The sequence below is a fragment of the Moschus berezovskii genome, chromosome 2 (genome assembly GCF_049115385.1).
Source record: "Moschus berezovskii isolate FMDL1 chromosome 2, NW_MosBer_1.0, whole genome shotgun sequence".
In the NCBI taxonomy this organism is placed as follows: Eukaryota; Metazoa; Chordata; class Mammalia; order Artiodactyla; family Moschidae; genus Moschus; species Moschus berezovskii.
Genome location: NC_142461.1, coordinates 9,776,096 through 9,912,906, shown reverse-complemented (window position 1 = coordinate 9,912,906; position 136,811 = coordinate 9,776,096). Strand labels below are relative to the sequence as shown.

Genomic DNA, 136,811 nt, shown 5'->3' with positions numbered 1-136,811 from the left:
TAGGAAATCTCAAAGGACCCTGAATAGCCAAAACAATTTTGAACAAGAAGAGTAAAGTTGGAGGTCTCACACTTCCTGATTTCAAAACTTACCACAAAGCTACAGTAATCAAAACAGTGTGGTACCAGCATAAAGATAGGCATATACACAAACGGAATAGAATAGACTACTTAGGAACCCTTGCATATAAAGTCAAATGATTTTAATAAGGATTCAGAGACCTTTCAATGGGGAAAGCACAGTCTTTTCAATACATAGTGCTGGGAAAACGGATATTCACATGTATACGAAAGTAAGAACTTTACCTTATACCACATACAAAATTGAACCCAAAGTGGATAAAAGACCTAAACATAAAAGCTAAAACTATAAAACTCTTAGAAGAAAATATAAGGCAAAAACTTCATGATATTGGATTTGGTGATGATGTTTCTGCATATGATACCAAAAGCCTAGGCAACAAGAGAAAAATAGATAAATTGGACTTCATCAAAACTAAAAATGTTGTGCATTGAAGGGCACTATCAATAGATTGAAAAGACAGCACATGAAATGAAAAAAAATCTGTTAATCACATATCTGATTAATATCCAAAATATATAAAGAACTTCAACAATTCAACAACAAAGAAACAACCCAATTTAAAAATGAGCAGGGCTTCCTTGGTGGCTCAGTGGTAAAGAATCCGCATGCCAGTGCAGGAGACATGGGTTCGATCCCCCATCCAGGAAGATCCCACATGCCACGGAGCAACTAAGGCTGTGCACCACACAAACGGAGCCTGGGCTCTAGAGCCCAGAAGCCGTAACCACAGAAGCCCACACACCTAGAGCCTGTGCTCTGCAACGAGAAGCCACCGCAATGAGAAGTCTGCACAGTACAACTAGAGAGCAGCCCTGCTCACCGCAACTTGAGAGAAGCCTGTGGAGCAACGAAGACCTAGGACAGCCAAAAATAAATAAATAAAATTATAAAGAATGGGCAAAGGATCTGCGTAGACACTTTTCCAAAAGTATACAAATAGTCAATAAGCACATAAAAAGATGCTCAACATCACTAGTCATTCAGTTCAGTTCAGTTCAGTTCAGTCGCTCAGTCGTGTCCGACTCTCCGCGACCCCATGAATCACAGCACACCAGGCCTCCCTGTCCATCACCAACTCCCGGAGTTCACTCAAACTCATGTCCACAGAGTCGGTGATGCCATCCAGCCATCTCATTCTCTGTCGTCCCCTTCTCCTCCTGCCCCCAATCCCTCCTAGCATCAGACTCTTTTCCAGTGAGTCAACTCGTCGCATGAGGTGGCCAAAGTATTGGAGTTTCAGCTTCAGCACCAGTCCTTCCAATAAACACCCAGGATTGATCTCCTTTAGAAGGGACTGGTTGGATCTCCTTGCAGTCCAAGGGACTCTCAAGAGTCTTCTCCAGCACCACTAGTCATTAGGGAAATGCAAAGCAAAACCACAGTGAGATACCATTTCATACCCACTAGGATGGCTAGCATTAAAAAAAAAAAAATAGAAGAAGGGACAAAAAAGGAAAATAAGTGTTGGTGAGGATGTGGAGAAATCTGGATCCTTGTGCATTGCTAGTGGAAATACAAAACGGTGCAACTGCTATGAAAACCAGTACAGCAGTTCCCAAAACAACAGAAGCAGCATGGAATTAACACATGATCCAGCACTATATACTTCTCAGTATATGGCAATCCACTCCAGTATTCTTGCCTGGATAATTACATGGACAGAGAAGCCTGGTGGGCTACAGTCTGTGGGGTCGCAAAGAGTCGGACACAACTGAGTGGCTAACACACACAACACACACATATACCCCAAAGAATTGAAAACAGGCAACTGTAATGTTCATATGGCTTCCCTGATAGCTCAGCTGGTAAAGAATCTGCCTTCAATGCAGGAGAGCCTGGATCAATTCCTGGGTCAGGAAGATCCGCTGGAGAAGCAATAGGCTACCCACTCCAATACTCTTGGGTTTCCCTGGTGGCTCAGCTGATGAAGAATCTGCCTGTAATGTGGGAGACCAGGGTTCAGTCCCTGGGGTTGGGAAGATTCCCTAGAGAAGGGAACAGCTACACACTCCAGTATTCTGACCTGGAGAATTCTGTGGACTGTATAGTCCACGGGGTTGCAAAGAGTGGATCATTGAGTGACTCTCACTTGTTAATGTTCATTAGTAGCATTATTTGAAATAGCCCAAAGGTGGCGCTATCCAAGTATATCCATCAACAGACAAATAGACAAACAAACTGTGGTGTATACATACAATGTTTCATTGTCATATCTTTTTGCTTTTTCATACTCTGAGGAGAAAAGGAAAGATATACCCATCTGAATGGACAGGTCCAAAGAATAGCAAGAAGAGATAAGAAAGACTTCCTAACTGAACAATGCAAAGAGAGGAAAACAATAAAATGGGAAAGACTAGAGATCTCTTCAAGAAAATTAGAGATACCAAGGAAACATGACCCAGATAATCACGATGGTGTGTTCACTCACCTAGAGCCAGACATCCTGGAATGTGAAGTCAAGTGGGCCTTAGAAAGCATCACCATGAACAAAACTAGTACAGGTGATGGAATTCCAGTTGAGCTATTTCAAATCCTAAAAGATGATGCTGTGAAAGTGCTGCACTCAATATGCCAGCAAATTAGGAAAACTCAGCAGTGGCCACAAGACAGGAAAAGATCAGTTTTCATTCCAATCCCAAAGAAAGGCAATGCCAAAGAATGTTCAAACTACTGTGCAACTGCACTCATCTCAGTTCAGTTCAGTCACTCACTCATGTTCAACTCTTGGTGACCTCATGGACTGTAGCATGCCAGGCTTCCCTGTCCTTCACCAACTCCTGGAGCTTGCTCAAACTCATGTCCATCAAGTCGGTGATACCATCCAACCATCTCATCCTCTGTCATCCCCTTCTCCTTCTGGTAATGTCCATGTGTAGAGTCTTCTCTTGTGTTGTTAGAAGAGGGTTCCAAAGGAATAGCAAGGAGAGATAAGAAAGCTTTCCTCAGCAATCAGTGCAAAGAAATAGAGGAAAACAATAGAATGGGAAAGACTAGAGATCTCTTCAAGAAAATTAGAGATACCAAGAGACATTTCATGCAAAGATGGGCACAATAATGGACCGAAATGGTATGGACCTAACATAAGCAGAAGATAAATTAAGAAGAGGTGGCAAGAATACACAGAAGAACTATTCAAAAAAGATCTTCATGACCCAGATAATCACAATGGTATAATCACTCACCTAGAGCCAGACATCCTGAAATGCGAAGTCAAGTGGGCCTTAGAAAGCATCACCATGAGCAAAACTAGTGCAGGTGATGGAATTCCAGTTGAGCTATTTCAAATCCTAAAAGATGATGCTGTGAAAGTGCTGCACTCAATATGCCAGCAAATTTGGAAAACTCAGCAGTGGCCACAGGACTGGAAAAGGTCAGTTTTCATTCCAATCCCAAAGAAAGGTAATGCCAAAGAACATTCAAACTACTGCACAATTGCACTCATCTCACACACTAGTAAAGTCATGCTCAAAAGTCTCCAAGCCAGGCTTCAACAATACGTGAATCGTGAACTTCCAGATGTTCAAGCTGGTTTCAGAAAAGGGAACCAGAGATTAAATTTCCAACATCTGTTGGATCATCAAAAAAGTAAGAGAGTTCCAGAAAAACATCTGCTTTATTGACTATGCAAATGCCTTTGACTGTGTGGATCACAACAAACTGTGGAAAATTCTTGGAGAGATGGGAGTACCAGACCACCTGACCTGCTTCTTGAGAAATCTGTATGCAGGTCACGAAGGAACAATAGAACTGGACATGGAACAACAGACTGCTTCCAAATTGGGAAAGGAGTATGTCAAGGCTGGCAAGGCTGTATATTGTCACCCTGCTTGTTTAACTTATATGCAGATTACATCATGTGAAATGCCAGGCTGGATGAAGCAAAAGCTGGAATCAAGATTGCTGGGAGAAATATCAATAACCTCAGATATGCAGATGACATCACCCTTATGGCAGAAAGCAAAGAGGAACTAAAGAGACTCTTGATGAAAGTGAAAAAGGAGAGTGAAAAAGTTGGCTTAAACTCAACATTCAAAAAACTAAAATCATGGCATCCATTTCCATCACCTCATGATAAACAGAGGGGGAAACAATGGAAACAGTGACAGACTTTATTTTCTTGGGCTCCAAAATCACTGCAGCTGGTGACTACAGCCATGAAATCAAAAGACGGTTACTCATTGGAAGAAAAGCTATGACCAACCTAGACAGAGTATTAAAAAGCAGAGACACCACTTTGCCAACACAGGTCCATATAGTCAAACCTACAGTTTTTCCAGTAGTCATGCATGGATGTGAGAGTTGGACCATAAAGAAGGTGGAGTGCCAAAGAATTGATGCTTTGGAACTGTGGTGTTGAAGAAGACTTGAGAGTCCCTTGGACTGCAAGGAGATCAAACCAGTCAATTCTAAAGGAAATCAGTCCTGAATATTCATTGGAAGGACAGATGCTGAAGCTGAAACTCCAATACTTTGGCCACCTGATGTGAAGAACTGACTCTCTGGAAAAGACCCTGATGCTGGGAAAGATTGAAGGCGGGAGGAGAAGGGGATGAAAGAGGACGAGATGATTGGATGGCATCACTGACTCAGTGGACATGAGTTTGAGTAAGCTTGGGGAGTTGGTGAAGGACAGGGAAGCCTGGTGTGCTGCAGTCCATGGGTTTGCAAAGAGTCAGACATGATTGAGCAACTGAACAAAATATAACAACATACATACAATGGAATGTTATTGAGACTTAAAAAGAAAGGAAGTATTTTTAAATTTATTTTTTATTGAAGCATAATTGATTTTCAATGTTAACTTCTTCTGCACAGCAAATTGACTCAGTTATACACATATATACATTCTTTTTTTTTTCTCTTTTTCTGGCAGCACTGCAGAGCTTGTAGGATCTCAGTTCCCAGACTAACAACTGAACCTGGATCATGGCAACAAAAGCCTGGAATCCTAACCACTAGACCACCAGGGAACTCCCTATACATTCTTGTTTATATTCATTTCCATTATGGTTTATCCTAGGATATGAATATAGTTCCCTGTGCTATACAGTAGGAACTTGCTGTTTATCCATTCTATATAAGAAAGGAAATTTTCACACATTCTATAATATGGATGGACCTTGAATGGTGATGGTTGCAGAACAATGTGAATATACTTAACACCACTGAACTTCATATTTGAAAATGGTTGAAATGATTAACTTTATGCTATGTATATCTTACCCCCTCCCCTGACACATACACAAGCTTTTGGCTGGCCAAGATTTAAAGTAACTCTTAGGCCCTCCATGCTTGTACCAGCAGGAAGTGGGCATAAGCTGAACAGTCACCAAGGAGGTCATTCTTCCCAAAGCCCATCTCCTGTGTGGCCATGAAGGATAAACAAGCCAGAGGGCACAGCCAGGAGCTGTGAGAACAGTGGAGAACAACGAACAAAGGAGTCCTTCCCAGAGCAAGTCAGGGTTAATCAAGGAACTCTCCCCAGGCCCAGGGAAGAGAGCTTTGATGAGTCTGACCATTAGCGATTCAGAACTGCTTTGGAAGCGACAGTTTTACATCTTCCATTCTCTCCTTTTCTGAATAGGAGCTTACATTGAGGTTATCCTATTCTTGCTCTATCATTGTATATTTTCTTGTAGAGTATGGATAAAAACTCCCAACAAAGGAGCAGATGGATTCACAGGAGAATTCCACCAAACATTTTCTTATGGGTGCGTATACTTTTTTTTTCTTTTGGCGTATAGCTGATTTGGGGCTTCCCAGATGGTTTAGTGGTAAAGAATCTGCCTGCCAAGCAGATGTGGGTTTGATCCCTGGGTTGGGCAGATCCCCTGAAGAAGGAATTGGCAACCAACTCCAGTATTCTTGCCTGGGAAATCCCATGGACAGAGGAGCCTGGTGGGCTACAGTCCATGGGCTCACAAAGAGTTGAACCAAACTTAGTGGCTAAATAACAATAACATAGTTGATTTACAGTACAGTATTAATTTCAGGTGTACAGCAAACTGAATGAGGTATACATATACATATATTCACTCTTTTTAAGACTCTTTCCCATGGATAACTTGATTTTTTAGTTCATAATCACCTTGCTGCTGCTGCTGCTGCTGCTGCTAAGTCACTTCAGTCGTGTCCGACTCTGTGCGACCCCATAGGTGGCAGCCCACCAGGCTCCCCCATCACTGGGATTCTCCAGGCAAGAACACTGGAGTGGGCTGCCATTTCCTTCTCCAACGCATGAAAGTGAAACGTGAAAGTGAAGTCGCTCAGTCGTGTCCGACTCTTAGCGACTCCATGGACTGCAGCCTACCAAGCTCCTCCATGGGATTCTCCAGGCAAGAGTACTGGAGTGGGGTGCCATTGCCTTCTCCGTCATAATCACCTTAAGGAACCATATTAGAAGATGGCTGAGCAACCTGGAGCTGAATAGGGTAACTAGATGGGATTTGGGAGAATCTCCCTCGGGAGGGGTAACTGTTCTCTCCGTGGGAAGGGCAGAAACAGGCATTTGATTCAGAAACACAGACTGAGGTACACTGTGACACACAAATATCTGTGTTCTGTTTGTCCTAAACTCACAGCCAGACTTCACTTCCCACTAGGGTTGCCAATTTAGCAAATAAAAATACAGTATATCCAATTAAATTTGAATTTCAGATAAACAATGAAGAACTTCTTACATGTTTCTTACAATATTTGGAACATAACTATACTGACAAAATATATGTCATTTACCTGAAATTTAAATTTAACTGAGCATCCTGTATTTTAAATGGCAACTCTTCTTCCCAACCTCCCTTGGGAGTTAGATGTGGCCATATGACCGAGTTCCAGTCAATGGAATGACAGTGAAAGTGATGTACAACTCTCCCAGCTCTGTCCCTGAAAACCTCTCTGCAAGCAGAGGACCCTGAGCATCTATCTGAAGGACGGCAGGGTCGTGAAATGGAAGAAACCTGGGTCCCATGCGACCCGGTGGAGCAGGCATCCCTCCCCAAATCTCTACTAGATTATGCTGTGAGCAAGAAAAATCTTTTATTAGTAAACCACTGAGTTTGGGGAATTGTTTCCGCAGTTAGCCTACCCTGATTAATATCCCTAATCCCTAAATTCAATAGCTTTTCTCATCCTTTCCTTAACAGCATATAAGCCTGGTAACTGTTTCTTTCTTCTTCTTCTTTTTCTAGCCGTGCAGCACAGCATGTGGGATCTAGTTCCCTGACCAGTGATCAAACAAGTCTTAACTGGACCTCCAGGAAATGCCCATTTCTTTCTTCTTGGAACTCTCTTTTCCACCTGATCCTATTTGTTCCTGGTCTTCCAGTGACAATGACGATGACGACAATGACAATGAAAACTAGCTACCATTCATTATGCTCCTCCTGTGCGCTGGGCGCTATGCTGGTGCTTCATGAGGTATCTCAGTGAATCTTCATAACTACTCTGTACGGTAAGTGACATCACCCCCATTTTAGAGATGTCCCATCCAACATCGTGGCTGCTGTAATTATCCTGTCAGTGTGGATAGCTCCCTGACCCCCGCTTTGTCTCCAGTCCCACCTTTCCTGGCATATGAATGTGCTGATGGCACTGTAAACTCAACATGTCCAAAACGCAGTTATTCCTTTGTTAGTCCTTTTCAGTTAATTTGCACAACCCTATGAAACAGACAATGCTATTATTCATGTCTATGAGGTAGGTCGTGCTACCCACGTTTTACGGATGAGTAAACAGAGGCCCAGAGATTCAGGACCTCACTCACCTTTACACAGCTAGCATGCAGTGGAGCTGGGCTTGCAGCTTTCAAAGCTTCGATCTCAACAATGACACACCTCAAGTGCCACTCAAACTGAGCTCTCCTTGTTCTGTTCTGTTCCCTGCTTCTTATACTTATTCTCTGGCCTTAACTTTCAAATCCTATCAAAGTCTATCCCTTGTGAAGTCTTTTCAAGTATTTCAAGCTGGGAGGGACCTCCACCTTGTGTGAATTTACAGTGTACTAACTCTGTAATGTGGGGTCTTCCCTGGTGGCTCAGCAGGAAAGAATCTGCCTGCAATGCAGGAGATGTGGGTTCGATCCCTGGGTCGGGAAGATCCCCTGAAGAAGGGAATGGCTACCCACTCCAGTATTCTTGCCTGGAAAATCCCATGGACAGACGAGCCTGGCAGGCTACAGTCCATGGGGTCACAACAGTCAGACATGACTTAGTGATTAAACCACCACCACCAATTCTTGTACCACACTTACCCTTTCCTAAGTAAAATTCATCCTCGTCATAAATAAGTTCAAGTAGAGAAATATAGAGCAAGAAGTTTTTTAAGTGTCTCTTCACTCCCGAGAATTTATCAGTTTTTCCCTTGATTGATGGTCCTGTGTTTCTGCTAGAAACTCTATCAAACAGCTATTTGAGGACAAGAGGCACACCAGTCTTATTCCCCTAAAATAGGTATTACTAAACAATTGCTCAAAGAATCAGTTTCAAATCCCCTGAGCCTGCACACACTACATGTTTTAGGTGAAGGTGAGAGGATGGTTCAAGAAAAGTGATTTTTTTTTTCTAGGGAGGCTGGTAAAGACATGTCAAACACTCCCTTCTCCTCCCACCTTCATTAAAGAACAAAAAAGCATCTACTTCTAGGTACATGAAGGGTCTGGTTTCTGTTTTAGCTGGGTCTCAGAAGGAAATGACTTTTCTCTGAAATTGTAGACGCCCAACCCAGCTGCAGCATTGTTAGACCTCAGAGTAAACAGGAAGCTTCCTGCCTTGGGCCCTTCATGTCCCTCTCCCAGACTATTAAAGGCTGTTAATAGGATAGTAAAAAGACAGCTGCTGGCCATAAAATCAGCCCATTCCTTAGTTCCTTAGAGAACAGCAACTAGATCCCTCCAAGGTCAGAGAGAAAACGGTGTCCATCCCAGGTCACACCAGGTGTGTCCACCTAGCTGGGGTTCTCAGTTATCTCCTCTATGATCAACTGTAACTAGAATGGTCTTTGCAAAATACCAGAGTGATTTAATTCCTTGACATTAGTTGAGAAGGAGAGGTTCCAATTTATAAGGGTTTCTGGTCCTTGAAATCATTTGCTTCTGGGGTGATGAGATCCAGTGTGAAGGTTAGGCTGAGGCTTCCAGAGCAGTGAAATCACCCCCTAACCTGTGGAGTCTGAGTCACCTCTTTCAGTAGGGGGATAATCGGTCCTGATTACCCGCCAAAAGAGGCAGCGAGGTGCACCCACGAGGGCAAACGACCTAGTACTCCTCCCTCTGCAATGAAGAGCTGACTCAGGACCTCAACTCTTCCTGCACACAGGGTGGAAGGCCCCAGACTTGCAGCTGTTTGCTGAGGAGAGAGGGAGCAGTTTCTGCCAACTGGAGGGACACTAGGGCAGGGGTGATCATCTTTTGCCAAGAAGGGCACTCGGGTGTCTTGGCAGAAGGCAGAGGGCTGTCCTGATCTGTGTGTACATTTTCAGAAGCACTTGACTCTGGACCAAATTCTCTCAGCTGTGCTAAAGCTGGGGCGATGGATGGGAAATGCTTATTGGCCAGGCTGACTAGGAGCTCCAACAGAGGGTGCTGGGGCTCAGCCAGGAGCGTCCCTTCAGCTGGCAAGTTGAGCTTTCAGTCATGGTCAGACGGAGTGTGTCATAATTCTAGTTCTCAGGGCTCTCCAAATGCTGCTTATCCATCTATTTTGAAGTATCTGCTTCCTGGAATTTTTGGTTCAAATGGGGAATGAGTGGTGATGATGCAGAACCTCTTACCTGGCTCAAAGAATGAGAAAAAGTAGCTCAGCAGGGATCAAGGTTTTTACTACAATTATACAAACAGGCCCATAACCAAATGGGGACCAGAAGATACCATTTCATTCAACCCTGGACTTACCTACAATTTATCAATTTCTGCTGCTGTGATGGTTCCTCTGATCCTTGTCTACTAATAAAGCAAGCACAGGCACTTGTGAAGGGCAGGAAAACCAGTCACCGCTCACTGAGTTGAACATCTAGTTGCCTTGGGCAGGTTTACTAATACATGACAGGAACCTTAGTTGCCAATGTCAGTGCTTTCCCTCATTCAAAGGAAAAGTCACTGAAGTTACTCCTGAGAGTTGCACCTGAGAAGAGGGAGAGTTTCTTCTAAGTGCTGAAAACAGAACTGGGTATTTTTTTCCAGTAGGCTAATACAATTTCCCCTTAGTTTCAGAAGAGGTAACTAAGGTTTGGGAAACTCTTCCAAGGGCACACAGCTGGTAAGTGGGGTTATACTTGCTGCTGCTGCTGCTGCTAAGTCACTTCAGTCGTGTCCGACTCTGTGTGACCCCATAGACGGAAGCCCACCAGGCTCCCCCATCCCTGGGATTCTCCAGGCAAGAACACTGGAGTGGGTTGCCATTTCCTTCTCCAATGTGTGAAAGTGAAAAGGGAAAGTGAAGTCGCTCAGTCGTGTCCGACCCTTAGCGACCCCACGGACTGCAGCCTACCAGGCTCCTCCGTCCATGGGATTTTCTAGGCAAGAGTACTGGAGTGGCTTGCCATTGCCTTCTCCGGGGTTATACTTAGAGGACCATAATCTAGGCCTTCTGCCTCCTCATGAAATGTTCCTCTTACCATGATTTTCCCCCTCAAATAACTTGATGCAGAGCATGTGGCAGGGTCTCAGCCCTTAATTTGTGTTATTATTTCTAAAATCTCTCTTTTTTAAATTATCTTTGGCTGCACTGGGTCTTTGGTGCTGTGTGTGGGCTCGCTCTAGCTGCAGTGAGCAGGGCTACTCTTCATGGCGGTGCACAGGCTTCTCACTGCGGTGGCTGCTCAGGCTGCCTATGGCCTTCAGTAGTTGCTGCACGTGGGCTCAGTAGTTGTGGTTCATGGGCTCAGCTGACCTATGCCATGTGGGAATTTTCCTGGACCAGGGATCGAACCTATGTCCCCCTACATTGGCAGGCGAATTCTTAATCATTGCACCACCAGGGAAGTCCTGTATTATGTTTTTTGAAAGATAATTTATGGGATTTCCCTGACAGTCCAGTTCAGTGCTTTCACTGCAGTAGCCCGGGTTTAATCCCTGCTTGGAGAACTAAGGTCCTGCAAGCCAATATAGTAATAAAAATAAAAAGGTAATTCATTACAGATATTAGCAAAAGTTGTTTAATTTGCATATCTTTGTAAGATTTTTCATATAAATAAGTGAACAAATCATGAAAAAACTCATCAGAAACACCATCCCATTTAGAAAAGATGTTCCCATTTTACTGTTGCTGCTACACTGTTCAGGCCTCCATCATCACTGTGTGGACTATGATCAGCTTGTCAGCTACAGCCTTTGATGAAATTTATATTTAAATTTACATGTGGGTAGGTGGTAAATTTAAGACTATCTCTGATAAGGCTGATTGACAACATAGTTCTGGAATAAGATTTCTTCATTTATAGAGAAACCAGTTACCACTCTAAAATTTGCCACAGCAAGGACCAGAAAGGGCTCTCTAGAGGCTTTCACTTCTTCCATTCCTAACCAACGTTCAGATAGAGAAAGAGGTTCTAATGGACAGAGTAAGGATTCCAGGGAGCATAGGCAGCCCCAGTGTGTATTGGTACTTTCAGACCCTGGTTACGTCTGCTTCAGGACTGTCCCTTAAGTCTCCAGGTTATGTCCAAGGCAGCCAGTTGCAATGGAGGAGTAGTCCCAAGAGCCAGTAAGTCACGAAGTAGCCTAGAATGCATCGTGTGACCAGAGAACAAGCTTTCCAGTTGTACAAGAGTCCCATGAGAGAGTTTCTGGGGACCTTCTGTCCTGGTGGGGGGTCCCCTGCAGGAGGCCTCCCGGGCACAGTCTCGAGGGATCTCAGCAGCGGTTCTTGATCCAGAAGCACGTGTGCTGCAAACCAGTACACAACAGGAGTGGAGGAGCAGAGAAACCTGGTGAGGACCTGGAATCACGAGAGGGGAGTCCACACGGTTACTGGAGCAGCACTGCCTCAGACGGGGTGAGCCCGGGACCGCCCTGCTGCTGGGCAGACTACAGCTCCCAGACTAGGAGTGTACTATACCGGAAAAGACACATTCAGCAGAGCTCAGGATCTGCCTTACAGAGCTATGTGTAACACCAGCCAGGTGACTGCAATGTTATAAGGAAACACAGCTACAGCCTAATTACCACACTAATGGGCCAATCAATACTAAACACTCCACGGGGTCCACTTTTAGCCCAGGACCAGGACTCTAAGCTCGAGGCTGCAGACCTCCCTGTGGTCCAGTGGTTAAGACTCAGTGTTTCAGATGCAGGGGGCCCTGGTCAAGGAACTAGATCCCACATGCCACAACTAAAGATCCCGAGTGCTGAAACTCACACCTGATGCAGCCAAATAAATAAATAAATATTAAGCTCGAGGCTGCCCCTGAGGCTTTGGGAACCTGAAGCAGTTCTCTCATGCCCTGGGGATGGTAAAGCAGAAGGCAAGGGGCAGGGGATCCTGTGGTTCAACACAGCCTCTCTGGGGGAGTCCAAAGCCAGGTGTCCAAATGGTCTCCCTCATCTCTGGAAAATCTAAGCTTTGCTGACATTCACTCCAGTAGCTAATCTGGCTACAAACACAGAATGCTACTTTCTGTTTCCCGTGTCTTATTCATATAGCTTGTAGGACTTTAAAGACAGCCAATGTGTACCTCCAAGAGGCACAAACTGCTGAGGAATGACCAGTATGGAGACCAAAAGACTTCCCCGGGGTCATGCTGACCTGAGGCCACAACCAGGAACAAAAATAATCGGACATACAATCAAATCCTTCCCATCTCTCTCCATCCTCACCACTGACTGAATACCGCAGAAGACGTCCCCTCTGAAAACAGAGCCCCTGCCAGAGCTCAGAGTACCTCAGAAAGTTAGCATTCAAGGAGACATTGCAGGTACACTTGTATGTTAGAGGAAGGTCCCAGAGACATCCTCTGTGCTCATCCCTATAACTCAGTCAGATCAGGTCCTTTTAGGACTCTCTGTCTTCACCCATGCCCTTCCATCTGGCAGAGTGCTCATCCTCTGCTTCTTAAATGCAATTCCTTCTTACTCTTCAGGACCCAGCCTACACATGATGCCCTCCTCACCTCCTTGGACAGTTGACTACTGTTTCCTCTGTGCTTCCACAATACTGTATCTCAAAAGGATCTCCTCTTCCATTCCGCTATACTGTAGTTTTACCTTTTACTTGTTAAATGTCTGCCTCTCCATTCTGACCACAAGACCCACTAGGGCAGCAATCTTACCTTATTCATGTTCTATCCTCAGTGGTCTGACCCAGGGACTCACAATAAAAACACCCCAAAGAGTAGTTGAATGAATAAATTAGGTATAGGTCACTCAAATGGAAGAAGTTAGCTGTCTTGCCTGTTCCTGCCCAGCGGGTTTGGCCTGTGTTCACACCTTCTCCCAGCCCGGAGTCCACCTCACCTGAACATGCATGCATAGACTGCCAAACAGCAGCAGCGCTGCGGCGTGGACCAGGTACACAAACACGCAAGGACTGAGGAATCCAGGTTCAGGCTTCTCTAGGGTCTTTTTGTTCTTGCTCCTTTGCATTCCAAGTGTAAGGAAGAGCCAAGGGTGGGTGGTCACATATGTCCAAGTTGCCCAGGCAACCAGTATAGCCATTGGTGCAGCCAGTAGAAAATTGGGCACCTGCTTGAGTTCATAGTATCTCAAAAAGCCAACATTCCAATAGACATCCTGGATGTAGCTGTATATTAGGGGAAGTTCCCAGGCGCACCAAGGTGGCTTGTTTCCCTCTGCAGTTCGGTAGCCCTGGTCTACAGCTAATTGCAGCAAGGGCTGAGGAATGGGGTGGGCTGAGCCTGGCAGACAGAACTGGGTATAGGCATAATATTGAAAGAGGACAAAGGGAAGGCTGAGTGTGAACACTGACAGGAACACAGAGCCCATCAGCCTCAAGAGCTGTCTCAGAGCATTCTGCACCATGAGAGATGAGAAAAAGCCTCGGCACTGAGAATGTATGAGGAAGCCAATGTTGACTAGCCCATTGGAGCGTACACCAGTAGCAAGGGCAAAAAAGAGTCCACTAGTCCAGCTTTGGCCCCTTTCCAGCTGCCCCATGGCGCTGAACGTCAGGAGAGCAAATAAAGCTTCTGAGTAACCAGCAGTCAGGAAGACATTGGCGGGGCTGAGGCAGAAGAGTAGTGCTCCATAAAAGGCCTGGCGGGGACAGTGCAAAACTAAACAGCCCAGGTCGTGAAGTGCAAGTGCAGCCAGCGCGGAAAACAAGGAATTGAGCAGTGCTACTGAGATGAGCAGGCAACTCCGCAGGTTCAAGAACCCCCACAGGGGTCTCAGCAATTCAGTCCCCACCAACAGGACCAGGGGGAAACCAGGGAAGAAGGCAAAGTTGTGCTCATACAGGTAGCCGTGCTCGGCAATGAAAAGGAAGTGTTCAGCGTCCCAGTGAGCCAGGCCACCCAGAAGACCTTCCACAAGTTGGTCTGCAGGGCCAGAGGGGGCGAGGCGAGGAGGAGAGAAGGCTTCTGCACGATGGTCTGGGATGATGGCATTGAAGAGAGCCTGTGGGATGAAGAAGAACTAGTACTTTGATTGAGCAAGTGGAAGAACCACCATTTAATAAAATGAGGAAGAAAAGACACGTTGGGGAAGAACCATGAGTTCAGTTTGAAGTGGGTGTTCCAGTGCAGAGGTCAATGAGGCAGTGAGGTCTATGAATCTTGAGGGTGAGGAGAACCATCAGGGGTGGACATATAAATTCGGAAGTCACAAGTGCATGGATAGTATTAAAAGGTGTCAGACTGAATGAGATCACCCACCCAGGGAAGAAGTGCAGATACAGAAAAGAAGAGCTCTGAGGACTGGGTCCTGGACATGCCAACATTCAGAGGCCCAAAGAGAGTGAGGATCCAGCAATAACAGTAAAGAAGGAAGGGTCAGTGAGGTAGGGAGGAAACAGGAGAGCACAGTGTCACAGAACCAAGCAAAGCAAAGGAGTGATCGGCTCTGTTAAATGTGGTCGACGGGTCAAGTAAGACAGGAACTGAAACTGACCACTGGATTTAGCAATCCAGTGAAGGTCACCAGTGGCTATGACAAGAGCTATTTCACTGAAGTGGAGGAGAGAGAAGAGTGCCCAGACCGGGTCCAACAGAGGAAGGGAGAAGGGAAACAGCAGCCATAGACAACTATTTGGAGGGTTTTTGCTGTAAAGGGGAGCAGAAACGGGGTAGTAGGTGAATGACATTGTGGGGTCAAGAGAAATCTTTTTTTTTTAAGTGGGAGGCATTTGTTTGCCAATGGGAATAATCCAGCAGAACGGAAACCACTGTGTACGTGAGTGAGAAAGGGAAGAACTGATGGAGCAAGCAAAAGGGGATGGAATCTGCTATGGAAGTGGAGGAGCTGACCTTAGTTTAGAGAAGACAAGACAATTCACCCCGCCTTCAGCAGTGAAGGTGCAGAGGTGCAGACGTAGGTTTGTGGATGGCTGTGGAGGAAGTATTCAGGAGGTTGCTTCTTATTGCTTCTATTTTTCTGAATTTTCATTCAGGAAAACAAGCTAGAGAAAAGGTACTAGAGACTTGAGGAAGTAAGAAAAATGTGTAAAGTAAGTAATCTCTGACCCTAGCTCTCAAAGTAGCCTGTGCACTGGAGTTTCAAATACAAGATACCTGGGTTTCTCCTCTGCTCCACAACATTAATGATTTAACCGGTATGGGGTACAGCCTGGGCATTTAGGTTGTTTTTAGCTCTCCCAGGTGATTATGATAGGCAGAAAAATTTAGTGAATATGTAGGGACTGGACCAGGGAAATACACTAAGATTGCCAGGCAGCACTAAGGACTCACATGGGTTAATGGTATTGAATAAAAAGAGACTGGTTAACAGAGTTGTATGGTTTTCTCTGAGCAGATGCAGGCGCAGAGTACACATGGAATTGAATTTAATCAAGGTTGGGCTTCTGTCTTGTGATTAAGACAGGAAGAAGGGAGCAAGTGAGTACATGCATGCATGGTAGACCATGGACTCTAAGCTGGGTAAAAAGCAGAGCCGAAGCCACGAGGTGAGTGAGGGACAGGGAAACAGAGCTAGAATCAATGACTGAGTCCTGAGGGAGTGAACTGGAGAGATAGGAGATAGTGGTTAGATGTATCAGCTTTATTAATAATGAAACCACCAAGAAATATACAGTAATGCTGGAAAGAGCAACAGTGAATCAGGAGCTGAAACCTTCAAGGAATGAGGAAAAATGAGCTGTCACTAGCAGAGATGACAAAAACAATGAGGGGTAACTGAGGATATAACCTGATGGCAGGAGTTTTAAAGCTGCCGGTGGGGAAGGGGAGACAATGAAATAGCATTATTATTAAATGTGTTTTTCCCCATTAGATTGTCAGCTACTTAAGGGAAAAGAGATCATGACTTTTTATACTCCCACCTAGCAATTCTTTGAACAGAGCAGGAACTTAATAAAATTTGGTGGCTGAGTGAACAGCACAGAGGAAACATGCTTGTTTCCAGATCACCACCTGAATTAGAACCCCCGCTTCCTGGTACCCTATCCCAGGTGCCACCCAGTCACAGCACTGCTTTCTTAGTTCTGCCAATCACTCAGCTGATGCTGGTTCAAAGCCATCATCAAGTCAGTTTTCCCAAGCCTGGCCACAGGAGTACAATCTCATTTTTAAGGCTCCTTCCTTTTTTGGTCAATTTCTTTACTAGGCCACTTTGAACAGTGAAAACAAGTGGGACAGGACTGACAGTCACAGGGAACAGTCCTAGGCTCCAAGCTGAAGACCCTTTTAACTAAACCTGGGACCTAGCAGAGCCTGTTATGCTGCATATAGTTGGGGAGGAGAGCGGAAAGGAGTTTTCCACAAAGGAACCAGCTATGAGCCTCAGAGAGAATGTGTTTGTGATGAAAGGCACAGAGAATGTTGACAGAACATCCCTAGGCTGCTGACGTACATTCAACAATAATAGATACTGTGGGCCTACAAGCAGTGGGTACCGTGCTAGGCACCATATATAGTTCATATATACCTGAAATCAGATTAAAATATGTATCAAGGGCAGCTGTGGAAGGGAAAGGGAGTTGCAAAATGCATTGGAGGCTGTGTGTGGGTGAGACAGGAAGGGGACACAGCTAGGGAAAGAGCAGAAGACACTGATGACTAAACAGATAAACCAGACGGTCTCAGGACAGTGTCCCCTCTCTTTCACTCAACTGACTGATACCGTGCTCAGCCTCCTGGTTGGGGACCCAGGGTAATGCTTTGAGTTGTCACACCCTAAAGGCATCAGGTTACAGAATATCATGGTCTGGTGGAAAGATCACTAGCCCAGGGGTAAGGAGACCCGGGGTATGATTCTGGCCCTCTTCTAACTTGTCTTGTGACTTTAAGGAAGCCATTGAACCTTTCTGGGCCTCAGCCATTTCATGTGTAAAATAAGAAATTAATAGATCATTTCTAAGAGTCCTGTCCACTTTTCAGTTATGTGGTCTAGGTCTCTAGAGTTCTAACCACGTGGAGGGGCACATCTGGGAAACCGAAAGATGAGGCCTATTCTTAGCATCGAGCTCAGTCATGTGGCAATGGCATGTTCGGGACAAAAGATCAGAGACTGACCTGCAGCACCAGAGTCAGGACACGGCAGCTGACTGCAAAGACCAGGACCTCTTTCCGGGATGGGTCCAGGGGCCACATCCTCTCACCACCAGGAACTCAGGGGCGTGCTGCCAGGGCTGAGCTCCCTCAGGCTTCTAAACACCAAAACCCAAGGAGGAAATGTCACACATGGGCAGAAAGTAAATTCTTGAAAGCATTCTTCATAGAAACACCCTCCTGCTTCAGCATTACTATGGCAAACTTAACCACCTAACCTCCTAGATGAAGTAAAAGCATCTTAAAGGCAGATGGGACTGCCTCCTGTCACTCTGAAGCACTGTATTCTTGTAGGGGAAGTTCCACACTTCCCCTAGGCAGGAAGCTGGAAAGCTAAGCTCACAGAAAACCTTTATTTAAAAGCCTGTTGCGAGCCCCTGTGCGGGAACTAAAGGCCTGGGTTCAAGTCCTGACTTTCTCATTCATAAGTTTTCATTTTGTTCTTCTCAGCCTCAGTTCTCTAGGGGTAAGTGAGATTGGACTCTTTTTGTCTGTCTCACGAAATTGTCATGATGGTGAAATGGACTGAAGTGTGAAAAAAGTACTACCAAATCTACACTGCGGTTGCTATTATTTGGTGTGTGCCCTTTCCCTCTTGCCCAGAGTAATAAACTAGGTCCCAAACCAGAGTCCCAAAAGTGGGGCATAGAACTGAACTGGAAGACCATAATGACTACACACTCTAGTTAAGCCCTCTGATGTGTATTCAGTTGGTCTGTTAAATTAAGTGGAGAAGGAAAAGAAAACCGCCACTCAGCAGGACTTCAGCCAGCTCATATTGCTAAAACAAACTGAAGAGGGACGGCAAAGTCGACTACTACAGATGGAAAAACTGTTATTTCCCATCTCTTCATTGGAATGGCAGCAACGTATAAACAACTGTAGAGCCATTCTGAGGGAAGGAATGTACTTTACGGCTTTTTTTTAAAAAAAACACAATTCCTTGGGTTCACAGAAGTAGCAATGGCTCTTACAGAACCAGTCAGATATCAGAAGGGAGGGCAGGAGCATCAGAGGCAGCTCATCAACTTGGGGTGAAGAACTAACCCTAACAGCAAAATACTGTACTTAAACTGAGAAATTAAGAGGAAGGGCTGGAAGACTTTCCTTTCTTAACACCAATCAAACCTTTAAGTTCACTTGTTTCTGGAATTCTGTGACCCTCACTAGACTATGTGATATGCTCTCATTACCCTCTCCCTTGTCGTCTTCATAGTTATTGCTTATTTAAGTTGTTTATGAGAGCAGGGGCTTTGTCTATCTTGTTCCCAAGTATCCTTCCAGGGCCTCGCATTACACACAGGCACATTAAACCTGTGTTCTGATTTAGTGGAAGTGGCAGGAACTGGATATGGCTTCACCAGTTCACTGGCTCTGGATATAAAATCTCTGCTCCAAGTACTCCTCCCACCATATCTCACGTTGAGAGCAAAACAAAGTCACAGAAGCCACAGAAAATACAATTTCTCCAGAAGCAACAGTCCTCTTTCTTCAGCACAAGGGGGCGCCTGTTGATTACTCCATCACCAGGAGGCCTGGAGGAAGGGAGGGGCCACCAACGCCACACCGGTTTGCTCATCAAAATTCAGTTCAAAGGCAAGCTTTCGAAATCCCCAGAGAACAGCGGTAGTTTGTGAATCTACCCAACACTGCCAATATCGGACTCGCTGAATTGAGAGGAATCGTGGAAACAAGAACAGCCAGCCTTACACGGCCGCTGGTTCTTTATCCTAAGATGAATTCACTTTTTCCCTTCCTTCACTTCCCACCCACATGCAGAAGAATCGGGAACAGAAAAGCACATAACCCACCTCTGCCTCTTCACCAGGCTTCCATTCTTCCTTTCGTCTCTCCAGACTCAAGCTCTAGACCCAGCGACCACAGAAGACGTGTAGCCTACATTTAGTTTGCAGGCAAACCAAGTGAAAACAAGAATAAAGCCAGTGAGCTCTCCCTCAGCTAATTGCGGCCCTCACTTCCCAACAACCCCTTTACGAAAGCAGACTCTGAACTGGTAGGACACTTACAGAGCAACTAGTTTTACTCTTTTCCCTTGAGACAAATATGCCCCAGGGAAGTGAGTAATAAAAGCTCTCCAGAGTTTTTACACCAGAGAGCTCATTAGACCCTGTGTAATTACCATCGCCATTTTACAGATGTAGAAACTGAGGCTCACTAGGGTCAAGTGGCACACCCAAGGATATATTTAAGGAGAATGTCTTTTTTTTTTTCTTTCTGTCTGAAACATTAGTCTTTCCACCAGCCCTCACTCCTGCCAAAGCGGATGCGATCTTTCGGAGCCAGGATCTCCCAACTCCAAGCTCAGTACTTGTCAGATGACAGCGCATGCTCTTGTATGCTTAGGGCAGGGAGGGTCCCATCGGAGCAGACAGGAAAACCTGGACCCTCTGGGTAAGACTAACATCCTCGGGGGCGAGGGGTGTTGTTCGGACCCAGGGTCCTCGGGACCACAGGCCTTGCTGGCCGCCGGCTTCAGGGGCCGCCTTCTGTCCGCCCTCCCGGGTCCGAAGCCCGTTCCAGCCGTTTCCTTTTCGACAAGAGTCCCAAGCAGAGATTGGGCATCTCCTCTCCCCAAAGGGCCATGGCTCAGGGGTTACTCCGGAGGGGGCCCGCGACGCTTTGCCCGGCCTACGACCGGAAGGCAGGGGAGGGCGGGAGGCTGTAAAGGAAGAGGCGGCACTGGGAGGCCGCTATGGCGGAGGGGGCGGGGCTCCTCGCTTCTCGGCGGCCTCCGCCTCATTTCCCTCGGCCTCCGTTTGACGACTTCCCTCCCCCCGCTCAAAACTCCTGGGCTCCGAAGCTGGCGCCGGCTCCCCAGCGCCTGCGGGTCTCAACCTCCCAGGCGGGGCCCGAACCTTAGCTCCTCCATCCGGGGATCCGAGCGGGCGCGCCTGCGCACTGGCTCCGCGGAGGGCGGCCCCGCCCCGCCCCTGCCGGGAGTCGGAGCTGCCCCGCCCCCTCCGCAGCGGCCATGTTGATTCCGGGAGAGCGGGGCGGGGGCGGCGCAGCCCCGCGACTCAGCGTCCCTCTGCCTTGGCCCCTGCCGGCGCTGGTGACACCTGAGGAGTCCCCGCTCCGCTGGCCCCTTCCCCCCGTCTTCAGTTAGTCCTCCAGGGCTGCTGTCTCGGCATCGGTGTTGGCCCAGTTCGAACCACCCCTCAAACGTCCATATAAGTTCCCTTGAGGGCCGAGGCCCTCGGAGTTGGGGGCTGCCCTGGGGCCCCTTCACGGAAGCCAGAGCCGCATTTTCCCTGCTGTCAGGCGAGAACAGCTCAGCACAGGGCCTGGCACACAATAGCTGTAGTTCGAGTAGAAAGAAAAGCCTTCTTGGGGTTTCTGTGGCCAGCAGCGGCACCCCGTGTCTTGGGTGTGAAGAAAGTGGGGGTTCCCCCGGACTTTCCCCTCCTCCGGCTACTAGGGACCTTCTGTCCTGCTTCAGTCCTCAGCCCCAAGTCAGGTGGCTAAAGAGGGTGGTGAAGGAAACTTAAGAGAACGCCCCCCACGACTCCTTTCTCCTTCGCTGAAGCCGTTTCTCTCGTAGGAAGTGGGGCCAAAAAAGAAGAAAAAAGAAGATAACTCAACAAAACCGTCTGTTAGGGAGGAGCGGCCAGTTGGTACCCCTGTAACGGAAACTGTTAGAACAACTTTGCACCCTCCTTAGAGGAAATAGATAATAAATCCTTCTCCGTTGGTGGATTTCTCGTTTCTCAGGATTCCAGAGCCCTTTGTGGTTTCAGTTATCTGCCTTCCAAACGAAGCTAGGGTCTGGGTTAGCCTCTGGCCACAGCCCTGGCTGAGGGAGGGGTTTATCTTCCGCAACAGCTACTCCTGTGGGTGGGAACAAAAGAGGTGGTTGCTATCTCTCCAGGCAAAGACAGGCAGCCCACAGCAGTTCTGTGGGGGTCAGGGACTGTATCTTTGGATTCTTTATAGCTCATTTCAGGCCCTGAGACCTAAACTGCCCTCAGGTATTTGTTGTGTGTAAGGTGGATCCATCACGTTATAGCCGTGGAGTGCTGGAGAAGAGGGAAAATGGAGCTTAGAACCCTAGGTTTCTCAGTGATACACCCTTGTTCTCGGCTCCAGAGGCATGTGAGTGAGTCGGCAAAGCTGTGGGTTACACTCGTGACTGGGGCCTAAGGTTGTGGCTTGAATCTCTAGAAGTCTTTGAGGCTCCAAGCAGTACTGTGTCTGCAGGGACAAAACCGAGAAACGAACCATCCTTCCTTTGTGAATTCACAAGGGAAAAAGACATGCATTCTTCAGATTCCCTCTGTTCACACACCAGATTCTCTCAAAAATCTACTTGTGAAAAGGACAGGCGTCTATTGTGACAATTCGGAATGTTTTTTTAAAAGCTCAACTGTCACCCTTTAGAGGTAGAACTTTGTCTAGATCTTCAGCTCTACTTTCTTGTAATTTCTCCTTCCTTTCCTTCTCTGCTACCCACCCCCCTTCTCTTCCGCTCTGTTTCCTGTTTCATTTTCTGGCTCCTGCTCCGACTGGAAAACAAGGAGGCTGAATCTTGTGCTCACAAAGCTCTGGCTTGTCAGAATGGAGGAAGACTAGGTGGGATGGGAGGGGTTCTGGGCCTCCAGGGCTGTGAGTAAGTAGTGGAGGAGGCAGCTCTCTCTAGCCTGCTTTTAGAGTCTGCTGCTAAAATGGAGCCTGCATCCACACAGGGAGCCAGCTGAACGGCCAGCGCTGTGGGAGAGCCAAGGAGACAGAAACTTACCCCAGGGCTCCCAGAAGATTCTACACCACTCAGCCACTTCCCTAAAGAAGGCAGTATGCCACACCACCAAGAAACGGTTTCATAATACACATCTCTGATTAAATTAAACAATGTAAGCAGTGCACCACTGTTTCTAGAACCCTAGAATGTAAGAGAGTTAGGCATTTCTCTTTCTTGAACTTGCCTGGCTCTGCTCTTGCTGTTTCCCCTGCTTGAAATGCTTCACTGCAGACTGACTACCCCTTGGCCAACCCACTTCAGGTCTCAGATGAAATGCCACCTCCTTGGAGAAGCTTTCTCTGTCTACCCCACCACAGTCACCATCCTGTACTTCCCACTACCCTAATTCTGCTCTCTTTTTGGCATTTATGATCACCTGGTTGTTGTCCTGTCCGTGAATTAAGTATTTGTTTCATTGTCTTGTTTTCCTCTTATGGAATGTAAGTGCTATGGGTGGGTGGGGGGCCTTGTTCACCAAGGTGTTTCCAGTACTTAGTACCTTGCATATTGTGTGTACTCAGTGAGGATCTAGTGATCATGTTTAACCTGCACTTTATGGATGAGGAAACTGAGGCTCGGGTGAAAGTGACCAGTTCTGAAGTCACACAGCTAGTGGCAGAGGTGGGATTTCAATTAAAAACCTCCCTGGCTGGTTTTTTTTTTTAACCACCCCACACTATTTTAAATCTTTCTCAGGTTTACCTCTTTCCCTCTCTTCCTTTTTTCACTCAACTATGGGTCTTGATGGGCTATATTGAAAATTCTACATAGGGCACACCAAGTCTTAACAGCTCCTACCTCTATTTTCTTCATTAAATTCCAATTTTACCTTTTGATTTTACTCAACAAAATAGGACTACTGTGTAATGAAGATGAGAACATAACACTGAACAAGACAGACACAGTCCTTGTCCGCATGGAAATGATGGTATCCTTTTTAAATTAATCTTTAAATGAAACAAAGGTGAATTATTTTTAATGATAAAAGATACAATTCACAAAGAAGCTAGATATCATAATCCATGATGGTATTGTTTATTACAAGGATTTTATAGTGCTTGACACAAATTGCTTGATAAAGTTGGGCTGTTACAACTCCCTGAACAAAAAGGGGAGCAAGTAATTTTCCCATTGACTATGTGAAGGAAGTTTGGTAGTTTCCATAGGATTAGGACCATGGAGTGTCTAGTGACAATTACTGAGAGACGGCCAAGGCCATCTCCAAATGTGATGGCAGAGCAAGGCAAGGTAGCTAGAGAGAAATAAGTTGTCAGGTTGCTCCAAGGAAGCGTGTGCTCCATGAGAACTACTAAACTTCCTTCACAATAGTCGGACAAGACAGAGTGACTGAGAACACAGTCCTACGGGAAGGATGGAGTAGCTGATGCTAATCTTGGTTTTGAGGGCACACCATTATGGGACAAAAGTGACCACACTGGCCTCTGATACGCCAACTGTATCCATCTTGAAACTAGGGGTGGCACCACCAGAAGCATCCTTTTTGGCCTTGCCATATGTATCACTTGAGGATGCCCATCCACCCTGCAACTAAGACCCCACCCTCCTCTCAATTTCAGTAGTCAAATGCTGATCCTTTAGAGGCCATGGATACTAGATATTTTTCACCATTTCTTTGGTGTTTGCCTTTCAGTAGTTAGAAAGCCTTGACCCCACAGAGAGGCCTAGTGGGAAGGGCCTTAGCCACTTGGGGGTGGTAGTGGCTGCAGGGCGAAAGAGCCAATGAGGTTGAGAGTATTGTTTAGGCTGGACTTGGCGGCTGTCCAGTTATGAAAGAAGGTTAAGGTCATTTGGGGGGTGGGGAGGGAGGAGCCTGGGAAAAGAACTACTGGCCACACCCCTGGGTTCTCCACTGGCTAGGTTCTATTTACTTCTCCAAAGCAAATTACTTACAGCTCAGTGGCCAGCAGTTCTTTCTGCATGTGGTAACTCCAGTCAGAAACTGGAGACCAGGCTAGGCTCCTCCTGCATTGCAGGAGAGCAGATGAAAGGAACCCAGGAAACCAAACTCCTAGGTAATGTTCCACACGTAGCCCAGAAATGCACTTTCTTGACTAGAAATGTTTCAGAGGCCCAGAGCAAACATATCCATTAGCATCATTACTTGCCAAAATATAGATGTGAACAGTTTGCCATTTAGTCTTTTTCCCCCGAGAGTTCTAGGAAGGCAGCTTAGTTGGCAAACGTTAGCCAGTTGTCTATATTTCCCCCTCTCTCAATGGTGAAATACAGAAACTATTCATTCCTGTCCCTGACCCAAATATTAACAACCACACTTAGTGTGACAAACACTTGATTGAAATCAATGGAACAATTTTACCTCATGCTAAATACAACAAAAACCAAATCTTGCCTGCTGTGCTCTGCAACTGGATCCAGTTACTCCTGGTTGCCCCCCAACCCAGGGAGGAGGTGGAGTGTGTATTAAGAACATGGGCCTTGGAGTCATGGGCCTTTGTGTGTGAGCTCAAAGAAGCTCCTTTTCTCAACTGTAAAATGGGAGCCAGAATACTTACCTCACAGGCACAGAACTGTTGGGGAATTATTTGTCGTACTATGTCTGGTACACAAGTAGGTACTCAATAGAAAGCTGTTGTTTCAAGTTTCACTTTAAATGTCCATGATAATAGCATTTTATGTTACTGCTTTTGGTTTTTCCTTGTGTCCCTAAGGAAGTCGATGAAGAGAGAAACTATATATTGCAACATTAACCTTATAAAAGTAACTGTGTCTGGCCAACATCTACCATTTCATTCAACAACTACTTACTAAGTGGCTACAATGTGCCAGGCTGTTCTGTAGGACAGAAATATAGAAATGAACCAAATAAACTCCCTGTCCTCAGAGAACTTACATTAATTACAGTGGAAGACAATAGGTGAGTACAATATACAATAAGTCTGATGGTAACAAGTGCTGTAAAGAAAAATCCATCAGAGAAGGAAAATGAGCCAGGGGAACAAGTTGCTTTTTTTCCCGTTTTTTTTGGTCATATTGCATGGCATGTGGAACTTCCCCAACGGGATGGAAACCCATACCCTTGCAGTGGAAGCAGAGTCTTAACCACTGGAACACCAAGGATGTCCCAAATTACTATTTTAAATGAGGTAGCTAGGGAAAGACTTACTGAGATGATACTTGAGCAAAGACCCAAAAGAGATGACTTTAGCTACGCAGTTATCTGGCAAAACAGTATTCTAGACAGAGGGAGCAATAAGTGCAAAGGTCCCAAGGTGGACACAGCTCTGTATGATGGAATGTGCAGTGGGAAAGAGAGAAGAGGAAACCGAAAGGGTCACAGCAAGCTAGATAACTGAGGGCCATGGAGGTCGTTATAAGGATCTGGACTTTTATTCAGAGTAAGGCTGAAGCACTGGAAGATTTTGATCTTAGATTTTAATGGGCGCATTCTGGTTGTTATGTTGAGAATAGGTTCAAACACCAGGCGAAGAAGAGGCAGGGAGGCCAGTTTGGAGGATATTTTAAAAGTTTAAGAAAGACACGATGGTTTCTTGAGCTACAGAGATAGCAGCTGGACTGAAGATTATTTTTTGAAGCGTACCAACAGACTGGATGTGGACATGCAAGGACTCAAGGATGTCTTTGGCCAAGCGATGGAGTTGACATTTCCTGAGGATTCTAGGGGAAGACAGGGCTTTTTAGGCATGCTCAGACTGAACTTCCAAGTAGAGATGTCAAGAAGGCAGTTGAATGCTCTAATCTAGAATCAGGGGAGAGAGCTGGTCTGGGGAAATATTTCTAAAAAAAAGAAAACCACCACAGAGATACTCTCTCTGCCAACTATTTCCAAAATGTTTCTTTTTCTGGAGTATCATGACTTTCTTTGGCTACTTAAACCCACTTATTTCAAGAGGCTAATAAGATTTTTGAGTTTCTCTGGTGGTTCAGTGGTAAAGAATCCGCCTGCCAATGCAGGAGACACAGGTTTGATTCCCCAGGTCGGAAAGATCCACTGGAAAAGGAAATGGCAACCCACTCCAGTATTCTTGCCTGGGAAATCCCATGGACAGAGCAGCCTACTAGGCTACAGAGCTTTCTTAAATTCAGACTTACACTGTGGAAGGTCAAGTGGAATAAGGTACAGAAATGACAGGGGCCAGGATGTCACCATTTAGGGAGAGAGCACACATACCAAGGGAGATTTGCAAGAACAAGTTCCCCCAAGCCCCCAAAAGGTCAAGATTTTAAACAGTTTGAAAATAAAAAAGCCTCACAAACGTCTTACCAAGATTTAATGTACATTTATTCTTAACACGTGGAACATATAGTATAAAGATTTCATACTGAATAAATGATATTCATTAAGCCAAAAAAGGAAAAAAGGAGGAATTTACATCAAGTTTTAGCTACATTGTTTGAAATACAAATATGCAGATTTTATCACTGAAAAAATCTCAATTGTGTTTCTTCATCAGGAACTTCAACTGAACCTAGAACTTTTTCACACCTCGATTAGAAAGAAAACAAAAACAAAAAACAAAAACCCAGAAAAAAATAAACTATAAGTTGATTGGCTGCTGAGACAGCAAGGACTTTTTACAGAGACCTGTACAGCATCGCACCAAGAGGGGCGATGTCTGGCAAGAGATTAAATAGCTGTGTCTCGCTTTGTGCAGGTCACCAACTTGTTAACTCGTCATACTATAAAGGGGTACCTGGGAGGGGGACCAAACTGTGGGGATCCAAGGGTATGTGCAATGTACAACGTCATATATATACACACGTGGCAGCGCAGCCGCTGCAGCTAAAGGTTGAAACCAGTTCTAAGAGGTGATCTCGGGGTTATTCATACAATCGAGGAGGAGAGAAAGAGGTCAGGGTGTTGTAGGTTCACACATGATACTTTGGGGGAAAAGCCTTTTTTTTTTTTTTTCTCCTCAACATTTAACTAAAAACATTTTTAAAAACTACAGCTTGCTGCTGACCCAGCGTTTTCTCTTGTTTCCATGTGAGACGTTATTATTACAGTATGTTTACAGTATCAGGTGTACAGTACAGTACGTTAAAGGGTCTACACTCTACTGCACAGGCCTCTCCAGTGGACAGGGTCTGTCCACAGCTGCGAACTTCTCGGTTCCTGCAGGATTGTGAATGTACAACAATAAACCACACACAGTTCAGCAGTCACCTTTTTTTGTCCTTCAGGGTTTTTTTTTGTACTTTTTTTTCCTTTTTTTTTTTTTTAACCATTAAAAACAGTTATGAAATGCGGCATCCCCTTGATGCAAGGACCGGGAAAGCCATTTTTATTTTTATTTTTTTCCCCAAACTCACTGTAAACGACAGTAACTTTGGTTAAAATAAAAAAAGTCTTCTATGTAGGCAGAGCTTTGTCTTTTCAAATAGGGCAGGGTCCTGAGGGGAGCAGTGAGGACAGGGAATAGAAAGGTGAGGGTAAAGGAGGGGCGAGAAGCGGGAGGAAGGAGGAGACAGGAGAGACTTCTTTTCCCGGGGAGAGCTGGACAGCACAGGGTAAACTGGATTCTGAGGTGGTTTTGCATAAATAAAGGGCAACAGTCAGTTTCTAAGTTCTCCACACACGCACACACACACGGGGAGGGAGGTGTCCCACGGCTGTCATGACTGGCCAATCAAGAACAGTACATCACAAATGACTTGTGAAACCAATGAGTTCATCAACGGTGATACCGAGATGTCCAACAGCCGTGACTCATACAGCGTGAACTCCGAGTGGTTCTCGTCCACCTTGGCCAGGGCCAGCAGCGCACGGGCAGCCCGTCGCATCATGTCCACACTAGTTGGCTCAAAGGGCGGGTTCTGCATGTGGAGCAGGCTGGCCTGGCTCTGCTGGAACTGTGTAGCAGCAAGGCTGTCCTCCAGGAAGCCCAGGAGGTTGCCGATGCTGCCCTTCTGCACTGCGATGGCACGGGCTGCCAGGCTGTCGCCCTGTGCCAGGTTGGCCAGCAGTACTACAGCCATCTCCCGGCACACTGGGTTCTTTCGGTCACTGAGGAAGCGCACCATGGTGCTATACAACTTCTCCAGGCGGCTGAAGGGGGGCGTGGCCAGGATCAGGTCCACATTGTTGTCCTGGATGCTGAGTTTGCTGAGGGTTTCCAAGACCAGTCTCTGGGGGGAGAGGACGGCGTTGGGGCCCAGGGTGGAGAAGGGGTCCTGGGCTTCGGCTGAAGGGCAGACTGCCCAGTGTAGGAGTCCGTCCAGGACAGGCAGGCAAATGCTCTCGGGGTACGGGGAGAGGTCCAACTGCCCCGAGATGTTGGCGAGCGTGACCAAGGTGTTTTCCCGAAGCATCTCCAAGCAGTCCCACCACCACTCCACTTTGTTGCAGCTCACCCCTTGGTCCTGCTCCTCCTCCTTCTCATAAGTTAGTGGTGCCTGCTTCCGTTCTGGGTGTTTGTGGTGCAGAAGGATCAGTTTGCCCAGGATCAGCAGCAGCCCCGGGTGTTTGGACATCTCAAAGTCGTTGCCTGGCACAAATGACAGGCTTCGGATGGTGTTGGAGACACAGATGCAGCGTTTGGCAAGGGAATCCTGCCAGTCCAGAAGGGTACACAGTGGGGTCTCATCTTTACTGTGGGGTTCATCCTCTAGGATCTTGATGTTCCGATGGCTCTGTGCTGGGCTGATGCCGAATGGAAACTTGCTGCTTTCCTTGGTGGCCTCTACACTCTTAGCTCCCTCCTCGGTCAGCGTGCTAGACCTCGTGGACAACATGTCATCCATGGTGGCTGTGATCCGTTTTTCAGGAGGGCCATCAGGTGGGGGGCCCTCCTGCTCTGTTGTCCCTGGTGTGCCCTCTACTGCTGTGACATACTTCCGAGGGACTGGTGGGCAGGGCACATGAGGCCGGGAAGGCAGCAGCTCTGTCTTGCTCTCAAAGTGGGTCTGGATATGCTCAGTGGTGTCGCCCCCACCAATCCGCCAGTGCAGCAGGCCGCTGTCAAACTCCTGCACGCGCCCAAGCTTATCTGAGCAGTCCACCACAAACGGGTCATTCTTCTGCACGATCTTTACTGGAAGCTTGTCAAACTTACTAATCAGTTTCTCCTCACTATTCTCTGAAGCTGCTTTGTCCTTGCCCGAAAAGGCCATCTCCTCATCATTTTCAATTACTTCCTCCTCTTCTTCCTCCTCTAGTTTGGGACCTAGAAGGTCTTCCTCCTCCTCCCCCTCCACAGGGGCTGGACTAGACGCTTTGCTGAATCTCCCAGGGTCCAATAGTGTTCTCTGTCCTGGGTCACCCACCTCATACTCCTTTAAAATGCCAAAGATCTCAATCAGGCAACGTCGGAAATATTCCACAAGGAGTTCGAGCAACCCTGGGAGCTAAAAGAGAAAGAACAGGAACTAAATGAAGGGAGAAAAGTGGCTAAGAAGAGAATCCTTGACTTGAGAGGCCTGCCAAGGTCTTCTATCTAACCTCCCCTCTTCCCTTCCAGATCACCCATCTGTATCACTGGGAGAATCAGGGTTCTCCTTTCCCAAAGACTGATCACAAAGCAAGTCATTAAATTCTCCTCTGCCTAGCACAAAGTTCTTCCTTCAGCCCAATCTTCACAGAAGCCTGTGTCTGAAGATGGACATGCTGACCAGCAACTCTGCACCTCACCTACCAGGGCCACCCACCTCTCCACCTCACCTTTCTCAACCAACTTCTGCTTTTCTTCACCAGGCTGTTTCCTACCTACTGGGTTATTGCCACTGTCCCTCTAGGAGGACACTCTCTACATTCCAGTGCAAGTAGAGCCCAAGGCTAGGCATGCTGGAATGATGCCTTCCAACACAAGGCAGGCTGGATAGATGTTCGTCTATTCTTCCCCAAGCTCCCCAACTTTCCAGGAGGCTGGACCTCTGTGCATCACGTTAACACAGTAAATGGGATGAGGTTTATGCTCTCTAAACACTGCTCCAAGCTGGTACAACTTTCCAGCTTAGATCCTGTACAGGCTATTTCCTACCCCTAGCAGAAAACATTAATCGAGTCAGATTAATCTCTGGCTGAAAAGTATAACCGAAAGGAAAAATAGAGCTTTAGACTTAAAAAAAAAAAGGATCCAGGTTTGAACTCTGGCTTTTCCAGGAACTATCTGTGTGATTTAAAATTCTGGGCTGTAGCTTTCCTATCTTTCCACTGAAAATGATGCAAATCCCTAAATTTCATAGAGTTGTTCTGAGGTTTAAATGGACTATGTCAAGTGCTGGCTTATGGAAATTGCTCAATCAGTATTTGTCCCTTTCCTTCTCGTGGGAAGCAGGCTTTGGATTCAGAAAGACTGCCAACAGCTGTGTGAACCTGGGCAAACACAAGACCTGAGCCTTTTCCTCACCTCTAAGCGGCCACAGCTGCTCAGACGGCTACAGTGAGGATGACACGAAAGAAACCAGGAAGGACCAGCACGAAGTGAGGGCACGGGAAAGGGAACCATTAATAACATTGCCCCGCTAGTCAACTCCTTGATAGATGCGCTGGGAGGTACTGAGGATGATCAAAAGAAAGAGGAGGTGGTGCAGAAGACCCTCTCCCTAGCTGAGAAAACTCCAGCTACATGTCGCTGGAGAGAAGGTTTGGAATTTGGAAAGCCACCTCTGTGTTAACCTCCCCCACTGCCCCGCAACGTACACTTCTTTACACTTTCCATTCTACATCTTAGGAAAAATGGTTGTCAATAAAGACTTCATCTATTCAGTGTGGGTAAAGAAAGGGAAAATAAAGAAACTGCTCTGCTCACGGACAGAGATCACAGGTTCATGGATAGACACCCCAGGTTCTTTTAGGTCTAGAAAATATGGTGTCCTCACTGACAGCAGCAGAATCTGCCTTTTTTCTGCCTTTTTTACCAATACCAAGAAGTTTCTCCCAAATTCCCTTTGAAGTCAGTCCTGATCGACTAACACGAATTATCTGGCCTGTGGCCAGTGGCGAAGTATTGGCATAGAAGGGATCAAAACAACAAGTGAAATAAGGGAGACCATGATGGCCACGACCGAGCACCTGAACTGATGATGGCCAGGGAGGGTATAGTTCTCTGGTCACCTAGCACCATCTACGTTAAGAAGCTCCCAGGCCCCCGGGGCGCCCCCAGTGCCTGGACTCACCTGACTGCTTGGTCACCTAGCACCATCTACGTTAAGAAGCCCCCAGGCCCCCGGGGCGCCCCCAGTGCCTGGACTCACCTGACTACCTGGTCACCTAGCACCATCTACTCTGAGAAGCCCCCAGGCCCCCGGGGCGCCCCCAGTGCCTGGACTCACCTGACTGCCTGGTCACCTAGCACCATCTACTCTGAGAAGCCCCCAGGCCCCCGGGGCGCCCCCAGTGCCTGGACTCACCTGACTGAGGCTGAAGGTCATGATGCTGTTGTCGTCGTACAGCAGGATGTTAATGGTGTCTAATGCCCACGTGCTCTCTGCCAGCAGCCCAGACTTGAGGGACATCATTACCCGCCATGCCTCCGGGGTTCCTGAAATAAACCTCCACGTTGTCCATCCACCACGCCCAGGTTGGCAGGAGGCCCCCCACCCCAGAGCTGGCTCATTAGTTAGGCTACTCTGAAGAGAACACATGGTGACAGGCACTTCCCATCTGGGAGAGGACACACATCTGCCCCTCATGGCTTCTAGGCTCGCTTAGGACATCACTGTGTGGCAATTCCTTTAGTAAATAAAGCCTGACATCGGCTAATTTCTTCCTTACTCAAAGTTCTTTGGCTCTATTTTAGTCAACACTGGACCAGATTTTAACTCATCCAGAACATTAGGATGGAGAGAGAACACTGAACCAGATGTAAAGAGGCAGATTAAGCAACCCAATCAAGGAGGTCTCCTTACCAATGTCTTTCATTGTGAGCCGCCTCCTCTGCTTCAACACAGGCTGTGTGGCTTCAACAGAGCCAGGTGGGAAGGTGATGTCCCGCCGAATCATAGGGGGCTGCACAGGAGCAGGTGCTATGTGCGAGGCGGGTACTGGGGGCCCTGCCTTCTGCATCTTCATCCCAGAGTGCAGGAACGGAGACTTGCTCGGAGAGGTGCGGTTCTCCATTGGCCGGGGCAGGGGAGCGGGGCTGGATACCTGAGGAATGTGATTCTGCATGCTTGGTGGGGGCTGGTAGTTGGTTGGAGGGGGCCTTGTCATGGGGGGCACGGGGGCAGAAGGACCATAGGGGGGCTGGCGTGTGCCATGGGAAGGCCACGGGCCTTCATGGTTGGCCCTCTGATCCGTGTGCAGCATTTCATCTGTTCGGTTCACGCCATGGTAGGCGGGGCCTTGCGGGGCTGAGCCCGTGCTCTGCCTGTTGGCGTAGCTGTAGGTCATGTCATTGCGCCCCTGCCACATGGTGCCTTGCTGGGCAACCTCAGCTGATGCCTGTATGGGGCCGCCCATCATCTGTGGTGGCATGTTCTGCTGGGCATTGGAGCCAGGGGGTGCTGAGACACGGTCCCGGCCAAACTGGAATGGAAACTGGTTCTGGGGGCCGCCTGCTGGTCGGCGCTCAGTAGCAGCAGCGGCAGTGGCAGGATAGGCGTTGCCGTACTGGTTGTACACGTCCTGCTGAGGGGGAGGCTGAGCAGCTTGCTGCTGGTTGGCAGGCGGGGGCTGGGCGGGGGGCAGCTGCTGCTGCTGGGGCTGCCCCTGCCCCGCGCTGTACGGCACGCTGTACATCTCCCCTTCGTGCCGCTTGGCAGGAGGGCCATAGGTGCCATCCATCGGCCGCTTGTAATTCTAAGACAGGGACAGAAGCAGAAAGAAAGTTAACATTCTGCACTCAGGGACGCAAGACCACAGCTGCCAAGATGTGACACCAGACACATGCTGGGCTTACTACTGCCCCTCTAGGAGAGGGGACACAGACTCCATGGGAACAAAGGAGTCACCTTAACGAGTTATTTTTTGAAGCTCCTTCTGAAAGCAAGAATCATTCTCTATTCCCTCTGGCTCTCCCTTGCTCTAAGCAGAAAAATGTAGAAAGGTTCAAAAATCAAAATACAAAATACCCTAACCCTCGTGGAGCACTGGACATGGGCCTGGACCCCAAACAGGGAAGAAGAGACTGAAGGCTTGGCTCTTCGCACAAAACTGGCTGTCGGGTGGGTGAAGAACACCAAGGAATCTACAGGGACTTCTCAACTCAGTCTGCTAGCAAGGCTCTCAGGGGGAACCTGTGGGTCAGCCCACCCACTGCCCTCCTCACCTGCTGCTGCTGCTGATACATTGTGGTCTGCTGGCTGGGGAAGGGGCTGCCGGAAGGGGTGCCTTGAGCGGAGAACTGATTGCCATAGGAATCATGTCTGCGGGGAGGAGAGAAGCAGACGGTCAGGGTGGGGTGGGGAAGCCCGAGTCACAGCGGCGCGGTGGCCAGGCTTTACTCACCGTTGTTGCTGCTGCTGCTGCTGCGGCGGGTAACGGCTGGGAGAATACATCCCCGAGTCCGGGTTGGAAGGCATGAGATTCGGCTGTGGGGCCCCAGTGCCCATGTTTCCCTCGGGTCCTATGCCAGGCTCCGTCCTAAGCAAAATCGGAAGAGCAGGTTGAGTCCATGATAGCTGTGGGGTGTTGGGGTGGGACGGAGTCGGGGTAGGGGGTCATGCTTACCTCACTCTGTCATAAGGACCTCCATAGGGATAGTGCTGTCGCGGTCCCATTGCCACATTTCCCAGCCCAGGGCCGGCAGCTCGACTGTAGGGGTCCCCCATCCCGCCATTGGGGCCCTGACCTGAGGACATGAAGGGATCACTCCCCGGAGCTGAGAGCAAAAGGGAAGGCAGTGAGTAAACTGGTGGGTCAGCGGGCCAAGCAACCTTTGCCTCGCCTGCCCAAAGACCCAGACCCTCTTCAGAGCTCAGGTTTGCTCCAGCTGTTTTCTTGATTGGTTTGAAACAGAGATCTAGAAACGCCCCAACTAGCAAAGAACACGTACTTGTAAAGGATGATGTGTGAGCCCAGGGAGAAGATGACAAGAAAAGGAGAATGAAGGGGATGGCGTGACGAGCAACAAGAACCTTAAACCACTCAAACGCCCCCATGCCCTGGCCCTGTCCTCAACGACAGAAGGCCAACAGCAGTCGGTCACCTTTCCTCATGCTGCCGTAAGGATCCTTATTTGGCTCGTAGGACATGCGCCCCATCATGTCGGAGGTATTCATACTGGGCTGGTACCCAGGGTTTGGAGTCATGGAATTCCGCTTCTGGAATGTGGGGTCACTTCCATCAGGAAAGGCATCCTGGATCCCGACCGAATTGCTCCTACTCAAGAGTGAAGGGAGCCAATTAGACCCTAAATAAAGCAATTCCTCCAATAATGCAAGGCACGTGGGAGTCACTGGTTGGACAGAGCAGGGACACACCCTGGGCTACACAGGAGCTCATGCAGTCTGTTCAGGATCCCCCAGGCCGCCTGGCCCTGCTTCTGGCCTTACCTCATGCCTGGCAAGGGGGGGATCTGGCTGTGTGGTGTGGATGCTGGAGTTGGTGGCTTCAGGTCTCCTCCTTCTGCCATGGAGCTGCTGGTTGACTGAGGTGTCTGTGGCCCCTGCATCGACCCTGATCCCGCTGTGAACAGTGATACAGGATGAGCAGGAAAACTCTCACAGAAACACACAAATGCCCTAGGATCTCTTCGAAGAGGAACACTAAAAGGCTAGAACTAGGGTTCTTTAAAACCTAAATCACCCTTCTCAGCAGGAGATCTGCAAGGCCAGTAATAAAGAAGGGAATTTGAGGGCTCCATCGCTTCTCACTGCTGTTCACATTTGGAGACCATTAGCATGTTGGTGAGGACGTGAGTCTCTGTCAAGATTCCCAACTCCTTTTCTTTACTTCCCCAAGGACCCTGTCTAACCTATCATACCTTGTAATGCTGGTACACAAGCTCCCAGTAAGAGGCCCTGGGAAGCTGGGTGGCGAGGTTCCCTCTTCCCCAAACCTGCAGAGCACTGTAGGAACCTAGGAACTCCTATTCTCAAGCATCTAACCCAATGCCACCAGCAGTTCGAATGTTCCCCTAAACTGAGGAGCACAGTACCAGCAATTAACGCTTCCATTAGTTACCATTCCCGGCAGCAGATACCCCGCGGCTTGGGCCTCCCCAGCTGATGAGTCATCTCAGGCACTGCTTACACCCTCGGAGGTCAACCCCAGGGCACATGTGTTCACATCCACCTTCTAGGAGCCCTGGCCTTCCTCCCTCGCCATGCCTGTCCAGGCCCCATCCTCCTCTCAGAAAGGAGGGTGGGCAGAGGCGCTCCCGCTCCCGGCAGAGCGCTCCATTCATATTCCCGCCCCACCCCTCCTTCCCATTCACTGCCATCTCAGCTCCCTGGGGAATTCAGGGCTCTAAGTCTGAGCAGCATTCTAAGGCGCTGACATCAGTGGGCCAAGGCTCCCAGATGGCCTGCCTCACTGTTATTTGTCAGATTTCCCGACTTGTTCAGTGTCCCTCCCACTCAGTAGTTTACAAACATTTGGCAAGGCGCCAGGTGCACAATGAAAATTTAAACTTAAGGGCTGCTGCAAACTACCTCCCAAGGGAGTCGCCACTGCCCACTCTTCAGTCTGCCAACCTGTTATGCTCAGTGGCAGGACAGGACAGAGCACACATCCCTGGTGGCGGCCACTGGTGAATGTGAAGCCTAGGCCCTAGAATGCTACCCCTGCAGGGTGAGCCTTGGTGAGGCTGCTCACCCCATCCTTACCAGGCGAGGGAGGCTGGATCTTGGGCTGGGACTTCTTGGAATCAGCAGCTGCAAAGATGTCTGGGGGAGGGTCTTCTCCCCGTTCAATCTTACACTCAAAGGCATAGAGACACTGGATATACTGCTTTTTCAAGGAGCTGGCAGCACTGCTTGAGGTGCCGACATTGAGGTTGGTCGCAAGTTCCCGCCACTTCTTGTTCTTGTTGACCTGTACAACCAACCAGAAGAGTTGGGGTGCATCTTCCATCTGGCCTTCCTGCCCACATACCCCGAACCCCATCAGGCAACCGATTAGGTACTCATCTTGTGAAACCACAGTTCTCAGTTAACCACAGAAGTTAACCTTGCTTGGTGGATAGTATACAGTCAACATTAAATCCATGGCTTCCTTCCACCCTCAGCAGGTTTTATTCACAGATCACTGCAACTGTCAGACAGTGCTTATTCAAAATAGGGCGAACTTTACATCACTAATAGTAAGAGATCAGAATTCAGAAGGTATAGTACTTTGCATTACACAAGTGTACTGCTGAAACATGATGTGCAAAGCACCATCAGATCCAAATCATATTCTACATGCACTGACAAAAACTAACAGTTTACAAGATGTGTGGCAATATCAACCACCACCCTGGCCTGACTTAGTTTGTCAAACTGAGGGTTTTCATATCTGATTTTTTCCCCCCTCTCAGTGTGGGGCTTCTTGCAAATCTGACATTCTTGTGTCCCTGCTCCCGCATCTCAGTGACGTATGACTGCAAGCCCCTTGCCCTCAGCAGTCACTGTCCTGACTGTCCAGGAGATGATGCTTCAGGCCCCATGACTTCTTTTTTACCTTCTCAGGGACCAGTCTAGAGCTCTGCTTCCTTTTCTCAGCTTCAGAACACATTGTCTCCCATCCCTACAATTAGTCTGTCTGCTTTAGCCAGGCAGGATTCCTTCTTCATGTAACTGTTTTTTTGACTGCGCTGCACAACATGCAGGATCTTAGTTCCCTGACCAGGGCATGATCCCGTGTCCCCTGCAGTGGCAGCGTCTAAACACTGGACCACCAGGGAATTCCCCTCGAGGTGTTCTCATGTTTATTCATCCACCATGTGATAAGCCTGTCTCTCAAGGGCTACAAACACAAACTTTCCAGTCCCAATCTACAAGGAATTCAAAATGTTTTGACACCTGCTGATCTGGTACCTGTGATACCAGAGACAAGAGTGATAAGGAAGCAAAGAAAGGAGCAGTTTAGATGGAGGGGAGATGGCCAGGAACACTTCCTAGAGCAGGCGATGTCTGGGCTGAGACTTGGAGGGCTGGAGGTGGCATTGGAGGGTATATTCCAGACCCTTTCCCATCTTCATGCCATCAGGGCCAGTCAACTGGAGTAGCTCCTCCCTTGACCCAGACCCTGTTAACCCTTCAGGAGAGCTCAGGACTCATCTTTTGCCTTCTTGGAGCCTTTACAAACTAACTCATAACAGCACTCTATCTTCTCTGAACTGTCTTTAGCGTTCAATCACACCACAGCATCTAAAAGGCTGGCAACCTTCTGGAAACTGGAAGACAGACCCCTGGGCTTTGGGATGCCCTCTATACCTCATTTTAGGTCTGGTGAATCCAGAAGCCCATCCAATAAAAAAGTATGCCAAACTTAACCCAATGACCCTTTTCTCTACAGATGGGAGTGCCCTGACTATGAGAACTCAACACCAGGGAGAATGGCAGCAGTGAACCCGGGGTCACCTCATAAGCCTGCTGGGGCTCTGCTTCCCATGCTGGTTATGTGGCAGCGTGCACGTGTCTTGTTTTATTTTGTTTTCCTTTTGTGAGGGAGGAGAATAAAGCCCTAGGGAGAAGGAATTCATAACTGACTGTTGGTTGGCTTCATTCCAATCATTTTCTCTTCTGCTGGTGACAGCTGTTTTCCTCTTCTGATTTAGAAGATTTGGAGTCCACCCCTTCCCACTATGTATCCCCCTGAGCTCAGCTGCACATTCAGATCCAATAGCAAGCTCCTGGTATGATGACCACAGAACATACATAGGAATAAAGTTTGCAAGGCACGATGGGCTGTCTGCTAGGGTTGCCTCACCTGTTTGACTCCTGGGCTGAGTATAAAATAAAGATTTAAGCTGTCAGGGTAGGCGCAAGGCTCAGGGTGGTGTAGTTCGGGTTTCCGGTGGAGATTAATCCATTCATTTAAGTCTCCCATACAGAGTAACTAAACACAATTTCCCACCTACTTCTTCCTTCATAAACTATTTCTACTTAATAGCTCCTGAAGTCCCATCTCCACTGGGAAGCTTTCTAGAATGAAAGGATCAGCAACTATTCTGGCTTCCCTTGTACCATCCTGTACACCAATTTACGTGGCAGAAATCTTGCTCCAAGTTTTGTTTGATCATCCCTAGCTTTCAACAGTCTAGCAGGATACACACTGTCCCTACATTACAAATAAGAAACATGAAGGCTCAGAGTGGTTATACCTCTTGATTAAAGTCACTTAGGTTGTAAGTGGCTAAGAAAGAATTCAAAACCAGACCCCTCTCTGAATCTTGCCCTTGTGTCATACTCCAAACTGCCTGCCATGGAATCAGAATGCTCATAGACTTGCCCTGTTTTGCAACTCAGGGGGACTCTGGGCACAGGTAAATTAATGCTAATACTTCACGCTACCCATGGAGATCTCAGCCTCCTCCCGTGGCCTTGTCTTCTGGAAGGCCTGGGCTCCCTGGCCTGTCAGTATGTGACTCAGAGAGCAGGGGAGGGTGATGTGCCTGTGGGAGGCATGGCACCAGTGAGGCCACTGAGTACCTACAGAAAGGCTTGTTGAAAGCACAGGGGAAGCCAAGTGCCAGGCACTCACCTGAGTCAATCCGCCAATTTCCTTCACAGACACATAGAGGCGGTACAGGTCCAGAGGTTTCCTACCCACGGCAGGCAGATTTGTCATGCCCATGGCCTTCTCCTCCGTGAAAGCCAGATAGCGGTCCACCCACAGCTTCCTCTCAGGCTCACCACCCAGCTCATACAGCTTGGTGATCTTCTCATTGGTTGTAGTAGAAGAACTGGATTTCTGGAAGGGGCAGGTCAAGATTCATAGGAACTGGTCAGATTCAAAGCCTATGCTAGGGGTCTCAGAAGCCCCTTGATTAGGGCAGTAGAAAAGCTTCCCATTCTGGGGTGGTCACTAACATCTGCCCTGCCTTCACAAAAACCAAAAGGGAGCTAGACCTTCCTGTAAAGCAAGCAAGCTAACCCTGCCTATACATTAGATACTGAGTGCTGTGCCAGAGGCCTTTATACATTAGGTATTACAAATTATCCTTCACTTAAAAGGTAAGGCAGCAGGCACCAAGGAGGCCATGCCTAAGATCTCCTAGTGTTTCAGTAGCAGGACTGAGAGTCAAACCCTTGTCCACCTGACATCAATGTCACTAATACACCCACACCGCTACCCAGGAGCCTGGACACGCTTTTTCAGACGTTTCAGAGAACTCAAGAAACTCAAAAATATGACCTTGAGACAACAGACTAAAATGAAAAGGAACTTTTCCTCCTCTCAAGAAAGGAAGGGTTCTGCTTGAATGGCTTTGGATGACTATCCAAGACATGAGGATGACTAAAAGGGTCTGGAAGCCAGAGGTGAACGTCCACAAGAGGTGGCAGCTAGGATTGTTATTTCCGCTACTTTATAAGGTAGGGAAAATGAGGTATGACGAAGGGCAGAAGTATTTTAAATGACTCAAATACTGAGCAGGTCCCCAGAATGCCACACAGCCCAACAGAGAGCACACCCAGGACCAACCTGAGAGAGGTCAAGGACCCAAACCCCACCCGCCTCTTCTCCCCCTTTATAGAACATGGGGCACCAACCATTCCTGCTGTTCCGAGTAAGGTCCAGGAAGACAACAACCAGTCACCCATGACACACGTCATCTATCAGTGCATAAGGACAGGGCTCACAGTTTCAGAGAGTACAGCGTGGAGAATTCTACTCTGCCAGTCTGGCATTTCCTCTGTATCAGACAGCCATGAGAACGCTATGTTATTTACATTAGGACCCCTTGGGCTAACTCAAACCTAATTCAATGAACGATTATCCTGGGACCCTTCATGGTTAAGAAGAGGTAACAGCACCCTTTGTCAACACTATCTAGTCAGTGTCATATAAATGTCTGGAGTCTAATAACCCTCTCTTCTTTTTCCTTCCTATCACTGAAAGGATGGGACAGAAAGTTGAGGAGTCAAGATATAAGCCATTACCTTGGATTTAGATTCCGTCTTGGGTGTCCCATCTGCCTTGTTGTTCATTTTGGAGGCTGGAGTTAACTTGACATCCCCAAGACCCATCATCTCTGGACTGGCTGCCATCCCTACAAAAGAAGAGAAAAGTCCAATGGGTTTGTGACACAAAGACCATTCTGGAAGAAATCCCTGGGGTGAGCAATGCCTATGACTTACCTGCTGAATTGTTGGCCATGGTTCCACCCATGGGATATGGGGGTCCCTGAGGGTTGATCATGCCAGCCATACTATTAATCCCCTGTCCATAGGGAGGTCCAGTTCCCATTATGCCCCCTTGATTCATATTGGGGTAGCCGGGTGGCCTAAGGAAGAAGATGCAGAGTGTGAGAGACTAGAGTTAGAGACACTAAGTTTTCAAATTAGGACTTGAGATAAACAGGCCTGTGTGAGCCAAGATCATCTAGTTAGGCTTACAAGGGAAAGTCTTAGGGGTCCCACAAACTACAACCATGCACATAGATATTCTTATTTTCTACCACCCACAGAAAGTTCTAAGAGGGTTTAAGCTCCCAAAAGGAAATCATTGCTCAGTTTTAAAGGATGCACTCCTTGAAGAATGGAGTCTTACTGTGCCTGTTAAATACTACTTCCCTTTAAGGCATCTCCAAAGTCATACTGTGTTTCCATTTAGGGGCCCTCACTATGGCAAAAGGCCTAGACTAAATGCTCAGTTTTATTACTCTGTCATGTCACCCCAGCCAAACTCACAGCATAGCACCTGGAGGGGCTGTGTATTTTTAACTACACCTCAAAAAAACCTTAGTTTTATTATTTTTTGGCCACACTGCACAGCTTGTGGGATCGCAGTTCCCTGACCAGGTATTAAACTTAAGCCATGGCAGTGAAAGCCGGAATCCCAACCACTAGGCCACCAGGGAATACCCCTTTGTATTCTTCCCTTGATTGGCCTACTGCAAACTTTGTGTTTCTATCATCCTAAAGTACTACCTCTCTTTATTCAATTACCCTATTCTACCTTTGTTCACCAACATCCCAGTTAAGAGTCACTTTCAGAACTGTTAGCATCAACAATGGGGTACACAGACAGAGCCTTCAGAAACAGCAGAATCATAGTCACTGAAGCCAGTGGCCAAGGAAGAGATGAATGGTGAAGTCATAAACCAAATCACACGAGCCTTCTGCACTTTTGCACCAGAGTCAAATACAAAGGATCACACAGAAGAGTAAGAGAAATGGCAAACCACAACCTCACCATCCTCCATTTCCCACACCACAGACCCAAATCATGTGCATCACTAAACATATTTTTGGAAACCAAGAAGCTGGACAGGCAGAAGAAATAAACTCTGAAGACCTATTTTACTCATTAAAGTAACATATACTTTATAAATTTCTTTACATATGATATCTGATACCAATCTAAGATGCTTACAAGTCAGCACTTCTGCTGTTTTTTCACTGTAAAGAAACCTGGTTTTCTAAAGAGCTCTCAATAAAATGCCTATTTACCAAGATAACATGGTTTAGGTCCAGAAGTATCTCAACGACCTAAACAACTGCAATTAGATTAAATGCTTGCTTCACAACTAGATGAAATGCTCTCCTTGCACTGCTATCGTCCCCCTTCACTTCCCAGGCCTTACCTGTTTTGGATAGAGTTGGCAGCAACATGCATGGCGACAGCAGTTTCTTGAGTTTTCCGGTTCATGCCCCCAGGAGGGGGACACATCCCTGACCCAACCTGAGGTGGCATATTGGCCATGTTAGGACCATAAGGCCGGTTGCCCATGGAGGCGTGACTCATCCTCCCGGGAGGGAGTGTGCCATAAGGTGGGATGCCAGGCTGCCCATGCATCTGACCTCCAGCACCCATAGGGTTCATGCTTCCAGCCATGCCTGCACTGGGGTAGTTAGCATTGGGCAAGGCATTATAGTTTGGCTGCCTGGGGTAGCCTCCTGGGAGCGGAAGGAGAGAAGATGAAGAGACTTGGTTAGTGACTCACTGGTAGCTCACTAGTAACGCTCAACTCTAAAATTCTAAAGACATAAACAATGGGAATCATTCAATATTTGGTCTGGAAAGAGACCAATTTTATGGTCTCTTTAAAAAAACAACAACAAAATCTCATAGTCCGTTTGAAAAAAAAACAGTAAGGAGGGTGTGGCAGGAGTGTATAAAGCCAGGCCTCAGTTGCCCCTCATCTTAAAGACAGCACAGCACAGGGCAAGGCTGAGTGGCAGGCAAGGCTGGCTATGCTGCTAGCCAGGTCCTTCAACTTCCAGAATTCTTTCCTTTCTACACACTCATCTTCCATGCTCTGTCTAAGAAATTTAGCTCGATATCCATCTAGGGCTGATTTTGAGCAAAGATCTATTCTACTGGGACTAATTTACTAAAAAATAAAATTAATAACCAATAATTACCACTTACTGTCTGTGCTCTATCTTGGGCTAAATTACCTTATCCCCATTTTACAGAGGAAACAGAGGCTCAGAGAGATTCAAGGACTTTCCCACGATGGCAGTCCTACTCTACTTTAAGGCCTGGCCTGGGTGCATTTAAGGCAAACGTAGTTCTACTCTTATAACCCAGACAGCAGCATATCAAACAAGGAACTCTTTTCTAGTTGCACCCCCATGTACTCCTGCCTGGGTAGTATACTCACCCTGTGGGCCGTACTGACTCCCCTGGGGACCATAGCTCCCCATGGAGTTCTGCTGGTAGGAGCCCATGCCTGTGTGCATCTGTCCTCCGGAAGGCTGACGTGGAGATAAGGCTGACCCGGGCTGGGGGGAACTGTACTGGGGCATCTGGGGGTTCCTCTGCATGTAACCTATTTGTGGGTAGTGTCCACACAGTTATTATATCAGCACCATGGGAACGAATGCTCTCCCTTATCCTAGGACTTCACCATCTACATTTTATTTAGCAAATACTTACATGAAGCCTCTTATTTTCTGTATAATTATGTGCTCTTTTAGGCACCCTCAAAAGTGACATAGTCATTAACCCAGGGCATACCAACTATTTCTACTAAATGGAGGTTTGGAGGAAAAAAAAAAAAAAAAAAGCAATGACCCCGCCCCAAATCCCTGAAAAATGCTGTAAGATTTATAGGGTAAAGATTTGAAGCTGAGTATTTAGTATTTGCTGACCAAATTAGGCACAACGGAGGGGTAATCCATCAAAACACATGACCAACAAAAAATGGCTGTGGGGAGATGTAACTCTGGAGCCAGCAAGATGGCCAAGCCCATCCTAACTTCACAACCTGCTGCTGAGATTGTCCTAAGCTTCATGGTCATGTAGTTCTCTAAAAGCTGTTGCAGAGATAATCACTCAAAGGTCTGCTTCTGCCCTCCACCCCTCTCCCTTGAAGCCAAGGCTCTCACCTCGATCTTGGGTAATGCTTGATTGGTTCATAGAAGGATGCATGATGCTGTCCGACTGGCCACTGGGTGGCCGAGGTGGCATCTGGTTGCCTGCTCCAGAGAGAGAAAGAAGTAAGCCAGTCATGGCTACACCGGGAAATCCTAGTCTGCAGGTTAAGTTCGAAGTGGAAACGGCTTCTGGGAAGCCCAAGAACCTCCCAGGATCACATACACTGGAGGATCCAGCAAAGGGGCTCCCACCTCCTTTCTTCAAATGCTGAAGGGAATCTCTCAGCCAGTGGAAGGCTGGGACTCCCTAATATCATGTCGGGGGGGTGGGGGGTGTGCAGGGGGCACAGCAGTCCTCTTTCCCTTTCCCCAAATGTCAGCACTTGAAGGTACCTGGCACTGCAGCAGGCGAGAGTGGTCCTGAGCGAGACTGAGCAACACTGGCAGGAGAGCCAACTGGGGACGGGGAGGGGCCTCGGATGCCAGGCAGGTGAGGGGAGGTGTGGGGAGAGAAAGGAGACTGAGCTGGGTTACTCTGCTCCCCTTGGCTGCTGGAAATCCCTGATGTGCTCACTCCAGGGCTCAGAGCTCCTTCTGTCCCCATGGGGAGATCATCTATTGAACCAGACAGATCCTGGAACATATACACAAGGATATGGATTAGCAATTTTGAGGCAGAAAGATTCTTTGTTCAACGATCCTACTACATGATTAACATTTCCTTAAACAGCCCAAAGTAAATACATGGCACACACTTATGTTCTCATGATAATAGAGCTTACATACAGCAAACTCTCTATTAAGGGCTAGATACAAAATAGTTTAGACTCTGCAGCCCATACAGTCTGTGTCATAACTGTTCAACTCAGGCTATCAGAGTGCAGAAGTAGTCACAGACAATTCGTAAACAAATGGATGTGATTGTGCCCTAACAAAATATTATTTATAAAAACAAGTAGCTAGCCCACAAGCTATTGTTTGCTGACCCCTGGTCTATCTAGCAGAAGCAGATTGAGTACTTTCATCTTCTTTCCCAGCCCCAGCTTCTATAGTCATGAGAGCAGCTCTTTCAGTGAGCCTTTAGTTCTCTTCCAACAGGGAAACTTACAACACTGCCAGCATGGCACCAGGAGCTATAAGAAAATGTTAACAAGTTTGGGCAACATTCACAGATCCCCTCTGCATCAGATTATTATAACCTACATTTACCAAGAACTCACTCCAAGTTGCCATACTTTAAAACATAAGGGGTAGGAGGTAAGAAAGGGATATATTACACAGACAATTCCTTAACTGCCAAGAAGGCCTAGGACTACACTCCTAACACCTGGCCAATAACAGGGATGAACAAATGTTTGCCAACTGAACAAACCAAGTTGTTTTTTTTTTTTTTTAAGTTTTATGTTTCAATGAGAACTTGGGTGTTTATTTGGGGGTTGTGATTAGGGACTGTGTCTTGAATTAAACTGTAAAGAGTTCACTCTTAAAAAAAAGTTCACGCTATGTCAGTAAACCCCAAGGTTAGCAATTAGGACCTCAATATGAAAAAATACTCAGAAAAAGAGAAAAAAAAAAAGAAGAGGGATTTCCCCAGTTAAGACTCCACACTTCCACTGAAGAGGGCATGGGTTTGATCCCTGGTCAGGGAACCAAGATCCTGCATGCCATGTGGCCTGGCCAAAAAAGAAAAAAAAGAAAGGAAGATATTCACCCCAGGAAATGTATCCCCACTCCACCCCAGCCCTAATTTCACTCTCTGGAAACACCACAGGCTCAACATCATACATTAACTTCAAGCTGGGAACTAACTATACCTTGAAGAAAGGATGAAAGCTTTGGGAACAGGCTCAGGTCTGGGAAAACCCTAAGACTCAAATGGTTAAGAAAAGAGTTCTCCTTAAAGAGACACATCTGAAGAGGAAAAAAGTCCAAAATGGCTTGATTTGAGTCTATTCCTATTCCCACAACAAGCTCACTTTGGAGAGATGAGTTTGAGGGGATTCTGACCCTAGATCAGACAGTAACACTGGAGATCAAAAAGCGCCTCTTAAGCTCTCCCCAAGTGTCCAGGGTGGTTGGACTTTCTGCAAACCAGTTGGTTACTTCACTAGGTTGGGAGTATTTCTGCTGAGTTTTGTGGAACAAAGCTTGCCTAGAAGGCAAGGTAGGTAGGTAGGTGTACATTTGTGTCTGTATTCAGCTCTCAGGGTTAGTTGAGATTTCAGAAAATGCTAGCTTTTCTATAAGAAGCAGACCCAGTACACCATCCCATGCTTTAAAAATGCAATTAGAATTAGTCTCAGCATGGAAGAGAGCCCAAGAAGCCCTCCTCTAGGTAACACCAAAGGGCCTCTTTCCTTTCAAAGGACTAAAGCACCTGGAGTTCTAAAGAGCCTTGGGTTCATTCCAACAGAGGATTCCTCCCACGTTGAGGGCTAAGCTGTCCCAGGACACCTGGCTTCTGAACCAAGAAGGGTAAACCCAAAGTGGCAGCAAGATGACAAGAGGAGCCAACTGTGTCGGCCAGAAAAGGCCTCAAAAGCCACTTGTTAAGCCCTGGTCTATAACAGAAACCACAGCCCAATGCTCTGTTTTAGGGACCATGAGCTTCCCTCGCATTCCTTCCTACTGTCTCCATTCCTTACCAAACCACCAGCTTCTGGTAATAAGAGCTACTTGCTTAGAGGAAAAAGAAATCAGCGTGTTTTGGAACAGAACAAGAATCAATGGTCCAGCCATAAGACAAGAACTCTTCAAATGGCCTTGAAAAATTATTTAAACATTTCTGTCTTTAATTAAACAAGTAAAACATGAACATTTTCATGGTAAAAATAGCTCAGATAGTACAAGTAAACTCAAAGTCCCCCTCTGCTCTCTTTTGGCTGCTTTCAATAGAGGCACCCCTATTCCATTTGGTATACATCCTTGGAGACCTTCTGAGGAACTGAGGAGGGGAAAAAAAATAAATGATGTCTAACATCACTAATTATCAGGAAAAAGGAATTCAAACCATAATGAGCCTCACGTCTATTAGGACGGGTATTGACAAAAAGTAGAAAGAAACCCATTTTGGCAAGGATGTGGAAAAAAGGGAACCCTCAGGAACTGTTGCTGGGAATATAAACTGGTACAGCCACTATAGAAAACAGTATGGAGGTTCCTCAAAAAATGAAAAAAAAAAAAAGAACTACCAAGTGATCCAGCAATTTCACTTCTGGATATTTATCCTAAGTAAACCAAAGCAGTAACTTGAAAAGATACATATACTACCATCTTCATTGCAACATTATTTCCAATAGCCAAAGCAGGAAAGCAACCTAACTACATTCACAGATGAATGAATAAAGAAAATGTGGTGTGTACACACACACAGGAATATTCAGTCATAAAAAAGAATGAAATCTTGCCATCTGTGACAACATGGATGGACCTCGGGGGCATTATGATAAGAGAAATAAGTCAGAGAAAGGTAAGTACCATATGATATTACTTACATGTGGAATCTAAAACAAAACAAAGCCAGCTCACATTGGTTGGCTGCCAGAGGGGGAAGGAGAAATGAGAAGGGAACAGTACAAACTTCCAGTTATAAAATAAATAAGCCAATGGGGTGTGATGTACAGCATGGTGACTAGAGTTAATAAAACTGTATATGTGATATCTTGGAGGCCTGGCGTGCTGTAATTCATGGGGTCGCAAAGAGTTGGACAAGACTGAGCGACTGAACTGAACTGAAAAGTTCTCATCACAAGAAAAAGAATTCTGCAACTATATGTTAGTCACTCAGTGGTGTCTGACTCTTTGCAATCCCGTGGACTACAGCTCTTCGGTCCATGGAATTTTCCAGGCAAGAATACTGGAATGAGTAGCCATTCCCTTCTCCAGATCTTCCCAACCCATGGATCGAACCTGGGTCTCCCGCACTACAGGCAGATTCTTTACCATCTGAGCCACCAGGAAGCCCCTGTAAACTTCATAGATGATGTTAACTAGACTCATTGCAGTACTCATCTTGCAATATACTGAATCATTATGTTATATACCTGAAACTAATATTCAGTTGTAAGTCAACTGTATCTCAATAAACAAAAATAAAAGGAAAAAGCCCTACCAGCTCACCGACCACTGCTACAAGGTCAGAGTAAAGCCTGCAAATGCTCCTTCAGTTACAGAGTGTGTTATAAATCAGGCTCTCCAGAGACACACAGGCGAATGTCCTAGTCCAGTTGAGGGATCCCAGGGGCCTAGAGGCCTGTGGTGGCAACGTGGCAGCTTCCTTCACAGAGGCACTCTGAGGAGAGCTGTCAGTTTTGGTAAAATGCCCTGAGGCTCCTCTAGAGAAAAAGTACTAAATAAACCACTTGTCAACAGCAGCCCACGTGGACTGGAATGCCTAGGCAGAGAATAATAGTAGAGAAAGAACCAGCATTAATCTTTTCATCTCTCTCATTTGATTGATATAAGGCCATTCCCTCAAAACTACCCTTTTCATCAGATGGCAACTGGTCGGGGGAGGGGTTGATTAAAAAAAGAAATTTTTTAAGAATCAGAAGGTTGTACTCCCTGGTGGCATAGGAATAAGAATCCGCCTGCCGATGCAGGGGACACAGGTTCGATCCCTGGCCCAGGAAGATTCCACATGCTGTGGAGCAACTAAGCCCATGCACCACAGCTACTGAGCCCAAGCGCTGGAGCCCGTGCTCTGCAGCCAGAGAAGTCACTGCCATGAAAAGCCTGCACACCGCAGCCAGAGAAAGCCCACGCATAGTGACAAAGACCCAGTGCAACCAAAATAAATAAACTGAAAAAAAAAAAAAAAAACCTAGACTGTTACCACAGGAAAGAACTGAGTTATATTAACGGTCATTTGAGCATCTATGATGCTTCGGACATTTTATGGAAGTGGAAGTGTTAGCCGCTCAGTCATGTCTGACTCTGACTCTTTGTGACGCCATGGACTATAGCCCACCAGGCTCCTCTGTCCATGGAATTCTCCAGGTAAGAATACTGGAGTGGGAGCCATTCCCTTCTCCAGGGGATCTTCCCCATCCAGGGATTAAACTCAGGTCTCCTGCATTGCAGGCAGATTTGTTACCACCTGAGCCACGCTATGTAGTTCCTTAATTTTCCATAATTCTCATATATAGGTACTAGTACCACTAATATGTTAAAAAGGAGTAAGTTGATGCTCCAAGAGACTAGGCTACATGCCCAGGTCACCCACCAAGTAAGTGACAGAAATTAAGACTTTGAACCCAAATCTGCTGAACCCCAAAGCTCCATTATGCTGTGATACCATAAAGACTGAGGAAAGCATCACAACCTTGAGTTAGGAGACTAAAGCTCTTGGTACTTATCAGTTGTGACCTTGGGCAAACTAGCAACAAGCTAGGCTTCAGTTCTGTCACTTAAAACGACGAGATGACTGGACAAATCTGAGTCTGTGATGCCCCTGGGGCATTTGCAAGAAACTCCACTGGCACCACATGGTCAGGGCCATATGGAAATACCAGCAGCAATACCCTGGAATAAGAAACACAACACCACGCGGCAGTATAAGATGTAAGACACACCCATCAGTCCCAGCAGCTAATCACAGGAAACGTTTTTATTGGGAAATGAGAGGGAGAGGTAAAGGCGGAAGACTCCAAAAGAGGTCTCCCCATTCCATCTACATGGACACTGCTCTAAACTCCACGTCCTTTTATTGCACAGGACACACCTCTGCTTTCTACCCTACAAAAAGCCAGTTTTTCAGGTCTTTTGTTCCACAAAAAGCCGGATGTCTGGTTGTTGAGTCAGACTTCAATGTGCCTAAAGAGTTCGACTTTCTACGACACTTAGCACACAAAGTCCAAACAATCTAAGCCCCTGTTTCGCTCTTTCTGGTGGGGCCACCTTTTAGCATTTCAGGACTCTGGTTTTCAGTTCTCCCAAGTCCACCCAACAGGTGCCTTCTAGGAGGACTGCTGAAAGAACTACAGCAATGCCCTGTAAGTAGAAAGATCTCTTTTCCCAGCTCTGCTTTCCTCCAAGCACAATCCTGCTGAGAGACAGGAGGTGAGGATCAACCCACTCAGTGCCCTGCCAGTTCCAAGGAAGCAGCAGGGCCAGGGAGAATTTCCTCACGTGTTTCCAACGTGTTTCATGCATTTTATTGCTCATCTACCATGCAGATCAAAAGCGCTGGAGCAGGTCCAACTATTTCACACAGAATCTCACACTCCAGGCTGGCTACCGCCCCGAAAGCCTTCGTTTCTTCACTTGAAATACTGCCCAATGTTATTTTGGGATGTGACCTGATAGAGGAAGCCCATAGGGATTCCATGACGATAAGCGTTCCAGCTGTGATTGGTTGCCCAGCCCCAGCGAGTGCCAGCATGGGTTTGTCAGGCTCTGCTGACAAACAGAACTCAGCAGCTAACACCTTCTCTTCACACCACAACAAAACCATGCCCGAAAAATCACACAGTCCATACCTCATCGGGGGTGTGGGGCGGGGGTTTGCTAGTGCTCTCACAGGAAGAGCTGCGAGTTCTAACATGAATTGGCTGCCTGATTGAGTACATTTTCAAGCAGAAAGATACCAGATCAGGGTTACAGAAGGGGGTTAAACAATCTCCCAAAAGAGACTCACAAGGATGACATCAGTTCATTTTGCTGAGCAGATTAAACAACATCAATAAGGAAGTTTCATGGCAATTTTCAGTTCAGGGTTTTCTCAGAAATTTGGCTGAATCCTTGAGAAATGGAGCTTTTGTTAACCCCCCAGATGGAGTTCTCATATTCTTTCACTTGTGAAGAGCTTTTGCCAAGCTGTGCCGACTACTGGCAGGGAAACCATCCACCCCAGGTAAATACTACACACACACTTGTAGTGAATGTGTGTGTGTGTGCAAGCATGGTGCATGTGTATGTGGTAGGAACTTCACAACTCAGCCACACTCACTTAAATGACAAGTCCCGGATGAAAAAAGTCCAAATGCACAGACTGAAGGGACCAAATCTGCACTAGCACTCTGTCAGCCTAGCCTAACGATCCACGGCCATGGAGGGAGGCTGCTCCCAGGCTGGAGAATGGGAGGAAATCCTAAAGAACACAGAAGAGGCTGGGAAACTTAACCTTTGATGAAAGGCAGGTGGTAGGAAAGGAGGCAATAGTTTTGACAAACTTCAAGGAAAAGACAAACTGAATTGCTTAGGAATGACTTAAGGCAAATAAGTTTTGGGGAGGCCTGATTTTTCATAAAGCCTTCTTCAAAGCAACATTTATTTGTCAAGGATCAGAGGAAGAAGAGACTACCTCTATCAAACACCTCCCCCGCCCCAAATATTCAGTACAATAATTCTCTTTCTTTCCTTCAGTCTTTGCTAAATGGAAAGATGGGTGATCTGACCCACCCAGACTAGAAGGGACTCCAGAGTTACATGACTGCTGCTCTGTTGTTCCAATGAGTGGTCTTCGTCCAAGAGATTAAATGCCAACCCTCCCTGGAGAGCAGTGCTTGCTGAAATGCCAGGAATGAATCAACACACAGAAGAGGCTGCCTCTTACTCCCCAGTCAGGGTTTAAGCAGGCACTAAGGAAGAAACGGGCTTCCCTTGTGGCTCAGCGGGTAAAGAATCCGCCTGCAATGCAGGAGACCAGGGTTCGATCCCTGGGTTGGGAAAATCCTCTGGAAAAGGGAAGGGCTACCCACTCCAGTATTCTGGCCTGGAGAATTCCATGGACTATATAGCCCATGGGGTCACAAAGAGTTGAAAACGACTGAGTGACTTTCACACTTCAAGGAAGAAGAAAGAAAAGACTATGAGACTGGCACTATCCTATAGTTGGGGACCATCATCCTGCCTGGACTACATTCACTGTGTGGAAAAGCAAAAACTGCTCTGGAAAAGACTCAGAGAACTCTTATTTCTTACCCCCTACCCCAAGTTTCCAAAAAAAAAACACACAAAAACCCTCACCAAACTCCCTCTTCTCTTTTTCTACAGGTTATTACTCTGTGGACAATGAATGATTTCTTCTCGGTACCGTCTGGCTGCCTGGTAGGGAATGCACAGTAGAGAAAAGGTCAGACTCTTCTTGTCTCCAGGATGCTTTTCAGGGCTCACCCACCTCCAAGAGGAAATCCCATACATGTACATGTTGAATTTCATAAAGAAAGCTCTGAGAGACCAAATACCCAAATTCAAAGAATGTTAGAAAGAGGAGTAAAGCAAGATCCTTTATGTCTCCCTCTTGAAGGGACTCGGAACTGACATGAACACGTGACTCTCAAGTGTCCAACCCAAGGGCACACGGCTGTCACACATTTCATTCTCACAGCCTCCTCTGAGGCAGGGATCACGCCCACTGCAGCAAAGAAGCAAGAAGCTCAGAAGGTAAACGACTTGCCCAAGTCTCCTGTTAAACAGGAGAACTGGCTTTTAACCCGTATTTCTGACTCCAAAGACTGCACTCTTCCCACCATAAGGTGGAAGCTTGCCAATAGCTCCACACAATGTGCGACAACAGCCTGTCTCCAGACATGCTGGGTGGTTAGCTGCACGACTCTAAGGCTGACCTCACCAGGCATCACTGAGTTCTTCTGCAGAAGGAAAGAACAAACGAGATAATTCAACTCCCCACGTCTACCATGCTGTGTGTCGCTCTCTTTCCTAGACACTCTTCCTTACTAAACTTTCTTTCATGGTTATTTCACGTCAGCCCTCTCACCTATAACTTTCTTAATTCAAGCCTACTTTTTCTAAATTACAGGGTATAGTACTTTTCCTCACCTCTGGGTCCTCAGAAGGGTACTTAAAGGATGGAGCGGGGGAAGAGAATGACTTAGAATCTGGGGAGACAAGCAGAAGTCCCATGAAAGTAGGTATGTGATCTCTGCCTGTGTCCCTGTGCCCTAATCCTACTATCAGGCACAAGGGTGGGGCTCAGAGAGAGAAGTCAACACATTCCTGGCCTCCAGGTGGCCTCATCTCTGGTAATTTCAAACCCTCACACTTTCTTCCTCACCCGGCCTTGTAGCCACCCTTCCAAACTGCAGGACAATTGGGTCTTGCTGAGGAGCCCCAAACCATAACAGAGGAAAGCTCCTTTCCAGGGTCATGAGCCAAGCAAGCTCCAACCCGCTGCCCACAGCCATGCAGGAACAACGGGGCAACAGAGCGCGCCTTAGCAGCCCCGGGCGGCCCGTCCCCCAGCCGTCAGACAACCAGGTGGGAGGCCGGCGGCGTGAGGTCGCACTGTCAGTGCAGCGGCTACAGACCGAGACTGTTTTCTGCCTTGGGGACTTCAAAGATGAGAACAGCTTCGTAGGGGCAAAGCCTCCACAACCACAGGATAACCTCCCTGATCCCCACTCCCTCCACAGACAAAGCCCAGAGTCCCTTCAAGATCCTCCAGATGCAAAGTTCAGGACTGGTGGCACTGTGCTGAATCTGCCCCTTTCCTCACTAGCCCATGGGACGAGATCCTTCAATGTCACTGCTAATGCCAGGCCCAGCAAAGATAAAATGCTCGATAAACATTACTCAGAAGCATCCTCTTTAGATCCAATCTCTATTAGTCTCTCTCTGACAGTCCTTCCCTCACCCCAACACTGCACCTTCACTCTAGACCGCCACAGGTGAAGGAGGGACTCTTGGGTGTTGTCATCAAGGGAACTGACTTTCCTGACTACAACTGAGCAGTGCGACGCTGAAAGGCCCTCGGCCACCTGGACAGAACTCTCGACAGAACTGCACTGCAGGGAGGAACGTCTGGAGAGGAGGCTATTGGGAGGCAGGTCTCTATGTCACTGGAGAAATTTCTATCTAATTACAAAAATACAAGAAGCCGCTGTCCTAATCCACCTCAGCAGAATCTCTTGAGGTAGGTCTGACCCTTTGAGTAAAGGCTGAGGGCGCCGCTGAGGTGAAAAGAGGGGAGAAGAAAGAGTGCCGCGCTGCTGGCATTCCTACAGTGGGCACCCCTTCAAACGGCAGCTTGGCCACTGCAGCAGCCATTGATTTTCCAGGGGTCGATACTCTGCTCCCACAGATCTGCTCAGCTGGAGGCTGAATCACATTGAGTGCTTCTGCTCAACATCTCCCTGCACTGGCCCCGCCCCAAACCAATAAAACAAACACCAAACACAATGCGAGTTGGCGACAGAGAGATGGTGCTCCCCACACACACCCCCACCCCCAGAAAAATTATAAACACCAGTTCAAGGGAACCAAAGCTACATGGGCAACCCACAAGATGCTGCCTGGGCCAACCCACAGACCCCAGAGAGCCTTTTAATCCACTGCCCAACATCCCCACAGAGATCTTTCTAAAGATGTAGACATTCTACATAAAAAAAATCCAGGTTCCCAACTTGTAAAAACAATAGATCCTGGAACTCCCAGACAGCGCTGATGGATTGAAACCTTGCTTTCCAGTTTGTCACAGACTCCACCAGGTCTGTATGATACCATGTTACTACCTGACCAGTCTTCTGACACACACCCCTCCCCCAACCAGGGTTTCTCACTTAGGCCAGGATCGAGAATGTCTTCTCTAGTCAAAAACCACCTCTTGGCCAAAAATGTACAGTGTGTACTAAGGGTCACTAGCTAAGACTCAAATTTGGAAAAAAAAAAAAAAAAGAAACTAGGGCAGAGCTGGGTCTGAGTTAGAGCAGTCAAGATCAGTGCATATTTATGGAAAAGGGCTATTCTAATCCCAGTAGGAAAAGAGCACTGTAAAGCTAGAGAAGGCAAAGAAGTGAAGAACTCCCTACTTTCTCCAAGTCCTGCATTCCATCAGGAAGGCCAGCCACACAGACCATGTTCCTTCATGGTCATCAGCTTGGATCCTTGAACTTGAGCAAGGAGACTAGGAAAAGGGGAACAGGAAAATAACACAGAAAACACAGTAGAATTCTGGGTCTGAGAAGTGCAAGGGGGAGGGGTACTGCCTTGAGCTTCCAGCTCCTTTGGCTGCTCCTCAGAAAAACAGCAACCAGAGAGCAAGGAGGATGTGGCGTACGCCAGTGGGGAAGGTGAGGCTGGCACTGTGCTGAACACAGTGCAGACCAAGGTCTGGGGGGCTGGGTGGCCTCCTTGGTTTGATATTTAAAGCTCTAAATGTGTATCTGCCAGTGGTCTTCCCTACCATGACCTACAGGTCTAGATAAAATTCAAAAATTTAGAGGGAGGGGAGTGGAAGAAAACAAATCTGAGTGAGAAATGGATAGAATCTTAAACCAGAAAAGACAGCCATCAACCCTGAAGGGCTTTAAAACCAAAAGAACCAACTCTATATGTAGGGAAAGACATAGTCAAGTCCTAAAGGTAGAAGACAAGGGAGGGAGAGGAGGGAATGGCAAATATTCTTGGTGACACTTCCTCTGAATACAGATCCTCTGAAGCTATCTGGAACTCGATTTCTCTTCTACCTTTCCCCCAACTATCAGCAAATTACCTTCTCTCATCTCAGTAAACAACACTCAGTATTCTTCCCACATCAAAGCTGGCCTTCAGGAAGGGACAGATATGCTGTCAGCTTAAGCCTTCAATGCCCAGTTCCCACCTTCAACAAGGCAAGGCTTCTTAGCTCCCTTGGGAAGTCAAATGGGAAGCAAGCTAACAGTTTGGAGGTGAGCTCCGCCTCAGGGCAATCAGAGATTATGTCACAATACCAGACAATTCCATGCTGACAGCAGGTGAGGAGGAGGAGGAATAGGTTCTGGCCACCAAAGTGGACAGAACAAGAGATCAAGCAGTGGCCCCCAGAGGGACAGCCCTAGATCACATACCAGTTTCATCACAGCTTTCAGGTAGAAAGCCAAATATCTTAGAAATATGAGAAAAAGACAACAGAGCTGATTCTACGCTTGATTTATCAGGTATGTTAACACAGCTCCACACCTATGGGCCCTCCCCTCTGGGCCCAGATTCTGACTCTGCTACAGGGGGCCCCTACTGGTTTCTGTAAAGACAGCATTGCTAGGGGAACTTTGTTCAAAAAGCCCAAGATACCCTCTCACCCTCCACTGCTTCTCACCCTCTTCCCCAGAAAAACAAGACACAGCTTGGCAGTCCCACACCTAGAGGCTAGCTTTTGGATTTTGGTTGGTCTTCTTGAAGGAGGACAATGGCAGAACCAGGGCAGGTACCTCACTGAGGTCATCTCCCAAACAGCTTTGCAGAAGACTGTAAAAGCACCAACAGGAGAGAAGAGGAAGAGGAGATAAAGATGGAGGAAAGCCACTATCACCAAGGCAACTGAGTTCATCCATATGTTGACTCAGGAAATTCAAGAAATTCGAGCTTTTGAGGTTTTTTCCTTCCAGAATAAATGCTTCCTACATCTTCCTGGGGAGCAGACCCAAACCCAGAAGCTACAGTATCATTACCTTTGCCTAGAAGTCTCAGTCTCACACCTCTCCATCCCACCTCCTTCCCTTTCTCCAAAGAGAAAAAAATATGGAAGACAAAGTCTGTCTTTTTAATATGGCATTCTTCCTTCTCTTAAAGGAGCTTTTTGCAGATCCTTTATAGGAGTTGGGTCTAATAGTAGAAACAATGGGCTAGAAGTCAGGGAACCCCATGTTCTCAGTTACTGAATGACCTTAGGCAAGTCCTTTACCCTTTCCGGGCCTTCGGTTCTCGCATATGTAAAGTGCGGGGTGAAGGGGGATGATGGTGTTTGTGTTAGTGTGGTGAATATTCTGTGGAGTAGCTCATGCTGCCTCCACTCTGCTCTTCCTAATTGCAGAGGTTAAAAAGCAAAAAAACTACATTTCCCAGAATCCCCCTGCAGATGCTTCTGGCTATAATTCAGGTTCTGCTAATTAGAATCAGACTCAAGATTAGATCAAAGTATGGCAGTGACCATACTTCTGTCTCCTTCACTTGTTTCTACAGGAACATTTTGGTTTCATCTTCCAGTTAACTGGGTGCTAGTTCTGGTGGCTGCAGCTGCTGCTGCTTGATTCCAGCTTACTGATCCCTGGATAGCAGATTGAGAACACTCAAGTTGACAGTGGCTCACAAGTGGAAGTTCCCTTGGTGGCTCAAATCTAGGTCTAGAACCTAATTCCCGGAGGACAAGCCTAGAGGCATGCTCCCTCAATCCTCTGACCAATCTTCAAGCCTTATTTGCTATATTAAATCCTTCTCTATTAAACCACCAAGGGTTTAGTATGGCCTAGGTTCAGTGTAGAAACCACTCTATCTGATACAATTTTGTCAGATGACATGAAGAGTGGCTGTGAAGAAGAAGAAATTATTCACAAAGCATATTCCCTAAGTCAGAGCCTTCTGAGGAAAAATGGGCAAGATGGGGAAGCCTAGAACTTTAAAATACATTTGTCCAGGACAACTTCCTTCAGTTCTTCCCTTTTTACCATCTTCCTGTACTTTCTCCCTCCCACTCTTAAGCTCTGTGGTGGGGGGGGGAGCTGAATGGCTCATGGAAGATGGAAGGTTGAGTCAGCACATGCTTTCCTTTCCATCCCTATATTCTCTGCAAGCTTTTACTCTGCTGAGGGTAGCATTACCTGCCCAACCCCAGATAAGTATTCTCTGGGCTTGGGCTAGAGGGGGCACTAACTGTCTTCCTCAGAAGCAGGAAATATGTTTACATAATCCAGGGGGTAAAGAACCAGGGCACAGCCCTGCAAAGCTAATGACCAAAGACACGTTTGGCCCATACAAGATCCTAGTTTATCTTCTTATACCAATTTCTGGTTGAAGTAACAAACCACCAGCTTCCTGCAGCAGGAGTGGGGAGAAACTGAAAACACAGGGTCAAATTCAAGTGGCATGCTTGGTGGGACGGGGTATTTCCCACCAGTCCTCAGTAATGCTAACTAAGCCCAGGAGCCATCACGCTAGAGGTAAGGCTCGGTTAGTTTTCAGAATGAAGTTTTCTGAAGAAAACAAAAGGTTCCAGCAAGAGGAATCTGTGTGAGACACACAGGCAGGAAGCAGAGCTGAGCCACCAGCAACTAGAATAGAAACAGGAAACGGGCCCAGGAACAAGCATACAGGAATCTGCTGCAGGCAGCACCGGCCCCAGCAGGCGCCAGGCAGCAGCAAGGCCGAAGCAGTGGGGCTAAGGTGCAGAAGCAGATTGGCTGGTCCTGCCAGAGCACCAGCGCTCTAGAGAAGCGATGGCTACCTGCACAGGGCACATGCGGCTCTGAGCACTCTGGGCAGATGTGACAGAGTGGGTGGTGATTTCCTTTTTGAGACTTTGTAAGAGCACCTGGGTTACAATTCAAGGGGACCGAGCACAGATAGACAGTCAGATATAAAGAAAACAGGTCACTGACCTCAGAATGGCTCAGCTTCTCTGGGTACCAAAATTGCTAGTGACATTTCTGTTATCCCTTAAAAAATAAGCCATCAAAAACCTAGGCAAAACCTGTTGGTCCTGCCTCCTTTTACCACAAAAGGTAACAAAAGGGAACATAGTATAAAACTTAAATCCTTCAAACATTCCAGTTTATTAAGCTTTTAGAGAATTTCTGTCACTTCTACCCCTCACCAATAAACCTAGACAACGAAAAGCAGGTCCCCAAGCTCAGGTAGGTAGTAAGAACCTACAGGCTAGTCAACAAAGGTTTACTAAGATTTGCCTAACACCGGTAATTAGACACAGGTCTGAATGCTCAAGCAGAAGTACCAGCATAATGCTACACCAACATGAAGAAAATGGGAAGAAGTCCCAGAGAAGGTATTTCACAGCTAGGTTTTGAAGCCCAAGTAGAACTTTGTTGGACATTAAAAAAAAAAAAAAGTGGCAGGGGGAGGAGTAACAGAGATGACACACACACCTTAAGCCAAAGGACAGTGGCTCTGTGAGGACCAGGAGTTGTGAGGAGCGTAAAGGCACCCCTGAGTGGCCAGAGATGAGGTTGCAGAGGCATGCTGGGAGTGGAAGATGGCCCCATAATAGGTTCTGGGCTGTAGGCACAGGGAGCCAGGGCTCCCAGAGCACACACAAAACAACTAGTTTACTAGACATAGTAACCTTTATTAGAGGAGACTGGTGGGCTACAGTCCATGGGGTCACAAAAAGGTGGACAAGACTGAGCACGCTTGCATGTGCGTGCATGCACGTGCACACACACACATACACAGAGTCTCTGGCAAGATATTTCATTTGCAAATTTTACCCAGCTTTCAGGGTCTAACTCTTCCTTAAGACACATGAATCACCTGAAGACCTTGTTAATAGTGTTGGATTCAATAAAGGTGGTGTAGGGCCCAAGAATCTGCATTTCTCACAAGCTCCCAGGTAATATCTGTGCTGCTCGATAATGGAACACATTTTCCTCAGCAATAAGGATCTGACTGATTACAGTTTCACCATTAATCACAACACTTTTTAAGAAAAAAGGCACAGAACAGGGCTTGCTCCCATACAACACAAGGGAACCAAAGAACCATTCTCGTCAACTTTTCATTGTTGGAGCTGATGCCCTGCTTGGTGAGCTCCTTCAGCAGGTCTGACCTATAGATTTAACCACCTTCCCTCTCCCACTTCCTCCCTGTCCCTTCAGTTCACAACTCATCTATGCTTCCATCACAGGGAGGTCTGGGGGAAGAAAGGGAAATGGATATCCATTTACACTCCTCCTTTTAGGATAAATCTGCTGCTGCTGCTGCTAAGTCACTTCAGTCGTGTCTGACTCTGTGTGACCCCATAGACGGAAGCCCACCAGGCTCCCCCGTCCCTGGGATTCTCCAGGCAAGAACACTGGAGTGGGTTGCCATTTCCTTCTCCAAGGATAAATCTAGTAAATGATAAATGACAAAGAATTGAGACTTTTGGCTAAATATTCTAACTCCAACCCTTAGTTTACTATGTAAAACAGAAGTGATTATTAAACTCAGTACATTTCAATTCCTGCCCTTCCAGGAGGATTCACTATGGCTGAAGATCCTTTCCGCCTCACACCTGCCCTTTAAGATTCAGATTCTGTAAGAGTTCCTTTCCATTTTCTCTTTCCAGATCACTATAACCCAAGCTCTCAAGATCTGAGAACATCACAGAAGTAAAGCTTGAGTGTGAGTAGGTACCCTGTTGTTAAGTAGAAATGTAAAGGAGGGCTTGGAAACTCAAGCTATAAAAGAATACCTTTCGATAATTTAACTGACATTAAAAATCTTATTTCTATTTACTTCACTCCTGGCATCAACAACTTTCACTCCTGTCCAACCAGAGCAAGCAAGTATGGTCTAGATCTTCAATAGCAGCCTCTAAGACTTTTTCGGTCACAGATATAGTGTCCCTTTTAAGCTAACCCAGTGCCCCTGATTCCCTTCTCTTGTTAACTCCTGGAGGATGTGCCTGTTTATATCTTCCTAACACTCTGGCTGTCCAAGGGACTCTCAAGAGTCTTCTCCAACACCACAGCTCAAAAGCATCAATTCTTCAGCACTCAGCTTTCTTTATGGTCCAACTCTCACATCCATACATGACTACTGGAAAAAACCATAGCTTTGACTATATGGACCTTTGTCAGTAATATCTCTGCTTTTTAATATGCTGTCTAAGTTTGTCATAGCTTTTCTTCCAAGGAGCAAGCGTCTTTTAATTTCACGGCTGCAGTCACCATCTGCAGTGATTTTGGAGCCCGAGAAAATAAAGTCTCTCACTGTTTCCATTGTTTCCCCATCTATTTGCCATGAAGTGATGGGACCGGATGGCATGATCTTAGTTTTCTGAATGTTGAGTTTTAAGCCAGCAATTTCACTCTCATCTTTCACTTTCATCAAGAGGCTCTTTAGTTCCTCTTCGCTTTGAACTGTGGTGTTGGAGAAGACTCTTGAGAGTCCCTTGGACTGCGAGATCAAACCAGTCAATCCTAAAGGAAATCAGTCCTGAATATTCAATGGAAGGACAGATGCTGTAGCTGAAGCTCCAATCCTTTGGCTACCTGATGTGAAGAAATTACTCATTGGAAAAGACCCTGATACTGGGAAATACTGAAGGCAGGAAGAGAAGGGGATGACAAAGGATGAGACAGTTGGATGGCATCACCGACCTGATGGACATGAGTTTGAGCAAGCTCTGGGAGTTGGTGATGGACAGGGAAGCCTGGCGTGCTGCAATCCATGGGGTCGCAGAGAGTCAGACATGATTGAGTGACTGAACTGCACACCCCAGCGTCAACTTCATTATTTTGTACCCTATCTGCTTTATACACATATGGATCTTGAGATGAAGCTGAGGAATTCCGGCCAATTCAGCTGACTCCTCTGAGCATGCCTTTCAAGAGTCCTATTCACCTTTACACCCTTCCCTTACTCATTTCCTTCCCTCCAGGCTCAGAAATCAGGGCCTCTCCCTACCTTAGAAGGATCCCAATAAACTGCTTCATGACAAATTCAACTTGAGGTTCCTTGAAAATACATTAGATGCAGACCATCTTTGTCCCTTTCTTTGGCTTCCAGAAATATGACACAACCCTAGGCCCCCTCCAACCTTTCCAGTCATGTGCTGGGCGCTTCTACTCAGTGACCCCCAAGCACAGTCCAGCGTGCCATATGACTCCTCACTCCACGCTGCATGGCCTGGGAGGTTTAACTATTAACCACTATGCAGACAACTCTCAAACTCTCCCCAGACTCAGCTCTTACCTGAGTTTCAGCCTCCTAAACTCCAACTAGTAATGAAACATGCATTTTTAGACATCTCATTGTATGAAACTTAACTTCTCCTCAAAGGTGAGTTTTCCTATTAACCTTCTATTTCTGTCAATGAGAGCCCCACCCTCCCCAAACCTGGTATATCAAGACTGTTATATTTTTCAGCCAGTAGAATCCACTTAATCCCAGTTCTACAGATTCTTTCCTGAGCACCTCATAACTAAAACTAGGTAGCTATGTAAATGAGGCTGAGGAGTAGAACTCTACTGAACGCTAGAATTATTTCAATAGTTTAACTCATCCTCTTGCTTGGAGACTATCCCCTTTCCAAACCATATTACACACCAGTGGGTCATTTTTGTTAAAACATTACCTTCATCATGTTATTGCCCTAATTATGTATCTGCAGGCCTATCAGATCAGATCCAAGTGGCTTACTTATCCTACCAGGGCTCCAGCCCCTGTGATCTAGCTTTCCTTCCTGTTCCTGCCCACCTTAGGAAGCCTGATCCTGACCAGCCCCCCAGAAGTCATCCACACTGCACCCCACCCCCAGCGAGCCTCAGCACAGCACTTTTCCTTTCCACCCCGTCCAAGACATCCGTATCTAGTTCATTCTAATTAAACTTCTGCCATGATGTCTCCCCTCTATGACTTTACATTTTTATGTTTATTTTCAATTGAGTGATGATTACTTTACAATATTGGCTTCTTTCATACATCAACATGAATTAACCACAGGTGTTCATACGTTCCCTCCCTCTTAAATCTCCCTCCCACTCTACTCTTTAGACATAAATAGATCAGTGACTTCACCAAACCCTGACAGCACTCACTGTAACATTCAGGCACACATTTTCTATTTTACCAATGAAACAGAGGAGGATCCCTGAGGGTTACAACCATATCATAGTCAGAATCACCCATTTAAGAGTTCAGGTTACCTCAGAAGTCATCGGAGTTCAACCCTTGCCGGATGCATCTAGGCCTTCTATACAACAACCGGAGCAAATGGGGTGCCAGAATTTACTCCAGAGACAGGGAGTTTACCTACTTTTCTTTCTGAAATATCCTCAGTCCTCCAGATCACAAACCAATCTGTATGTCACACTTGGGCACAGCCCTATAGGAATCAAGTAGTCAGAGGTAGTGTAACTTGTGAAGTTTGATTCTTTAAAGATGGTCACCCTGGTGATTATGTTGAGGATGGACTTGGAAAGAAAAGAAACAGCTCAGGACTCCATAGCAAACAAACACTGGGTGAGAGATAATGGGAGCCCGACAGAAAGGCAATGAGGAAGGACAAGGGATCCAGTGATGAGTGCCAGAGAACGAAGAGTTCTCAGGGTACAGCTGGCAACGCAAGAGATGCCCTAACCCAGGAATAAACTGCAGGGGTCCCGGCTGCAGGCAGTCTGTCTCTCCCAGGTCTCTCTTCCGTCACCCATTTTCAACCTAGTCTTCCTTCCAGATCATCAAGAATCAAACTACAGCATAAGTCACCACTATTACTCAAGTTGCCATGTGGCTTCCCAGTACAGTAGTTTTTTTCTTCCCTTTTCAAAGGACTACCAAAGATCACTGCTATTCAAGTATGGTCTTAAGAACTACAGCACCACCTGAGAGCTTGCTAGAAATGCAAATTCTACCCCACAACCACTGAATCAGAATCTCTCTGGGTGGATGTCAGTAATCTGTGTTTTAATCAATCTCCAGATGATTCCTAATGCATGCCTAAGTTTGAGAAGCAGTGACATAACTAACTTCCCCAGATTAAAGCTTTTAATCTGATATCCATTTTGCACCACTGAATGGCAACTCTATTCCAGGTAAACTTCAAGCCTGTAAATTTACAAATGGGCATCAGTAAGAAAAACTTGGGAAGCCATCATTACTCTTAAAGAAACCACATACACTTGAATGAATCACTTAAATAGAAGCTTTTCAAGGTGCAACTATTCCAAGTCATTCTCAGAAATGACTATAACCAAAAGTCAGAAACCAATTTTCAGATGAGTCCCTTACAGATTTCGCCCCCAAATAAAGAAAACTAAAGACTTAATGAAACACCATGAGATTTGCTCACCTATCCCTTACAAGAACTTTTTATTTTTTTGGCGGGGGCAGTGGGGGGGTGGGGGAGCTGCACTGTGTGGCATGTGGGACCTTAGTTTCCCTGACCAAAGACTGAACCTGTGCCCCCTTGCAATCGAAGTGTGGATTCTAGACCCCTGGACTACAGCAGGGAAGTCCCAAGAACCTTCTTAACATATTAAGGTGAAGTGAGACTATTTTACAAGATAATGACAAATCCTAACCCCACTTCTTCCTAAGGCTACTGTCAGGAAGCACAAATAAATTAACTTATCCTTTAAAATGAAGTTTGGGTGGTCCCATAACAGTCTGTAATAACTGTCTTGCACTAGCAGGGAAAACAACAATTTGGTAATATGGTCAAGTTGTACCCTGTCAGCCATACACTGTTTGGATGAGCAATGAATCTGCTCAGGTGTACCTATTCAATGAGTTGGAACCTATTATACAACAAGCATTATGACAGCAATGAGCAAGACAGAGCAAGTCTGACCCTCAGTGAGCTTGAAATAAGTAACAGAAATTATCCTTGAGATGAGCACTGACAAGATGAACGGGCACTAACACGGTCAACTGTAGGAAAGGAGCCCGCCACAGCCCGGACTAGAGAGGATCTCTACTAGGGCTGTAAACCAGAATCACCCAGCATAGCTCCTAGCATGCCAAAGCCCAAGCCTTACCCCATACCAAACAAATCAGAATTCTGTGAACCCTGGCCATTGGTTTTAAAAATCATTTGCTTCCCAGGTAATTCTAACATGCAGGCAAGGCAAAGAACTACTGGTCTTGGGTATAATGAGACACTGTTTGGGGTACAGAGGTCAGGAAGACAAGGCCTGCCCTCCGGGAGCTCTCTGTCTAGTGGGAAAGACCCAACAACCCAAAGGTATTAGCAAAATGCTCTAGCAACATGTAGCAAAAAACCCTCAGATCCAGCATAATGCTGCTCTGGGCACAAGGATGGGGAAGCAATCCCAATGGATTACATAAGGTGCTTTTACCTGTGGCAGCAAGGTTTGGCTCAGGCACAGAATTATTCTTTATACCTTTTCATACATCTTAAATATTGCAGGCTTTTAAAAAAAGTAAAAATAAAAACTGCCTTTAGTCAGTGAAGGCAACATGGAAATTATTTAAGCTGAATTTTGAAGCTTGAGGGGTTTTCTGAGGAAATGATTCTGAAGATGTAGTCTGAAATATAAACAGAAAAGTCAGAAGGAAAAGTACCTTAGGCAAAGGGAAGACTGTGCGCAAGACCTGGAAGCAGAAAAGGCATGGGGCCCTATAGAAACTGAGAGAAGGCAGAAAGCAAAAAAGGATGAAGCAGAGGTTTGCAGGGGCTTCCCTGGTGGCTCAGACAATGAAGAATCCGCCTGTAATGCAGGAGATCTGGGTTGGGAAGATCCCTTGGAGGAGGCAAACCACTCCAGTATTCTTGCTTGGAGAATCCCCACAGACAGAGGAGCCTGGCAGGCTGCAGTCCATGGGGGTCCCAAGTGTCAGACACCACTGAGTGACTAAGCACACACACAAAGGTTCTCAGAGCGTCGTTCTTGGTCTGGCATCAGCGGCAGCATCAAGAATCTGTTAGAAATGCAAATTCTCAGGTCTCACTCCAGACTTACTAAACCAGAAAGAGGTGGGGAGGCACGGATAGCCTTGGTAATATTAAGGATTTTGGATTTTATTCTTAAATTAATCAAAAATAATTGAGAGGTTTTAAATAGAGGAATAACATAATCAGGATAACAGTAACTAAATGGTTTGGTGTTAATAGCTGAGCAAAAACTCCTCAAAATCTAATTTTTGTAATAATCAGGATCAGAAACCATACTGAGTCTTTAAATCAAGGGTCACAATCATAATGCCTTCAGGGCTAAGCTGGAAGGGTGCCTGAGTGGAAAGAGGGATGTGAAAAAACTGAAGGGGCTGCCCTCCGGTCAGCAGAGCATCTGCTCTGGAGCCAAACACAAACACGTGTTGAGTGGAGGGATACACTGGTGAACCTAGGGCTCCCTTATCACAGCTGCTTAAGAAAGGAGTGGGCTCCTTGCAGGGAATCCCGCCTTCTCCTTTCTTCAGATGTGACTATTTCCCCAGCCTGGCTAGGCAAATCTGGCATCAAACCAGAATAAATTTCAAAGAACAAACCACCTTTTGTTTCTTTGTCTAAGTAGCAGAGGGATAAAAAGCAATTCAACAAACAAGATGCCAATAACCCGGCCAGTTCACCTCCCACATGGAGCTTCTACTGCTACAGAACAAATGACCTGTTTGGATGAACCGGGGCCGAAGCCTGAACCTGGGAACGCTCCTTGTGATGGGCTACCCAGGAACAGCTCTCTCCTGGGTCCAAGAGGCTATGGACTACTGGTATCTTCACTTCAGTAGGTCAAATCAAGCTCTTGGATTCAACAGTATAAGGCTCTCAAGCCTTAACAGACAACGTGTTTATATGCTAGGTTTCTCAGGACTAAAACCTACCAAATGCAGTTCAACCAAAATGCCACCAGAAACGCAGAAACTTTCTGATGAGGCACAACTTACAGCACGGGCAAAAATCTACCGATTTGGGTTCTTGCTACAGTAGTACCTCACCCGGATTTAGCCACAGATGATAGGTGATGAGGGAGTGGTTACACAGTTCTGACTGAATCAGGTTAAAAAGCACATTCCAGTGAAGTTCAGGATGCAGAAGAGGACTGCAACAGACGTTAATGAGAAGGGAACAAGAGTGATTGCCTATTCAGACACTTCCTCCCCTAACCCCCAGCTGAAATAGTCAACAGTCTCAGAAGTTTTAGCTGACAATGGCGATTCGTCCTGGCCCGGGACGCCTGAATTTACAGGTGCTGAGGGACTCCACAGACCTTGTCCTACTAAGGTTATGGCTTAGAGATCTTCAGGGGAAACCATGGGGCCTTCATGATAAAGTGAGTTCCCATTTCCTACCTTAAAGATCCAGAAACCATTTTCTTACAAGTCAGAATAATGGAAGAGACAAGCTTCAAATCCAAGTAGAATAAAAATTTCCAAAGAATCTTATTCTTACCTGTGGCTGAATTTCCATTTCCTAACTGAAGCCAGATTGTAAGGAAAGGTTTGCTACCTATAATCTTCTCAGGACAGTCCATTTTATTCCTGTGCCCAGCCTGAGGGACTTACTCACATGTAGTGACAGAGCTAAGACCAAAGGTAAGTGCTCCCAGGACCAGTCTACTATTAAATAGTTGGTGTTACCTGCCTTTGAGTATCGAGTATAGTCCCTTGAAGATGATGGTCATTAGAGCCGATGTTTATGGAGGGTCTACAAGCACCAACCCTCTCTTTATACTAATTTAATATTAATCTCTCTATGAAGTGGGTACTTTTAGTTTCACTTTACAGATGAAAAAGCCAAGGCATGGACAGATTAAGTGACTTGCTCAAGGCTACAGTTAGTGGCAGAGTCAAAATGCAGATCCAGAGCTCTAGAGCCCAAGCTCTTCATCAGCAGACCATACTATCTTTTTCAGGATACTGTCCGTCCATTCTATAAACACTGCATCAAGCATCTGGCACCAAAAACTCTACTAGACAAAAGCACCTATTCACATAAAACAACTAGAAAATCTGCTTTTACTCCTCCAAACTCAAACGTGACAAGCCATGCTGAACGCACTCCAGATTCTATCTCCTAGCTAAAAGTTAAGACAAATACCTAAAAATTTAGCCTTCAAAAGTAAGATATAGAAAAAAGCAAAAAACACCGAGCTTTTTCTCAGCTTTGATGGAGAGCAGACAGCGCTTCTATTATTTCCATCTTCTCTGTCCCTCAGTTGCATCTGTGCCTAAGAGCCCAAGATTTAAAACAAACAAACAACAACAAAAATAACCCATTTAAACCATGTTTAGATCTCTGAACAGAGATCACAAATATATTCTTCCCTGGGCAAGCAACCAGAACAGACATTCCATAAAGTTGTGCCACAAATTCCTATTCAGAATTCTGAGCTTGAATTTAAGGAATAGTTCATCATTCATTTAGCTCAATACCACCAAAACATCCAATCAGAAACTGGTCTTCCTTGCTTTTCTCTCTGCCGCCATCAGCTTTTAGAGGGTGGCAGAAATACTCACAGGCAAGCTTGAAGGTCTTGACTGAAGACTCAGGTTCATATCTTCTTGCCCTCCCTTACTGGAGGTCATTGAGGGGGCTGAGGATGCCTGAGACCCAAATGAATCTTGAGATAACTCCTAAAACAAGAGAAACAAAAGCTGTGAGAGCCTGGTTATTGATAAACCAGGCCAGCGTGCTTCATGGTAAAAAGGGCTATGGGATTCTATCACACAGGGGGAAACTGGGTTTGAGACTGACCACTCGCACACAATACTATTCAAAGGCAGAAAAATACAAACTGTGGCTCTTAAGAATGTCAACAGTGGACATAAGACTCTCTGACGGCACTGCTGACCATTTATCATCATCAATAGAAAACTGTTCTTTGGGAATAAAGGCTCAAATCTAGCTAATTACAAATTGTATGTATCAAGGAAAGAGACCAACTGATTTCAAAACACCAACAAAAAACTCATACTAGAACCTCTGCATTAAAATGAGTACTGCTTCCTTTAAAGGCACTGGCCTGGGATGAGACTCCAACAATGCCACCAATGCACAAAGTCTTTGGTGGACTTGTCTTCATTCAGTCATTTCTCCTCTTTTTGCTCTTTAGAGAATAAAGCCCAAATTGTTATTTTCAGACTTTATCACCTAACTTGTTCATAGACATGGCTACAAATGAATTTTAGCTATTTCCCAAAATCCACTCTCAAAAAAAATAAAAGTATTTGCTACAACTGAGAACAGGCTTCCCTGCCTGCAATGTGCCAGGAGACCTAGGTTCAATCCCTGGGTTGGGAAGATCTCCTGGAGAAGGGAACGGCTACCCACTCCAGTTTTCTTGCCTGGAGAATTCCATGGACAGAGGAGCCTGGCAGGCTACAGTCCATGGGATCGCAAAGAGCTGGACACAACTGAGTGACTTTCACTTTCACCACTAAGAATATTCTAACGAATGTTATATCAGTCCTGATAGCAATTTCAAATGAAGGGGTCCAAAATATTTTGAGCAATAGCGGAACAGAATGGCAGTTGCATGGAAGTACAGTACAGTCTCCCAAAGTGATGGCTTTAAAAAAGACCAAACTCATTTGGATGCTCAAGTTCTGAATGCTCAGTTATAAAAAAAAAAAAGAAAAAAGACTAGCCCATTATCTTTTTTTCTTGTCTGTCTGTGCAACTTTCCACTGCCCTATTAGTAAAGAGAGCTACAAGTTTTTATGCAGCTAGTTCAGTTAGAGAACCAATTCGTGTGGCAAAGTTCTCATGACACCAACCCCCAAAGTCTGCGGTCACTTGGAGGGAGGGCGCATCTTACCTGCGGTGGAGGGAAGCGCTGCTGGGAGTAGGCAGTTTGCTGTGACTGCTGAGACTGGGGCTGAGGGTACGCAGCCTGCTGGGAAAGCGTCGAGGATGCTGGCTGCTGAGGTTGCTGCTGCTGGTAAGGAGACTGTGCCTGCGGCTGTGAGTAGGGGGGCTGGCTCTGCGGGTGCTGCTGGGTGCTGGACTGCTGAGAGGGGTATGGAGTCGGGGATGGCTGATGGGGAGGCTGGGACGGCTGCTGGGAGTACGGAGGCTGAGAGGACTGGAGCTGCGGTGGCTGAGACTGAGGCTGCTGCTGATACGAAGGTTGGGCATGGGGGGTCTGGGACGGTGGCTGCTGGGAGTAGGGTGGCTGCTGTTGCTGGGGGTGAGGACTTTGCTGGTTGTAATATGGAGTCTGGCCCTGCTGACCATACCCGCTGGGGCCTTGCTGTCCATAAGGAGGAATCTGTAAAAGGAAAGGATACTTTTAGCACTGACACTTCTGAATGAAGAAACGTGAGGTATTCTGTAAGAAGCTATGCCCTGAAGATGGGTACGGAAAGCAGGCAAGCCAAGCCTCACACTTGGAAGGCCCGGGTTTTTCTACCAACCCTGTTAAACTGAGCCAGGAGGGTCAGCCAAGCTGGGTTACTAGGTTGGTTTGTTTACAGATGGACGACATTCATCCACGGAAAATTTACACTGTTTAATAAAAATTTGGGCAACTTACAAGATTTCAAGAACAGCTGTCTTCACCAATGAGACTACTCTTTTTTACCATGGCATAGGCTGTTTTTATAAGCGCTAGGAATCTGTATCCTTGCCACAATGAAGAGTCACTAGCAGACTGGCTAAGTAAACTGAAAACCTAGGGTTTAGTAGTCTAGATGGGATACCAATGACTAAACTACTCTGGTTCTCTGTTTCACTTTGTCTTTATTCAAAAAAGTATCTGAGAGGCTACTTGCTTACTTGTACCAGGCACTACTCTAGGCACGACGGATACATTTGGCCAACTAGGAAAGAAAAAAGACCAATAATATTCACCCAAAATCTCCATTTTCTCAGTGGGAAAAAAAAAGGCAATTATATTTAAGGGCACACTTTCCTTCACAGTCTTAGAAGTAAAGTTAGGTTTAATATTCTATTCCTCACACCATTTTCAATGAGTATCACTCATATAAATGATAAAAAATGCTGTCCAAACAAACAAACAAAAATGGCGACAGATGATGGTGCGGATGGTCAGACAAAAGGAGATGAGTAAAATCTTAACGTTTGTCATAGCACCATGAGCCCCTTTACCGTTCAATCTTCCCTTTTCCTGCTACTCCCAGTCCCTTCTACGTATTCACCGTAAACCAGACAGCTCTATATTGAAGGCCTTGAGAAATATAAAAGGCCTCTTCTCCCCTTGGGCTTCCCTGATGGCTCATATGGTAAAGAATCTGCCTGCAATGCAGAGGACCTGGGTTTGAATTCCATAGATAGAGGAGCCTGGTGGGCTACAGTCCATGGGGTTGCAGAGAGTTGGACACGACAGCGACTGACACTTCTTTCCCCAGGACACATGGTATGAGTGGTTTTCCTTGGTAGCAGTGGATTGGTGTTCAGCCACTGCCTTTTTCTTTCTTTCTACCTCCTTCAGAGATCACCACTCAGTGGATACAAGCAGGCCAGCCAGGTCAAAGACAGCTATGTATAGCCAGTGGCTGGGGAGCAGTTTTCCTTCAAGTATATGTGCTATGATGACCACAACCTCGGCCTTGTACGTAGCATACTGAAACTGAGTCAGTTGGCCTATGTTCCTTTCAAAGGGTTTAGAAGCCAAAGACACATTCTGATCCTACAGCTCAAGACCAGGTCTTGGACAGCAACAAGGATAAGGTCATTGGAGTCATCATCTACCTGCTGTGCATAAGCAAGGCCGCCCATGGTACTCTGCGCTCGGCCCTGCATGGTCATCGGGTACCGCTGTGGGGTCTGGGACCCATATGGCTGCCCTGGGTACCCATGTCCTTGCTGCGGTCCTGATGGAGGTCCCTGTTGTTGCGAGTATGGGTTAGTCCCGCCATATGGCTGAGGTCTCATCTTGCCCATCTGATCCATTGGACTGGATGGCTACAAAATAAAGAGCATTTCATTAACCTGAAGCTTTGATGGCCTTAGGCCAATATGAACACAAACCTACGCATACAAGTCTGTGTGCCATAGAGGAAAACAGTTACTATGAAAAAGTAATGGTATATACCCAGTAACCCTCAGACAAGTCATTTAACCTTCTTCAGAACTGGATTTTGTCATAGGTAAAAGAGAAACACCACCTGTTTATGAAAGCATCTTGTAAGCTATATTCTACTTTATTAACTTGGTACTACTTGAGACCCAAGGAACAGGCCAGGTGTGGAGCAATGAACACACGGACTGGTCGAGAAAACAAGAACAGAGGCCCTTTAGTTGCGAGGGGCTGGTGTCGCTATACTCTTCCATGATCTTGTTCAGTAATACCAAAACTTCTGCTCCAACACTGTGGTTGGGAATTTAAATATATAAGTATCTAGATGTTTTTATTCTTTAAACGGTGAAATCTGATTTCCTTGCATATCAGTAGCCCATTTGTTCTACGGCACAAGCACTTAAATTTATGCTTTCTTCCAAGCAGGTAACATAGCTAAGTTACCATTGTTGAGGGAATTGTGACCATGAATTTACTTAAGAGCCTTGTACACCTCGACTGAAAAGTCACCTCCTTGAGAGTGGCAAAGCGGGTGGAACTTACATCTCTTTAAAGAGCAAGATACAGAGGTACCAACAATGAGAGTTCAATTCATAGGTATCTGGCTACAAACGTAGCGTTCAGCTCTTTACGGTGCAACACGATCAACCGACTCATTCATTTTCTGACTTGACTACTTACTGGAGCTGCACAGAACAGAGCCCCGGCACACTTTCCCCTCTCCAAGACACCCACCCATATCTACTGGGGGTGAGAAGGTGAAGAGGGAGTGTCTCCAAGCACTTAACTGGGTACACCCTGGTTGCAGAGCAGGCCTGGACCTGACATAAAACTTGAAAGCTGAATCTTAAATTGGGGGTGGGAGCAGATATTAATACCATGGACCTGAATATCAGTAACTTCAAATCAAGGAATTCAGAGGTTCTCAAACTTTAGAATACTTCAGAATCACCTGAAGGGCTGGTTAAAATGCACACTGCTGGAACCTACTCCCTGAGTCTGATTCTGGAGGTTCAGGGTTCGGCCTAGGATGTGCATTTATAACAGCGCTCAGGTGATGCTGATGTTGCTGGTCCAAGGACTACCACCCTTAAGAACCACTGATCGAGAACCACTGACCAAGATTACACCAAGGGTCCCTTCTGGTTCTATTATTCTCTAATTAATACATTACTTTAGCCTTAAAAAAAAAAAACAAACCTCCAAAATACGGGGAGGGGGGCACTTAAGTAATTGGTTCTCTGTACATATCCCTTTTTTTTGGTAGCATACTATACTAAGTGTTTTATGATAGAAGAAGTTGAGCTGTCTTGAAGAAAATGGCTAAGATTAAAAAGCCACAGAGACTATTCCTCTAAATATCAACAGAAAAAAAGCAGAAGCAAAGCTCTCTCAAATCTCAGCCTTAAAGGTAACACGGATCATGAGAATACTCTCCAAGTTTCTAAACTATGAGAATCACAGTAAAACCATGTCCCAAATCACTATTACATATCAGTATTATTAAAGTGCTCTTTCCAATACCCATAACTCAACAATTTTGCCCAGTCCAGCCTCGGTATCAGAAGCTCCAACAAAGTTTCTGATCACAATTTTGGAGCTACATGCATTCTTTTGGGAAGTTCAAATTCAACAACTGCACCAGTGAGTAATAAATATCATGTGATCTTCCCCAGATACACCTGGCAATGGAGCCAAAATATCACCGTTCTCTCTTAAACAAGGAGCTCTGGGGCTTACACAGCCACATCATGCTGCAGATGACAAGGAGATTCTCATTTTACCCTAGACTGTAGCTGCTTGCCATGTGGCCCCCAGGTGAAGAGACTACCTTTGCTGAACAGAAACCAGCCCACTCTGGGTATCTCTGTCCGCCTAGGTCTCCCCAGCACACAAGGGGCAGTCACTACCATGGTTACTATGGAGCTTCTAGAGCAGGAGCTATTAACCAGGGCTATTAAACCAGAGTTTTCTGTGAAGCTTCACAAATGCCTGGGCCTCTCCCTAGAGATTTCAACTTAATGGGTCCAGAAAGCCTGGGGTTCCCTCCCCTCGAATCCCCTAAGATCCCTGGGTGATTCCAGTGTGTGCACACTGGACTACACGCATGGCTTAAGTGACCTTAGTCTTAACAAGGGATTGGACCCAGGCCACAGCAGTGAAAGCGCCAAGTCCTCATCACTGCACCGCCAGGAAATTCCCCAGTTCTAATGTATATTACTAGCTGAGAACCAGTGATCTAGAGAAACACGCCCAATAAAATTTTCCGTGTTATATAACTATTAAGTACTTCAAATATGCCTAGAGTGCCTGAGGAACTGAATTATTTTTACTTACTTTTAATTAAATTCAAATAACCACATGTAGTTGGTGGCTATCGTATTAGACTGCACAGTTCTAGAACAACACTCACAAATCATTTGCACCTCTCCCTGCTCAACAACAGCTCCTATCTTCCTACCTACTACATCATGTACAGTATCAAATAGAGCAAAGAACATAGTAAATCGATAGACTTGAGTTCACATCCTAACTCTATCACTGTCTGACCCTGAACACATCAGTTCTTATCTAAAATGCACATAACACACTTCACACAGTGCCTGGTACTTAAAACACCCAATGAATAGTAGCTATTATCAATAATGATAAATAGTGCTTCTGCCTGGCTCTAAAGTCTGCCACAGCGTGCTCCGGTTCTTCACATTTTTCAGCCTCATGCCAAGCTTTCCACTGTTCAGCTCCAGGCAACTGTACCCTGTCCCACCCTCCTGCCCACAATGACTTCCACCAGCAGAAACTCAACCCTTCAACATGAAGCCACTTCCCAATTCTTTAGCTCATTCTGCTCTTCCACATTTCTGAAGGTTCTGCTGTAAAATCAGTCAGAAGCACAGGTTGCCGCACTTAGTTGTCCAGCTAACCGACTGCACCTTCTCAAGGCTAAGTTCTTGGAAGTCAGAGACCAGGTATTTTATCTTCAAAGTCCCCCCCAAGACCCCATCTGCAGAACTAGGGTTCAGGAACTTCAATGTGCCAGGCTGTCTTACTTTAGGAAGTGGTAGAGGGTACCATGGGTGGAAAGCCTAGATTAAACCATCAAGTCAAACGACCAGGGGCACTGCTAAACCCTAAACCAGGTTACAACTCTGAGGGCAGAAGAAAATGGGGATGGCACTGAAAAAGCAGAGAGGAGGGTAGAACAAGCAGTCAAAGAAGAATGAGCACATTTCTGAGGAGAATCGTGGGTGCTACCCTATAACCAGAGAGGTCATCAAACTACACAGGCGTCCACAAACACTGCTTAAAAAACAAAAAGGCTAAAGGCAACTTACTTTTTCCTCTCTCACATCAGGGGGACTGCACTCCCAATGAAGGACAGCTACTAATGTAAGAGCTAGTTAATAAAGGGTTCAAGGATTCTTCCATTAAGAAGAAATTCCTTGCAGACTAAAATTAAATGCAAGTTAAAGAAATTCTTACTCTTAAAAAAAATGAAGATATTTCCCTTTCCTGGACATGAGATTTCTGACCCCTCCCTTCAACAGAATATGCAGCTTAGCAAACTAAAATGTATTCAGTTCAATCAGATTACTCTGGTCTCATGTGAAAGTTAAACATCTGCTCATATTAGGAGGGGAGGTGGGCAGGGACTGAACTCACACTTCTGACATTTAAACCCATTGTGAACATTTAAACCCATTGTGAAAGATTTGTGACTTGCAGTTATAGATGAAATGCCATCTTCCAATCTTTCATAACAGAGAAGGAGGCCTTAAATCTTCACTAATCAGTTTTATTGGAAAGTAGCAACTGCAGACCAGAAAAAAATCCCTACTACATGCAAGACAGAAAAACCAGTATCAGCAGTCTGCAGGCACCCAGGAAGAGGCAGAGGATGGGAAATACCAAAGAGCCAGAGGTTCCACTCTGGGAGAGACAGAGAGGAAATCCTTTCAATGGGAAACCACGGGAGTAGATTACTGTGATTACACTTCAAAAGCAAAGGCTCTGCCACAAAGACACATAATTGAGAGGAAAATGCTGCCCCCTTGATCAGGGAAGTCGGGGCCCCCTGCTATAAACTCTCCTGCATTCACAAAAATAAAAATAAAACAGAGGAAAAGAGCCATAAGAAAACCCCCATCTCCATTCACCACTTATCTCTTTCCAGATCACTGGACGTGTTACACACTGCCTGCCAAATGAAATGCATCAAAAGATGCTGTTTAGGGGCATCAAAAGGAAAAAGATGCCTGGCAGGCTGGGCCCTTTGAATATATTCAGAACAAACAACTTACAGACTCACCACTTGCATAGAGTCCCCCTGCTCTAAGCAAATGGAATTAAAAGCCCCACCAGATCAGAGAGCTAATGGAATCCCTTACAACTTCTTATTGCACCAAGGGAAGTCGTAACAACCTAAGGGGTAGCTGAGATATAACACACTTGACTTCCAAATTCTCCCAACTTGTGATCACGACTGATTCACAAGGGAGTAGAGGGCAGGACCAAGGGCCCAACTACCAAGCGATATACAATTCATCAAAATGCACCACACCACAGGGCAGGGGCAACAGGAAAGAGAAACTTCTTAATTTTCTTGAAATAAAAGCTCCACTGAGAAAAGCTCCAGGTTTCAGTCCCAATCCAAAGATGCAGAAAGGAAGTGACCAGGCAGCAAATCAAAGAAGCCAGATTTAGTACCCAAGGACCAGCAGAAACATGATCAGAGAGGGATGGGCCGGGGGCTTCCACAAATGCGTCCATCAGCAAGCAGAAGTCTTGACTGCCACTCATCTGGTCACCCTAAATGACAACTAGTTGGGGCCGGCAGAAACCTAGAATATTTCTTACTCCTTGTGCTTTCAAATTTATTCCTGGCCAGATTTGTTGTATGACTTTTAATAATAACAATAAAAAAAAGCATCCCTGGCTCTTTAACCGAAAGAACCCCCTAATTGATTCCCACAGTAATTAACCTGCATTTTACCTCAGAGAGCGGTAGTTAAGGAAGTCGGCACTGCTATTTATAACTCATCTCAAATTGAGGGCAGACTGCCTAAAATCTAACACATCCCAGCTGTACTCCTGTTTGAACTGGGGCCAAGGGAATTTTTTAAAGCAATCTTGGCACCGAATGAATGACACCAACAGTACGAGGGCGCGAGCGGGTGTGTTGCGGTGACGTAGACTGGAGGCGGAAGGGGAGGGGGCCGCGCGCCGAGATCCCTCTCGTGCGCGCCGGCTGCTCGCCGAGTCCCAGTACAGTAAGCTGGGAACCGCCCACTGAGAGCCAAACACAGGAAAAGGCTTTTCCTGTGGAACGCCTTGAAGTGAGAAACACATGGCTAATCTGCATAAACGCGAAGCCATACCGCCCCTGCCAGGAAGGTTAGTGCTCGTAATCTCTGGCCATGAAGCTGGCTGCCTGGGAGGACTTGGACTGGCGCCTGATAACCCAGAAAGAGCCGAGAGAACAGATGGGTAAGGACCCCGGCAGAAAACAGCCCCAGGTCACGTGACGCGCCACATGGCCCCGCCAGCACAAACTATTGTCTGGCTGCAGAGCTCCCATACAAAGGCACCCGGCCTCGGCTTCCTGTGATTATAGGGACGGGCCGCAGCTGTTGATCCAGTTCCCGTGTGGGACCCTCCCCTACTGAGCAGCATTCCAGGCAGGGACAAGTAGAAAAAGTTAAGGTCTCTAGGCTTCCCTGCAAGCTCCACGTGGCCCCACTCAGATCTAAGGAAGGAAAGACCAGACTTCCATAAACAGAACCACACTTTGCACCCCGAGACACACGAGTTGACCAGCATAAACCATTTTTGTTGTGCTCCCCTCCCCAGCCACACAGACATCTGTAGTCTCATCCAGCCTTTTCTCACTCCTCCAGCACACTTCAAGGCTTTGAAGACTGGTCTAGGAGCCCAACCCCAATCACGAAGAAACTGCCCAGAAAACTGCTTATTTAGTTCTATCCCAGATCCTCCTTCCGACAATAAGGAGATTCCTTCTTTTTCCTTTTGTCTTGCAGTTAAGCAGTCATTTCCCCGACGATAATGTGACCCAGGGCAGTAAGAGATTCTTTACTTCCTATCTGGTCTCACCAGAGGCATTCACTGATGATTTCCTGAATCTAAATTGATAATAAAAATCTCTCATCAAATCTACCCATACCTGACCCAGGAAATCAACCCACTTAGCCTGTCTTATCATTCATAACCTGAGAATCACACCCCACTTTTCGACTTCAGAAGAGACTGAAAATTCTTTTAGTTCTAGTTCATTCAAGTTCTCAACAAACTGGTCACACGCCTGTAGTGAGAGAGGAATTACCAACCACTAGTTTACAACTACCACTCCAAAGAGACATTTTTTAAAAAAATATTCTTTCAAAGTTCTGTACGTGTTCACACCGAATATAAATAAAAAATCCAAAGTCAATGAAAAGTTCTACCTACCCCCATATTCTGTTTACCGAAGTGATTCCTGAAGATCAGGGCACATTCCTCTTTGCAGCCTTAAGTAAGAGCTCATTTCAAAGACATCGCCTGAAGCACCAACCTCATGGAACCCCTAGGAGGGGCTGCAACCAGAAAACAGACTCAGGACCTTCCAACCCACAGTGTCTCGAAAGTGACAGAAAACAAGACAGGAGGCCTGGCTTGTCCAGGCTCAGAAGTATTGAAACTGTTGTGCTCCATCCTTCCAAACCAGAAGATCAGGGGATTAAAAAAAAAAAAAAAAAACAACTCACTAAAGGTAGAAAAAAGAGACCAGAGGGGGAAAGTCATTGAATCTTCAGATTATGAGAGCCAACTGTAATAACCACCTCACAGCTGTCCATCCAAAAGAGGCATATGACAGAAAAACCACAACCAGGTGGCTGATATATCTTTATTTCTTCATTGGTTCCTGAAAGGGCCTTCAAATAAAGCAGCTAGAGCATCAAAGTAATAAAGTCCCCAACAAATGATAAAGTTCTTCTCATTCAGAGCACTTTCATTAGCCACCTTTCACAGAGAAAGTGGTCTTCCAAAAATGATGATCACTTTTTTGAAAGACTGAACTTAGCAAACAAATTCTCCCAATTTCCAATTAATTACAAAAACCTCTAAGAAAGACACACACCATTCTGAGAAAGGTACTATTAAAACACAGGGATAAAATATATAAAACAGTGAGGCCCTAAGAAAAGACTTCCCTGACGGCTCAGTGGTAAAGAATCTACCCACCCACCCCCCCCGCAAGAGACACAGGAGTTATGCGTCTGATCCCTGGGTTGGGTTGGGAAGATCCCCAGGAGGAGGAAATGGCAACCAACTCCAGTATCCTTGCCTGGAAAATCCCATGGACAGAAGAGCCTGGTAGGCTACAATCCATAGGGTCACAGAGTCAGACACGACTGAGCGTGTAGGCACAAAAGGCCCCCAAACAATAACTAAACAAGAAGGAAATGCCATTTGATAAAATTAAACATCCCCTTCTTTACAACTTTTTAATCTGAAGAGTAAGGCAGCAGTACCACGTGGTGAAAAGAGTACACCAGACTGAGAGAACGACTGGGATTCCATCCCAGCTCTCTGACCAACTGGGGAGAGAGAGGCAGGTACTAACCAGGTTGTACTTTAACCTCCTCAGCTACATACGAGAATCCGATTCTGAATCAGCAGCTCTGGGATGGGGCCAGCAATCTCCTCAGGCGATTCTCAGGTCCAGTCTGGGAGCATTTGGGCTCCATGGCCTCCCTCCAAATCTCCTCCCATCTTCAGCACAGAGCGACTCGAGAACTCAAGATGCACGTTCGGTTTTCCTTAGCCAAACAATGGTCTGAAGAGGGCAGTGCCCGGCCAATAGAGCAAAACCATATTCCCAAGTAATCAGCACTCTCAAAGCTAAGATTTCCCCAAATTGTTAATACTCAATCCCTGACTGTCTTGTCCACCTAAGCACCTATTACTATCAATTACTATAAGCTTCACTTATTTATCTTGTTCACTGTCTATACCCTAGAGTAGAACATAAGCTCTGGGAAGGAACATAAGACACCTGTATGTAAAACACACTTACCCACTTTAAGAGGAAAAGAAAGGATACTGTGAAAGAGCAAGTGGGATTCTGTAGGTCCTAGCAATTCCTACCAGCGTTCATGTCGAGAGGAAATGCTTTGGCTAAACATGGTCAGTCCTAAGAGCTCTGCCTCCAACTTCTCTGTCCTTCAGTTTCTACATCAACAGAATAGAGATGACAGTAGTAGCACCCTCAGGGTTGAATAAGTTAATACATTAAAACAAAACAAGACACTGTTCTTTAAACCAGCTGGGCACGCTCCAGCCTCAGAGTCTTTGTACTCACTGACCTCTCCACTTGGAATACTCTTTCTCCTTCCAGGTATTAGCACAGCTCTCACGTAAAATATCACTCCAAACTGACCTCCCCTGGTGCACCTATTTAAAATTTCAACCCAGCACACTTCTCGCAGCTGACCCCTGATTAACTTTGCTCCTGAGCACATATCACTAAGCATACTATATGCTAAAGTTTACTTATTTATCTTGTTTAATGTCTATACCCTAGACTACAATATATAAGCTGCAAGGCTAGAATACAAAGCATGTATCTGTGTTTAAACGATTGCTGTATCCTCCAGAACTTAAAGTGTTAGCTATTATCATCTACGCAAATCCGGAATTTCTAGCAATAAAGCTTAGAGACCAGAATAGTTAAGGTCTGGTCCCACACACTCAAGACCAGAAACCCAAAGTGGTCAACTACAAGTTAACAAATTACTTCCCTCTCTACACCCTCAATAGGAGAAAAAGCAGAATAGAGCTGAAAGTGGTTTCAAAATACCTCCTTAGAAAACAAAAGCACACAAGCCAGACACCAAGAGGGATGACCAGTCCAATTCTCAAGCTCCACCTACTTTCAGTGTGTTCTTCCAAAGGAATCTGCTCAATAGCTCCTTCCAAGAATCCTGACCGTAAAGTCCAACAGTTTTCAACCAGAACAATACGGGCCCCTGAGAAGTGTTTGGAAACAAATGTATGAAAGTGCCTTTTTGGTTATCACAGCGGTTCTGTAGTGTTACTGGCATTTGTTACCTGGAAAGCAGGATGCCAAATGTCCCGCAATGCTTCGCCACACAAAGAAGAGCCTCTCAGAAACAATGGACTCTGGCCCATTCATTACAAGCCGAATCTGAGACGGAGAATTTCCTGTAACACTTGACTCGGGAGCAGTGGAGGGAAAGGGAATCAGGACTGACTGGTACCCATCCCAAGTACAAAGTCACCCACCACTAGCCAAGATAATCACAAATTCAATATTTACTTTATGAACTAGTTGGAAGATAATTTATTGAAGGTGGTACTTTCCCAGTGTTAATCACAATTATATAGTTATTTGTGGTTATTTATATATATACATCTTTCCCTACTAGAAAGTACTCCATGGCATTAGAATCCTGGTGCCTGATACACTGTAGAAGCTCATTAAATATTTGCTGCATTGCTGTAAGCAATTGCTGAATGGGAGGTAGATACAGGTTTTTCAAAAAATTTTGCGGCAAGACTTCTTGCACTGGCAAGTCCCAACTATCGTATGCTTTAAATTAGACATTATTTCAGTAACAGGACTGCACAATTGAATGAGCTAAAAAAAAGTTCTTATCCTGAAAATTCTTGAGAAATGAAGCATAATCAAAGCCTAAGAAATCTTGATGATACACAAGGAAGACAGATTGGTATACTGTATCCCCAGTATATGCTTACTAATTAAAAACTTAATGTACAGATCTTGCTACTCACACTAAGTGTTATGGGTTGACATCAGAAAAAATGTATTTCCTCCTGCAAGCCACCCTTTAGTGCTTCTACTCGGGAAATGACCTTAGTGTGGATGGACCGCAAGCCCAAACAAGAGGGGCAGTTTCTTAACACATTACATTTTCTTCCCTATCTGTTATTCATCATGAATTGATATGGTGCACTTAAGGGATACCTGGAGAGACAAGGGCCAACTAACCTTACAAACGGAGCTTTAAGGAGAGCACCTACCAACTTTTCAGTAAGGACAACACTTCTAACTCACACCTAGTTCTTTTGACCTGGTTTCTAAAATACTACTTCTTTCATGTATTAAATTGCTCTGCGGGTAACTGCTCAGAAACAAAGAAAAAAGGCAAAAACTGTTCTTAACCAAAAAACTTTAAGGCCTCCTTGCCTTCTCTTATAAAAAGTTCTCTTCCCCCCTCCCTATCCCCCATTCCTTTTATCTCCAAAGTTGGACTGATCTGGCATGGGTTATATAAAAAGATCCTAAACTTCTCTGAGTGCACAGTTCTATATACTTTCAGTTTTTCCTTCTTTACTAAAAAAGGTATCTGTGATACATCACTTAGCTGTAGGAACATGACTTACATGCATTAGGGGATTCTGTTTGTCATCATGCTTTGACTGTCATCAATCCAACCAAATACTATATTTTTGATAAAGATACTGAGAAAAGGCAGCCATATTAGTATTTCATTAATTCCTAGGGCTGCCTTGGACCACTCTTCAAAAATGCCAGCCTTTCCCTTGGTCCCCCTACGTCCACTGGGACTACATAACAGGTACAATAAAATAAGTTAAAGAATGGCTGAGGAAACAGCCAACCTTACTAAGATTATGCTGTTGTTCAGTCGCCCAGTTGTGTCCGACTCTTTGCAACCCCATGGACGGCAGCACGCCAGGCCTCCCTGTCCCTCACCATCTCCCAAAGTTTCCCCAAGTTCATGTCCATTGCATTGGTGATGTCATCCAGCCATCTCATCCTCTGTTCAGTTCAGTCACTCAGTCGTGTCCGACTCTTTGCGACCCCATGAATCACAGCACGCCAGGCCTCCCTGTCCATCACCAGCTCCCGGAGTTCACTCAAACTCATGTCCATCGAGTTGGTGATGCCATCCATCCATCTCATTCTCTGTCGTCCCCGTCTCCTCCTGCCCCCAATCCTGAGATGCTTCCAAATCAGGCTTTTTTAAGGTCGTTAATTCCCCAAATGAAAAGCCATAGAGTTCTTCCTATGGATTCTCCAATCCTCTCTCTTCAGAGCTCCATAAGCACCTGGGTACTAAGCTCCTCTACACCACTGTCCACACAGACATGCAAAGAAGAGCCCAGCTCCATCATGTATACCAGAAATACATGAGAACAGACCAAAGACACCAGTTGTCTGTCTTGCTATCTCTGGCCAGTATAATCAAACTGGGATGGATGCTTGGCATGCTAAGCTATGGAAATCTAGCTATTCTTTATCCGTACCCCCACCCCCAAGTCTGTTTGGCTCACAGACTTTTTTGAGACTGTCTTATTCAAGGCACACAGAATTTCCCTTTGGTAAATGTGTCTGGGTGGGTGAACACAGCTATCTCAATCTCATTTTATTTTAACCCAAAATACCATAATGAGACCACATATTGGTCACTTGAGGTTTTATGTAGGGGTTTTAAAGAAGCCAATTCAAAGCTGCACTGGGAAAGCAGAAGATTGAAATCATAGACTAGAAAGAAAAACAAGAATGTTACAAATCTGTCCTAGACCAACAGAACCCCCAAAACAGACTAAGGAGGGCTGAGAAACAATCCCCAGACCAAAGGAAATAAAGTGGGAAAGGAGAAGAGGCAGAGATCACCTAGGGAACTCTGGTTTATTAGTTAGTAAGACAAAGGCATGTCCTGCCTCTAGTGAGCCAGGCCATTCCAACAGTGGTGAGCAGATACCAGGCATCTTCACTGAAAGGATGCTGACCTGAAAGTGGTATAAATTGCCTCTCCAGTTCTTTTAAGATGCTTAACCAGCCCTGGTGTGTTAAAGTTACTGATGTCTCCATGTGCTCTGCATTCTACTAACAGAGTTAGACACCAAAGTAGAGAATGAGAAAGCAAGAACAGAGAGAAAATAAAGCTAAATGGCAGAGGGATGATACGGTGAGTCTAGAACACAGAAACACACACGGAGCACGTGACTCCCTGCCAGAGCATTCATCTGTACATACAAACATCAACTCACATATCAAACTGCCAACATACTGCCTCCTTGAAGCCTCTGCCTTCATCGCAGCCGGGTCACAGCGATCACAGTTTCCCTACTCAGGCAGGAGGGAAAAGCGGTCTGGTACAGGAAACTTATTTTTAATGGGAAGGATTCAGAAACCACATAGGGTTTTCAGAAAGCCCACATGAACTAGAACACTGGTTCTTCACTTGGTCTTTCCATTATTAATGTTAATTATCTGACCATTTCTGTGCCAAGCACAATCCTTCTTAAGACATACAACAAGGGACAGGTCTTGGCTCAAATGTCCATTACTCAAAGAGACCTCATCCACTTCAGAGACGGGGTAACTTGTCAGGAGTCTTCTTAGAGGGTTTATTTACTAGGACTTCACAACAAGTGACACAAGGAAAGGAAAAACAACAAAACTCAAGATGTCTACTGGGGCAATGGGGCAGGGATGAGAGATAGAGGGAAGTTATAAAGAATGATCTACTCACTCAGGGACCACCAGATTCTCAGATCAGCTGGCCATCAACAAGCTGAAAGCATATCATAGTATTTAATTAAGGCTGCCACACTAGCCTCTGAGCAGCATTTTCAAGAATCAGTTTTTGGGCAGTTTTCTTAACTGGTCATACTTGGAGACCACCACAGGTCACCATCCTAAAATGAGCTTTTCCACCTTCATCAAACAACCAGACCACAGATCCAGATTATCCTCATGCTATGCCACCAAAGAGCTAGAAGAGAAACAAATGGAAGGCAGGGAGTCCCCAGGCCCTATAAACAGAGTTTGCATAGTAGAAAATATACTATGTATATCAAAAGTATTTTCTTAAAAAAAAAAAAGTATTTCCTTTCTTCTCCCCCAACTCCAAGCACTTTAAAACTTTTCTCTAATAACACACTTTGAACATAATGTGAGGGGCAGTTACATCTGAAACATTTTAGCCTTTGGTACAATTTGGAAGAAGCCCCTCAGGTAATTCAGATATACTCTGTAGCCTAGATGAGCATAAATCCAGCTCTCAAGCTTGAGCATGCACTACAGTGGCCTGGAGGTCTTGCTGAAACACACTGCCACAGCTGCAGAGTCAGCAGGTCTGCACAAGTCTGTGCACTTCTAAGAAGGACCCAGGTAGTGCTGGGTGACGACGGACGGTTAGAGAGGACACTGAGAACCACTGCACTCATGTACCTCTCAAACTAGAACAGATGCTTAGCAAAATTTGTTGGGGTTTTGTTGTTTTAGCATTAATACAACTCTGCTACTGCTGCTGCTGCTGCTGCTGCTAAGTTGCTTCAGTCGTGCCCGACTCTGTGCGACCCTATAGACGGCAGCCCACCAGGCTCCACCGTCCCTGGGATTCTCCAGGCAAGAACACTGGAGTGGGTTGCCATTTCCTTCTCCAGTGCATGAAAGTGAAAAGTGAAAGTGAAGTCACTCAGTCGTGTCCGACTCTTTGTGACCCCATGGACTGCAGCCCACCAGGCTCCTCCGTCCATGGGATTTTCCAGGCAAGAGTACTGGAGTGGGTTGCCATTGCCTTTATAGCTAAATACTACGGGACCGCTTTTAATTTAGCAAAGGAGATCAGTCCTGGGTGTTCACTGGAAGGACTAATGCTAAAGCTGAAACTCCAATACTTGGGCCACCTCATGCAAAGAGTTGACTCACTGGAAAATACTGATGCTGGGAGGGATTGGGGGCAGGAGGAGAAGGGGACGACAGAGAATGAGATGGCTGGATGGCATCACCGAGATGGCATCACCGACTTGATGGACATGAGTTTGAGTGAACTCCGGGAGTTGGTGATGGACAGGGAGGCCTGGCGTGCTGTGATTCATGGGGTCGCAAAGAGTCGACACGACTGAGCGACTGAACTGAACTGAACTGAATGCTGTGTTTAAGCACTCAATTCTATCCCCTTCTCAAGCAGAGGCCTCTACCAACTAGGAGTTGTGTTCGAATTTCAGTTGATAAAAAATAATACTTTCATATATGTTATTTAACATTGACTACAGTTGCAAGGCAGGTAGTTTTCCTCCTTACACAGTTGAGGATACAGATTCAGAGAAGTGACTTGCATGAAGTCACACGGTCTAAGGGAACTTTAAACCTCAATTTCAGAACTGACTCTAACATGAAACTGTGTGAGGCACTTAACCTTAATGTGTTCACTGCCTTGAAGTGGAAAATTAAGACAAAAATCCTCATCTCTCCAGTGAGTGCTCCAAGTTCTAGAAAGTAAAATCACTCGGCAAACATTTTCATAATGCAAGTTATGTTCACTTACATCAAAGTGAAGGGTTCTTTGGGTCTGAATCCTACCTTCACCCACACTGTCAAAGAGAACAAGGTCGCAGGGCCAAATGCTGCCAATTCTTACCACTGGTATCATACAGCCATTCATCAGAAACCTAAATAAAAATCTAAATGGAAGAGATGGATGGGACAGAAATCTTGGCATAATGTCAACTGTAACTAAAGGCTTTTCAGTCTTTCACCCCATTTAAGGGTTCTAGACTATTGCAAAAATAATGTCCCAACAAGCTCCAGTGCTTGAATAATTTATTCTGGATAAGCAAACTTAGTATTTTACAATGTTACATAGCTATGGAGAATCAGACAAACCTAGATTCAAATCTGAACTCTACCTTTTACTAGTTTTTTTTTGCCCTAGGGCAAATTTCTCATTCTTACTTTACTTTCTTGTCTGTAAAGTGGGAGGAGTAACACTAGAACCCGCCTTTCAGGGTTTTGAAGATTAAATGAAGAAATTCATGGAGAGACACAAGCATAGCACTTGGCACATAGTATAAGTACTCAAATACAAGGTAATTGTCATTAACAGTCACCTCCAACTTGCCATCAGTTGAAAACAGGGAGCTCAGTGAGGTCCCTGGCCTATCCCTGGCCCAGGACAAAATTGTGGACGCATTAACTACAGAAGTGATCCCCAAATCTTTTATAATATCTTTGGCAGCCCTAAGATTCCTAAACAAGTAAAAAAGTTAGAAGTCTAGAAACAAAAGGCAGGCTAATGCTCATTAAACTCCATCATTTTGTGGCCAGAACAGAATCTTGTCCAAAATGCAAGAGAGAATGCCATCTGTATTCACCAGAGAAGATGTAGTAACAAACAATAACCTATTTCCAGCATTTCTGCTCAGGTGACTTCTTTTAAGAACAGCAGAAAGCAGTAATAAGGTCTACCCAAGAGAGAGGGGAAATCACTGGGCAAGAAGAGCCCAAAGACATATCTGTTTCCTCTAAAAGGAAGCACCCAGCACGATGTAGCCTTTAATCCTCTACCACGTGGCTGAACTCACACTCTTCTTAAAGTCAAAGTACACCAGGCACCAGTCAGTTGAGAATAAACAGCTGGATCCAGATGCAGTCATGCAAGTTGTGACCTCAAGGAAAACAGGAGGCAAAATAAAAAACACTAAGCACACAGCAAATGGGTTTTCAAATGACTGATATCACACCAGTCCCTAATCTCCCCTGCTGCTGTCATGCTGGTGCTAGATCTTGAAGGGGGAGTTCCTTTTAACAGAGATGTCTATAAACAAGCAAGCTGAAAGCTAACAAGTTTAAGAGGGAAATGCATACAAAATTCTTGGCTGCTGGTGAAGAGCCACAAAAAAATCATGAATGTGCCAGTGCCAAGGGAAGAGGAAGTCTAATATCTAACACTGCAGACTTGGGAACCCAGAAGCAATGAAGCCATAAGGAAGCCCAAATGCAAAAATAAAGGGGGAGGGGGGAAGCACATGGCACATTTCCTCTTCATATTCAAGCAGCAACTCTGGGCCTGAAGAGCACATAGCCCAATGCCCAAAAGCCCCTTAGTATTTCATATCAACATTAACTTCCTGGAGGGCGACAAAAATCTGTCCTGGATTACTGAGTGATTTCTAATATGTACCATAACCAACACTAAGTCAACATTTCAGGGATCAAATTTCCTACTCGGCTGCATGTTGGAATGCATTCTTGGCATCAGACTTCTTCCCACTGCAGTCCACCCTTAGAAAATGCAGACGCCACTGGGAAATAAAGATTCAACCTGTCCCAAGACCATCTTCTAATATGCACAAATGACTACCAAAAATAAACAAAAGTTCACTCAGATGTCCCTTCAAATTCAATAAAAAACTAATGCCATCCATTTAAACAGGGGGAAGAGTGAGTTCAGGGAAGAATACTCAGGACAGTTAAGTCAATATTCACCCTAACTTGGATTCTTCTAAAACCTATATTGACTGAGGAGTTCATCTCAGCCTCTACAAACTTGCTACTGAACCACTGTGCCCATTTCCGAGTTGCTGGAAACTCACTTTTGCAAAATACCAGAACAGCCAGGAAAAGGTGGTGAAAGAGATATTTCCAAACTAGAATCTGTATTCAAGACTCCATATAACTTTACATGGCAACAGCGTAACCCACCCTCATCCTCCAGGTGGAAGCCCTGTAGTAACCTGGCACTGGATCCTCCATGCACCTTCAGCTGTTAAGCATCTACTTAGAGCCCTTTGAGAAGTGCCAAAAATTGCTTGCGATCCAATCACACATGGACCAGCAGATAAAGAGAAACCAAATTTACTACATTAAAGAGGCTCCTATAAGGAATAAGCATGTGTTTGCAGCATTTAGGAGCTTCTTGGCCACAGCCAACCTAGTCAAAAACAATATTAAAGGCCATTTCTGTGAACAGATGGGCAAACTGCGTATGTGCAGGTTTACCCGCCCAACAACCCTCAATATAAGGTCTGATCCAAGCAACTCAGCTTGAGCATGGCTCCCAAATCTTCAAAAACAGCAGCTCTAAGATCCGGACAGGTACCTCATGGCTCCTGTTTTAAGAAAGGTCAGGTAACTCTGCCAAAAAAGAAAAAACAGACTCTCTAACCAAAGTTGAACCACCGACAGACACTGAAGCGTCCAGGGCACACAACTCTGAAGGTGACACAACCTTCCAAACCCAAAATTACTACAAAAGAGGCCCTGAACTGGCCAAGAACTTGGCAGGCTGTACTAAAGGCCCCACGAAACCACAGGAACCACTGAGACCCTGAAACCACTCTCTTTCATGGAACTGGTTACAGTCCAAATTCCCAAAGTCACCAGAATGAGACAAGCACAGGTCTGGGGATGGATGTGTAATCTGGATTCTGTAAAGCCCGTGAAACTCAGAGTAGCACTATGAAAAAGAAAATTAGTAATTTAACTTTCCCCTTTTTGGACATTTAACTTCACAAATCACTGCCTCTGAAAAGTTGTCCCAGGTTTACCCTGCCCAAATCTGATTGCTCCTTATTCCCAGATTCCTTCAGGCCATACACTTAGTTTGGTCTATATCCATTTATAAAACCTTGCTCTGCAAGTTTTCCAAATGTGTGCACATAAGCATGCTTCCCAAGAAAACTAAATTCCTCTGAAGCAGATATTGCCTCTATCTTTCAAGTCCCTCCCTAGTATCTAGTAGGTATGTTCACACAGAGCTACTTCACACTCTCATCTGAAACTCCAAACCTCCCTGAGCTAGAAATCAGGCTCTTAGCAACAAACTTGAAGTTCTAAGACCCTCCCTACCACCATACTGGGAAAGGCCTGGATAACCAATGTCAGTGTCAACCTAAGTTTTTGTGTCTTGTTTTAAAACAAGCTGATAGTCTCTGGTAAGTGAGCTGAACCTAACTAAAAATTATGGTCAGAGCCATAATTACATTCATACTCCCTACTATCGATACTATGCTGAGTCAAAAAGGCACTTCCAGGAATCTATTCTAAAAAACACTTCTTGCGAAGAAAACTGGTGTCAGAGTTAGTGGATTACGTTTGAAAAGGGACTTTGAGAAAGTAAATCCAGTCATCTCACAAGACCACCAAGGGAGAGTATGATCAGAAGACAGTTCAAACAATTCTAAAATACTTCCTCCTCCATAAAAAGGATGTTTCACTAAAAGAACCCAGAAACATGTTTAATCCTAAAACGGCAATTTTAAAAACAAAAATTGAATCTACCCACATAACCCTTCAGAGGCAGGATTTGTTGAGTCCCCAAACACTACTGAAACCTGGGGCATTGATTTTCATATATAAATAAGCAATGCATAGGAGTCCAGTAAAAACTACATAAACAAACCCAGCCCTTGGAGTGGGCTTATAATCTTGAGAGCCAAAGCACAACAGAGGCTTGGGACAGACAATACTGAAGTTGTAGTATCTTTTTTTCTCTTTATAGTATTCTAAAAACGCAAACCCCAACCCTAAAAAATCTCACCAAACTACAAAACCTTTATGAGAGAATAAGGCTTTAAATTTGAAACTCACAGTCTCATAAACAAAGCTTTAGACGCACACTTAATTCACTGACTGAAACTTAGGTCCTTCTTCCCAAACTTCTGTTTATTTTCACTCTGAACTGCAATCGATTTTAAACAGGGCTCCACGTGTCCTGAACTTAGCACGGAGCCAGGAGGCTTCTCTTCCATGGCATCATCTTTTCACTTCAAATTCTTTTAGATCATCTCTTATCTCCACGCTCCCTGCCCTCACCTCCACCCCCACCCCCCACATCACTCTCTCTTCCCTATCCCCAGGTCTTTTTCTTCAATGTTATTTTATTCCACCATGTGAAAAGAAACTAGCATTATCTTTGCTTGAAAACTGTTTATTAATTTGCCTGTCAAACATTCTATAGAGCCGTTTACATCTTACTACAGAAACCTCCTGGGTACATATTGACAGCTCAGCAAGTATTTACACAAAGCTCTGAAACATTTGGTTCCTTCAGAGAGAAGAAGCTGCTGTGTCAAGCAGAGAATTATCAAACACCTTTCCCTCATTCATAAAGGGAAGCTTCCTTTTAGCACCCCTCTAAAATGTCTAAATTACACTTTTTAACTACTAAGGCAAGAGGAGAAAGACTGGAAATTCAGGGGCACTGGAGAACACTTTTGAAAGAACAGCATTTCCAGGACCAACTGCAAACCACACCACATAGTTTAAAACCAACAACGACAACAACAAAACCAGGGGTATGAGAAAAAGCAGTACACCTACGAAGTTGACCCTGAAACACTTAAGCTGTTCCTGTTCCTGTTCCAGTCTCAGGAACTTTTACTCCTCTCTCAGCAAAACTTACAGGGCAAGTTCAGGCACTCAGATTACAACCAACTGCCCAAACCAGACCTAGACCTGCCCAAACACCAGAAGCAGCTGGAGAGCTTAATGCTACCTCTCCCCACCTTCCTATCCTGCTCCGGAAAAGAAACGGTGTTACCATTCAATTTATGAACAACCACTCATCACTCCATTCCTAATCTACCTCCAAAATCGTCTCATGGAGATTCTGAAGGAACCATTTTTCAACTCTTGCTTTAATGAAGTCTGCCTAATTTTTTCAGTTACTACTTAGTGTTTTAATACCACAAGCCAGGTGGAACGACTAATGACAAACAGATTAACAGTCTCAAAGCAAAGGAGTCTGGTAGGGCCTTTTCTGCGAAGGGCCACAGACACAGTGGTACCCACCTATTGAGAGCCTGATCCTGTAAATCCTCAAGAGAAAACAGCCTCAAGTTCCATGAGCCCGGGGAAGAAATATGGTCTCCAGATCCCTATCGAAAAAGGTACAGGAAGAGGCTGCCCTCCTAATAAGCCAGGTATGGAAGCACAGACAGATATGCAGCATCATCGGAGAAGATCATCATGCAATTCGATGAAGAGAAAACGAACCAGAGAAGGCAAATGCCCTGCCCAAAGTCACACAGCTTAATCCAGGGCCGTATATGGAGCCAAAGCTCCTCTTCCCGAGTCCTTTGCTTGTCACCCCTCACTACTGTGCCAACACGCAATTCTATGTACAACAGTAATGATGACCAATCTAACCAGGGAAAAACTCAAGAGATAAAAGTAAAGGGAATTTAGGACTCCATATCGGAGATCGAGGTATCACTCCAGCTCACTGGCAGAGAAGAACTGTTCAGTGCCAATTTATTCTGAATACCATATTTGCATGCTTCAGATCCTTCTAGAATTTTGGGATTTGTAGCCAATCAATACAACCTTTTGGGATGGGAAAAGCCCCTGACCATTACTTTGTTAGCTGATTTCCACATTTCAAAAAAGGTTCACTAACTTTGTAAAAGGCCTGCTAGAGACATCACACCCTACAGGAGTCAATCTAACATATGAATGTTTAATGCAATCCAGGACATCTTGTTACAGCAGGTGCCACTTGTCATGGTAACTCTGTGTCACACACAAAGGAAGGAACCTTAAAAAATCCTCACAGGGCCCAATACAAAGAAGCCATCCTTGGTCCTGAGAGCATTCTCTCTTCTCTCACCATCAACCCCACTCCATTACCCCCAGTTCTGTTGTGGAGAGCAGAGACACATGAAGCCCTTAAGTGCTGTCTCAATGTGGTTACCCTGATCCCTCCTACTTGACACAACTCCAAGAGTCCTGTGTTTCAGCCAGCCCAGAATTTCTGCCAGTAGGCATTCCCATAATAAGCCTAGGATTCCTGTGTTTGTTTCCCAGGAGTCGGAAGTATCGTTTGATATTTCCATAGCAGGAACTAACAGCCAAGCTTCTACAATCAAATTCACTTTGATCCTGGACTACATATTCTATTGGATTTTTTTTTACTTTGATGAGCTGGTACTGCTCTCAAGGTACTATAGCTAAAAGTATCCCAAGTAAAAAGCTTTAAGTGAGGTTCAGTCACATAAGTGACTGAAAAGTATTTCATTACTAGCAGGATACAACTCTTTGAGATACAATTTTACTTATGGAAAGGCATAAAGGAAAAGTCTGTTTGGTGTGATCTTTCCAGCTCCTGTGAAAAAGACATAGTCACAATACACACACTTATCTAATCTTTCTTTCATAAAGGCAGAGTCAAAGGAGAGCATTACTATCTTAGATGTGTTAATCAAGTATCTACAAAAAACTGTTAATTCAAGACTGAGGAAAGAACAGAACAGAGCAATATCTTATTATTTAAGAATGTTAAGAATAGGCCATCATGGTCTGACAAGAAATTTATCCTTAAGTAGCAAAAAGGAATTCAGTACGAAATCTATCTACCTACAACATTCATCTAGATGACATATCTGAAGCAACCTAGAAAACTGGAAGTTGCACTGTCTCTCCTAAGAGTGAATGCTCTCCAGCCCATGGCTGTGGGTCTCAGGGGAATGGGCAAATGAACTGAAATCCAACAGGAATCTATGCTGTGTGAAGTGCTAAGCCTGGTAATGTTAAAAGGGAGTCACAAAATTTGCCCAAAGGCAGCACAGACAAGCTTCTAAACAAGGACTGTATCGATTCTCCCACCTTTTACCAGGCATAGAACATAGTACTAAGTACATAGAGAATGCTCAAATATTTGTTTAATGACTGGAAAGCAGAAAATGCTATACAGTAAACGTTTTAAAAAAAAAAAAAGATTTGCCTGAATATCCCCAAACTTAAAGAATTAAAATTAATTTTTGGTTTTAAATGAGCCTTGACTTACCCCAAATTTTTCCTCCAATGGTTTAAGAAAGGTAAATTTCTCAGCCCTCTTTCCCACTCCTCCACAAATAAAGGGGGAATGAGAGGAAAGAGATATAAACCATAGAATGACTCAGAGACAAGAAGATGTTCTAAAACAAAATTTATCCTCCAGACACTAGGAATCCAATTTAAAATTCCCCTATTTTTTGCCCAGATATAGGACATCATGGAAGACATGGAGTCAAGGCACAGACCTCTAAACCTGCTATCTGATACAACTACTTTAAAAAATCCCAGCTCCAAGTTACAGTGGAAAAGCAGTTCTAGGATGGGGAGGGAATATATACGTATAATTAGGCCGCCTAAGTGAACAAAATCTCACAGGACAAAGGTACAACTGGGTACTGCTGAGAGAGGGGCAGACATGAAAAAGGATCAAGCCTTTTCCCCTTGCTTTGAAAAGATAAGATGACTCCAGAGAATACCCAATATTTCTGACCAAAGCATTGAAGACAGAAAACGATGAAGAAGGAAGAAGAGCAAAATAAGGCAGAATACACAGAAACATACCTAAAAGTTGTAATTTCTAAGCAAATCTTAAGCATCATTGTAGGTCATATTTTTATTATCTTGGAAGCCAGAAATAAATGGAACTTAAAATGCAGAGAAAAAAACGGACCTGTATTTCAAAGCTGTAAAATGATGACAAAATAGAAAACTGGATTTTTTTATATTCCAGGAACAAACAGTAAATTTCACCAAACCAAGCCTTTAAGAAACAGTACCTCTCAAGATCATGAAAGATGTCCTTCCCTTTAAATTGAGCTGTTCTCCCAAAGTTTAATTAACAAAAGAAAGTGTTAACAAGATTCAACATGTAAACAAAGAATGACGCCAGCCTTCCTTAGAACACAGAAATGTGAAATTCTCTCTCAGAGAGCCTCCAGTTCTCAAAGTTTTCTCTTACCCCCCTCTGATAGAGACCCCACATTTGCCACTCAATAAAAAGCTCAGTAAAATAATTTCAATTCTGCAGAGCGAACAGTGTCAAAATTACTCAAGACAAATGCATCTTCAGAGCCATCAAAGAAGTCATTTATACCATCAGGAAAGTCACAAAACCAAAACAAACAGCAAACCCATTGTAGAGAAAAACTCAGCTACTGTTCGGACAACACAGAATCTATTTCAGGCCGCATAAAACATAACAAGCAAAATAAATCCAAGGTACAAGCAAAACGCCACTGCCTCCTCTTTTGTTCCGGGGACAATGTAACAAGGGCAGCCTGTCTGGGGCTCTGCTCCTGCTGATACAGTATTGCTGCTTAAACCTCCCTCCTCAAGGTCACAGCCAATTTCAGCTCTGGAATAAAAGGCAGATAGTGGCAGCGATGGTTTGGGTTATCACTGGCAGAAAAGCAGAGTGTAAAAGTTTATGAGCTCATCAGGATTGTTGTACCATTACATCAGAGGCAATTATAAATGGCCAAGAGCAGGAGATGGGGAGCCAATCAGATCACAGATAGGATGTCAACCTAAGACCAACTGTCTCCTGGCTTTGACAGAAGGATTTTACCTCCATAATTCAAATCCCAAACCAAAGCAATCTGCACTTACTACTCCAATCACTCAGCTGTTTACCAGCACTTCCAGGGAGAAGCCCAGGCCACTGGGCCGACGGAGACTAAGACAGGAGACGACCCGGGCTGCCCAGGGTGAACCGAAGCCGGCCTCTAGCTGCTCCCAAGCAGGCCCCTGCCCTCCCTCGAGGTCCCCCCGAGCCCGAGGGGCCCCCTCCTTGAAAGCACAGATGGGGACCGGCCTAGAGGAAGGTAGGGAGGGCAGAGAGGAGCGGCAGGTGAGCAAAGAACCGTTCACTCAACTCCCGACCTCCGAGGGCTGCCTACACCCCTAACCTGAGCCCCCAACACCCCCTCACCCCGGGCCGGGCCCTTTTCCCGCACACCCGGCTCCGCACCCCTCTGAAGACCCCCCGGAGCTGGAAGGGACCCGGGGAGGAGGACGAGGGGAGCAGACACCTCAAGGAAAGCCCCACACAAAGGCTGAAGGAGGGAAAGAGAGGAAGGCAGACGGGCAGCCATTTTAAGAGAGAAAGAGCGAGACAATGGCAGCTCCCCAGCAGTGGGGGCCCCAGACTGGGGGTAGCCCACAGCCGAGGCCCGCTCCCCGCCGCCGCCACCCACTCCCAGGACCCCCCAGCCCTCTCGCCACAGCCCCCCCCAGCCCACTCAGCCGTGTTACCTGCGGGGTGCGGGCGAGCGGCTGCCCCCCGCCGCCGCTGCTCCCAGGGCTCATGGGCGCGTGGTGGCTCCTTTGTTGGGCCCCTCCCGAGGCGGCCGCGGCCGCCGCCGCCGCAGCAGCAGCAGCCCCCCAGCACTGCGAGGCCATGTCCGCCGGGCCCTTGCCGGCGCCCCCGTCCTGGGGCCCGCCGCCGTAGTCGCCCCCGGGGTAGCCCTGGTAGCCCCGGGCCGAGCTGGGCGACGTGAGCAGTTGGTTGAGGGTGGGGGTGGCGGTGGGCTGGGGGGTTCCCCCTGCGGCCGCTGAGGGGCCGCCTCCCCCCATGGCCCCGAAGCGCTGCTGAGCGAAGGACGAAGACGACGAGGAGGCAGAGGCGCTGGAGGAGGGAGGCGGCTTGGAGCCGGCGGCCGCCGCCGCCGCCGCCGCCGCGCCGGAGCCCGGAGTGCCACCTCTCGGGGAGCTCAGCGCGTAGGCCTGGGGGGGCGGGGGGTAGGCGCTGCGGTTGGGGTAGTAGGAGTTGTACTGGTGGTTGGGGAAGCCGTGGTCGTGCGAGTTCTGCTGGGGCCCCGCGTAGGGCTCCAGGCCCCCGCCGCCGCCGCCGCTCTGCAGCGCTGCCAGGCCAGGGCTTTGTTGTCCGCCATGTTGTTGGTGGAAGACGGCGGCCGCGGCGGCGGCGACGGCAGACGGGCTCCGGCCGTAGGGCTGCCCGAAGCCGTAGGCTGGGGGCGGCAAGGCGGCCGCGGCTGAGTGAGGAGGCGCCCCCACCCCGTCGCTGCTGCCGCCGCCACCGCCGCCGGGCGGCTCCGTGAGGTTATTGTTCAGGGCGGGCCTAGGGCCCGCGTTCCCGTTCGAGTTCTTCAGGTCCGGCTCCGCGCCGGGCCCGCCGGCTCCGCCGCCGCCGCCACCCCCATTGCTCTCGGCCCCGTCCTGCAGCTCCTTTCCCAGTGGCTGCGGCGGCCCCACGGCGGGGCCCTCGCTTTCCTGCCCGGCGGCTGCCTTCATTTCCCCGCGCTCCGCCGCGACCGCCGCCGCCGCCTCGCCCCCCGCCTCCTCCCGCTGCTGCTGCTGCTCCGCTTTCTTCAGCTCCGAGGGCGGCGGCGGCGGGTTGCCCAGGCTGCTGGCGGCGGCGGGGGCGACCTGCGCGGCCATGATCCCCGCTGTCTCGTCCGCGGAGAGACCCGGCCCTGTCTTCGTCTTCTCTCACCCCCCTCCCACCCCACCCCGCCCCGGGGCCGAGTCCCCCCGGGCTTCCCTCCCCACCCGCCCGGGCGGGCCTCGCGGGGCTCCGCGGCTTTTGCGCTGCGCTCGCTCGCTCGCTCGCTCGCTCCTCTCCCCCCCGCCCCGCCGGCTCAGGCTCCGGGCTGGCGGCGGCGGCGGAGGAGGAGGAGGCGGCGGCGGCGGCCGAGGCGCCGGCGGCTCAGCTGCTCCCGGCTCTGTAAGCTCGGGACCCGGCTCTCCCGGCTCATTCCCCCCCAAGCCCTTGCCTGGGAATGAGGGGGGCGGTGGAGGCTCCGCTCCCCAGGGCCTGGCCCCGCTGTGACTCTCCGCTTTCTGCTGCCGGAGAAAGGAGGGAGGGAGGGAGGGGAGGGAGGGAGGCGAGGGGGAGGGGGCGGGGAGGGAGGGAGGGAGGGAGCGGGGGGAGGGGGACCCGGGACGGGCGGGCTGGAGGGCGCGCGGCAGCAGCCCGGGCGCCGGCAGGCAGAGTCGGAGCGTGGGCCGGGCCGGGCGCCCTGCCTCCCCTCCCCGGCCGCGGCGCCGGGCCGAGGCTGCTGCGCGGCGGCGGGCGGGCGAGCGGGCGGACGGCCGGACTGAGCGGCTAGAGCGCCCCACTCTCCTCCGAGTCCCCCTCACTCCGACACGAGGCTCAGCACTGCCATTTTACCCAGCGCCGTCGCGGCCGCCTGGCAAACCCGGAACGGAGCGCGGAGCGGGGCGCAGGCCGTGGAACGGACTCGCTCCCTTCCCCTCACAAAGGAGGAGGGGAGAGAACCAGCCGCGGCGGCGGCGGCAGGCGCTCTGCCGCTCTCGCTCGGCAGCGCCGCCGCCGAAGGCTTCGGGGAAAACCCGGCCCGGAGCTCGCGCCTCTCCGGAGCCTGCGCGCCGCCTCCCTCCTGGCCTCCCTATCCAGGTCGGTCCCCTCCGCGCCGCAGGCAGCGTGAACTTTACTCGCGGCTGCAAAATTGGCCTGAGCCCGAGACCGCGGCCGCCTCGGCCCAGGCCTAACCCCCCCACCCTGGCAGCGGGCCTGGTCTCTTGGCCGCTACTTAGCATCTCCGCGGCACTTTTCCTTCTTCAAAGCCTTTTGCAGACCTGCTCCAAAGACCCAGCTGAGCTTTACGCTGTATCCTCCTTGCAAGCTGCATGGAATGACAGATCATTGTTTCAGACTTTCCGTTTTCCCACTCTCTCTGCACTCATTAGACGGTCCTCACAGGCCCTAGGGGCATGAAGTCCCTGATCCCCATTTTACAGAGTTGATAAGACACCGTAGGGGACCGGCCTGTCACTTATAAGGGGCATGAAGTCCTTGATCCCCATTTTACAGAGTCATAAGACGGCGTAGGGGACTGGCCTATCACTTAGCCTATCACTTACAAAGACGAGGGCAGTGGAGGTTGACTAGAAAGTAGCAGAGTCCCCAATGCTGCCCCTGTCTACTTAGCATTAGAAATAATAGTAATAAAAAGAAAAGTGGTGCCATATGCAAAAGTGGGATCAGAACATCAGAATGGGTTTGAGATCAAAGCTGATCATCTCAACTGATATAAAATGGTCACCCCTGAAGATATTTTGGGGACATATGACAGCCTTCTTGCAGGAAGACACAACCCCCACCTTTGCCCACAATGACCAAGGGCCCCAGTCTCCAAAGTCAGTATCTGTAAGACTGTAACAGACCACAGAAGAGACTCCAGTGGAACCTGAGTGTGCAAAGGAACCACTGCCAAAGAGGGATGACCAAATAGAGGGTCATTTTCTCCTTAAAAAGAGAGAAAAGGTGCAGTCTTAACACCTCACTCAGGAAACAGATGCAACCTAAATTTGTTTTTCTATCCTTCATTGTAAGGAATCATTACAGTTTACTGTTACATTCTAAGAGATGCTGAGTGAACTGGAGATATACACAGAAGAGTCTAGATTCACAGGCTCCACCACATCTCAGCAGCAGCCTTATCCTCCTCTGACTGACTTAGAATGCTCTGACATGACAGGCTACACAGGCCAGAGGGGATACCGGCTCCTCACCAAGCCCAGGGCTGCCTTGAGAGATGCTAGGTCAGCTAGTCATTAGACACCAGGACCTCATCCACCCTTAAATGTTGTAAATAGACATTTCATGGCCACAGAACCATTACCTTAGAATTTCCAGATTCCACAGGCCACTCACTGATCACTGAATAATTCCCCAAACCTGAACTCATTCTTAACCCCCAGAAAACCTAAGATCATCTTACACTAAAAGGCACAAACTTCTTATGACTCTAAGAGTGACGTTTTCTTTCCCTCAAGCCAAGAACCAAACCAGCCTACCAGGATCTGACTGACTGGAATGCACCAGTGCCCTCCTTTCATTCACAGTCCTCAGGGGCAGCAACTCTCCTGGTGCATCAGGTCCTAGAAACCAAATTATAGGCTGCCTCAGAAATGGAGCTTGGCTATTTAATCAACTGCCTCTGAACTGGCAAACAGTCCTGAGTCCTGCACACAAATGAAGAATTTTTTACATGCAATTACCCTGCCATTTCCCTCAAAGCTGGAGTGTAATGAGAAACCTGGATCCCAGTGAAAAATCTGGAAGCCAGAATGAATTTGTCTCCAGAAGAAGCCCTCATCCCCCTTTTTCAATGGCTGTGAAATTTGGAAAGTGCCAAAATCCCTTTCTGACACGTGGGCACGCTGTTTTGAAAACAGCCACCATCTTTATCTAGCAATAAAGTGCACAAAAATCTATCCACTTGGCTTGAAGGAGGTAATTAAGATTTCTCCTTTCCCACTTTTTTTTTTTAAATTTCAAATCCTTTAGGATCCTCTTCCACGGCTACCTCTAGAGCCCACATCACTGTCCCAGGGACAGCCGAGTGGACGGGAACTTTCTTAGAAACTGGCCCATCAGCTTTCCCTAGGGGCAATGGCAGCGGGAAAGGGGGGGAGGGGAGGAGCTGGGCACGTGGCTGGCCCGAGCTCCGAGACCCGGGTTTGGGACTGTGGGTCCTCCCGTTGGTGGAGTTTTCTCCCCCACGGTCCCTGCCTTTTAACCCCACACCCTGGCAGCTCAGGAATCCCGGCGCAGATTGGAGAAGTAGGACTAGGACAGCGCTACCCGCTCGAAAGCTCCAGTGCCACCAACAGCCTGATGGCAAATATGGACTGAATCGTTGACATGGAAACCGGACTAAAGTCTCGCTGGCTCCCTCACGAGAGAGTTCTTATCGCCGTCCCCGACCGCACGGCACTTGGCAAATGTGGACTGGATCTCCGGCCCGGAGGATCAGGAGGAGTTTTCTGCGCCCTGCATTAACTCCCGCGGCTGCCGCAGCCAAGGAAGGGGGGCAGGGCTGCCAGGACAAACCGACTGAAAATGGCAGAGGATTTGTTCTCATTTAATCAGGCTGCACGGTGTGCATGGATTGGGCCTGAGAGTAAGGGAGCAACCTATTAAAATCCACGCAGTCAACTGCAAAATGTGGAACCCAGGCCTGGGGGGGTTGCTAAGAGATGGAAGCGTTTGCAAGGTGACAGCCTTTCCTTTCTGGCTATTTGCTTTCCCCGTGTCCGAAATACAAAATTCAATAAACAAAAAATCGGTCCCGGGTCCCTCTTTTCTCCACTTTTTTTTTTTTTGTAGGAAAACGTTTAAGTCTAGGGACCCAAGTGAGGGTTTGTCTAGGTTCTGAACTAAGACGCGGGGAAATCGGATGGAGCGCCGGGTGGTGGCCCTGCACGCGTCTCCGCCGCGGCGAAGCAAGCAGACACCCAGCAGAGCTCTCCCGAGTGAGAACTGGAGCTGCGAGTTTGAGCAAAAGGGCAACTATGTCAGTTGACGGAAGCCAGAAGCAGAGCTCAAAGCCTGGCGTGGATTTCCGTCTGGAGCTGTCTGTTTCTTAAAGTTTGTAACTCCGTGTTCTGAAACAGCCCCAGCGGAGGCTTTGGGAGCAGTGTGAAAGTCTAGCACTACCATCTGACAGCGAGCTGCAAAACTTTGGGCTGCATATTAAGCGAGGAAAGTGGATTGAAGCAAGAGTCAAGGCAATTCATTATATTGCCGGCTTCCAGGCGGGAGCTGTAAGATACGAACTGGATCGCCACCGAGAAAAGTGGAACGGAGTCCTAGTGGCGCTCGCAAAAGACCCTGGTAAAATTGCGCTTGCCCAGCACCTAGAATTCCAAAGGAGCAAGTCCAGAGGTATCAAGCATGGTGGTGGCTCAACAACTGCTTGTCTCGATCCTTTTGCCGTTCATTTTAAAGTTTTAAAATAAACAACTTGAAGGAATTTATCTTTCACAATAAGAAAGAACACATTTGGAGAAATGTTTATTTCTGATTGAGTCTTTTTTTTTCACCAGGAGCCCTGCAAAAAAAAAAAAAAACCTTAGGTATAAGTCAACTTGCTTTTTTTGTACCACTATAAAAAGGAATTAGCCTCACCATCACACTACCCCAAAACTGAAATGTAAAATAAGATAAAATAAAGGTCCAGGCTGATCTGGATTGTGGTAGATTTCAAACAAAGCAAGGACTCACAGTCAATCTAACATGAGGAGAAAGGCACCAATTCTCTCACACTGTAATACATACATTCTCCTTATCCACCTGTCTCATTGGTGAGCTTGCTGAAGACTCTTTTGCAGAAGATAGTGTAAAAGTATTAATAACATTTTAAGACAAACCATTGCAGACTGGAGTTTTATAAAACCACTGAGCATACCAGGAATTTGGGCATTTCTGCTGAGCCTCCTTGAAGGTTTGTATTCACCAACTGACACAGAAACAGTGCATATATGAAAAACCTACTTACGAAGAAGTTTGAAAGCCACTTTATAGTCCACCCGAAGACACAGGACAATTTTGTATTTAGCACTTATTACACAAAGCTGTTTTTAGATTTGGAGAACTAAACACTAACAACACACTCACAACACTACCAAAGAAAGATAAAGTCACTAGTTTTAATACTGAAGGTATTGCTCAGGAACAGGAAAAGTCTGTTTTCTTTGACTTCCCATATTAAACCAATACAGGATGCTTTGTTCTGCTTTATTCTTTAAAAACCAGTCTAGAACATTTCACACATGTAAGATGATTGTAAAGGGAAATTTTTGAAAGTTGAGAATGGAGAAGAATATCAGAGAGAAAATCAAATATTCTAGGTGGGTATTTATTTCAACCCTGATTGCACAGAGCTTTCTTACACTGCCATTTTACTGAGATAGAAAAAAAAAAGTCAGAGTGGGGAAGTTTCTCATAGCAACTCTGGAATGGATCTGGAATGGAGTCTTTTGCTCCAACACAAATCTGTAGAAGAGATGTGGAAAGTAAAGGAAAAACCCAGTGAGCACGGACAAAATGGAAGGAGGCAGGGCATACAGTCCTGTGAAACATGAAGGGAGGCTAAAGCAGCAAGTGTGCAACTCAGCCACCTCAAGAGAATACTCCAGCATGATCATCCCAGGCTTTTCATGTAAGCATCAAGGAAAAGCCAAAGGAACTTACAAGGCATAAGGCAGGAAGTGAATGGCCCTTAAGGGAAAGCATTCCGACTAGCTTTAAGAGAGTGTAAATCCATCTGTCCCTACTGAAAAATGGCTTCTTCCGAAGATGAAAGTGGACCAGTTGAGAAAGGCTGCTGTGGGGTATTATAGTAGTAGTGGTGTGGTCCTCCAGTGAAATGCAGAACTTACCAGTGACACCAAGGGAAAGCTGCCAGGAAAATTACAGTCAGTTTTGGCAGTTTTCCAAATTATCACTTTCTGCCCTGAAATTTAACAACATTGAAATGAAGCTACAGAGGGGCTCGGGGTGGAGTAGGTTGGTTCCCATTGGCTTATCCTCCAAAGAGAATCCTGGAGGCCCGGGTATAAGTGTGTTGTTGTTCTCCCCGTCTTGCTGTAGAGAGAACAGGAGACAGGTAAAACAACCTAACACACTGCATCAAGCCTACCGAAAAGACCATTTAAAAACTGAAACACAGACACACACACACACAAGCACGCACATTCCTCTCCACCACAATGTATTTTGTTTAATAGAGTCCATCCACAAACTATGTTCAAGCAAAATAATACATTGTATCACATAACATTAGGTAGGATTTTTGCCCCAAACACCAAGATCATGATATAAAATACCCATTTTTTAATGTGAGGTCCCTTTTGACTTCAGAACAAAGTCCAAGAGCTCATTTAACTATTTTTTTTCCCCAGGCAATCAGTTACCTAAAAATACGGCAGTCGGTTCTACAGAACTTGGGAGTTCATGACTGATGTTGTTCTGCTTCAGCCCAGCTAAAGTTGGAAGTCCAAAGTAACTAGAAAAGAAGGATTCTAGTCAACTCGCACATACTCTGGTTTTTTATGACTAGCAGCCAGTGTTTTCAAGATGAAAACATAGGAGAACTGAGATACTACATAACCTTCCTAAGATATTCTCTAGGACTTCCCTAGTGTCACAGTGGATAAGAATCCACATGCCAATGCAAGTCCGTGAAAATTCCACAGGCCGTGGAGCAACTAAGCCCATGTACCACAGTTACGGAGCCCATGTCCTACAACTACTGAAGCCCCTGGGCCTGGAGCCTGTGTTCGGCCACAAGAAAAGCCACCGAGATGAGAAGCCCGTACATTGCAACAAAGAGTAGCCCCTGCTTGCCACAACTAGAGAAAGTCCATGTGCAGCAATGAAGATCCAGCACAACCAAAAACAAATAAGTAAATACAATTATTTTTTAAAGAAAGATATTTTCTAGGAAGAAGCTTAGAGCTAAGGAGGTCGCAACCTGATTTTAGTAATCCATTATGAGCACAAGTGGTAACTGTCACAGAGCGTTTAGGTAGAAACCATCTTATAAACTTCAGCAAGGGCACACAGTCTACACACTGAATATTCACCTTTCATGATGAAGCAGCCTCACTCTATGCGCTTGCCCTTCTGCAGCAATCCTTGAGTTGCATGTGCTGTTCTGACCCAATTTCCACCCAAATGGGTCTTCTATTTAGGCTCCAGATTCCTGTAAGCATTTTATTTTTTCAACTAGAAATTAATATTATGACTATTGCCAATAATATCAGTATAAAATCATATTTATAAACCACACTAAGTAACTTGTTCCTCGCTTTAACCGTCTCCTAGCATACTTATTTATGCTATCGTTGGCAGTAGACATTTCTAAAGTCCCACAATAAAATTCAGAGGAGAGCCCTGCTGTAGCAATGGTGCTAGGATTAAATGCAACAGCAAACAGAAGCAATCAAGTTGAGCCATAATCTAACCTAGTCTTGGCCTGTATAAACATATATATACAAATCCTGATCAGGACTAGGGTTATATCAAACACACTGCCATTTCCCAAACTACTTGAAACAGAACAAAAACATGGATAAGAAGGAATTTACAGGAATGAGGTACTACAAAGACAACTGAAACTCTCAGAAGTGTAATTATTAGGAGTGATTGGGGGTGGAAAGGGAAGACGAAAAGTTAAAAGAGAAACCAGAATTGAAAGAGACACATGTACTCCAGTGTTCATCACAGCACTGTTTGTAATAGCCAAGACATGGAAGCAATCTAGATGTCCATCTGCAGATGAATGGATAAGAAAGCTGTGGTACATATACACAATGGAGTATTACTCAGCCATTAAAAAGAATACATTTGAATCAGTTCTAATGAGGTGGATGAAAATGGAGCCTATTATACAGAGTGAAGTAAGCCAGAAAGAAAAACACCAATACAGTATTCAGTTCAGTTTAGTTCAATTCAGTCACTCAGTCGTGTCCGACTCTCCGCGACCCCATGAATCACAGCACGCCAGGCCTCCCTGTCCATCACCAACTCCCGGAGTTCACTCAAACTCATGTCCACAGAGTCAGTGATGCCATCCAGCCATCTCATTCACTGTCGTCCCCTTCTCCTCCTGACCCCATTCCCTCCCAGCATCAGAGTCTTTTCCAGTGAGTCAACTCTTCGCATGAGGTGGCCAAAGTATTGGAATTTCAGCTTTAGCATCAGTCCTTCCAATGAACACCCAGGATCGATCTCCTTTAGAATGGACTGGTTGGATCTCCTTGCGGTCCAAGGGACTCTCAAGAGTCTTCTCCAGCACCACAGTTCAAAAGCATCAATTCTTCGGCAATCAACTTACTACACAGTCCAACTCTCACATCCATACATGACCACTACTAATGCATATATATGGAATTTAGAAAGATAGTAACAATAACCCTGTATACGAGATAGCAAAAGAGACACAGATGTATAGAACAGTCTTTTGGACTCTGTGGGAGAGGGTGAGGGTGGGATGATTTGGGAGAATGGCATTGAAACATGTATGTTATCATGTGTGAAATGAATTGCCAGTCCAGGTTCGATGCATGATACAGGATGCTTGGGGCTGGTGCACTGGGATGACCCAGAGGCATGGTATGGGGAGGGATGTTGGAGGGGAGTTCAAGATGGGGAACACATGTACACCTGGGGCGGATTCATGTCAATGTATGGCAAAACCAATACAATATTGTAAAGTAATTAGCCTTCAATTAAAATAAATAAATTTTAAAAAAGAAGTTAAAGGAGAACAAACTACCTAATATTCAAGGCAAAGAGCCTACCTACAGTTTTAAAGTATCTCATCATTGGAGATAAAGGTCCAGATTTTATTCTAAGTCAGATTTCCAAAAGGCTGTATCCATTTATAGATGGCAATGATCAAGATTTCAGACACAAAATCTAATCATGTGAACTATGTACGCTCTGAAGCATCAGAGCACAGGTTTTCCATGAGTCAAACGACTGTCTTTTCACTGTAATGCTTTGAAACCAGTCTGGAAGTTTCCACTTTTTGATTTTGGATGCCAATCCTCTCATTCAGTTTACAGTAAGTGGAAGCTTCTCTGACAGTTACCCTGCTGTGATGTACAACACTGTAATATACACTACTTTTGTACATCCCATAAATACAGTGTAGGGTGATCTCGAACAGGAAAGATATTATATACCTCCAAAACAGTATATACCTTTTTCCTTCAAAATTTATGAGTTTCTAACAGAGCAAAATCCCTCATTTTGCAAGAACATTGATGAATAAAGAGAAACAGGGAAAAACTTAAGACATGGCAATTCCCATTCTGTGGGACCTTAAAGAGACTTTGGTGAGTACAAAGAAAATAGTGGATTTTAAAAGTACTTTGAGATCACTGGCCTAATTATCAAAGATATTAATATTACTAATGCTCTTACACTCAGGTTATATTTTAGTCATTTTTCCCCCAGAGGAGAAGAGAATTGAGATAATTCCTCTCCTCCTGCTCCTCCTCTCCTTCTGTCTTTGTTTCGGTGTCACATAGGCTCTCACAATGGGTAATTGTACTTGGACTAAATGGCACAAAAATGTCCACAAGGCGCAATCTATGCCACACTGGCTACACTCAGAGCTCAGGCTCCTGTACGTCACAGTGCTTATGCCTGTGATTCGTGTATAGATTGGAGTCCAGTCCTCCTAAGGCGGGTATGTGGAATTATGAGATATTTGTTTTACCTATTTGGCTGACTCTGGGTTTAGAATGGTCTTTGGCCTTTAACAAGAGAAACAACTGTCCACCAAAATGAATGGCTAAGATGCACCAAACCAAATAATGTCCTTAATTGGTCAGATGAGAAAAGAAAGAACAGGTCGACTTAGAGTCCCCCCCAGGGTAACTCTTCACCAGAACCCTGGTGCCAGATGAGGACACAGGATGCAGACTTCCAACCTTTTGATCCTTGCTATTGAAGAGAAGAATTTGGTCATTAAGATCAATGTTTAGGGGTTTTTTCAAAATTAGTGACCTGGGAAATCCCCAGCCAGCAGCTAGCACTTCCTCACTCCATGAACACGTGACTGTCCCTTCCAGGGGGCTGGCGTTTCTAGTTCAGCCTTTCTGAGCCCCTCATGCAACAGTGACATAAAGCAGAACAGTTAACAGAAGAAATCCTACATATTGAAAGCTGCACTGAAGAGGCAGAACCCCTTGTTTCCTTCTTCAAATTTGAAACTATGTCTTCAACATAATTCTCCATAAAACAAAATTTTTAATTTGTTTTTGACATCTCCAAAACCAGTTTTCTATTACAGTATTTACAAAAGTTAGAGTGCTGTTTACCTTAAACTCTAAACATTTACCAGCTGACACCATTAGAGTCTTCTATAATTGAAAAAACAGAAGGAAACAGATTTTTAAGTCTCCATACTGCTTAGGTCTTCATATAGGTAATGCTGAGTACACAGTGATGGAAGATGGTGGCAAGAGGTTAAATTTATATTAAAAAAAAAAAAGACTGATTTATCACTAAGAAATTAATTTCACTAATGCTGCATACCAAGAACTTCCCAGTGACAATTAGCGTCTGCTACATATTCTTCCAAAAACCAGGAAAACCAAGGAGAAAAAGTCAGCCTAAAGGTCAAAAGAATATAAAAACAAAAGGAGGCAAATACACTGGGCAGCCTCCTACTGCTCACATTCAGATAGTAGCCCAAGTATAACATGGGAGAACAAGGCACCCGGGCGCTCACCTAATACTGTAGTCCATGGACCTCCCAGATCAGAACACTACAAGAGGGAGAAGCAGCAGTCCTCACTCCAGCCCAAGGTGTGTGCCTGTGATGTCATGTCATTTGCAGCAGGAATCCCTCTTCCATAGGGAGCTACTATGGAGCAGCTCTGCTCTAAAACAGAGTTTTCCGAATTGCCTCTCTCTGTAGGCTTCCCTGAGGACCAGGCATTAGAAGAACTTGCCTGCTGTACCTGTAAAGAAAAAGGAAACCAAAAGAAGCCCTAAAGTGAAATTGAGTAACAGCTTGAAAATTCCTTTCACCAAAAGCAAAAGCCATTGTGGTTGAATTATTTCAGCTTTGCACTTGAGAACTGGGGAGACAAAAATTCCTTATTAAATTAAATATCCTGAACTTTTACTTTGAATCTCTTAATATCAGAACCAATAATCTCCCCATACAAAAATGAAAACACACATCTATGTATTAAAAATTATTTTCCATATGGATTTTTCTAGAGTTCTAAACAACACCTTCTTCAAGCAGATGAAGAAAAATAATCTTAGAGAAACATCTCCCATACAACTAAGATTTCAAGATTTAGGAGATTTAAGAGAAAATACAGTGTGCAGATGTGAAAAGAAATGTGGGGTAGCTCTCTCGCCTCACACAGATTTGATGACAATAATAGTGGTTATCTTGAGTGACTCACAAAAATCCGCTGAGATAGGTATTAGTATTTCCAATCTATTAACAAAGAAACTGAAACACAGATAGTCCAAGGCCATGACATTGGTAAATGATAGAGCCAGGATTCAAACCCAGCTCTCTTACAAATTCCAAATTCTGAACTTATCAATGAAAAACGGATCATGCTTGTGCTCACTCGCAAAGTTGTGGCCAACTCTTTGCAACTCCATGGACTGTAGCCTACCAGGCTCCTCTGTTCATGGGACTTCCCAGGCAAGAGTATTGGAGTGGGTTGCCATTTCCTTTTCCAGGGTATCTTCCTGACCCAGGGATCAAATCCATGTCTCCCCTGTGTCTCCTGCATTGGCAAGCAGGTTCTTTATCACTGAGCCACCAGGGAAGCCCATTAAAAAAAAGATAGTAAACCCCATAATGTTAGTAATGTACTTTATTCAACATACCTGTATTAACTGTTGTTAGAAGCATCATATATATATTTTGCCTCTAATAAGTAAAAATAAGGTCAAAATTAAAAATTTACTTGGCATTTTAACTTCACACAGAGTGGATATACCACCGATTCCAATCAAAGAGTAAATATAATTTCATTAAGTCTCTTAGAGTCTCTCTATTCAAAGTGTGGGGCTTCCCTGGTGGCTCAGCTGTAAAGAATCCGCCTGCCAGCAGGAGATGGGGGTTGATCCCTGGGTTGGGAAGATGCCCTGGAAAAGGAAATGGTGACTTACGAAGGACTAAGTCTTTAAGAAGGACTTAGTGACTAAACAACAACAATGATTTAAAGTGTAATTCCAAGCAAGCAGCTTTTGGATACCTAGGAGCTTCTTAAAATACACAGTCTTGGGCTCCACTTCAGACCTTCTGAAACAGAATCTGATTTTGACAAGATCCCCACGTGATTTGTATGCAAATTAAAGTTTAAGAGGCACTGACTTAGAGATGGGGGATTCCAGGTAAAGGAATTTCTCTCATCCCTACTGAAGTCTTCCTTATTCAAAGACCAGGAAGGGAGAGAATGGTTAAGAATGCACTCAGATTTCCTCTCTGGTTTTTAACTAAATATTCTTCTTCTTCTTTTTTTTTTAGTAACAGCGTTATTGAGGTTTCATTACAGTTCATCCATTGAAGTGCACGATTCAATGGTTTTTAGCTTATTCAAAGTTGCACAACCATCACCACAATCAACTTTAGAGCATTTCATCACCCTAAGAAGAAATCCCATACCCATTAGCGGTCACCCCCTCTTTGTCCGCCTGCAATACCAGAGACCACCTGCAATGCAGGAGACCCAGGGTGGACCCCTGGGTTGGAAAGATCCCCTGGAGAAGGAAAGGGCAACCTACTCCAGTATTCTTGCCTGGAAAAGCCCATGGACAGAGGAGCCTGGCGGGCTACAGTCCATGGGGTCACAAGAGTCAGACACGACTTAGTGACTAAACCACCAGCACCATTCTCTTTGCCCACAGCCTCAGGTCCTAGGTAACCACTAATCTACCCTCTGGCCCTATAGGTTTGTCTGCGTTGGACATTTCAAATAGGTGAAATTGTACAATGCAGGTCTTCCGTGATTGGCTTGTTCCTCTTCCCATGTCTGCAAGGCCCATCTGTGTTGTTCATCAGTCCGTCCTGCTCCTTCCTCTGAAGTGGCAGTTGTTCTTTCAGCAGGTGTGCGGGTGTCAAGCAACGTGACCTCCTCCCCCACTCCTTCCAGGGGAGCTCCTGGGTGCCACAGCTCCCCTAGAAGAAGGCTCTCTCCTTCCATCGCTAACCACCCTACTAAGGAGGCCTTTTGCAGAGCCCCCTTCTCCAGCTTTTCCCGGGACTTACAGCACAAGTGCAGCTGGCCCTAGGCCAAGTTTCTCTCCCCAGCACCTGCGGGCACTACCAGTGCTGCCACCTATGCCCATTCCTTGAAGTAGTGGACACTGGGTCAGGCACTGCCTCCCTCCCTGAGAGCCCAGCTCTTTGCTCTTTGCTCAGCACTTGAGGGTGTGACTCATGACAGAGTGTGACCAGGAGAGGTCGAGGGTGTGCTGTGTGGCCATGCATGCCTGGCACCTCCAAACAGCCAAAAGCCAGAGAAAGAAGCAAACGCAGATGCACTTCGGGCTAAAGGGGGCATGTTTTGCAATCTCTCTTCCTGATTCTTCGCTGTTTCTTCAGCTCCCATTTCTCTTCCTCTCCTCAGTTCACTTTCATTTCCCTACGTTACTCTTCACAGAATAAGGAACCTAAACATCTTTTCTACCTGGATTCATTTCTACCTGGATTGTTTTCTCTTGTCACTTCCAGCAGCATAACAGTTGTGTACATAGACATTTGGGTATGCTAAGTTACTTCTATAAAAAAGACAGCCAGTCTAAACATTCTGCCCTGCTAAACAGCAAAACAAGGAAACGGTTTTCTGTTCTCCAAAAATCAAGATGTTCTTCTTTAATGAATGAAGCTGCCCAAAGCCAGATTTTTGTTATGAAACGTAAATGATCAGTCCCAAAGAAAAACTAGCGCGATAACAAAAGCATTTTCCCTAGATGCTTTTTCCTAGATTTGGAAACTTGTCCGAGTTCATTTGGGGGCATATAGTTCCATTACAGATTGTTGTACATTGCTTAGTACTCCCTGAATAGCCTATACGTCCCCAGGTCATACCCTTATTCCTCGGAAAAGCTTTCCAAAAGAAGGCTTCAGGTACCTCAAGCTCACTTTGCCACTCTATTATGTCCAAGAAATGCTTGGATATTACTACATGCCAGCCCTGCGCTGTATGCAAGGCACACAAGGTACCAGTTCTCACAGAGTTTTGCCCTGGAGTGGGTGGGAGGGAGGATATGTAACAGACTGCAACCCTGACCAACCTGCCATGTGCTTGGATGATTCCCTCACTGTGTCTTGAAGAGTCCTGCTCTTCCTGAGTGAAGCAGGAAAGAAAGACCCTGAGGTCTTGGACAGCAAGGAAGAAAAGCAGATATACTCATGAGTTTCTGGATGGTAGCCTTGCAGAACCTTCTGCTTTCAACTTACTTTGACCCATGAATAACAAATAACCCTAAGAGCCACAGAGGTATCTCAGAGGGTGAGAACAAGAGCATTAAAGGACTTCATAATATTATTGCATTCTTAAGCAATGGCTTATATGTATTAGGTTTAGAGGGCTTCCCTGGTGGCTCAGTCTGTAAAGAAATCGCCTGCAATGCAGGAAACTCAGGTTTGATTCCTGGATTGGGAAGATCCTCTGGAGAAGGAAATGGCAACCATTCCAATATTCCACTCCAGTATTCTTGTCTGGAAAATCCCATGAACAAAGGAGTCTGGCAGGCTACAGTCCATGGGGTCGCAAGGGTCGGACACAACTTAGCGACTAAACCACATTAGGCTTAGAAATTGTTCTTGTATATAATCTTTGCTAATTTGTATAGATTCATGTTATTTAGCAGTACAAATAATTTACATTGTGGGTTTGTTTGTATGATCATCCTTTAATCCTTAGGAACTCAGAACTTGGTGTCTATTTTCTGCTCTTTTTCTCTTCTACAGGGCTAGGCACACCAATGGGAACTTGTTACACTTTTACTGTTAGCTTGTAGAGGAATGCATTATTTATTCTCTCTTGTTTGGGGGGCGGGGGAGGGTCAAAGCAACCAACCATATCTAAAGACACATTTAGAAGACCTGTCAATGTAAACAGATGTGTATTTACTCTGACTTTGCTATTACAATGTATTTTTTTAACAGTTAAAAAAAATTTTTTTAATTTATTATATTTGGCTGTGCAGGCTTTTCTATATTGCTGTGCAGGCTTTTCTCCAGCTGTGGTGGGCGCTACTGCCTAGTGTGATGAGTGGGCTTCTCATTGTGGTGGCTTCTCTTGTTGCAGAGCATGGGCTCTAGGGCGCACGGGCTTCAGTAGTTGTGGCTCGTGCGCTCCGTAGCTGTGGCTCTTAGGCTCCAAAGAGAACAGGTTCAGTAGTTGTGGTGTATGGACTTGGTTGCTCCAAGGCATGTGGAATCCTCCCAGATGAGGGATCAAACCTGTGTCTCCTGCATTGGCAGGCAGATTTTTTTTAGCACTGAGCCAATAGGGAAGCCCTGCTGTTACAATTTAGAAAAGCTTCATTTGTCTAACAGCTTTGGAGAATGTGAAACTTCTGAATTAGTTTTCTAAATAACTTAAATTAATTAACTAAATGAATCCTTTTAAGTACAAGATGTTAAAAAATCTTCCTTTAATAAAATATTGTTTTAAATAAAATAGATATTTGCCTTCTTGAAACACACAGCAAATACACTCCAAGCTCTTCTCATGGTCACCATTAGCATTAAAAAGTAGATGCATCAAAGTAATGCATCTTATGCTACCGTGCTCAGTCATGTCCAACTCTTTGCAGCCCCATGGACAGCAACCCACCAGGCTCCTCTGGGTGGAATTCTTCAGGCAAGAATACTGGAGTGGGTTGCCATTTCCTCCTCCCTCACTGGTCAGACCCGCATCTCTTGCTTCTTCTGTATTGGCAGGTGGATTCTTTACCACTGAGCTGTTTTGGGAAATATTAAAAAATGCCAGGCTCTTTGCTCTACCCCAGGTGACCCAAGGCTGGTGTGTCTTTGTGTTCTTTGAGGTACTTCTAATAATTTTCTTTCTGGCTTCGCCCCCCTCTTTTGTGTAACTGTTAGATAGTACCTGTTGCTGCTTCCTAGGTGCCTGGCTTTGGCAGTCCTTTTCCTAATCTGTGTCCTAGGAAACCAGATAACTATGTTTATTAGCATTGTGTGTAAAGTAGGAGCAAATAGGTTAATCTGAGAGTTTTTCCTGGAAGTTAGTTGTCTTGGCTTTAAAGACAGTTCAGTGTTCCTTTCCACTAGCTCCAGTATCCTCAGTTTCCCTACAGATGCCCTAAATTGTTGGGCAAATTACCTTCGTTATAAACTGAATTACCTTAGTACTTTTCTGTTAACACAATTCAGTCAGATATGCTTTTTCCCATCAAAAGTTCTTCTTTGTTTCTTTTCTTTTCAGTTCCTCTGATTTCAAACTCTTAGTCCCTCCAATATGGGCATAAAGAAAACCTCAGTAACTTAGAAACCTGATCTTCTTATAGATCACAGGGAATGCTCTAAACACAGTTTTGGTTTTGGATTTGTGTGTGTGTGTGTGTGTGAGATAGGAAAAAGGCCCAAGTTGTAATTTTAACTTAAAACCAATGTATTCAAGTTTAGAAATGTAACAGCTATTATTTAAAATTGATTGTCCACTATATGCCAGGTATACCTAGTTTCTTTACTTAGAACAGTGCTGTGAAGTATATAACAATCTTACTTTATACTTATGAAGCTAATAGACATTAAAGGGATTTAATCAGTTCACAGGAGTATTAAATGTAAGAGCTAATATTCAAATTCCACCCTAAATCAAGAGTCTATGTTCTTCTTTCTTTTAAAAAAATAGAAAACAAGTTTATTTCTCAAATAGCAGTCTGAAAGATGCTGAACAGCAGGCAGCTTTGCTGTCCCTGGTCAGTCAGAGACAGGTTCCTTTCCTATTGTTGCTTTGCCCTCTCTTAAGGATATATCACCTCAGTTGCATGGTCAGAACTCACTCACAGGCACATCTGGTCCAGCTTGCACTGGAATGGTGGAGGTCAGACTAGAGTGGGTAAGGGACCCTTCAAGTTCTGTATGTTGAGGGAGAAGAGGGTGAGGGAGTCTGGGCACCCCTGGATAAATGAGGAGTCTTAAAGACTGGGGTTGCCCATCTCCCCACCTCCACCCATCTCCCTGTTTCTGGTACTCAGACCTAGAAAGCTACTCTCAAAGTCTGCATGCTTTCTATTAAGTCAAGTTGTCTTCTACTATTGCTGAGAGGTACTAAAAGAATGTTCAGCATGTTTTCAGCAGTGTAATTGAGACCAATTTGCCCATGGACCTACTGGTAATAAATGTAACAAACCAGCTGTGTTTGTAATTGTCAGTTATCATTAGAAGATAAAGTGGAAGTGGTTCTTCCCAGTTGCTAGAATCTCCCTCTGAGGGAAGGGTCAGGAGTGCCTTGGACTAGCCCAGCTAGGGCCAAAGGCCAACTGGCTTAAAGGCTAGGATTGGGTTCCATAAGAGCAGATCTAAAGCCATCTGATGAAAGCCAAATGGCCAAATACTAGGCAATCAGAGATGTGAGCATCCTGACTCAGTGGACATGAATTTGAGCAAAGGGGAGATGGAGAAGGACAGGGAAGCCTGGCGTGCTGCAGTCCATAGTGTCTGTCTCGAGGAGTCAGACATGACAACGACAAGGGGTATGAACAGCCCATCCAGAGTGCAAAGGCGGATGTTGAACTAAGATAGTACAGCCCTGAGACTGGTGAGAACGAGCACAGGCGCAGTTAGGGAAGAGGAGATCTCAGGCAATGTTCTAAAACACCTGTTATTGAAAGACATACAGGAGGGTCAACCTTCCTTAATAGAGACAAGATCTTCTGCGACAGCCTGGGATGATTTGAATCATAGGAACCACTTACAAGCTTTGTTCAGGCAGTGGCATAGCCCCCTAATGAATGAATGATGGTGAGGACTGTGCTCTTCTGAGTTCTTATTTAATATTTACAGCAAATTTTAAAGTGTTTAATTCTTTATCTTTTCTTCCTTTTTTCCCTCTAATTGTGATAAACACCAATTCTAACGTGTCTCAATTAATTCTTGCTCTTTCTTCCACTTTCTGTTTCTGCTTTAATTAGTTGTCTATATATTTATAGCTAGATATATTTATATCTATGTCACGTCTTCTCTAGTTGTGGCAATTGGGGCTACTCTCTAGTTGCAGTGTGAGGATTTCTCATAATGGTGAATCTTTTGCGGAGCACAGACTCTAGGGCGTGCAGGCCAAGTTGTGGTTCATGGGCTTAGTTGCCCTGTGGCATGTGGGCTCTTAGGGATCAAACTGACCAGGGATCAAACTCATGTTTCCTCATTGGCAGGAAGATTCTTAACTATTGGACCACCAGGGAAGCCCCAAGACTTTTTTTTTGCCTTCAGACTTTCAGATGTATAGTTTTGTCTGTTACTTTGCCTTCTACAGGGGCTTCCCTTGTGGCTCAGATAGTAAAGGGTCTGACTACAATATGGGAGACCTGGGTTTGATCCCTGGGTTGGGAAGATCCTATAGAGAAGGAAATGGCACCCACTCCAGTACTCTTGCCTGGAAAATCCCATGGACAGAGGAGCCTGGTAGGCTACAATCCATGGGCTCGCAAAGAGTCAGACACGACTGAGCGACTTCACTTCACTTAAATTCTTTGCCTTCTACATACCTACTGTCTTTCTGCCTAGGAGATGTGAAACATCTCATCTTCATTGTGGTCAACAGGATTGGGATTCTAGGGGTTCTCCTTTCTTCAGACTCCTCTATTCCATCTAAGAAAGTGAAAGTGAAGTCACTCAGTCGTGTCCAACTCTTTGTGACCCCATGGACTGTAGCCTACCAGGTTCCTCTGTCCATGAGAATTTCCAGACAAGGGTACTGGAGTGGATTGCCATTTCCTTCTCCAGGGGATCTTCCCAACTCAGGGATCGAACCCAGGCCTCTCGCACTGTAGGTAGACACTTTACCATCTGAGCCACCAGGCCAAAACTCAGTTTAACTGAAAGTTAAGAGAGGCCTACAGTTCACCGTTAAAAGCTTTGCTTCACGCCTTTACATGAGGAGGAGGAAGGAGTATGTGAGTCTGGGAGCTATGGTGCCACCTTAGTGTTGTGCCTTGTGTTTTCCTGTCTGTCTTGTTCTTCCGTTCCTATAGTCGTAAGCTGCAGTGATTGAGATGGGGGTTAACCTAGTGTGGTCTTGCTCTAATGAAGACTCCTCTCCAGTGTATTAGGAAACATCCCTTCATAACTTATTTCATGCTGCTCCCTTCAGCGGAAGGACTCCTGTGGCTCCGCCAAGTCTCACCTCAAATATCACCTCCTTAGGAAGCAGCCTCTAATTTCTCTAACCTAGGCTGGCAAATATTTTCTATAAAGAATCAGATAGTAAATATTTTAGGTTTTACAGGCCAAGGGCAAAGAGGGTGCTATATAAGGTCTCTGTCCCAATGAAACAACTCTACTATTGCAGTGCAAAAGACAAACGGGAAGGGTTGTATTGCAACAAAATTTTACTTACAAAAAAGGCAATAGACTAAATTAAGCCCACGGTTTGTTGACCCCTATTCTACTCAGATACATATTCTTTTAACATTTATTTTTTATTTGGCTGCATCAGGTCTTAGTTGTGACATGGTGGATAGATACAGGTTCTTGACCAGGGATTGAACCTGGGTCCCCTGCACTGGGAGCATGGTGTCCTAACCACTGGACCACCAGGAAAGTCCTGACTCAGATATTTATTTTTCAACCCACTGTTCATGCTTCCATTATCACATGTGTACTGTGAGTTTACTTCCACTAGAACATGAGTATCTTGAGAGTAAGCATTCTTTCTTTACATCTTTCTGAACTGCACAAAACTGAGCTTCTAATGATTGTAGGTACTCCAAGAACATTTCTGGAAGATAGTGGGGCAGAAAGGTAGGAAGGGGTGTGTGTTAGTCACTTAGTTGTATCCAACTCTTTGCAAACCCATGGACTGCAGCCCACCACGGTCCTCTGTCCATGGGATTTCCTAGGCAAGAATACTGGAGTGGGTTGCCATTTCCTTCTCCAGGGGATCTTCTCCACTCAGGGATCAAACCTGGGTCTCCTGCATTGCAGGCAGAATCTTTAGTGTATGACCCACCAGGGAAGGTAGGGAGCAGAATCATGCTAATCCTCTACTGATAGGCAGTTGAATAAGACCTTACTTGAGTAAAACAAACAGAGGCCATTTATAAAATGGTTACACTGGGTTCTTCTGAAAGTCTGATTTCAGCAAGCTTGCATTTGGAGATTCGTACATGTGGCAGTCAGCCTCCGTGATGGTCTTTAATAGTCTTAGCGCCTGGTAGTCATGCCCCCTCCCATGCTGACAGGGATGACCTCTGGAACCAGTAGGATAGTGTGGAAATAAAGGTACAGGATTTCTGAGGCAAGTCGTAAGAGACTTGTGGCTTCTGCGTTACTCTCTCTTGGATCACTCTTCCCAGAAAAAAACTAATGGCTATGTCTTGGAGACAAGCAACTCTATAAAGTCGGAGAAGGCAATGGCAAGCCACTCCAGTACTCTTGCCTAGAAAATCCCATGGATGGAGGAGCCTGGTAGGCTGCAGTCCGTGGGGTTGCTAAGGGTCGGACACGACTGAGCGACTTCACTTTCACTTTTCACTTTCACACATTGGAGAAGGAAATGGCAACCCACTCCAGTGTTCTTGCCTGGAGAATCCCAGGGACGGGGGACCCTGGTGGGCTTATGTCTATGGGGTCACACAGAGTTGAAGTGACGCAGCAGCAGCAGCAGCAACTCTATAAAATAGTCCATGAGGCAAAGAACTGAGGCCTCCTGCCAACAACCAGCTGAACGAGCCATTTTGGAATTGACTCTTTTTGCCTCAGTTAAGTCTCAGATAACCACAGTTCTGACTGACACATTGCCAATAAACTCATGACAGTCTCAGAGCCACACTACTCAGACATTCCTGAACTCCTCATCCATACAAATTCTGTGGAACAATAAATGTTAATTTTTATCTGAAGTTTCTAATTTTGGAAATTATTTGTTATATAGCAATTGATAACATACAATAGACTTAGTGGCTTTCCTTCTATCTAAATTCCCTATAGTTTTGCAAGACACCTTGTTTTGAAAATAACTAATTCTCTATTTGTTTAATGTCTGTCTATCTCCTTCAATGGAGGCAGAGACCACATCTAATTTTTCTTCAAGGACAACTCCTAGCATTCAAGAGGCATTAAATTATGTTTTAGTAAATATCTAATAACAAACAAAATGAAGAATCCTAAACCCAAGAATGATTTGTTCCCAACATTTTATATCTCTAAAAATATTGTAGTGATGTCATTCCCTAAATCATTTTTCACATAATATTAAAATATATATGTGCCTCTATTAGAGTTGGCTCTCTGTGTGCTCCATGAGGGCAAGGATCTTAGCTTATTGACTCGGCATTACAGCGTTGGCAAGTAGCCACCACAAAGGAGTTCAGTAAATGCTGCTGCTGCTAAGTCGCTTCAGTCATGTCCGACTCTGTGTGACCCCATAGATGGCAGCCCACCAGGCTCCCCCATCCCTGGGATTCTCCAGGCAAGAACACTGGAGTGGGTTGCCATTGCCTTCTCTGTCAGTAAATGCTAGTGAGTGACAAATTAAGACAAGTGATCAATCTGTGGAATGACTAAAGGTGGACTTCTCATGATACTTTCTATTCAAGACTTGAAGGTATGCCATCTCATTCTCTGCAGTTTGGAGGACTCTTTTCTTTGTTGTGGAATCATCAGTTATACTGAATTAAAAAAAAAAAAAACCTTCTTAAAAAAACCCTTCTAATAATGCCCATTGACCAAACCAAATTTAAACAAGAGGTTCTACTCAGAAAAACAATAAACAAGAGGAAGGATAGAAGCATCTTCTGGTGCAAATGCTGCTCCAATTTGGCAGATGGATAACACAGGAAATACACATTCCATGAGACAAGTAGATCCATACACTAGTCACTTCATGTTCATACTGAGCCAGCAAACCCAAGAATGCTAGGTACAGATTCTACAATTAGAAGGGCTCCCTTGGGTCTTCCCTGGTGGTTCAGTGGTTCAGAATCTGCCTGCCAAAGCAGAGGACATCAGTTCGATCTCTGGTCCAGGAAGACTCCATTCACAACTACCAAAGCCTGGGAGCTCTAAAGTTTGTGCTCTGCAATAGGAGAAGCCACTGCAATGACAGGCCCACACGCCACAACAAGAGTAGCCCTCACTCACTGCAACTAGAGATAACCCGTGCACAGCAATGAAGACCCAGTGCAGCCATAAATAAATCAGTACTTAACGGCCCCCTTGAGAGAGACTGTCATAAAAAACATTAGAAAGTCCAAGTGATAACAGAGGAGTTGGGTGATACATGATACATAGAATAGTAAAACCCAGAGCAAAATACCTGGAACTGTATTCAGTTCAGTTCAGTTCAGTCTCTCAGTCGTGTCCGACTCTCCGCGACCCCATGAATCACAGCACGCCAGGCCTCCCTGTCCATCACCAACTCCCGGAGTTCACTCAAACTCATGTCCACAGAGTCGGTGATGCCATCCAGCCATCTCATTCTCCGTCGTCCCCTTCTCCTCCCGCCCTCAACCTTTCCCAGCATCAGAGTCTTTTCCAGTGAGTCAACTCTTCGCATGAGGTGGCCAAAGTATTGCAGTTTCAGCTTCAGCATCAGTCCCTCCAATGAACATCCAGGATTGATCTCCTCTAGAATGGACTGGTTGGATCTCCTTGCAGTATAAGGGACTCTCAAGAGTCTTCTCCAACACCACAGTTCAAAAGCATCGATTCTTCGGCGATCAGCTTTCTTCACAGTCCAACTCTCACATCCATACATGACCACGGGAAAAACCATTGCCTTGACTAGACGGACCTTGGTTGGCAAAGTAATGTCTCTGCTTTTTAATATACTATCTAGGTTGGTCATAACTTTCCTTCCAAGGAGCAAGCGTCTTTTAATTTCATGGCTGCAATTAGCATCTGCAGTGATTTTGGAGCCCAAAAAAATAAAGTCTGACACTGTTTCCACTGTTTTTCCATCTATTTCCCATGAAGTGATGGGACCAGATGCCATGATCTTTGTTTTCTGAATGTTGAGCTTCAAGCCAACCTTTTCACTCTCCTCTTTCACTTTCATCAAGAGGCTTTTGAGTTCCTCTTCACTTTCTGCCATAAGGGTAGTGTCATCTGCATATCTGAGGTTATTGATATTTCTCCCAGCAATCTTGATTCCAGCTTGTGCTTCTTCCAGCCCAGCATTCCTCATGATGTACTCTGCATATAAGTTAATTTTGGTATTTATTTAATACTTGGAGGGCTATGGGTGCAAATACTATTATTATGATGTCAACAAGTCAGCAGATACTTTTAAAACAAATTTTTTATGTTACTGTGGAAATTTTGGAGAAGGCAATGGCAACCCACTCCAGTACTCTTGCCTGGAAAATCCCATGGACAGAGGAGCCTGGTGGGCTCCTGTCCATGGTGTCGCTAGGAGTCAGACATGACTGAGCGACTTCACTTTCACTTTTCACTTTCATGCATGGGAGAAGGAAATGGCAACCCACTCCAGTGTTCTTGCCTGGAGAATCCCAGGGACGGGGGAGCCTGGTGGGCTGCTGTCTATGGGGTCGCACAGAGTCAAACACAATTGAAGCGACTTAGCAGCAGCAGCACTGTGGAAATTTACAACAGAACTGTTAAGTCATTCTCAGTGAAAACAGTACATCTAAAATATCATGTTAAATACTGTATAATGTCACTTAGATGTGGAATCTAGAAAAATGATATAGGTTAACTTTTTTGCAAAGCAGAAGTAGAGACACAGATGTAGAGAATGAATGTAAAGATATGGAGTGGGGGAGGGGCTAGCATGATTTGGGAGAATGGAGTTGACATATGTACACTATTATGCATAAAATAGACAACTAATGAGAACTTACTGTATAGCATAGGGAACTCTAATTGCGCTCTATAATGACCTAAATGGGAAGGAAATCCAAAAAAGAGAAGATATATATTATATAATCCAAAAGAAGGAGATACCTACCGCTGATTCACTTTGCTGTACAATAGAAACTAATGTAACATTATAAAACAACTATGCGCCAATAAAAATTAATTTAAAAATATAAATAAAGTACCATGTTATACTAGAAGGTATCAAACATGATCTATCTGACTGCAACCAAAGCTGCTTATACAAATTATATAATAAGTATACACACTAATGAAAGTTAGCCAGAGTATCCATTGATTTAGGGATGACTGAGAGTTGAATCAGTTACTTTTCTTCTGTTACTTACAGCTCCTACTGCAATGACTTCTAGTATAACTTATGCATACTAATGCATCCATGCAGAGTTCCATCCAAATAATGAGGTCATGTCTTTCACTGGTGGTCTTTCTAACTGTTGATGAACTTCTCATCCCATATACAAAGAATTGCCATAAAGCAATAGCAAAAACAAATCTGTCTTATATTGCCAAAGTATAATGACCAACATGAAACACAGATATCTTGATTAAAAGAAAAAAAAAAACACAAAGATAACATTTAAGCTGGTACTCTCATATTCAAACATTTTCATTTGGATATTTAGTAAAAAACAGGAGGGCACAGTAATGCCAGCATTCGATCACACAGCTTTGAAGAGGATCTCCCAACAAAGTCAGAGGACCCACCAATGTACACTTGGTGTTTAATGAAACATAAAAGTGCAATGTTCTAGGACAGGGCTATGTTTATACAGTGTTGGTGTAAAGACCATCTCAGCTCCAGCTCAGGCTTGCAATGGTCATGAGGGAAGAAATTTTGTTAACTGATGAAGCTGTTAATTAACAGTTCCGAAGACATAACCATGAAGGCCTGAATGCTAATTTTCACAGAAGTAGTCAATTTGATTTTTATCCCTATTTAATATACTGAAATTCATTATATATTCTCAAACTACAATGGCAATCATTCATTCGTTTTTCCCCGCCTTGGTCATTCATCAGGTATTTATTTCACTACACATTAATTTTGGTGATAGAAAAGATTTTATTTCATTTTTTTTAAGTGTCTTGACGTGTATCTTTTTTTAACATTCATTTATCTTTTAAAAGCCAATGATTTGCCTGGCCCTAGTTTCTGCCTGCAACGGGAGAGACCTGGGCTTGATCCCTCGGTTGGGAAGATCTCCTGGAGGAGGGCATGGCAACCCACTCCAATATTCTTGCCTGGAGAATTCCATGGACAAAGGAGCCTGGTGGGATACAGTCTGTAGGATCGCAAAGAGCCGGACTGAAGCGACTAAGCACTGCATAGCACATAATTGCTTCATAATGCTGTGTTAGTTTCTGCGGTACACCAGAGTGAATCATTTATATGTGTACATGTATCCCTTCCCTCTTGAGCCTCCCTCCCCCCTTCTCTCCCATCAGATGACCCCTCTAGGTCATCACCAAGCAATGAACTGAGCTCCCTGGGGGAAGAATGTTTTAAGCAGAATTTGGGATACCAGTCAAGGAGTTGTCAGCATATAGATGATATTTGAAGCCATTAGGCTGGATGAAATCACCAATAGAGTAAAAATAGAGAAGCCAAGGTCCGAATCCTAGACTGAAAGGAGCAGTCAGTGAGTGTGGTAGGAGAAATCCAAGAGAGTGTAGTGACCTGGAAATCTAGTGGATAAAACAGAGATATTTCAAGAAGGAGGAGGTAAGAGCTTTGTCATAACAAACGAAGGCTGAGCCTTGACTGCTGGATTAACAACATGGAGGTCACAGGTGACCTGACCAAGAGCAATACTGGTGGAGTGATAAGGGCAAAAGCCTGGTTTTGGAGTAGGTTCAAGAGAGACTGAGAGGAGAGGATTCAAAATATTGAGAAGACAAACAACAAAAGAAAAAAAAACAGAGAAATTGGACTGTATCACAATTAAAAACCTTTAGCTGCAAATGATACCATCAAGAAAACGAAAAGACAGCCTACTGTATGGGAGAAACATTTTTACAAATCTTGTAAGAGAATTGCATCCAGAATAAATATTTTTTAAAGTTTTATAACTCAACAGTAAAAAAAAAAAAGCCCATTTTTTTTCCAAATGGACAAAGGACTTGAATAGACTTTCTCTAGGAAGATATGTAAATGGTCAGTAAAAACGTAAAAAGGTGGGACTTCCCTGATGGCTCAGTGGTTAAAGCTCTGCACTTTCAATGCAGGGGACATTGGTTTGATCCCTGGTTGGGGATCCCACATGCTGTGCCATGCAGCCAGTAAATAAGTAAATTTATAAAATAAACCAAAATAAAATTACCTATGGCTGATTCATGTTGAGGTTTGACAGAAAACAGAAAAATTCTGTAAAGCAAATATCCTTCAATTAAAAATAAATTTAAAAAGATAAAGTTTCTTTCAATTCAGTTCAATTCAGTCGCTCAGTTGTGTCCAACTCTTTGCCCCATGAATCACAGCACTCCAGGCCTGCCTGTCCATCACCAACTCCCGGAGTTCACTTAAACTCATGTCCATCGAGTCGGTGATGCCATCCAGCCATCTCATTCTCTGTCGTCCCCTTCTCCTTCTGCCCCCAATCCCTCCCAGCATCAGAATCTTTTCCAGTGAGTCAACTCATCGCATGAGGTGGCCAAAGTACTGGAGTTTCAGCTTTAGCATCAGTCCTTCCAATGAACACCCAGGATTGATCTCCTTTAGGATAGGATGGACTGGTTGGATCTCCTTGCAGTACAAGGGACTCTCAAGAGTCTTCTCCAGCACCACAGTTCAAAAGCATTAATTCTTTGGCGATCAGCTTTCTTCATAGTCCAACTCTCACATCCATACATGACCACTGGAAAAACCATAGCCTTGACTAGACGGACCTTTGTTGGCAAAGTAATGTCTCTGCTTTTTAATACGCTATCCAGGTTGGTCATAACCTTCCTCCAGTGATTTTGGAGCCCCCCAAAATAAAGTCTGACACTGTTTCTGCTGTTTCCCCATCTATTTCCCATGAAGTGATGGGACTGGATGCCATGATCTTTGTTTTCTGAATGTTGAGCTTCAAGCCAACCTTTTCACTCTCCTCTTTCACTTTCATCAAGAGGCTTTTGAGTTCCTCTTCACTCTCTGCCATAAGGGTGGTGTCGTCTGCATATCTGAGGTTATTGATATTTCTCCCGGCAATCTTGATTCCAGCTTGTGCTTCTTCCAGCCCAGCGTTCCTCATGATGGACTCTGCATATAAGTTAAATAAGCAGGGTGACAATATACAACCTTGACGTACTCCTTTTCCTATTTGGAACCAGTTTGTTGTTCATAAAAAGGTACTCAAGATTCATTAGCCATTAGAGAAATGCAAATCAAAACCACAGTGAGATACCACTTCACACCCACTAACATGCCTATAATACGAAAGACAAATATTTACAAGTGTTGGTGAGGGTTGAAAAAATTGAAACCCTCATATATTGCAGGTGGGAATACAAAATGGTTAGAATTTTGGAAAATAGTTTGGCAATTCTTCAAAAAGCCAAACATAGGATTACCCTATGGTTTAGCAATTTCACTTCCAAAGATATATCCAAGAGAAATAAAAATATATATCCACACAAATATTTATATGAAAAGAGATGTACACGGATGTTCACAGCAGGATTATTCATAATAGCCAAAAAGTGGAAACAATTCAAATGTTCATCAACTGATAAGTGGATCAACGAAAGTGGTATATTCAAGCAATGGAATTATAATTGAGCAATTCAAAGGACTCAAGTACTGGTGTATGCTACAACTTGGATGAACTTCAAAACATTGTGTTAAATGAGAGAATCCAGTCAAAAAAAATCACGTAGCATAATTCCTCTACATGAAAAGTCCAGAATAGACAAGTCCATAAAGGCAAAAAGATTAGTGATTGTGTAGGGTTTTATTGGATGGGAGTGATTAATGGACTGGGGGTTCTTTTGTGGAAGATGAGAATATTTCAAAAGTGCTTCTTGTTGCACAATTCTGTGACTATGTTAAAATCATTAAACTTTACACTTTAAATCAGTGAATTCTACGGTATGTGAATTATATCCCCATGGAGGTGTGGTAGGGTTTTCTGGGTTTTCTGTTTGTTTTTTAAATTATTTATTTACTTATTGTTGACTGTGCTGGGCCTTTGTTGCTGCACGCAGACTTCCTCTAGGTGCAGAGGGCAGGGACAACTCTCTAGTTGGCAGTGCTCGGGCTTCTCAGCGTGGTGACTTCTCTCATCGCGGAGCATGGCCCCTAGAGTATGTAGGCTTCAGAAGCTGTGGAGCATAGGTTCAGGAGTTGTGGTTTGCTGACTCTAGAGCTCGGGTTCAATAGTTGTAGCACACAGGCTTAGTTGTTCTGTGAGATGTGGAATCTTCCCAGGGACCAAACCCATGTCCTCTGCATTGGCAGGCGGACTCTTACTCACTGGGCTACCAGGGAAGTCCCAGGTTCTTTCGTTTTTTAATTGCATAGTGATGATGAGAGCCACAGAAATAATACTCTGCTGCTGCTGCTGCTGCTGCTAAGTCACTTCAGTCGTGTCCGACTCTGTGTGACCCCATAGACGGAAGCCCACCAGGCTCCGCTGTCCCTGGGATTTTCCAGGCAAGAACACTGGAGTGGGTTGCCATTTCCTTCTCCAATGTGTGAAAGTGAAAAGTGAAAGTAAAGTCGCTCAGTCGTGTCCGACCCCTAGCGACCCCACGGACTGCAGCCTACCAGGCTCCTCCATCCATGGGATTTTCTAGGCAAGAGTACTGGAGTGGCTTACCATTGCCTTCTCCAAAATAAAACTCTAGGAGATACTTACTCATCACTGCTTGGGATTCAATTCTAAGTTTATCTGACTCTTAACCACTTTGCTATACTGCCTGCGAAGGATTATTTTCTGAAGTTAGATTCCTTGTAGAATTAATTACTGAAACAAAGGATCTGAACAATTTATTGGGAGGGCTGAAGGAGTCCATGCAGCCATTTGGGCTTGCCAGGTACTTGGACCCTTTCTAGGCAAAATGATCCAAACTGTTCTTTCCTGCTTAAGTGATTTGACTCATACAATCTGTTTTGAATGAAATATACTCTGCTATCACAACTGATTAACCAGAGGCCAAGACACAAGTCGAAGGCAGCTATATACAGGCTAGTCAACTGCCACTGAGACAGTAGCAGTAGTTTAGGGTTCAAAAGCAGAATTCACTGGAGAAGGGAACGGCAACCCACTCCAGTATTCTTGCTTGGGAAACCCCATGGACAGAAGAGCCTAGTGGGCTGCATCTACGGGGTCACACAACTGAGCATGCACACATGAGCTGGGTGGAGGGAGATGAGTTGATAGCAATAAACAGAGGTGCTGCTGCTGCTGCCAAGTCACTTCAGTTGTGTCCAACTCTGTGCAACCCCATAGACGGCAGCCCACCAGGCTCCTCCATCCCTGGGATTCTCCAGGCAAGTATACTGGAGTGGGTTGCCATTTCCTTCTCCAATAAACAGAGGTAGAACTAAAAACAAAAAACAAAAACGCAGGACTCAGTACTGAGTAATGGCAAATCAACCCAATCAAATTATCTCTTTAGGGACATATGCCAAGTGAACAAAACAAGGCAAATAACTCAAGCCGAAGTTGTTAAGCTTTTAGCAGCTGTGTGGTAAGTATAGAAAATGAATTATTTGTGAAGAGTTTTCAGTTGTTGTTCAAAGAGTAAGCCCAAACACCTCTTAAAGACAAGCCCACACAGCTAGGAACCCATGCATAACACATTGCTATCAAGTTAATGGAGAAGGAAACGGTAACCCACTCCAGTATTCTTGCCTGGAGAATCCCATGGACAGAGAAGCCTGGTAGGCTACAGTCCACGGGGTCGCATAGAGTCGGACACAACTGAGTGACGGAACGGAACGGAATTATATGAAGCATTCTCCAAACATAAAGGTTTCAAAGGGAAATAAAGTCATTCCATCAGATTGAATCATTATACCAAAAAAAAAATTTTTAATAAATTATCTTTTGTTCCAAGGTGGGAAAAATGAACATGAACTAGAACATCTAATCCAGTAAGGCCCCTGAACCTTCTAAATATTCAGCTGCCCTCAAGCCCTAACATCCTTTTCTGCTCTGCACCCAGCTAATAAATTTGCCTTTATGCCACTGGGAAAATATGGCAACCAGATAAGAACTTTCTCATCCTCTCACCACCAAATCCACAAACCTATATCTGCATCAGCACCCATAGTCTCAGGAGTGTCCTGTTCTTATTAAAGACCAATTGTCCCATTTAGGCTTTGTTTCACATTTCCTTTAGCCTAGTTATAGACTTTGCTCCTGAAATTTTCCTTAATCTCTCCCACGTTATCAATTTCTACCTTTCTATTGAAATTATGTGAACATGCTCTAGAATCTCCTTCCCCATACTTAAAAAACTCTCCTGGGAAATTAAAACAAAACAAACAAAAACTTTGGGGTGGGGATGGTTTTCAAGGTATGACACAAAACTCAGAAAAATTCAACTGTGTAAAAAAAAAAATTTCTTCAGAGAAAAATCAACATAAACAAATAAAAGACATATTTGCAGTTCATATCACAAAGAGAAGGCTAATGTGCCTAATATATTAAGAGCTCTGACAAATTAATAAGACCAATAATCCTTTAGAAAGATGAAAAAAAGATAAAAAGGATAAGAAGAGACAATTCAAGGAAAAAAATACAAATAGCTTTTAAACTTTTGAGACTATATCCATCCTCACTTAAAAGAAATAAATGAAAATTTAAAATATACTAAGAAACCATGTTTCATTAACTAGCAAACAAAAAAAATTAGTAACATGATATAAGGAAACAAATACTCTTATCATTGCTGGTGGTAGAGATACTGGTACAAATTATACTGAAGTATTTTGGAACCATATCTATCAAACTCACAAATGTACTTATCCTTTGACTCAACAATTCTTCTAAATAATTTTATCCTGTAGATATATTGCCACACATGCAAAAAGACTTATATATAAAAGTATTCATTGCAGTTTCATAATAGCAAAAGATTGAAAACAATCTAAATATTCATCAACAGGAATCACTAGGGGATTGAATAAATAAATTATGGTATAACAACACAATGCAACAACAAGCAAAGTAAGTGGAAGACCTTTTTGTATACCTAAATGGAACAATCTCCAAGATATGTTGAGAAATAGAAAAGCAAGAGACAGAAACAGTGTGTAGAATGAGCTACCATTTGTGAATTTGTTTAAAAGGAGGGAAAGTGGAAGAATTCATGTATATTTGCTTGTACAGTTCAGTTCAGTCATTCAGTCATGTCCGACTCTTTGCGACCCCATGAATCACAGCATGCCAGGCCTCCCTGTCCATCACCAACTCCTGGAGTTCACTCAAACTCATGTCCATCGAGTCGGTGATGCCATCCAGCCATCTCATTCTCTGTCGTCCCCTTCTCCTCCCGCCCCCAATCCTTCCCAGCATCAGTCTTTTCCAGTGAGTCAACTCGTCGCATGAGGTGGCCAAAGTATTGGAGTTTCAGCTTTAGCATCAGTCCTTTCAGTGAACACCCAGGATTGATCTCCTTTAGGATGGACTGGTTGGATCTCCTTGCAACACAGAATATCTCCAGAAGGATTCAAAAGAGAATGGAAACATTGGAATGAGGAAGGGCAACACTGTGACTGGGGAAAAGGTGTGGGAGTGAGTCTTCTCACTATTTACCCTTTTGTATCTTTATAACTTTGTACCTAATGCAACCTATTCAAAAGTTGTTTCCATTTTTAAGTTTTTTTTCAAAGTTTTCCCTGACTTACCTCCCCTCCCAGCTATCCTAATTCTTTACAGAATCACTCAAAGGGTTTGTCTCTATTTGCTATCTTTACTGTCTCATCTTTATTTTCTCTCCAATCCATTCAAACCTAGGTTTTATCCCCACCATTCTACTGAAGCTGCCTTGTTCAGGTCATTATAACCTCCATCTCTACCTTCGTCTTAGCCTCTCAACACTGTTCAACACTGTTACTCCCTGCTTGAAGTGATTTCTTTTCTTGACTTCTAGGACACTTCATTCTCCTAGTTTTCTTCTTGTGTTCATGGCCACTCCTCAGTCATCTTTGTTGGATCCTCCTCTTCCTCTGTGTAATTTCTAAAGATTGGTTCTCTCTTTGGCTCTTTTCTACTCTACCCACACTCCGCCCTATCAGTCTGATAGCTCACTTGATTTACAATCCAGTCTTGCCTGTCTCCCCAACCTTCCAGTTCATATATTAAACATACACTTGAAAACTCACTGGATGTCTAGCAGATATCTCAGATTTAACAAATCTAAAATAGAACTCTTGGGACTTCCATGCTGATCCAGTGGTTAGGAGTTGGTGCTTTCACTGCTGGGCCAAGTTCCATCTTCAAGTTCCTGGCGTGGCCATAAAAAAGAACTCTTGACTTCTCCCTAAAACCTCTATCTACTTCAGTCTCCTCCAACTCAGTAAAAGACTCTTCCGGGGGCTTCCCTGTTGGTCCAGTGGTTATGAATCTGCCATGCAGGTGTGCGGCGGCGGAGTCGGCATCGGCTGCAGCCGGAGACTTTGGCGCCATGTCTCACACCATCTTGCTGGTACAGCCTACCAAGAGGCCAGAAGGCAGAACTTACGCTGACTATGAATCTGTGAATGAGTGTCTGGAAGGTGTTTGTAAAATGTATGAAGAACATCTGAAGAGAATGAATCCCAACAGCCCCTCTATCACATATGATATCAGTCAGTTGTTTGATTTTATTGATGACCTGGCAGAACTCAGCTGCCTTGTTTACCGAGCTGATACCCAGACATACCAGCCTTATAACAAAGATTGGATTAAAGAGAAGATCTACGTGCTCCTTTGTCGACAGGCCCAACAGGCTGGGAAATAGTTGAGTTTGGCAGCATTAGGGGGACGGGGGTGGGCTTGGAACACAGGTGTGTGCAGTGTGCTGTACTGGAAGTTTTGTATTATAGTTATCCTGTTTCCATTTTGGTATACCCTAGCCAGCATTGACGGAGAAGGCAATGGCAAGCCACTCCAGTACTATTGCCTAGAAAATCCCATGGATGGAGGAGCCTGGTAGGCTGCAGTCCATGGGGTCGCTATGGGTCAGACATGACTGAGCGACTTCACTTTCACTTTTCATTTTCACACATTGGAGAAGGAAACGGCAACCCACTCCAGTGTTCTTGCCTGGAGAATCCCAAGGACGGGGGAGCCTGGTGGGCCTCTGTCTATGGGGTCACACAGAGTCGGACACGACTGAAGTGACTTAGCAGCAGCAGCAGCAGCAGCCAGCATTGAATGTATTAGATACAATGTGATGATCTTGTTCAATCTGAAAACCCCTTTGCCCCCTCCCCGCCTTTTTTTTTACTTAAACATTTATGATGATTTAGATGGAAGTTGGTTTTTCTCAGTTAACGTTGGTTCCAGTCCCTCAAACTGTTCATACCTGCTTTATAACATCCATTGTACTAATCCTCCTTCAAATTGGGTAGGGAGTGGGGCGCAGTTTAGTTACGTCCTCAAGATAAAGTCTTGGTGAAAAACAAATAAATGTTCTTTAGTTATAAAAAAAAAAAAGAATCTGCCATGCAATGCAGGGGACAATGGTTCGATCCCTGGTCTGGGATGCTTCCACATGCCATGGGGCAACTAAGTCCGTGTGCCATAGAGCCTGTGCTCCGCAACAAAAGAAGCCACTGCAACAGAAGTCCAAGCACCCCAGCAAGACAGTGGCCCCCGCTCTCGACAACTGGAGAAAGCCTGCACACAGCAACAAAGACCCCAGCGCAGCCAAACATAATAAATAAATAAAAAATATATATATACACACACTTATGAAGACTCTTCTGGATATTATTCACAATTATTCAGGCCCAAAACCTAGGATCATCTCTGATCCCTCTTTTCCTGATACCTATATATCCAATGGTCAATAAGTTCTTTCAGTTTTACCTTTAAAATGTAACACAGATCACTTACTTTTTTTTTTGGCGCAAGGGATCTCCTTTGAGTCATGTGGGTCTTTTGTTAGCCACATGGACTGTCTAGTTGTGGTGCACAGGCTTGCCCCACGGCATGTGGGATCTTCCAAGACCAGGGACTGAATCCATGGTGCCTGCATTGCAAGGCAGATTCTTAACCACTGGACCACCAGGGAAGTCTCCCACTCACTTCTTATGTCTACAGCTTCTTAGCCTGAGGCATCATCATCTTTCTAGTGTGATGCTCATGGTAATTTAACATTTTTTTGCAACTACTGGTAATTTAAGATTTCTACCTCTCCAAATACAGCATGAGCCTCTCAAAAGCAGGACCCACATCTTAGTTATTTTTGTATTCTGTTATAATACAGAGCCTGGTACATTATAGGTGCTTAATAAATGTTTATTGAATAAATAAACAGAGGAAATTATGGTGAATGGAAACAAGTAAACCATGACTCAGGTAAATAACAGCACCCATATCCAGTGCCTTCTGTCATTTCCTTGCAGTTGTTTGCTAGAAAGGCCGTACCTTTATAACATTTCATACAGTAGACACCCATTAAGTTTTCTGGCCAGCATCACAGTTTCTGTGAACTGCTTTCCCCGCCTCCCACCACACTGTGGTGGTGGTGGTGGGTTAGATGCTAAGTCGTATCTGACTCTTGTGACCCCATGGACTGTAGTCTGCCAGTCTCCTCTGTCCATGGGGATTCTCTAGGCAAGAATACTGGAGTAGGTTGCCATTTTCTTCTCCAGGGGATCTTTCCAGCCCAGGAATCAAACCCAGGTCTCTTGCATTGCAGGCAGATTCTTTACCAACTGAACTATAAAGGAAGCCCCACCATACTGAATTCACCTTATAATGGTAGTGGGACCATGGTACCATTTTGTGAGATTTTTGAATACCAAAAGACACCACAAACTAAATAAAATGGAAGGAAAATCCCCCTAGGCAGAAGGTTAATATTATTAATATAAAAATAACTCCTATGAATTAATAACAAAATGATAAACAGGAAAAAACTGGGCAAAGAATAAGAACAGGCAGTTTATTAAAGGTGAAATGCAAATGTTAAAAAAACAAAACAACAACAAAAAACAGAAGACGGTCAACTTGTAGTCAGAGAAAAACAAAATAGATTTATTTTATTTTTAAAAAATTATGATGATGATGATGATTATTTTGACCACACTGAGCAGCTCCCTGTGTCATACAGCAAATTCCTGCTGGCTATCTATTTTGTATTTGGTCATGTGCTTTCTCAATTTGTTCTGTCCTTTCCTTCCCCTGCTGTGTCAAGTCTGTTCTATCTGTCTGTGTCTCTACTGCTGCCCTACAAATAGCTCCATCAGTACCATCTTTCTAGATTCAATATATATGTGTATTAATACACAATATTTGTTTCTCCCTTTCTGACTTAATTCACTCTGTATAACGGGGTCTAGGTTCATCTACCTCACTAGAACTGACTCAAATTCATTCCTTTCAATGACTGAGTAATATTCCATTGTATATATGTACCACAACTTCTTTATCCATTCATCTGTCGATGGACAAATAGGTTGCTTCCGTGTCCTGGCTCTTGTAAATAGTGCTGCAATGAACATTGGGGTACACGTGTCTTTTAGAATTGTGGTTTTCTCAGGGTATATCCCCAGTAGTGGGATTGCCGAGTCATATAGCAGCTTTATTCTTAGTTTTTAAAGAAATCTCCATACCATTCTCCACAGTGGCTGTATCAGTTCGCATTCCCATTAACAGCGTAAGAGAGTTCCCTTTTCTTCCTTTTCTCATCATATCCAAGATATTGTTGCCAAATCTAGTGACATGAAATTTTTCCTCTGCTTTTTTCTCCTGAGAGTTTTATAGATTTAGTTCTTTCATTTAGGTCTTTGATCCAATTTGAGTTAATTTTTGTATTTTTTATTAGGTAAGAGTCTGTTGCACGAGGGTATCCAGTTTCCCCAAAACTCGTTGTTGAAAAGACCATTTTCTCCATTGGAAGATCTTGACATCCTTATTGAAAACCTTTTGAACATCTATGCAAAGATCTATTTCTGGATTCTATTCTATTCCATTGGTCATGTTTTTCTTTATGAAAAATAGACTTTTATGGACTTCCCTGGAAGTTCATGAAACTAAGATCTCACATGCTGCATGGCGAAGCAAAAAAAAAAACAACTATAAAAACAAAAAAATAGACTTTTAATATATTATTTTTAACTCTTCAGATTGGTAATATTTCAAAACATTGATAACATTCAGTACTGGAAAGAATATGGGGAGATGAGAACTCTCATACATTGCTGGGGGAAATAACAAGTACTATGACTATTTGGGAAAGTAATGTGGCAGTATCTTTTAAAATGTAATATATCCTTTTAACACAGTATATGGTATCTTTTTTATAGAAATAAAAATGCCAGTACATATGTGTACAAAGATATTTATGGTGGCGTCAGTTGCAGTGGGAAGAAGCCAAATTGGAAAATAGTCAGGTAGCTTTCTGGAGAAGGCAATGGCACCCCACTCCAGTACTCTTGCCTGGAAAATCCCATGGAAGGAGGAGCCTGGTGGGCTGCAGTCCATGGGGTCGCTAAGAGTCGGACGTGTCTGAGCGACTTCCCTTTCACTTTTCCTTTCATGCATTGGAGAAGGAAATGGCAACCCACTCCAGTGTTCTTGCCTGGAGAATCCCAGGGACGTGGGAGCCTGGTGGGCTGCTGTCTATGGGGTCACACAGAGTCGTACACAACTGAAGCGACTTAGCAGCAGCAGCAGCAGCAGGTAGCTTTCTCTCCATGCATCTTTGTTTCCCTGGGTCACATGCTTTCTCTCCTCTCTTTCTCTCTGTGTGTCTTCTTGGACTTACAGGACCAACAAGGTCACCAGACTTGAATCTCTCTGATCCTACAAATTTCAGTGCTTACCACATCTCAGTCTAGAGTTTCTACTTTGTTTATTTACAAATCTGCTAATGTCACTTTTTATAGTTTCTAGTTCTCTGCCAAATTGTTCAAGTATAGCTTTTATCTCCTGGAACGCAGTAAACAGAGTTGTTTTATAGTCTCTGTCCACCCCTTGTATCATCAGAGTTCCTTTGGGTCTGCTTCTATTATCTATTATTTCTCTCCTTCCTCATAGTATCTTTTCTCCTCATGTGCCTGGTTATCTTTGTGCTGGCCACTGTATTTGAAAAAAAAAAAAAATTGGGAATTCCCTGGTGATTCAGTGGTTAGGACTCTATGCCATGCTTCTATTGTAGGGGGCGTGAGCCAGGACACAGATTTAATCCCTGGTAGGGGAATCGATTAAGAAGGAAATGGCAACCCACTCCAGCGTTCTTTCCTGGAGAATCCCAGAGATGGAGGAGCCTGGTAGGCTGCCATCTATGCGGTCACACAGAGTCGGACATGACTGAAGCGACTTAGCAGCAGCAGCAGCAGCAGGGGAATCAAGGGGCTTCCCTTGTGGCTCAGCTGGTAAAGAATTTGCCTGCAGTGTGAGAGACCTGGGTACAATCCCTCAGTTGGGAAGATCCCCTGGAGAAGGAAATGGCAACCCACTCCAGTATTCTGGACTAGAGAATTCCATGGACTGTATAGTCCACAGGGTCACAGCGTCGGACATGACTGAGTGACTTTCACTTTACTTCCCTTCGGGGAATTAAGGGGCTTCCCTGGTGGCTCAGATGGTAGAGAATTCACCTGCAATTCGGGACACCTGAGTTCAATCCCATGGTTGAGAAGATCCCCTGGAGGAGGGCATGGCAACCCATTCCAGTCCTCTTGCCTGGAGAATCCCCACGAACAGAAGAGCCTGGTGGGGTGCAGTCTATGGGAATCACAAAGAGTCAGACACAACTGAGCAACTAAGCACAGCACAGCATAGCACAGGGGAATTAAGACTCTACATGCTACGCAGCCAAAAAAAATTATATATAAATAGCTTGAGGCCAATGATGATGATATTTTCCTCCAAAGAGGATTACCTACTGTTCTCTAAATATACGCTCTTATGCTATATTCCTGTGCTTTTTCATATGCTATCCCTTAGTCAGGATTTCATCCCCTCCTATTCTAGTGAACAAACTACCATTTTTCAAGTATCTTGAGAGTCCCTTGGACAGCAAGGAGATTAAACCAGTCAATCCTAAAGGAAATCAACCCTGAATATTCACTGGAATATGGTGAAACTGAAGCTCCAATACTTTGGCCACCTGATGTGAAGAACTGACTCATTGGAAAAGACCCTGATGCTGGGAAAGATGGAGGGCAGGAGGAGAAGGAGGCAACAGAGGATGAGATGGTTGGATGGCATCATGGACTCAAAGGACATGAGTTTGAGAAAACTGAGGGAGATAGTGAAGGACAAGGAAGCCTGGTATGCTATAATTCATGGGATCGCAGAGTCTTAGTGACTGAACAACAAATTGTTGCCTCATCTCAAAAACAAGCAAACAAAAAAATAAACAAAAATGCAAAGAGAGACATTCCTTTGTCTGTATGCTTTGTAATGTGCAAAACCTTTTCAGAGCAGTTATTCTATCCTTCAAGAGGAATTATTTTTTCATTTATGTGTCTTTGGATTCTATGTCCTCTATGAAAATCAGAGAATGAGGAATCCAAGCAATTACTAACAAATTCAGAGCATTCCTCAGGGATTCCCAAATCCACCAATGCAACCAATTTCACTCCAAGGGAGAAATGGCAAAATGTTTTGAGAACTAAGGACCCATCTTTTGAAGATAGGACAGGGACGCCAAACAGGCTATCAAGCACCAATCACCTTCACCTTCATCAAGAAAACAAAGCATTGTTCAACCATATTCCCCAAAAAGAAGAGAGTAGGAAGAAAACAGACAGAACACTAATAGTAGCTCTTTAAGGAGGAATAAAAAGAGAGGTTGAAGTATGACCAATTATACAAAGCAGGAAGGATGCAAGGAAAAAATATATCATTAAAAGTTGCTTCAACTCTAATGAAAAGACACCTACTATGTTTAGAAAAGCATCTGCAGCCCAAAACCAAAGAAGAAACAAAATAAAATATGCTTATTTAATAACAGTGTGAAACTTCTGGTATTCCATAGGTACTGATAACTTGAGCCATTTCTTTGATCTTTTGAAAGCCTTCATTTCAATAGTTGTGGCTTCCAGGCCTCAGAATCATTAGTGAAATGATGGCTTTAATATAATTTCCTAAGGTCTGCATGGGAATTTTCAGTCTATTATGTTCAAGAATCTAGCCTTCTCCAATCCAATAATTTTATTTCTGTATACAGGAGGGAAAAAAATTAAGTTGGGGAAGGACTAAAGAAAAGAAGGAGCAGACCAGGCTGTTTCAGTAAATGTTTGTGAATGAACAAATGGCTACAGAAGAAGAGTTAGGAAGGAAAACAGGGATGGGGCAAGTGCTGATCACGTCTTGAGCACACTGATTCTTAAAGAACACTGGCTACTGATGTAATACTTTTGCCAAAATGTTTAACTTTAATCATAAATAATCTGATTAATCCAAATTGAGACCTTACCTCTCCAAAAATGACAATGTCATAAAGAAAAAAAAAAAAAAAAGGTGGGGAATTGTTCTAGAATAAAGGGAACTAAAGAAATGAAAAACTCTGGAGTTTCCTGGTGGTTCAGTGGTTAAAAATCTGCCTTCTAATGCAGGGGATTGCAGGTGTGATCCTTAGTCTAGAAACTAAGATCCCAGATGTTGTGGGATAACTAAACCTGTGCACCACAGCTACTGAGCCTGAGAACTATGAGTAACAGCTAGGATGTGACCCAGCCAAATAAATAAACTTAAGAAATAAAATAAAATTAAGAAAATGCCATGATGTCTACAACGTGCAACTTACTTCTGAAAGGATCATAAAATAATATTTTTTAAGGTATGGATGTATATATTTTTAAGATATATACAGATATACACATCTTAGCAAATAAGACAAAATATTAATGTTATCAATTCACAAATTTAAATGACAGCATGGATGTTGTACTATTCTTTCCATTATATTGAACTGAAATTTGTAAAAAAAAAAAAAAAAGAAAGAAATTTGGAGAAAATTATAAAAGTGTACTTCCCTAGCTAAATAAGAAAAAAAAAAAAGACATTTACTGGCTGTCAGTTTTTAAAAGCAGTATTCAAGGGTAGAAGGACAGTTATTTCAGAATGTTTCTTGGAAATCTTACTTCAAAACCAGCAAAATCTGCTGGCTGATATCCCCCACCGAACCCTCAAGATGGAAGGGCTATGAAAACTAATGCTTCTAAATGGCAGAGATAAACAGGCTCCATATATTACATATACTGGGATGAGACAGAAAAGGTAGAGTAGCCAGTTTAAGTAAAACCAGAAAGAACCTTGGAAATAAACTTGTTTGTGATAGTCCCTGTCTTCAGATTTATGATCTGAAGAAATAATTCCACCTGTACATATGGGTTCCTCCACATTTCACCTTTATGGAGTCAAGTACAAAGACGATTAACTTGAATAGTGCTAAAATGGTTAAAGCCCTCTAAGGAGGAAACAAACCCAATATTTATATTATATTAAAATAATATAAATATTATAAGCAGTATTCAGACAAAACAAATTCAG

At 45.2% G+C, this 136,811-nt stretch overlaps 2 protein-coding genes and 1 pseudogene across 11 annotated transcripts; 1 reads left to right on the top strand and 2 right to left on the bottom strand.

The window, feature by feature from the left end:
• Positions 1-8,871: 8,871 nt before the first annotated feature.
• On the bottom strand, positions 8,872-21,491 carry PIGV (phosphatidylinositol glycan anchor biosynthesis class V). 7 transcript variants are annotated; one of them, XM_055398185.2, is made up of 5 exons: positions 20,634-21,491; positions 19,569-19,653; positions 17,722-17,855; positions 13,529-14,650; positions 9,902-12,014 (listed from the first exon to the last, which is right to left on the bottom strand). In XM_055398185.2, exons 3-5 carry the CDS (start codon positions 17,797-17,799, stop codon positions 11,733-11,735), a joined length of 1,482 nt encoding a protein of 493 aa, XP_055254160.2. In that variant the 5' UTR covers positions 17,800-17,855; positions 19,569-19,653; positions 20,634-21,491; the 3' UTR covers positions 9,902-11,732. The 7 variants fall into 7 exon arrangements, with proteins under 7 accessions (XP_088699980.1, XP_055254160.2, XP_055254156.2 ...); XM_055398181.2 differs by lacking the exon at positions 20,634-21,491 and adding an exon at positions 19,785-20,608; XM_055398182.2 differs by lacking the exon at positions 20,634-21,491 and adding an exon at positions 19,898-20,608.
• A 5,286-nt stretch (positions 21,492-26,777) lies between these two features.
• On the bottom strand, positions 26,778-96,281 carry ARID1A (AT-rich interaction domain 1A). 4 transcript variants are annotated; one of them, XM_055396970.2, is made up of 20 exons: positions 95,063-96,281; positions 70,911-71,123; positions 69,016-69,468; positions 67,715-67,831; positions 44,261-44,501; positions 43,880-43,972; positions 43,153-43,320; positions 42,130-42,442; positions 40,682-40,827; positions 40,484-40,593; positions 39,084-39,293; positions 36,224-36,431; positions 34,949-35,081; positions 34,603-34,778; positions 34,125-34,275; positions 33,903-34,037; positions 33,724-33,820; positions 32,363-33,254; positions 31,865-31,995; positions 26,778-29,860 (listed from the first exon to the last, which is right to left on the bottom strand). In XM_055396970.2, the coding sequence occupies exons 1-20, from the start codon at positions 96,206-96,208 to the stop codon at positions 28,130-28,132; spliced, it is 6,864 nt and encodes a 2,287-aa protein (XP_055252945.1). In that variant the 5' UTR covers positions 96,209-96,281; the 3' UTR covers positions 26,778-28,129. The 4 variants fall into 4 exon arrangements, with proteins under 4 accessions (XP_055252945.1, XP_055252947.1, XP_055252946.1 ...); XM_055396972.2 differs by having other exon boundaries at positions 34,603-34,775; XM_055396971.2 differs by having other exon boundaries at positions 43,880-43,969.
• A 32,457-nt stretch (positions 96,282-128,738) lies between these two features.
• Positions 128,739-129,158, top strand: LOC148778476 (enhancer of rudimentary homolog pseudogene; annotated as a pseudogene).
• Positions 129,159-136,811: the final 7,653 nt, after the last annotated feature.

Bases quoted from the DNA above. Each gene is read 5' to 3' on its own strand.
- PIGV (XM_055398185.2), bottom strand. From the start codon at position 17,799: ATGTGGCCCCTGGACCCATCCCGGAAAGAGGTCCTGGTCTTTGCAGTC. The intron at 14,651-17,721 runs GTCAGTCTCTGA...TTCATCCCACAG, and splicing joins TCCTGACTCTGGTGCTGCAG to GCTCTCTTCAATGCCATCAT. The intron at 12,015-13,528 runs GTGAGGTGGACT...TCGTGATTCCAG, and splicing joins GTCTATGCATGCATGTTCAG to GTCCTCACCAGGTTTCTCTG.
- ARID1A (XM_055396970.2), bottom strand. From the start codon at position 96,208: ATGGCCGCGCAGGTCGCCCCCGCCGCCGCCAGCAGCCTGGGCAACCCG. The intron at 69,469-70,910 runs GTAGATGATGAC...TTCCTTTTACAG, and splicing joins GCCTTGCTTATGCACAGCAG to ATTCCTCCTTATGGACAGCA. The intron at 33,821-33,902 runs GTGAGTAAAGCC...TCCTCCCCGCAG, and splicing joins CAGCAGCAGCAGCAACAACG to ACATGATTCCTATGGCAATC.